The 144,179-nt window shown below is 35.6% G+C and overlaps 2 pseudogenes; both read right to left on the minus strand.

Moving 5' to 3' along the window:
- Positions 1-36,065: 36,065 nt before the first annotated feature.
- Positions 36,066-63,412, minus strand: LOC149545599 (putative pre-mRNA-splicing factor ATP-dependent RNA helicase DEAH2 pseudogene; annotated as a pseudogene).
- Positions 63,413-85,544: 22,132 nt separating this feature from the next.
- LOC149545600 (putative pre-mRNA-splicing factor ATP-dependent RNA helicase DEAH2 pseudogene) lies at positions 85,545-89,593 on the minus strand (annotated as a pseudogene).
- Positions 89,594-144,179: the final 54,586 nt, after the last annotated feature.

Consider the following 144,179-nt stretch of genomic DNA (forward strand, 5'->3'; position numbering starts at 1 on the left):
ATGTTACAAGGCATAGTATTCGGGAAACCATGGATACCATTAAAATTCAATGGCATATACCTCTTGGTAGAGAAGGATCTAGGAACTTCACTAACAGGCTGCATACTAGATGAGATGAAACTCGACATTCTTCAATTCAAGACTCATTCACCATTAAATACTTTTAGAATTCATAACTTGCAGTAGATCTTCACAACCGTCTACAAAATGAATGCTTCAAATACACTTCACAATTTTGAAATAACAATTGAAACCAAATCCAGTGAAATGTATAAAACACAAAACTATTCTCCTCTTTCTAGTGCTCAAACTTCACTTAATGGAGAATACATATGTAAAACTCACTTTCATGGGAAAGAAAATTGCATGAAAGTATAAAATACCTCAAGTGTTTCTATATGAAACCACTGATCTACTGATTGGCCTGGTGCTAACATGAATTCCTCACACCACTGATCATAACCTTATAGAGTCACCATCTCCTTGAGGAGAGAAATGAAATCACAGTAGTGATTCACATTTATCATTTTAAACTTTTATAACAGAAAATCAAACAACACTTCCAAACTTATTTGTCAGTAACTTATAATATATCTCTCTTCTTGCTTGAAGATTCACACAACTTTTAGATCTGCTTATTTCAACTGAAAACTCTTTAAAGACAATTTTAGGTAACCGATCTACACTGATTTAGAGATCCTTTAGAGAGATTCACTACTCACAAATTGTGAGAAAGATTTTAAACAATGATTTACAACATGGCAGATCTGAATTGAAATTCCAACTTGTAGGATTTGCAGATCTTTAAAACACTTAGAAGAGAGAAACCTTTATTCAACAATTCTAACTCCAATCTTACAACAGTATTCTAAAAATCACCATTGACTGAACTGATTGAAAATAACACTTAATAACAACAAAATCTGCATTCAGTCTTGAAGAATACAATTGCAACTGGATAAAACAAACTGGGGTGCATGAAGATTAAGTAAGAAATCTGGCAAAACACAATAGAGAACTTACTATTTTAAATCTTTCATGTCCTCCTCTTGTTGTATTGAATCTCCTTTCAAATTCTCAAGGTTTTCCTTAAATCTAATTCAATACAGTCCCTAGCAGAGTTTCCATTTTGTTGGTGTTTGAAAACATTACCCGTTTCCAATTATCCCCATGAGAATATGACACATCTAAGGGCAGCTAACTCCCATTATCAACATATCATTTCAAACACTGGGCCAACTATAAGGCTAGACCCTTCTTCTTCTTCAGGCTCTGCAAAACATAGGTGGGTAGACCTGAGATTTAATTGATACCATACTAGTGCAAAACATATCCCTGAATCTAATAAGCAAATTGAAACCCTTTATATCTCCTAAAGACTTAATGCAATAACAAAGATCTACAATACCTGAATGAAAATCTATGGAATGCACAAGCCGAGTGAGGGTTTGACCATTCTAGCTCTTCAACATAAAATGTAAAGATGATTGATTATTGATGTTGATCTCAATAAAACCTCAAATGTGTAGCAGTATAACAGGTGATTCTATAAGTGATCAGTGCCTTATATATTGGGCAATTCACACAAAAACTTAACACACATCCCTGAAAATCATTGATATATGCCATACATCAGGACTTCATGATCTATCTATCAACTTTGTGAATTAGACATCTACATCCTTCTGAACCGCATACTCAACTTATCCCTTCATGAAATCTACAATCCTATGATGAAGAATCAAGCATTTACATAACTCTTTGAGTCATAAGAAAAATAAATCAACATATACAACCAATAAGTTGCAACTGAGTTTCATATTCTTTGTTTACAAAACAAAAAAGATCACAAACAACATGAATGGGAGACAAGATATTAGAATAAAGATTGATTTGTTGTTGCCTTATCATTCATTTCCTTGAAACAATTTACAATAAGATGCATGAAATTTAAATGCAAAGCTACCTAATAGATCAGACTATCTGTATTCTTATTTCTTGATATTCATTATATGAGAAATTTGGTGAAGAATTCTATCACAAACCTGAGAGAACTCAAGATTGGAATCATGAAAGGTCTCTCAGTTACAAAAAATTGGAACCCTCACCAAGAATGAAAAATAGAAAGATATAGAAGAGAAAGAATTTCTGGATCTGATCTTTACTTGACAAGTGTCCACTTGAAATTCAATCTTCTTGCAACTAAAAACCTCTTCCTTCCTTCTACGATTGATTTGATTTTTGTTTCACCATTTCTTACAATTGATTTGCATATGTCTATTTCTAAATGATGAAAACTTGTTGAGTCACCAAAATATCTGATTTGCCCACTGAACTGCTGGTGAAATTTTAGTTTTTATTCAATGATTCTGCTCAAATTTTTACCCATACTACTTTTCAACTAATTTTTAGCAATATTCAAATCAATATCATGTCAAAAATCAAATCTAAACTTCCTGGTCTGAATACAGTTGCAATTCAGGTACCTGAGACAAATCCCATTATAGCTTGAACCAGTGGCATTCTGTGTAGAAACTAACCTCAGAATCAAAAAATTTAGAATTTCACGATTTCAATGGTATATGATAAGGCATACTTTTCCTTCCAGAAATGCCCAGAATCTTGATTTGAAAAACACTCCTCAGGTAGAGATATCAGGTCTACACATCTTTGAATTTAAAAATCCAAAAAAAAATTATAATAATCTAGTGTCTTAACATTTTAATTAAAGCCCTTTTTGATTTAAAAGCTGACGTGCATACCCATTGAGAAAATACTTTAAAATTCACTTTAAGCCCATTTTACTTTTTTTGCCTTTATGAATCCATTCGGGTCAAACCTTCGTTGACCAAGTGACACATGTTGCTCACTGATTGGCTCAAGCTGGTATAGTCACTGCCTCATCACTACATGGTTTGCATCATATGCCACATGTCATATTTTTGCCACTTTGCTATGGTTAACCAATGAGCAACTTCGGTTAGCCAGGTAACAAGAACCGTTGGATATGCCACATGGCACGATCTAGTGCATTTCTAGATCTGGTTGCCACATCATTACCTAGTCACTCTATCACTGCCACTTTTCCTTTCATCATTCACTAATGGCATTGCACGCAGGACCCACATTGCATTCTGACTCTTGCAAAATTTTTGGAATTTTCCAGATACCTTAATATGTCGCTAGCCAGAATTTTTGAAATTTCTCAGCTAGCGAAGTAGTGAGGTGCAAGATTTTTTAATTTTTTGGTCGCCTGGAACTTGTTGACATCATCAGCTTTGACTTGTGTGCCTGTTCAAAACTTTTCACAATGTACCCACTAGCTACCCGACCACGGGCCTATCCTACATGCTAGAGCGGCATACAAAACCTCGCCTCTCAACTTCATATTAAACATTGTGTTGTGTTGTATTTAAAAATTTGAAATTTCTTCCCCACGGTCCATGTGGGATATAATGTTTTCATTGTAATCCCTCTTTAACGCATGTGACTGGTTCAAATCTTTGACACCCTACCTTCTTACGCAGTAGGTCTTCTCCTTGTTTGGGTGCAGGCTTTTCTTGTTCTATGCAAGTTTAGTTGCATCTTTATTCTGCATTGTGGTGAAAATAGTATGTCTTTCCTTCGGAGTGAAACATCTGTCACCTCTTCTCATTGTTGTCTCTGTGTGAGGCATCTTTTTAAGTGCGTGAGGAGTCTTTTAAAATGTGACGGTTGAATGCATTATTTACTTCATGGGTTGTTGCTATCGTGGGGAACTCCCTTTTTATAAGCATGGAGTTTCCTTTTTCAAAATGGCATCTTTATCTTTACCTCTGGCATGGTCTCTTGCTTTCTATCTGCAGCTTTGGTGCCTCCTTGTTCATTGTGTTGACTACTTTGTTTTATGCTGCGTGGTTTTCTTTATGGCTTGTGTAGCTTTCTTCCTGTAGGTGTCTTCTATTAAAATGTGGACTCTATGTTTTTCTACTGTCCCTTGCCTCATCCAACCATGTGAATCTTCACCTGTAGCTCTAAATTAGCATTGATTGTCATTCTATATTTGATGCCTCTACTTCATGTCTTTCTCAAAGAAGACACCTCCCCTCTACTGGCAACGCTTCCACCTTTTACATGAGTGTGGAGGCTCTTTATTCACAACATTTTTTTCCTCATGGTGGGTCTCTCTCTTCATGGTGACTAATGGTTATAATCTTCGCTTAACTTCTACCCTTTATGAGGCGTGTGGAGCCTGCTCTTCACTGTCGCCCACAGATTTCTTTGGTTGGCTTACTGCTTCTTTTATCTGTGAACTCTATTTTAATTTAACGTTGTCTCTTTTTCTCCTACACTCTCTTTGGATACGTGGGGTTTTTTTAATTTCCTAGCGCGATTTCTTTCATTAAACTCCCCCTTTTTATACCTCAGGTCGCTTCTTATTTCTTCCTCCTATGTTGACTGCCCATTTTCTATGCATGGTATCTCATGCTTGCATTACTATTGGCTGTCAAAATTTTTTGCCTCCTGACATGCTCTCTCATGCAAAAATGCAGTTGGCTGCTTACTTTCTTTATGCAATCTTCTTCAAGCATCGACTTCCCTGCTCTTGCTACTCGTGTGGCCTGAGTCTTCCTTATGCCCTTGTAAACTATCTTCTGGGATCTATTGCCTTCTCCTTGTCCTCGTGAATCTATATGAAAAGAAAATTCTTCAAATGGAACCTTATCAATATAATCCACTGTCTCTTTAGCATTTCGAGACCCTCCATCCACCACTTCACTCTTAAACTTTTCAATTTTAGAAGTTGCAAATATTTATTAAAAATTCCTTTCCTTTCAAAGGTTTTGCTTCTTAACGCCTTTTGGAACAGGTGTGTCTTCATGATTTATCATGAATAGAATCCATTCACCAATTTGACTCATAATGATGCTCTCATGCCATAATATTCTAAACACCATATCAGTTTGGCGGGATTAGTCGGGCCCCAGAGTGGGTCTGGCTAAAAAATTTTTTTTTTCCAACACCCGAATTATCCAACTGATCCATAGAACATCTAATACTGATCTGACAAAGAATTAATTAATTTTCATCATTTTCTAACCTTTTAAAACTTATTTCACCTCTTTTTGCAATTGTCACTTTTGCACCAGGAGGCCTGTTGACTAGCCCTAAAAATTGACTCAAACGTCTGACCAAGCTCTAAAAAAAGGCACACTAATTCTCTATTCCACACTCTTGCACCCTGTCAGATCTCGTCTCATGATAAATTCCCAGTCAAAAGATATTGAATGTCAAAGTTGCCTTCTCAGATTTTCCTGCAAGAAAATACGTTACAAAACAATAAACTGGAAAGTGCATTTGGTTTGAGCTCCGAAGACTGGGCAAACGTGCACATGAGGAAATGAAAACCGAGACACTAGTTCTCTGTTATGAGGACATTATGGATCTACAATTTAGGCTCATGATGAATAACTGGGCAAATTTTGCAAGCGTCTGAAGTTGGCTACCTGGATTTGCAGGACATGTAACAATGACAACATAACAATTTTTTACAAATGGAATGACCTTGGAAAGGTGTGCAAACGGATTCGTCAAGGCTTAAAAATTGACACTCTTATAGTATTTTATGAGTAGAATACAGGGGAACAAACCATTCAATTTGACCTATCATGAATTTGTAGATATAACATCACAAACAAGGCTTCCAATCAATCTACAAATAGTAACACCAGCAAAAAGTCAGAAATTCCATTTGGAATCACGCTTGAAAATTGATCAAACGGATTCGTCCTGATATGAAACTTAAAACATAACAAGTCTCTGACACCTACAATGCAATTCAATAGAAATTTTAGCATTAGGATCAACTCGTCAAAAGTTATAGCATGTCAAACAGGGCTTTCCAGAAATGTGTGCAAAGTGAAAATGAATGAAAACAGTAAATAACCAACGTTGAGGGATTCAAAACCTAGTCAAATGAACTCGAAATGACTTTAAATATGAAACATAGGTTCTCAAGTATGGACACTAGACACTCCCAAAGTGGCAGGTCATGACACAATTCTTGGTGTGAGATATTCGACAACAAACATAGCCTCTTGTTGCTGTTTGACAGTAGGGTAGAATTGCAAATTTGACAAATGCTCGAAACAGGACTTCGCCACACAGCTCAGAATGATGATTTATCTTCATAGAACAGGTAGATGCACTAAAAGCAAGGTGTTAGAAACATTAAACACCTAAGGGGCTTCAATGGAATAGCCGGGTACAACCAGGTACATATGCATTTTAAAAGCATTTAAGGGCGTGATTTTTTTAGTAGTGCTGAAAATTGACCATGCAATTTTTAACGCCAACAGTGGCTTTGTCTGGGGATGCATGTCCCTTATGGGCATGGAAAGATTTTAGATCTCTGGGAGAAGTAGACCACACACCTGAACAACAAAACTTCCTCTCAAACAGCTTTATTGAAAATAGGGAGACTACTCTACTACCAAGATTATGTACACACGATGGCCCCAGGCCACCGAACTTCAGCAAAATTGTTTACCTCTGTCATAAACATAATTCTCATCTGAACTTTCATGAGGTAAACTAAAAATTCTACTTCTATCAGTCTCACCAATCAGATTATCATTCTGAATCAACTTATTTAGCAAAACTAAATTATCACTTTACTTTCATAATGCATATAAAAACTTATTTCATCTTCAACTGTTAGCTCATTATGAAGATACTGATCAACATGCTTAAAAATATCAGACTGAAACTAAAAACTCTCTTCATTTAATGACTCATACATGCTATCATTTTTGAATATGAAAGCTTCATATTCAACTTGGGGAAAAAGACCACTCATAACTTCAAAATGTGTATCCATTTGCCTAACCGGATAGGAATCAAATGAACAATCTGACTAATATTCACATATGTCATCCACATCAAAATTTGGAACTAATCCATAATCTTCAAATGGTTCTTCACAATTAGCAAATAGATTAGTCTTCACATCAGAGAGTTCATCATAAATATCATTGCAAGATGCATACTGATTTTCAAAAACAAATTCGTCAAACACCTTGTCATTTACTTCCTTAGATGCAACATAATCATTAGTTTCACTGTCAAACTCAGAAGAAGAACATTCTGATCTCTTGCAGCAGCCAGAGAGGGTATCGTCATCAAACTCACTCTCAACTAAATCTGAATTGTCCATGTGTTCTTCAAAAAGAGGATTAATAACTCTATGCAAAGCGCCTTTATAGACATTAGGACAAGTGATGTGCTGATCAACATCAAACTCCTCATCATATAACGGATTAGTGAAAACTTGAAAATGATTTGTAACATCATTGTCATGGACACTTTCAACATATGAAGAAGAAAAATCAGAATCATATGAAGACTCAACATCCACTCCATCAACGAAACATGTAGAATACAAATCAAAGTTGCTTTCATTGTCTCCATATAGGTAATTCAAATGTCTTGCAAGCAAATCATCTTTAGGTGCTGATGCATTAATTTCAGGATCAATCACGTACTGATCATCACTGCACTCATCCTCAAGACACTCTTCTACACAATTAGGTAATACGTCTCTATGGATAACCTCTTTGTCTTAATATTGTGTAGACACATTTTCTTCATAACTTTCAATCTCAAACTGATTTACACAATTCTGAAATGGACACTCACTTTCAGATTTAAGAAAAGAATTCATCCCTTTACTAGAAAAAGAGTACTCACTTTCGTCATTACTTTCTTCTTCCCAATCAGCATTTGATTCACATGAAGACACATATGTACTATCATAATCCTCTTCTTGACATGAGCAACAAGTCTTGCCATTGTCTTCACATGATGCTTCTTCACAATATATCAGATCAGCGATTTCATCTTTATCACTTGATACATCACTTCCAGGTTCTTCATCCTCATACTGAGATAAATACCATTCCTCTTCCTAATTCGTTATGTTTTCAACACAACGCAAATGATCAATGAGAAAATGAATGACTTGATTTATATCTTTCCTGGATAACTCATCAAGTGAATCAATTCTATCATTTGCTATTGTAATACCATAAACTTGTGCATTCAATTTAGCATGAATGGAATCATTTCTTCTTTGAAACAAAGATATTTCATGCTCACATGGTTTTATTTCTGAATCTTAAACAAAACTATTTACAACAGCAGGGGTACTTATTTGTTGATCTGAAGTTAAACATTCTATATGACATTGATTTGTTCTTCGCACATCATCTTGCTGGCAAACATTTCTAGAGAAGTGACTCCGGGTTAAGATATATTTTGTGTTATTCTCAATCTCTATCGCCATCATGAATGCTTGATGCAACATCTTAGGTTCTTTATCTCTCAACAGATAGCTCATCTTCTTGTCAAATGCACCAAGATAAACCACTAAACACATTTGATAATCTAGCTTGTAACTTTTCGGAATTTCATTTAAAGCCTTTGCAAATCTAATATTAAATTCAAGAACTAACTCACCATTCCTGATTTGAATTTTCAAAAACTTATCAAAATAATCAGAGATGCTTACTCTTTCGCCGAACTGCATCATGAAGGCTGGCATTCATACATCACAACATGAAACTGAACATGCTGGTAAGAATGAAAACTAGTCCCTAGCATCATCCTCCAAAGTCTGAACAAACAATTTCAACTGAATTTCTTCATGAGCAATTTCAAAATCACCAACCAAGTCACTAAACAACTGAACATGATGACTGGCTGAATTTTTATGGTTTCCACCAAATTTAGCCAAATACTTTCTGATGTTACAAGGCATAGTATTTAGGAAACCATGGATACCATTAAAATTCAATGGCATATACCTCTTGGTAGAGATGGATCTAGGAACTTCACTAATACGCTTCATACTAGATGAGATGAAACTCGACATTCTTCAACTCAAGACTCATACACCATTAAATACTTTAGAATTCATAACTTGCAGTAGATCTTCACAACCCTCTACCAAATGAATGCTTCAAATACACTTCACAACTTTAAAACAACAATTGAAACCAAATCCAGTGAAATGTATAAAACACAAAACTCTTCTCCTCTTTTTAGTGCTCAAACTTCACTTGATGGAGAATACATATGTAAAACTCACTTTCATGGGAAAGAAAATTGCATGAAAGTATAAAATACCTCAAGTGTTGATGTATGAAACCACTGATCTGCTGATTGGCCTGGTGCTAACATGAATTCCTCACACCACTGATCATAACCTTATAGGGTCACCATCTCCTTGAGGAGAGAAATGAAATCACAGTAGTGATTCCCATTTATCATTTTAAACTTTGATAACAGCAAATGAAACAACACTTCCAGACTTATTGGTTAGTAACTTATAATATATCTCTCTTCTTGCTTGAAGATTCACACAACTTTTAGATCTGCTTATTTCAACTAAAAACTCTTTGAAGACAATTTTAGGTAACCGATCTACACTGATTTAGAGATCCTTTAGAGAGAGTCGCGACTCACAAATTGTGAGAAAGATTTTTAAAAATGATTTACAACATGGCAGATCTGAATTGAAATTCCAACTTATAGAATTTGCAAATCTTTAAAACACTTAGAAGAGAGAAACCTTTATTCAACAATTGTAACTCTGATCTTACAGCAGTATTCTGAAAATCACCATTGAAGAATACTACTACAACTGGATAAAACAAACTGGGGTGCATGAAGCTTAAGTAAGAAATATGGAAACACACATCAGAGAACTTATTGTTTTAAATCTTTCATGTCCTTCTCCTACTGTATTGAATCTCCTTTCAAATTCTCAAGGTTTCCCTTAAATCTGATTCAATACAGTCCCCAGTAGAGTCGCCATTTTGTTGGTGTTTGAAAATGTTACCCATTTCAAATTATCCCCATGACAATATGACACATCTAAGGGTAGATAACAACCATTATCAACATATCATTTCAAACACTAGGCCAACTATAACGCTAGACCCTTCTTCTTCTTAAAGCTCTACAAAACCTAGGTGGGTAGACCTGAGATTCAATTGATACCATACCAGTGCAAAACATACCCCTGAATCTAATAAGAAGGTTGAAACCCTTTCTATCTCCTAAAGACTTAATGCAATAACAAAGATCTACAATAGCTAAATGAAAATCTATGGAATACACAAGCTGAGTGAGGGTTTGACCATTCTAGCTCTTCAACATAAAATGTAAAGATGATTGATTATTAATGTTAATCTCAGTAAAACCTCAAATATGTAGCAGTATAATAGGTGATTCTATAAGTGATCAGTGCCTTATATATTGGGTAATTCACACAAAAACCTAACACACATCCCTGAAAATCACTGATATATGCCATACATCAGGACTTCCTAATCTATCTATCCAGTTTGTGAATTAGACATCTGCATCCTTCTGAACCTCATACTCGACTTATCCCTTCATGAAATCTGCAATCCTATGATGAAGAATCAAGCATTTACATAACTCTTTGTGTCATAAGAAAAATAAATCAACATATACACCCAATAAGTTGCAACTGAGTTTCATATTCTTTGTTTACAAAACACAAAAGATGACAAACAACATGAATGGGAGACAAGATATCAGAATGGGGATTGACTTGCTGCTACCATATCATTCATTTCCTTGAAACAAATTACAATAAGATGCATGAAATTTAAATGCAAAGCTACCTAATAGATCAGACTATCTGTATTCTTATTTCTTGCTGTTCATTATATGAGAAATTTGCTGAAGAATGGTATCACAGATCTAAGAGAACTCAAGATTGGAACAATGAATGGTCTCTCAGTTACAAAAAACTGGAACCGTCACCAAGAATGAAAAATAGAAAGATATAGAAGAGAAAGAATTTCTGGATCTGATCTTTACTTGACAAGTGTCCAGTTGAAATTCAATCTTTTGGCAACTAAAAACCTCTTCCTTCCTTCTACCATTGATCTGATTTTTGTTTCATTGTTTCTTAAAACTGATTTGCATAAGTCTATTTTTGAATGATGAAAACTTGCTGAGTCACCAAAATATCTGATTTACCCACTGAAATGCTGGTGAAATTTTAGTTTTTACTGAATGAATCTGCTCAAATTTTGACCCATACTACTTTTCAACTATTTTTTAACCATATTCAAATCAATATCATGTCAAAAATCAAATCTAAACTTCCTGGTCTGAATACAGTAGCAATTCAGGTACCTGAAACAAATCCCATTATAGCTTGAACCAGTGGCATTCCGTGCAAAAACTAACCTCAGAATCAGTAAATTCAGACTTTCACAATTTTGACGGTATATGATAAGGCATACTTTTCCTTCCAGAAATGCCCAGAATGTCGATTTGAAAAACACTCCTCTGGTAGAGATATCAGGTCTGTACATCTTTGAATTTAAAAACTCAAAAAAAAATTTATAATAATCTAATGTCTTAACATTTAAATTAAAGCCCTTTTTGATTTAAAAACTGACGTGCATACCCATTGAGGAAATACTTTAAAATTCACTTTAAGGCCATTTTACTTTTTTTGCCTTTATGACTCCATTGGGGTCAAACCTCTGTTGACCAAGTTACATGTGTTGCTCACTGATTGGCTCAGGCTGGTACAGTCACTTCCTCATCACTACATGGTTTGCATCATCTGCCACGTGTCATCTTTTAGCCACTTCGCTATGGTTAACCGATGAGCAACTTCGATTAGCGAGGTAATGAGAATTGTTGGATATGCCACATAGCACGATCTAGTGCATTTCTAGATCTACTTGCCACACCATTACCTCATCTCTCTATCGCTACCACTTGTCCTTTCATCATTCGCTGATGGCATTGCACGCGGGACCAATGTTGCGTTCTGACTCTTGCCAGATTTTCAAAATTTTTCGGCAACCTTGCTATGTTGCTAGCCGAACTTTTTAAAATTTCTCGACTAGAGAAGTAGCAAGGTGCCAAATTTTTTAATGGTCGCCTGCAACTTGTTGATGTCATCAGCTTTGACTTGTGTGCCCATTCAAAATTTTTCACAATGTACCCGCTAGCTAGCTGACCAGAGGCCTATCTTACATGCTGGAGTGGCTTGCAAAAGCCCGCCTCTCAACTTCATATTAAACACTATGTTGTGTTGTATTTAAAAATTTGAAATTTCTTCCCCACGGCCCATGTGGGATATAACATTTTCATGGTAATCCCTCTTTAATACATGTGACTCGTTCAAACCTTTGATGCCCTGCCTTCTCACGCAGCGGGTCCTCTCCTCGTTTGGGCGCAGGCTTTTCTTGTTCTATGCAAGTTTAGTTGTGTCTTTATTCCACATTGTGGTGAAAATAGTATGTCTTTCCTTCAGAGTGAAACATCTGTCACCTCTTCTCATTGATGCCTCTGCATGAGGCATCTTTTTAAGTGCGTGAGGAGTCTTTTAAAATGCGACGGTTGAATGCGTTATTTACTTCATGGGCTGTTGCTATCGTGGGGAACTCCCTTTTTATAAGCATGGAGTTTCCTTTTTTAAAATGGCGTCTTTATCTTTACCTCTGGCATGGTCTCTTGCTTTCTATCTGCAGCTTTGGTGCCTCCTTGTTCATTGTGCTGATTGCTTTGTTTTATGCTGCATGGTTTTCTTTATGGCTTGTGCGGCTTTCTTCCTATAGGTGTCTTCTTTTAAAATGTGGACTCTATCTTTTTTTGTTGTCCCCTGCCTCATCTAGCCACGTGAATCTTAACCTGCAGCTCTAAATTGGCACTGATTGTCATTCTATATTTGACGCCTCTGCTTCATGTCTTTCTCAAAGAAGATGCCTCCCCTCTACATGAGTGTGGAGGCTCTCTATTGACTACATTTTTTCCCTCATGGCAGGCCTCTCTCTTCATGGTGACTAATGGTTATAATCTTCACTTAACTTCTACCCTTTATGAGGCGTGTGGAGCCTGCTCTTCACTGTTGCTCACAGATTTCTTTGGCTGGCTTACTGCTTCTTTCATCTGTGAACTCTCTTTTAATTTAATGTTGTTTCTTTTTCTCCTGCACTCTCTTTGGATGTGTGGGGTTTTTTTAATTACCTGGCATGATTTCTTTCATTAAACTCCCCCTTTTTATATCTCAGGTCGCTTCCTTATTTCTTCCTCCTATGTTGACTACCCATTTTCAATGCATGGTATCTCATGCTTCCACTACTGTTGGTTGTCAAAATGTTTTGCCTCCTAACATGCTCTCTCATGTGAAAATGCAGTTGGCTGCTTACTTTCTTTATGCAATCTTTTTCAAGCATCGACTTCCCTACTCCTGCTACTTGTGTGGCCTGGGTCTTCCTTATGCCCTTGTAAACTATCTTCCGAGATCTATTGCCTTCTCCTTGTCCTCGTCAATCTATATGAAAAGAAAATTCTTCAAATGGAACATTATCAATATAATCCACTATCTCTTCGGCATTTCTAGACCCTCCATCGACCACTTCACTCTTAAACTTTTCAATTTTAGAAGTTGTAAATATTTATTAAAAATTCCTTTCCTTTCAAAAGTTTTGCTTCTTCACGCCTTTTGGAACAGGTGTGTCTTCATGATTTATCATGAATAGAATCTATTCACCAATTTGACTCATAATGATGCTCTCATGCCATAATATTCTAAACACCATATCAGTTTGGCGGGATTAGTTGGGCCCCAGAGTGGGTCTGGCTAAAAAAAAAATTATTTTCAAACACTCGAACTATCCAATTCATCCATAGAACATCTAATACCAATCTGACAAAGAATTAATCAATTTGAATCATTTTCTAACCTTTTAAAACTTATTTCACCTCTTTCTGTAATTGTCACTTTTGCAACAGGAGGCTAGTTTACTAGCCCTAAAAACTTACTCAAACATTTGACCAGGCTCTAAGAAAAAGGCACACTAATTCTCTATTCCGCACTCTTGCACCCTGTCAGATCTCATCTCATGACAAATTCCCAGTCAAAAGATATTGACCATCAAAGTTGCCTTCTCAGATTTTCCTGCAAGAAAATATGTTAGAAAATAATAAACTGGAAAGTGCGTTTGGTTTGAGCTCTGAAGACTGGGCAAATGGGCACATGAGGAAACGAAAATTGAGACACTAGTTCTTTGTTATGAGGACATTATGGATCTACGATTTAGGCTCATGACAAATAACTGGGCAAATTTGGCAAGCATCTAAAGTTGGCTACCTGGATTTGCAGGACAGGTAATAATGACAACATAACATTTTTTTACAAATGGAATGACCCTAGAAAAGTGTGCAAACGGATTCATCAAGGCTTAAAAAATGAGACACTTATAGTATTTTTAGAGTAGAATATAGGGGAACAAACCATTCAACTTGACCTATCACGGATTTGTAGATATAACGTCATAAATAGGGCTTCCAATCAATCTGCAAATACTGACACCAGCAAAAAGTTAGAAATTCCATTTGGAATCACGCTTGAAAATTGATCAAACGGATTTGTCCTGATATGAAACTTAAAACATATCAAGTATCTAATGCCTAGAATGCAATGCAATAGGAATTTTAGCATTAGGATCAACTGGTCAAAAGTTACAGCATGTCAAACAGGGCTTTCCAGAAATGTGTGCAAAGTGCAAATGAATGAAAACAGTAAATGACCAACTTTGAGGGATTTAAAATTTAGTCAAAAAAACTTGAAATCACTCAAAATCTGAAACATAGGTTCTTAGGTATGGACACTAGACACTCCCAAAGTGGTGGGTCATGAAATAATTTTGGGTGCGAGATATTCAACAACAAACACAGCCTCCTATCGTTGTTTGACAGTAGGGCTGAATTGCAAATTTGACAAATGCTCGAAACAAGACTTCGCCAAATAGCTCAGAATGATAATTTATCTTCATAAAACAGGTAGACAGACTAAAAGCAAGGTGTTAGAAACATTAAACACCTAAGGGGCTTCAATGGAACAACCGGGTTCAACCAAGTACATATGCATTTTAAAAGTGTTTAAGGGCTTGATTTTTTCAGTAGTGATAAAAATTGACCATGCAATTTTTAGCGCCAACACATGGAGCTATGAGTATTGAAGGAGAAGATCATGATCCCATGGAAGATGACGATCATGCACCAGAAAACATATTGAAGATGATGGTATTGATTTTATCCATGACACATTTTGTACCAGTGTTGATATTGCTATTGTTGATGATGATTATGATGATGACATTGAGACCATCCATGATATACCTCTAGTTGAGAAGGAAAACATGACCATTTACGAGGGATCCCAATCAACTCTTCTCTTTTTTGTATAATTGTTGGTGAATTTTGAGGTTATGAATGGTTTATCCAACATAATAATGTCACATATGCTAAGGTTTGTGATATATGTTGTTATAGTCTAGAAAAGGTGAAATATGTATCATTAAAATTGTTTATATTAACAACTAATATTTTTTGTTATTGATTGATAGGTGACTATTTGTTACCACCATCAAATGTTCTCCCTCGCTCATACCAAGAATTATGTACCACTATGAAATATATTGGAATGGTGTATCAATCAATAGAAGTTTTTCCTCAAAATCATGTAAGTTATCATAAAGAACTCAAAAATACAAAAGAATGCCTCAAATTCCATAGGAGTAGATATCAAGATGATCAAGTGACAAAAAAGGTGCCTCTCAAGGTTCTTCATTACATCCTCATTATTTTGTATCTTAAATGATTATTTAGGTGTAGTAGATAGGCACAATTTATGGATTACCATCCATGCAATAAAAGTTGAGATGACATTATATGAATGACTATGGATGGTGTAGCATTTAAGGACATAGAGGAAAAGTGGCCACACTTTAAAGTGGAACCTCAAAATCTCAGTCTTTCTCTAGCAAATGACGGTGTCAATTCATATGGATAGATGAGATCCATTCACTTGGCCTAGCCTATATTTGTTATCAATAATAACCGTCCTCCATGGATTTCAATAAAGAGGGAGCACATTATGTTGGTAGTGATTGTTCTAGGTATTTAACTATTTTATTACTACCTATATGTAACTGTAAGTCTTGGAGTGAAATGACCACAATAATTATTTGATGTTGTTCATTCAACTAGGTAAGTACCAAGTGAAAGATATGAATGTACATATGGCACCTCTTATCAAAAAGTTGGTATTATGGAATGGTTAACTATGTATGATATATCTAGCCGAATTGGACAAAACAATTTCAATTCCATGCAATGCTTGTGTGGACAATTCATGATGCCCTAAGGTTGACACATTTTTGTGGTATGTTATGTTGAAATCTAGTTGTACACATAATATTGATTCCAAAAATGAACATATTTAATCCAAATATATCATTATCTTGTAGGTCTTTAGACAAAGAAAAAATTTACATGTCCAATGTGTGGTCCAAAGATAAAATCTCATCATTCTAAAAGTTTTAGAAAGCATGTGTTTGATGAGAATAGGCACTTCCTCCACAAAAAACATAATTTTTGAAGTGTCGAGAAATGTCTTTTCAATGGGAAGAGACTACATCAAAGCCATGAATAATGACACCTCACCTATGGTAGTTGGAATATAATAGAATTCGAGGTCATCAAGGCATCAGTACTAACCATCTTCCAAAGGGACTAAAATGTTATCCTAAAGAATTTAGTAGGTTTTCCTACTACAAGCAGTAAGAAATTGTGCATTTGTTTGATACCATGCATATTGAAAAGAATGTATCAAAGGCACTATGAAAAATATTGGATGGAAGGCGTGACAAAGAAAAACTTGCCAAAATTTGTTGTGTCATTCATGATTCCAATCATAGAATGAAAAATATCATTGAACCAAATAGCAATGGAGATCGGACTAATGCAAGTGCCCTTCCTTGGTTATTAACAGAGAAGCAAAAGAATGTCATAAAAGAATTCATACGAAAAATGAGATTTCCTATAGAATTTGTTGCGAATATAAGCAGTCTCATATCAAAGAAAAGTGAATTTGGCTGAAGTCTGAAAATGCATGATTGACATACCTTCATCAAGGTAACTCACAGTGTTTTGTATTTATAGTATATTTTTCAAACTACATTCAATTATCATTGTATGACATTAGAAAAAAATGAAATGACAATTGTTGTAGTATGTGCTACCCCTTTTGCTCCCAAACAACTTCAACAATAATATCAAACAAGCAATATATGATCTAGGAAAATACATGAGGTAAGCAGTGATTTTTGTTCAATATATCAAAAAAGTAATATATTGTAAAGTCTCATATTTATATATTTTTGTGTGTTCAATCCCTTGTATGTGGTTGTCATCTAAATAAATCCATAAAGAAGATATAAAATATTGGAAGAAAAGAATTCCTATAGTAATATGTGAAATGCAAAAGTGTTTAACTTCAACTTTTTTCAATGCACAAGAACACTACCTCATACATCAAGTTGCGGAGATTGAATTGTGTGGACCTATACAACCTAGGTTAATGTGGATGGTTGATGAACACTTAAAATTTTTGAAAGGTTTGGTTCAACAAAGAGCATGTCTCAAGGATTCTATGATTGAGGGATATATGGCATACCAGATGATGGTGTATGTTACTCAATATCTTCCTAATCTTGCAACAAATACTCATATAGATTACATTTGGGATCTTGACTCCATTAAAAAATTTGAAGGGGAGTATTTGGTGGGGAAAGGTAGATTTAGGAAAGTGAAAGCTAATAAATTATGAGATGTTATTGTACTTGATTAATTCTTAATCTTCAAAATAAATCTGTTCTAAGTCATCTATTTACTTTTGTACAGTTGTTAAAGAGTGAGAGGCAATACATTTGTTTATTGCAAACAATCACAGATTGGATGATTGTACGGATTGAACGATGTCAACTTTTTGGTCATGGATTAAAATAGGAATCCTTTTCTTCATTGGTTAAACAAGTCCATTTTAATGGAGATCACAATGTTACACAAAAAGAAATAGATTTATTATATGGTTTAAGAGATCTCCAAGTACTTATAAATTTGTTAATTAACTATATATTTTTGAACTCGTGGTGGAGTAATTTATACATTTTTGACATTATTGTAGGTGAAACACCACAAGACTATGTTCTACAATGGTTATATATTTTGCATCAAATATTTAGATGACACGAATAGAACTTTTGGTTCTAGGATAAGTGTAGTCTTCCAGGTGACCAATATTTCATCTAGAAATGACTTACATCCTTGACAATCTCAAAATCATTATTATGCAATTTTGGTTGATATAGTTGACTATGACTTTAATTCCTTCAAATTAGTTCTCTTCATCATCAAATGGTGCAGACTACAACTCAATCAAAATGATCCTGATAGAACTGTTATTAAGCATGAGAATGGATTTCCAATAATTAATATAAGGTTTTTTAAGTCAGTTAGGGATGATCCTTATGTCTTGAAGCCAATGTGAGCAAGTATTTTACTCAAAGGTTCCACATAAATTGGGTTGGGCATTTTTATTTAGACATGATCGAAGGGGAAGGCCGATAAAGTATAATGTGATGGAAGAAGAAGATATTAAGAAAGAGGAAGAAGTGGATTATGATTGAGAGTTAGTCAATGAATCTCCTAAAGAAAATGATGTTATGATGATGATGATGATGATGATGATGATGACAATGATAAAAATGACTAGGATAGTGCTAGTGACAATGTCGATGACAAGATGGATGATGAATAATATCAATGTATATAAAAGTAAACATTTTCTATTCAATTTTTTGTTTATGAATTATTAATACGAGTAAACATTTTAAATTGAATTTGGTGTAGTAATATAAATTTAATTATAATATGTGTTGGGATTAAGAAAACATCTTGTATTGCAGTTGTAGGGGATGCAGATGATGAGCATTTTGAGCTCCAAGTGGGCAGGCAAGATGATGTGGTTGGACAACATAAAGAGCACTACAATGTTCTTTAAAATCTTTAAAGTCTTACTTTTTTTTAATTTAACCCTTTTATTTGTAATTACAAAGGACCAACCTTTGCAAAGGACATCAAGTGCACATCCACGGGTGAGAAGAAATATTGATGATGACATGGATATGACTCTGCAACAATATAGCGAAGGAAAAACAAAGAAAAAAAGAAAAAGAAATGATTCGTGTGAACTTATGTAACTTATTTGATAATGACTGATGTTTATGTATAGATTTTTCAATTATGTTCTATTGAATGCTCATGTGAATGTTCTAATGAATCTTTATGTTTCAATGTTAATGTTAATTTTCTAATGAAAATAGTGTGTTAATGAATGTTATCATGTGATAATTCATGAATATTACATTTTATTAACAGAATGAATGAATTTTATATGTTAACAGGGAATATAGAAGTTGGGGGGGTGGTTAGAAATACATTTTACAATCGGCTAAACTTGTAAGTTACTATCAAATCAACTTTGCAAAAATGTAAGCATGAAACATAACACATTCAATAACACATTTGACACTGATCTTACGTGGAAACCCAATCTAGGAAAAACCACCAGTAACATGTTACTAATTCTCACTCTTCTGAAGTGATGCCATGTGAAAGGTCAACCCTATTAAAGGTTACAATGCACACTGTTAAATGTAATCTAGTTATAGGATTTCAATCACCCTGTTAGGAGTAAGCCTTGTTAGAGGATGTTAGGTCATTCCATTAGAATGTCACCCAGTTAAAGGATTTACAAATGACTATTAGGTCAACATTAATCCAAAGAATTTTATCTCAATTGATACAATTATTATAGAGTAATAGTAAAGCTTGATCTGATAAAAAAATACAGCTCACTTTGTAGATTACAAATCTTAGTTTAGTCCTCCATTCTACTTGGCTTCATTCACTTCACCTCTGATAGCTTGTTCACCCTTCAAGCATTCATCCTCTTAAGTCTTTTTACTTTGCATGCAAATTTTAGACTCTATAGTTTGGCCATCATATGAAACAACACCCTAGATTCACCTTTCTTTGTTTCATGCCTTGTATCCCCTTATAAAGAGAATGTAGATCATTTTTCATTCATCCTTCATCATCCATTTTAGGGTTAGATAGGATTAGGTAGGATTCAGTAAACTGAGCCACCTTTTCATTTTATTCCTTCCTAGAAAATTCTACTTGAGTCCACTTTGAGTTTCCCTAAAAATGGTTTATCATGAATTTTCTTCCACCATCTTATCAAGCTTATCTTCCACATGATTCACACAATTCAATAAATCAAACTTTTTGGCTTAGATTGATGATCTTCCTCATAATATTATAACTCAGCATTAACTTACTTTTGATGCTCGATACATACTATGTTGCTCAGCATCCACTATCAAATCAGTCAGCACAAACTAAAGTTTACTGATGTTTGGCATTAGATAAAATTTACTTGGCTTACATTATATCACTTGGTATACACTAAAATTTCACTTTTCTCAGTTCCAAGTGATTTTATGCTTGACTTGCACTAACTTTTCTCGGCACCTACTATCCACTCGGTCAAGCTTGGCAGATTCAATTTTTCTTTCTTTTTCTTCTATACTTTGTCACTGTATCCAACCTTTGCAACCTTAAGTACCTAACAAATGCATTGTATCAAGATTGTCTTAACTAATCTTTCTACTCCTTTTTCATACCATAACTCAACATTTTCTCTAGGTGCTTTTGTTATCTCATTTGATCAAATGCTCTTCATCAATCAAACAAATGATAGTACTCAAATCATTTAAGTAATTGTCTTGCCAGGAAGTAGAATGTTTGACATCAGTGAAAAAACAATGATTGAAACACACTTCCATTCTTATATCAATATTTTTTCAACATGGAGGAGATTGAATGCCCATAAAGTATGTCAAATTGTATATGTGACAGTGGATAGAAAGGATGAAATTCATTTGCACCACTGAAGATCTCCTTCAATATAGAGAACATGGAAAAGATCATAGATACTATATATCAATTTAGAATAATCATTCTACTATATATAAAACTTCCATAATAGATCTGAACATATAGTAAGGATTGTCGATCACTAAAACATGACTACTCAACTTAAAGATTGATGCAAGGAGGAAGTATTATACTTGTTGCCACCACCTAGGGCTAGAGACCAAGGTGGTTGGCCTATTCTCCATGCCTTCATTGATGGTTTCATGGTTACATTGTTTTATACAAAAACATGGCCTTTCACCTCCTCTAAGGGCTCGTTGAAGATGGATGTACCTTCCATCTTCCCAAAACTTGTCATTTTGCAAAATGTTGACAGCAACTTTTTTTTTTTTAATTTTACATTTTTTTGCATATTTTGCATTTTATTCTTTCATGTGCTTTCCTGGCACCATAAATAGGTCCAAAATCTTATTATGACCTTTTAACACTACACTTATTGCCTTACATGAAATTTTCCACATTAGCTCTTTGACCCACATTGCTTAAAACATAAACTTGGTCAACATGACCTTAATTTAACACTTAATAACATGAATTGAAACAACTAATACAATAACCTATGAAGACTCAAAAACATACTAATTATGACTCCAAATTCCAAGGAGATGGTCAGGGTGCTCCTACACCAAAGATATAGAAAACTTGCCCAAACATGAAAAATGGAAAGAAATGTCAGTCATAATAGAAATAAATGAAAGTGATAAGAGAAATAGAGCAGAAACAAAGGAAAATCCAATAGATTTTTTGGAAAACACTAATATTGATCAAGACCCTATCACAACACCATTTAGCCACCTTCCACAAAAATTATTGTCTCCTTTGAATTTAGTCATAGAGAATGTTACCGCAATTTTGTATATTTGTCATTTATAATGTCATTGGAGATTATAAAATGTACAAACCTATATTTGCAATTATTGACAATGTATGAAATCTGAATCATGAAATTAAAGTGGAGAAAGCATGAATGGATAGCATAGGTATCGTGGTTTTTGACAAATGGTTGTTTGGGAGATGTTTGAAATGTATTTTCTATGCTTTCTTCGAAATTTTGAATGCAAGCACCAATTGTTGGGAATATTACCATTCTCATAGTTGTTTTAAGGTTAAATAAGATTGTTTATTTGAGTTGTTTTCACAATTCATATATTAGGGAGTCCTTTTAGGGTGGTTCCTATAATATGTGATTTGAAAAAGAAAAGCATTATGTTTATTCTTACTAAAAAGAGACAAAGAATTAAAGTGTTATGTATTATTTGTGTAAAATCTTTGCATGCTTCCATAACTCTACCCGAACTCTCACATGTAAAAAAAAATTATATTGTATTTGTACTGCATTCTGATTAATTGATGTGATCTTATTTCAATTAAACTCTATTGAATATTAGTTTGATCTATGTTTTGTTTAATGAGCGTTGTCACAACATACTAATTTAGAGATGGAATATACATGCCTACAGAGTTCAAATCTTAGCAACCACAGGGACAACCACACCAACAAAAGTTGTGACCAGAACCATATGAGAAAGAGGAACCTCCAAGTAAGAGATGAGTAAGGAAGACACACATCCCCTTTTGAAACACCAACAAGTAGAGTGGATCAAAAATAGAAAATAAGCTATGGTTACACCATCAACAACAAGAGGAACTTGAGCTGTGATAGAAGCAACTAGAACCACCACAACAGGTTCTTGAGTCACATGAACTTCTACATAATGTTACGAGTTATTAAATATGATTTTAAGAACATATTCACAATATGTTAGTATACATTATTTAAAGACAAGTGATTCTTGGAAAACACTCCACAAAATCACATTCATTGCTCATTGATTTTAGGGGATGCTTATATAATGCTATGTATTAAATATTTTCTTTTGAAATCACCTATTATGAAAGGATAATAAAAGATAAATAGATTTAGAAGAAAATAGTTTAATTAGACCTTTTGCAATAAACTAATGTTGCATGGAGAAATGATCACGACAATGGGCTTCTTCTCTACAGTAATACAAAAAGGAAATGGAAACACAACACTATCTATGAAATGCCTGATCAAAAGCAGTATCAATCAAACAACTTAGAAGAATGTCAGATACAATCTCCTTGAGAGGGGCCAAAGAGGAAACTACTTGAACTGTGCTAAATAGCATACACATGTGATCAACATGGTAAAATATATTTCTCACAAAGAAGAACAAATAATTTTTTTAAATATCTTTACAGGTCATTGTAATTGCAATAGTTAGTCTAGCGAATCATCATTGGAACAAGAGCATTATCATTGCATATCCATTGCAATTGTGATAAACAAAGACAATAGATAGTTGTCACACCCACAACACTATTTTTTCCTACCACTATGGTTGTGATGGCCATTCTGATGCTTGATAGTTTTCCATAAAGTGTAGTCATCATTATTCATAAGGAAAATTGAAATTGTTTGATGTTGTAATTACAACGCCGACATTTCACAATTACGACATTGTCATGGTGACTTATTTGCCCTACCTTCTACCAAATTATGATGACTTTGAGTGTCATAATTATGATGGATGAATTTTTCATTGCAATGTCAAATGCCAAATGTCTGACACCCATTCGATGGGAGCCAATTCTTTGTACTATCAGTTGGGTGATGGTTAGTTGCTAGAATTGTGACATTCTATCATTACAATTTGATTCCAAATGTAGTAGTAGTCTTAAAGATCCTTGCTTTTCTAGTATTGCATACTTTCTGACTTACGGTGAGTGTCTTGATGGATTAAGTGCTAAGAAAAGGAGAGATCTAAAAAAAAAATCCTTAAAATATGTAACTCATGGTGATGTATTGTATAAGAGAGCTATTGATGGTACATTTCTAAGATGTGTTGATAAGGAATAGCAAGAGAAGCTTTTAAAGTTTTTTAATAATGAAGCATGTTGAGGGAACTTTTCTTCTACTATTACTGCATTCAAAATTTTAAGGCAATGTTACTATTGGCTAGGTATGTTTAAAGATGCATACAACTAGAGTGCTCATTGTGAGAAATGTAAGATGTTTACTAGTAAACCTCGACTAGTTATCTTGCCTCTTAGACCAGTGGTGATTGAAGCTCTTTTTCATCAATAGGGTTTTGGATTTTATAGGCCCAATCAATCCCCCTTCTAGTTAAGGACATTCTTATATACTAACTGCCATAGATTATTTTAGTAAATGGGTGGAAGCCAAACCTATAAAGAAGACTTCATTAGAGGTTGTATGTGAATTTCTCAAAGAACATATATTGGTCAGATTTGGATTTCCTATAAAATTGATAATGGATAATGCATCTTATTTTTCTTCATTAGAAATGTTTGATTTTTGTCATGATAATGGTATTCAAGTTGGTCATTCCTCTAATTATTTTCCTCAAGGAAATGGGCAGGCCAAATCTAGCAATAAGAATCTGATTAACATATTGAAGAAATTGGTCTTAGATAGTCAAAGAAGTTGGCATAACAAGATACATGATACTTTATGGATGGATAGTACCACACCTAAAAGAGCCATTGGAATCTCACTTTTTGAGTTAGGTTATGGAGTAGAAGCTAACTTGTCATTGCTCTAGAGCTTCTTGCAAGTAAGTTAAAGAATGTGATTGAAGAAGATTCTTTTAAAGATGGATTAGAAAAGAGAACTTTATATCTCACCAAGTTGCAAGAAGAAAGGTTAGAAATGGTTGACAGAATCACTAAGCACTAACGAAGAGTCAAGAAGTTATTTGATAAAAGAGCAAGACCCAGGAAATTCATAGAAGGTGATTTGGTCCTACTGTGGGATAAGAGACATGAACCAAGAGGAATGCACCCCAAGTTTCAATCTTTGTGGAAAGGGCCATTTTAAATCATACAACTAAACTAGACCAACTCTTTCAAGTTGGCATATCCCACTGCAGAACCCATGTCATGTTCTTATAAGGGGTAGGATTTGAAGTTATATCAGATGCAAAATTGAAGTAGGTAACCCCTGCATAGTAGATTGTTAGGTAGGTTTTCTTTCCATGCAATTTTTCTTTAGCTTAATTGTTCTCTTTGTTTGTTTGTTGTTATTGCTTTCTTAGATTAGTCTGTTCCTTTTGGGTTGCCAAGTTGTCACCTCATTATGTGGAACTAGAGATTGCTAGGATTATTTTAAGCATTATCATGCTTAAATCCCCAGTCAAAGTGCATCATTGTCATGATCTCAGTCCCCCAATATTTTTCAAACTTCTAAGATTAGGGTTGAGTCAATGTATGGTGATGTATGTGTCTAGATTTCCCTTAAACAACTTCTCTTCTCATCTATCCCTTTGTGTGCACCTAGGTGGGCATTCAAAATGCAATCTAATGCATTTGTTCACATTAGGTGATTAGGAAAGTGAGGGTAAGTTTATACATGTCCCACATGAGTGGGAAGTTGTTTTGAAAACCTAACTTTATGATTAATTGTTTCATTGAAGGCATAATGCATGTAGGATGGAGAAATTAATAGAATATTTAGAGAAAATGGTAGTAAAAAATATGAGAAACGAGGCTAAAGGATGATATGCAGATCATGAGAATAAGTTAGAAGTGAGATTAGTTTAGTTTGATATAGAGTGAGAACTGAAACATGTAGAAATGGTGAAGAACACAGTCAAAGGTGGCAAAAACTAAATTTGAAATTGAATTGATGGTCTAAAACACATCTAAATGTCCACCTCATCGAGTTGAACAGTCAAGTCACCTTGGAAATAAGTCATGACCATCAAATGAAGGCCAGATCCATGGATGGTGTTTTAAGATGGAATTATTAAGTGTTCAACAATGTATCTCCTAAGTCATCAAAACTTAAAAGATCTACGCTTGTCATTACATCGCTTTCCAAAGTTGTACGAGGAATAGTCATGGTGAGATAGCAACAAGCTAACAACTATCTGTGGCATCCAACTAAGGTAGGGCCTTCTTTGAGTTATGTGCAGTAATTAAAGAACATAATGAGGATTGTTGATCTTAGGAAAGATCTATGGATGTCATTTTGTCACCATGTAATGTTGCTCTATTGTTAATTATGGTGACATAAAGACATAGTAACACATGTCTCAAGGGGCCCATCACATTTTGTAGTCATCCGATTCCCCAGGAAATGAAATAGTGCCACCTATCTACCATGATGTACATAGTTGGAAGGTGGATGCACACTATAAACCAAACAAGAGATCTTTTTTACAACTGTCAGATCCTAAAAAGATCAATGCTTGTCATTATGTCACTTCCAAAAGATGTAAGAGAAATAACCATAGTGAGATAACAAAGACTCAACATGTGTACATGGGTGGACCCACGAAGAAATTCTTAAAGGGAAATTGCTAGGTTTTAATTGTGATCGTTTGTTTAAGATTGACAGCCAAAATTCAAAATCATTAAGATCATTGAGATACAATTATATGGATTTGGCATGAACAATAAAATATAAAGGAAACAAAGAGTTTAATAGAGTTTTTTGAAGTCGCATGAAGATAAAAAGTCACCACGTGTTCTAAGAGGTGTCATGGGATCAAGCTCATCACAGGGGGAAATGTCACTCGTTCATAATTATTAGCATGCTTCTAGCACTCGTATTTTAAACTTCCAAATCATCCCCATTAGGTAAATCTTTTGTTGGTCTGTTTTACCAATTATGATGTTGTAGGATTTGACTTGTAAGAAGACGGTGTTTGGAAGAATCATTCAACCTGAGTCCTAATCCTAAAAGTTCAAATAGTCAAGTTCAAATGTTTGAAGCTTGAGATACAGTTCAGATATACATGGCACTTGGTTCGGAATCAAATTTAAAATTCAAATTCTGACTTACAATTTCAAAGATCACCCTCCAAAGCCCAACTTCATGAGCACGGGTTGTTGATTTAGATAATGAGATCATCAAGTTTAAGTCTTAGATTCAAAGTTCTAGAGTTCAATACCACAAGTGCAAATCTAAGTTCATATCCCAAGTTCAAATGTTATATTTTTCAAATTCAAAGGAATCAATTCGGATCTATAACTTTAGTGATCAAATTAATGGTCAGATTCAAATGTGTATGTGTATGGTAACCTATGATGTTACTAACCAAGCATGTGTGGTGATCATGATGCATAGTTGGTAAGTGAGAGATAAATCAGAATGTGGAAGTCAAACAATGCATGACTAGTGTTAGACTAAATGCCAGGCATCAATGCAAAATTCAAACCAAATGCTTGATAAAATATCTCCATCATTAGAAGCTCGAGAGATTATGTGCATCCAAATGAAGAATCCAAATTACGAGATACTCTCTGTCACATGAAACTCTGAAGGAATTCAAATGATACATATTAGTTTGGAAGTATCTTAACAAGCAATTGTGCCTCTTTACATTGAAGCTTAAGTTGTGGAAATGGAGCTCCCGCGAGGATAGTGGCATCAAACATTTGGAAACACTACGCATCATATGCCCTCTAGAATAATGAGCTTCTCGGGTTATCAAGAAGTCAACCTCAGTGGTGAGCTCACGGTTTGGGCGACTCACCCAATGATACGAATGCCTTAACGCACAACATCGTTGATCCACGGCACCAAAGAAGATGTAAAAGAACCCAAGGAGTTTTATGAAAATTGTTTGGTCGAATGTCGATATACATATGGTGATAGCCTAAACTAAAGGTGTGAATGTTATCTATGATCGATTAAAGACAATCCAGAAGGAGGCACAATTCTCTCACAATAACCATTTTGGTTTATATGCAAAGATCTCATATAATATCACTTTGAGTACAATCTAAATATTTAGATGATCAAGAAATAATAGAGAAAACCCGCAGTCACAAGGATATATGACAATATCGAGTGCACTATCAACTGGGAATAAATCCAAATTGTTCAACGAAATGTCTCGGGTACAATATACATTACTAAGAAGTTTGGATTGTGTGCGTATGCAAGCGGTGGTAATGGGTATATCACACTCCAACTTAAGTTAAACATAGCACTGCATTTGATGTCAAGAACCCGAGCCCGATAAATAGACAGATATGGCTTGAAATTGATCATCAAGTTTATGAAATAAGACTGTTGATGCCAAAGAATAACATGTGGACCATTTAGACATATGTCAAACATGCAATGTAAGTTCAGTTATCTGATGTATACAAGCAATGAAAATCTGAAGCCATAGTCATCAACCATGGTGTTGGTGTATCTTATCACCAAGTTCAAAGACTTCATTCTAAGCATGAAAGCTCAAAAGGCGATAGATGACGATTTCACAAAATGCCACCATTTTGGATTTACTGCCACATATGATGAACATACCATATGGTCATCGGCACTTAAAGAAAAATGGATTTGAAGGAGGAAGTCAATTTCTTCAGTCTTCCTCTCGCAAAAGACTTTTGGGTCAAATCTTAATAGGCTGGTGTGAATTCTACACACCAGTGGAGTAACAAATCCGAAGTTGTATTGTCTGATCATTCACCAATGATGCTAGTAGCATAGACTTCTTTTAATTCGATGAAAGTTAGGGCAGATGTAAAAGCATCCAAAGGAGTGCACCCCAACCATTTGATGAAATGAGCTGAACACCGATCGATGGGCAAGTTCCCCGTACTTCCTCGTACAAACTCAATGGCCTCAGTCGGCATGAGCACAACCTAGAAGAGATAAATAACACTGTGATTTAATCATCCATTAAATTCACTACAGATTACACAGTTCTCAACTCACATTGGAAATTTTGGGTTCCTAAGATGTTAATGGCAGTGAAGGGAACACAAGCTATATGCACCACTCATAATACAGACGATTCGTGTCATAGTTGCTAGATGTCGAGATGTTAGCTCACCATTGAATTCATATGAGTCAAATATAAGTCAATCACCAAATGTCTCCTGGTATGCCACCGTATCCGGTTAACCAATGCAAATAAGAAAGTGAAGATGTTTGAACATAAGTGTTACTAAGAACAGATGGAACAGCATTCTAGGCTAGTCGTATTTGGGAAATGAAGAGTCGAGGAATCCCAACAATACCAATATTTAGAAGATTGTTGAAAACTTTGGGGAATAATTTGCTTGAACCCATAAAGAACGATACTATTATAATGTTTAAAGTATTAAAAGTTAAAAGAATGGGATTCAAAGAGAGTAAAAATAAAGTATCAATAAGAAATGATTAAAACTTTGATTCCAAAGAATCAGTTATATTGGTAACTGAAGCATCACGGAGATTGAAAAGTGTTAAATAAAGAATCTAATGATGCAACATGGGTTCTTTTCTGTGAGAAACATAGAGCTAGAGTTGGGGGAAGGAACTTAGTTTTGTTTTTCTACATTTTCATTATGCCTGTTAAGAGTTTAATTTTTTGTAATAAATTTAACATAAGTTGTGAGAAAATAAAATCTGAGCATTCTTATTCGTGGTGTTTGAGGCAATAGGGGTTTTATTTTGAATCAGAGCATTTAGTTATTTCTCCTCTGATTATAATCAATCAAAGTATTTTTGTATTCAGTTTTGGGCATCATCTTGCATCTTGTGTTAAATAATGGATGGGTTGTAGATCGGAGTATTTGTAGACATTTCTATTACAGAAATTGGTCCTATTTAGTGTTCTTTTTCATTACATTTTTTTACTACATTTGCATAAGTAGCATTCACATTGCATTACCAATCTCAAGGAGTCATAGGAAGGGTGAATTCTTGGGGTTGGATAGGTTTAGAACTAAATTCATTGCCTAGGTTAGTTTTGTCTAGGGTTGGCTTGGTTTTTCCTCTTTCATTCTCAAGTTAAGAACGTACCCAGTTAGTTTAGGAATAAAACAAGATTCATTGAATATCATTGATAGGAGAGTTGTACCTTTATAATTCAAAGAAAATATATCAACTTAATGATAGATTATCCAACTGTTGGTATCAAATTGTTTCTCACAAGTTTGGGCATTTAAGAGTTAAATTGAAAATAACAATTTGTTTACCAACAATACTATGTTATAGATTAAATTTTTTCATGTTTTATTCATATTTTCTTCCTATTATTTGATTTTTCCTCTTCTAGAATTGAGGAATGATAGAAAACTATAAATGTATTTTCTTCTGATAATACAATGGTTGGAAAACTTGATAGTGAATTGGCTTTGTCATTCCATTTACCCTATTTGCTCTTCATGTTTTTTTGCCCACTCAATATAATAGCTCTGCATGAAGAGTTGAAGGATGATTACATGTGATTTTGTGATCACTTCATGGATTCCATTTCACCATGGTATTTACAATATAGGTAATTCCATTTACTTTTCATATGTGGTTCTTCTTCTCCTCTTGTTTGTTTTATGGTATGTTAAAAAGTAATTTCTTTGGGAATTGAAGGATAAATGTGGATGAATATATTAGCACTTTGTTGAATTCTATTTCACCGAAGTCTAATAGTTAAAGGAATTCCATTTTCCCTCATGTACATCTCTTCTTCCTTTCCTCTTTTGAATTCTAGATGATTAATCTGCATTTAGAATAGGATTAAAGGTCAAAAAAGCTCAAGACAATCTACTATAGTCATTTCATTAGGTGTGATAGGTTGTCCTAATCCATATTGCCTAAATTGTTTGTATCTACAAGAAATTTGGTTAACCTTTACTACTCTCATGTTAAGAGATTATTTTTTCATAAACCCTAATCTAATAAAGACATATTCATTGCACATAATTGCAAATCTTAAGGGAGCTGTATCTTGTAATTTAGAGGGCACTAACAAAACACATACACTAACCCATTTGTTGGTGATATCCTTTTGTTTCTCCAAAATATTGGGCATAAAAGAGTTAGGTTATAAAATCTAATAAGAGAACAAATTATTAACGAACAAGGCTTAACCTCACAAATGAACGAACAAAGGATTTTTCTATTTCACTATTCAAACCAGAGGTTAGCATTAACTCTATGACTAAAGTTGTTGACCTTCACATCTTCACAACTTGAAACATTGAAGCTTATTTGATTTCTTTTGATGGAGTATATCGATTTAATTTATCTATTTTTATTCAACAAGACAATCCTTCAATATTGATTACATTAACCTACCTCTTAACCTTGTGAAGATGTGAACAAAGCATTTCACCACTTCAACCCTAGGTTAAACTTAACTACATGTGAGGCTGTGAAGTCTTAGACCTTGACTGTTGTGGTAACCTTTCACACTGTCACAACTTAAAATTACTTTTAGCATTACCCTCATGATCATACATTGAGTGTAGCCTCGTAGCTTTAGAAGCTCTCATGGTTTTCCCTTATAGTCTTATAATCACCTTGAAGTCTAAACTTTTCATACTCTTGTAAGCCTAGAAATTTACCTTTATGATCCTACAATTTATTAATTTTGACATGATTGAGAGTTCCTTTCAAGTCTTCCATGATATTCCAATAAACATCTTATTGTAAGATTGGAACATCAACTTCAATGTCCTCTCTAGTTATGATCTAACACCCAGTGGTTTACAAACCTTTTCATAACATTTCTAGCATGCACATAGACTCTTAGAATCTTACGATCATAGCCTTGTGTAACATTGGGCCTTTCCTTCTCTTGTCTTATGATCCTATGATCAGGGTCAACTAACATTTGTCATGAGATTGAAAACTTCCTCTAAATGTTGCCTTTACCTTATGATCATACGCTGACTACTATCTCCCCTTTGTTGTGATTTTGGAAACCTTCAATGTCTGCTATATGATCTTATTAACAACTTTCCTTCATAGCTTTGGAAGCTATCAAGGTTTGTTCTTGTAATCTAATGATCACTACATTTCATATGGTCAGAAGACTTTATTGACACATGCCTCATTCTTTATGTTTATGTGTCTGGTCCCACTCAGTTTTTCCTACTTACAGTCTTACGATGATACATTGCTAGGAAAATCATGAGATTTGAAGCATTTAGAAAAAACCCTTATTATGTCATGATAACATTGACTCATAACATAGTAAGACCCAAAAATCAACTCCACGATCTGTTGCTTTATGGTAAGATTGTAACACCTTCATAACCTCATCACTTTTTGTCTTAAGATCTTACGATCATCTTTTCTTTCATATGGTTAAGAGTACCCTATTAAACCTTTACGATCATATGCCTCTCATCTTGTTGTAACATCATTTCACTTGCCATCTACCAAGAACACTTATGATGATGTCCACAATATGAGATGATCGTAAGATCATAGACTTCAAAACACACACCTCTGATGCTATGATATATGGGATATCATAAGATCAAGAGACTCAACATTTTTCTTTACAATCCCCCACTAGCCTTTACTTCATAACATCGAAAAGGGGAAGGTCAAAGCTTATGACTAGATTCTAAAGACCCTGATCATAAGATTGCAACACTTGATGAAAATATAAAAATGACATATGATATAACATTGAAGTGGATAACTAGTGTTTAGTAAGTCTTGGCCATTTAGCATAGTATGCAAATCTTGGAACCATGATAGATATCTTTGATTGGATTTCAATGATGGAAACAAGGAAACAAAGGAGGGGGGGCTAAAAATGGCTAATAGTTAAATTGCCTTCATAGGGATTGATGACCTCCAACAAAATGCGTAAACAACTCCGTAGTTCTCTCCACAATCATTAAATTGTGTATAGAAGTCAGCCAAAAAGGTTTTTATAAGTGCCCTTACACTTGGTCATGACTAATACTCATGTTATCACTCGACTTATATATGTTCATCACTAATTGTGTGACTTGGCATGAACTAACTCTATTAAGCTTGGTGTCTGCTAATTTTTGACTTACTTGTCATAAAATGGTACTCGGTACATACTAGAGTGCTCGAAAACCTATGATTTTCTTGGCTAAAACTAAAATATAAACAGGTCTAGAATCGTTCGACCTTCATTGGGTAGCTCAGTCGCAATGATGATTGACAAACTCTGCCTAGGAAATGACTAAATATTTGGCAATAATAGGAAACATGGCTTGGAGATCAAAAGTGGGGTACATTTCTTAGAGAAAATTTTGAAGCTTTTCAGAAATTCAAGATATTTAAGAGCAAAGTTGAGAATGAATATGGTTTAAAGATTAAATGTTTGAGATATGATAGAGGAGGAGAGTGTTGGTGTTTTGAAACACAACACAGTTTCAAATTACCACGATGAGAACAAGATACATCTAAGGGAAACTACTTCCCATCTTCAAATCCCCTTTTAGACACCAAGACAACTATAAGGCTAGAACCTTCTCCTATTTCAGGCTCTACAAAACCTAGGTGGGTCAACCTATAGATTCTTTATATGGTACCAGTTGTCAAAACCATACATTGAATCTAACAAAGAAGATAAAACCCCTAATCTTCTAATACTTATTTAGAAATCTTGGACATGGAATAGATAATAACATGGCCAAATAAATTTATAAGCTAAGTGAGGGAATATAGTTGATTAATAATGTTGATTTCAAGAAAACCCCAAATATGCAATAGTAAGAACAAGTTGATCCTGTAGCTGATTAGTGCCTTATCTATTGGGAAATTCCACGAATTAAATACATACATTTGTCATACCAGTGACATATTTCATAAACCCAGATATCAGATCTATCTTATCGCCTTGTGAATCAAACATCGGTGTCCATCAAGACCTCATTCTATTGAAGTATCCTTATCAAAATAACCAAAAACCCTATCAAATACATCAAGCATTTACTTAGCCCTTTGTTCCAATAGCAAAATATATCAGACATACAACCTTAAGGGGATGTAAATTGGTCTTAGTTCTTTGTATCTAAACCACATAAGATTACAGATTATAGAGATAGCAGACAAGAATTAAAATGAAACTAAAGAGATTTCTTGCTCATTTGTATTCATTTCTTTGAAACTATACATTCGGATGCATGTAAAACACTTCATAAAATCATTGTATAGATCATAACTAGCTACGTTATCTTAACTACTTTTGTTCATACAAGAGAAATATGTTAAAGAATGTGGTAACACAGTGATAAAACCACATCAAAATTGGAGCCATGGGTTTCACAGATCTGAGAACACTCAAAATCAGAACACAAATGGTATGACAACAGTGAGTAATTTTCTCTGAAAAATGGAACCAATCCTGTGGTTTCATAGTGAAAAATGCCAACCCTTACAATGGATGAGAAAGAGAAAGATATAGAGGAAGAATGGAATCCTGGATCAGATCTGGAAATGGCATGTGTCCACTTGAATCTTCATTCTTTTCTATTGTAAAATATCTCTCCTCTTTCTACCCCTTTAATCTAATTTAGTTTTCATCATTATTCTGTAACCAACTTGGAAATATCTCTTATGAATGATGAAAATTCCTTGTTTCACCAAAATATCTGAGATGCATCATGAAATGTCGATAAAATCTAGATTTAACTAACTTTAAGGTGACCAAACTCGACTCTAACTACATTTTTACTATCTTTTACACACATTTAGCTCATCACCTTGCTAGAAAACAAATTTTAAACTCAATACTTGAATGTGGTTGCAATTTGAGAATTTGGGATAAAACCTCAAATATCCTGAGTAGATGGATTCTTGTGCAAAAATGAACTCCAAAAATGGAAAGTTCATTCTCTCTCAGTTTTGGTGATATATAATATTGCTATATTAGCCTATCAAAAATACCCAAAAACCCATTTTGAAAAAATGCCCCTGTTATAAGTCTCTCATCCACAAATCTTTTAAATTTTTATGCAAAAATTTCACATATTTACTAAATCAAAAATTTAGGTTATATCCCTTTTGAACTTAAAAAACTTGCATGAATTCTTAAGAAAAATATTTTAAAATCATTTCTTAATCATTTTGATTTCCTACTTTAACCATGTATTTCAGGTCAAATAAATTTTGACCACATCTGCCTCGTGGAAACATGCCATTGGCTAGTGTCTACCATATCATGTGTCACTAGGTGCCATGTGGCACCTTCTAACTACCTGACATGTCACTACCACATGTTAGCTTCTCATTGGCTCTCCAACTGCCCAGTTGACTACCACCTCACCATGTTGACTAGACTACCACGTTACCTCTGACTGAGGCCCAGGCACATTATTGCATTACAGTTAGTAACTATTGACTATGAAAGTGATAATGTGCCCTTGCACCATGTGGCATGTCATGTCATGTGTCACCTAGGAATTTGTGCCCAATCTGAAGGTCTTTGCTACTTGTCAGTCTTTGACTCATCCAATTGGTGACCACATGTCAGTCTAAGATTTGTCATTGATTCCATGTCATTGGATGATGTCAGCATGTTCCAAAATTTTACCTCCTATCACCATCTAGCCGCATGTGGGCCCCTCTGTTGGGCCCACTTGCCGTTGCACCAAAAGCCATGACTATTAGTGAACATGGAACACCACATAATTAACCACCTGTGGGCAGGGGAGCGCGTCGCATCACCCAACAATCTCCCCCTCGACGCGCATACCAGGTGCTTACGCGGGTCGGGATGGCACCGGGGAGATTTGAACCCATGACCAAGCCAAAACCAGGCTCTGATACCAATTGTTGGGCCCACTTGCCATTGCACCAAAAGCCATGACTATTAGTGAACATGGAACACCACACCCAACACCCTCAGCACATATGAGCCTTGTTTATAAAAAAAAGCTTGTCTTTTAAGACAAGTTAATGTGTGAGTGGGCATATATTTGAAGACTAAAATATCTCATGATGGCACAAATGTGGGATTAAATGATTTAGTTCAAGCTCAACCTATACTTCTCCTCTACTCTCCATTTCGATGGTGTTAACTTCCAATATTATTGCAGCTACCTTATACAATATCTCACATATTTGTATTCACATACCACACATGGTAAACCAACCACAAATTTTATGTTGAGACTCCATAGTGCTATGCCTCCAATCAACGCTTTCTCCCCCTTCTTTTGGAAAAATTTAAAACATGCATACCTATGTCATTTTGCAATGTATGTGGAGAAGACATGCCTTTTCTTTACAATTTTGTATGGCATTAAGAATATTGACTATTGCCCTCCCTCTATCACCTTCCTTCTAAATTGACTCATTTTCTTCAAAACAACAGGCATCTTCCTTTTAGAACTGTAATCCTAAATGCTAAAGATTATGCCTCACTCAGGCTTTTCTTTGCCTTACAATTGGCAAAGTTGCTAAGTTCAAAGTAATGAGGAGCAACATCTATCGACCACTCTCCTCTAACATCAGTGACAAGGCGAATGAAATTTCTACTTGTCAAAACATACTCATTATATATGACCCATTCTAGGTTATGATCAAGATAGGTTGATGGATGTAAATGTACAACTTGATTGTCTTTCATCATAAGATAATGTCCAATTCACTCAAGATGAGCCACTTGCATAAAATATCTTGCTAGCATTACATTGCGTATATTAAGATAATAGTTACGGCTTTTAAAATTAGTGCTACAAAACTTAAAATTGTATCTTGTCATGATGTGAACTAGTTGTTGTCTCATATAGTCAGCAACCTTGAGTACCCTTGAATTTATAAAAAAATTGAAGCACCAAGTGGAATCTTCATTGTTTTTCTTGAATGCATGATAGACATTAAGCAGCGTTAGGTGATCCTAAAAACTTACTTTTTGTGTAAAGTCTTTTCTTTTGATATAGGAGAAACAAGCAATGATTCTACTCATACTCGAGGATTGTAGACTTTCTGTTTTGAAAATTTGGGATCAATCACATAAAAAATTCCATCAATAGTCAGATATGTTTCAGCAATATTGGTGGATACAACAATTTTATGACCAGGAGTATCACCATTCTTTGTGTGTGGTGGCATTGGCTAAAAAACCTTTTGTTGCATGGTTGGTGGAAGACTTGAGTGCAAAGGAACAACTTTCACAAGAGCAATATGATCACCCAAATTATGCACCTCCCTTTTTGTTTTCCTACAAGCATCGTTTGATAGGTCAATAATCACCACAATAGAGTAAGTCATGAATTTCACTAATCATTAGAATCGTTGACCATTGATGGATGCCAATTATTGCATTTCTTGATCACAATGCTGGAATGAAATCACATAGCCATTCATATACATGTCGTGATGAATTGCTAATATCCCACGAACATATCCAATTATGGTTGATTATCCATCAAGATATCTATCCATATGCAAAGACTAAGATAAGAGTAGAGATTTTTCCAAGCCTCAACAGTACTAAATGAGAACATAGATCACAATGTATGTCTTGGAATATCATTTTAGTCTTTGAATATTTTAAATTTCACATCTTATCAATTTGGTGTAATTAGTTGGGCTCCAAAGTGGATCTAGCTAAAAAAAAATTCATTTTAAAACACCTGACATTCCAAATTGATCCATGGAACCCATCATACTAATTAGAATCTAGTTTGACCATTGAACAAACAATTAGAACTCTTTTTAACTCTTTTTCTATGACTTGCCAATTTCATGCCAAGGGGTCCTTTCACTGGCATTAAAACTAACAAAAACACCTAATCAGGCCCTAGGATCTGACACATTGATTCTCTATTCTACATTCTTGTATCATGTTGAATCTCGTCTCATGAAAAATTCTCAGTCAAAAGATATTGATTGTTGAAGTTTCCCTCTTAGAACTGCTTGCAAGAAAACATATTAGAAAATAGTAAATCACGTTTGGATTTGGCTTCAAAATTTGGGCAAATTGACACTTGGGGAAATAAAAACTAGGGCATTGGTTAACTGTCATGAGGAAAATATAAATCAAGGATTTGGGCTCAAGATGAATAATAGGACACATTCGGCGAACGGTCAAAGTGGGCTACTTGGGTTTGCAAGATTGGAAACACTAGTAGAAAAACATTTTTTGCAAACAAAATGGACTCAGGAAAGTCTGTAAATGGATTTATCAAGATTTGAAAATTGGCACACTTAAAGTATATTCATATTAGAAAATAATGGTTCAATCCATTCGACCTCACCTATCACAGATTCAAATTTATGACATCCTAAATAGGAGAACCAACAAATCTACTTTTCTTGACACCAGTAAAAAATTATAAATTTTGTATGGAATCACATTCACAAATTGATCAAATAGATTCATCATAAACTTAAAATTGAAACATAACAAGCCTCTAACCTCTAGAATGCAAAGAAAAATGAATTTTTGGATTTTAGTCGACCGGGTAAAAGTTATAATAAGTCAAATAGTGCATCACAAAATTTTGAACAATTTACATCAACGTGACAATAGTAAACAACCAACTTTGAGGGATTCAAAACTGAGTCAAAAAATATTGAAATGACTCAAAACTTGGTAAGGATATTAAACACTCCCAAACATTATTGGATGCAAGATATTCAAATGCAAATAGGTTGTTGTTTGACACTTAGCAAAAATGTAGATTTGGACATTCCTCAAAACAAGACTTCATGGAATGACTCGAAATGGAAATTTATCTTTATGGAACACATTGACATATTGAATGCAAGGTGTTAGAAACATTAGACACCTCTTAGGCCTCACAAGTACAGTCAAGTACGTATGCATTAAAAAGAACTTATAGGGCTTATTTTTTGGATGGTACTCAAAATTAGGGCTTCAATTTTGTGTCCCAATAGTGGCTCTATCTAGGTATGAATATCTCTTGCAGGCATGGAAAAAATTTAGATCCCTAGAAGAAGAAGAATACACACTTGACATCAAAAAATTCTCTCAAATAGTTTAGTGAAAGAAAAAACAAATACTTAGAAACTATACAAATGATGGCCCTCGGCCACTGAAATCATTAAAACTTCTTACCTCTATCATATATCTGATTTTCATCTGCACTTCTAGGAGGTAACCTGAAAATATCTTTCTCAATTTTACTAATCAAATTAGCATCTTAAATCACATCACTTAGCAAAAAAAAAATCTACACCTTCATTCTAATAGTACATGTACAAATCAACATTAAATTCTTCATCACGCTCACTATGAGAAAACAAATCAGCACGTTCATGTAAACTAGGATCAAACTAAAAACTATCATCTACATATGACTATTGCATGATATCAACCAGAAACACAAATTATTCATATTCTACCTTGTTCAAAAAGTTGTGTCAAAATGTTACAACTCAGCTTCTATATCTAGGTGTGAAGAGTATGTGAAATCAGATCACTACCTACTTACACTCATATTACTCATTAAATGATATTTATCTTGTTGGTCTGACTTTTTGTTTGATAGAATTATTTTTTCCAATTGTAGAAAAGTCAGATTTTTCATTTTAATTGGTAGTAGGGTTTCTAGATAATTCATTCATTTGCTAACCTTTGAAAACTTTTATGAAAACCCTACATTTCTTTCTATTCATAAATTGTCAGGCAAGAAATATTTGAATTTTCAAATAGGGAAAATATTCTGTTGTCTTTTTATCTTCCGTGCCCCCAAGATACCTTTCCTCGTAGATTTCCCAACCATCCGATCTAAGTAGATCCACCATTGTCGTTACCTCGCTGTGCAAACATGGGCACTTTTTATGTATAGTGAGGTAGCGAGTGCTGAAAATTTTATAAAGTGGGACCACAAAATGAAGATACAGCTGTTAGAGCTTTGTTTTCTACCCGACTTATTAGTCAAGTACACATTGCAAGTACCATCAAAATAGGAAAGGAGACCCAGCAGAAGCAGTTTGAAGTCGGCGCCGAAATGATGGTTTCTCCAATGTTTCGCTACTTCGCTATCAAAAAAATTTGACGCCTCACCGTTAGCAAAGTAACGAGGCACCGTAAAATTGAAGAGTCCATAACCTTGAAATTTAGCAGTACCAAGACTAATCCAAGTGGCATGATAAGTAATAACTGTCATTGTCAGAAGCAGTTAATAGCAGCAATAGTGATCTGATGGACCCTTTCTTTTCACGGCGCCAAAATTTATTAAAGTTGCCATAGCTCGCTACTTCGCTATTCGTAATTTCTAGCATCTCCCTGTTAACGAAGTACCGAGGCCCCATGAAACCAACAGTCAGTGGGACCTTTAGTAAAGTGGGATGATGACTAGGACTAAAGTAAGATCTTAAAGGGTGCCAACTGTGCAGAATTATATACTTCATCAATGCCCTATTGATCAAATGTGCGAGAGATCTTAAGTGTTAGATTAAAATAGAATCAACAGTCCTCGCTATCTTGCATTGGAGAGTTGCATGTTGTTTAACCTATGTGATGTAGAGAGTATAAGGCCCACCATTTATCAAGAAACTGTATGCAGCTTCCCCACCTTTGATTAGGTCTCTGATCAACGGCCATCATCTTCTCACTATGAAGAGTTGCTAGGAAGATACGTATAGCGACATAGAAAATAAGGGCCCACTGTCATCTTTCTGAGCAAGCCCAACAACATATCATCTGCTAAATTAAGATCAGATCGATGGTTGTCACTGCTTCACTATGGCAAGGTGCTCATTCTTTATGCATAACAATGTAGCGACCCGTTGACACGTGTCCTCAGTTGCTAGTGGGTCCGGACTAAGTGCCATCAAGGAAAGAGTTATGTATGTGGTAAATTTTCATTGGATAAATTGACCAACATGTCAAGTGCAATGCCTAGTTGTTTTCTCCATATCACATGATCGTAGGATTTTTGAAGATCGACAGCGTAGCTTTAAACCCAAAATGTGGTGCCACTCTCTGTATTAATTGGACATGAAAGCATCGCGCGTGAGAAAAATAGAGTATAACACAGAAGATTTCATTAGTTTCATATTATGTGAGCAAATATTCTGAGCCATTCCTGTATAGAAGTAATTACTGAAGGAAAGCGTGCTAAAGTCTAGCAGAATTTTTGTAATTGTCTATTCGCAGAAAGTTTGCAAAAATACAAAGGAAAACAAAGATAGAATTAAAGTAAGTAGTACTACCATAATCTTTGTAGGCTTTTCAGTTCTGTAAAAAATAATCCAAGATGCCTCTGAAGAAGGGATTTTTAGGTCAAATAAACTATTTGGATAGAAATGTGCATGATGACTTGCTTGAGTTGCTCCCTGAGTCTACTATAGAGACAGTGCAAGTTAAAAGGTTAACCTCATTGAACCCTAGGCTAAGGATAGCTAATGGATTCTATGATAAGGGTAATTGGGTCTAGGATGCTTAAACTTCACAAACTAATTTGAGTTTGTTCAAAAAATGGTATGCAAAAAGGAAATTATATGCCCCACATGCCAATATATGGAATTTTGATCTGGGAAAGCTAGTTGTTCCTAGTCTGTTTATGGATTATGACATTCTTGAGGCTATGGTGAAGAGTTATGATCAAGCCACTAGGGTAGTGAGAAGAGTAGATGGTGAAGTTTTAATCACCATCAGTCCAGAAGAGATTAGGGAAGTTTTTAGTTTAGGACCTCTCACTAGGTATCATGTGCCCATTGATTTGACAGAATTAGAAAAAGAATATATGTCAAAAAAGGATGTAGTTAGACAAGGTGCATTGAAGGCCCACATAGGAAGAATTGGAAACCTACAAGCAATAACATCATCTTCTAAAGAGCCTTTCAAAAAATCATGCTTCAATGCCAGGGCAGTAGAGATATATAGGACACTGTGCAGAGTCTTCAGAGAGGGTGAAGAAGATTTTATTCCTGTGAGCTTCATGTATATCATCACTCAGATCTCCTCTTTTGGTGTAGAAATAATTTTTGATTTTGCATCTCACCTGGCTAATAAGATTCATAGTGGATTGATGGGGATCGCAAAGTGCAAGGTGGAGAAGGTTTGGGGTCAGTACTCCCTATTGATGCATATGTTTCTTTTTAAAGGGTTTACATATTTTGGTAAAGAAATGGTATTAATCAGGGAACAAGAGGGGGAAGCACTACCAGTTCAATTATGGAGCACATACATGATTGGGGAAGCAGAAAATGCTAGTTTTGTTAGATTTGATAGGCACTTTGCTTCCAAACTAAGGTGCCTCATATTCAGTGACAATCCCAGAATTTCTAAGGCTCTAATTCACCTTGTTAGGCCTATGGAAAGACCCCATAGTCTAAAATTTTCACATAATTGGGGAGATATCATCCCATATCCAGTCTCAACTTTCATTAGAGTTTATGGATTCAAAGGGACACCTCATGTACTACCTTATCAGGTGCCTTTAAAGGTAGGAGTAGTTGAATTTTTATGGCAGTTGGGAGGAGTAGAGGAAACCTTTTTGCACAAAAGGGGAATAGGATCAATTTTTTTCTACTAGCACTGTAGCTCTCTAGTTTGTAATAACTAAGGAAGGGTAGATCTTCCTCTACAAATTTTTGGATCAGTATAAGATGGCAGTGTCTCAATCTCATTTTTGTGATGCAGAAGATATCTTTAATTCTACTCTTAGGCATAGGATCAAACTTCATCCAATTCAACATGAATTTTCTTTCCCTGAAGATGTAATAAGGAATGAATACTCTCTATAGGAGCAAGAAACAAAGAAAGAAAAGTGGAGAGTCTATTCAACATTTTTGGAGTTTATTACTTTTTTTGACAAGGATTACAATCCTCTTAGTAATGCTGCAACTAATGCAGATAGAATAAATAAGCTTATGAGTACATTCCCTGAAATAATGGAGGTAATGAATGAGAAGAAACAACATTTTATTGATTCTTCTCCAGATAAAGCCAGGGAAGTAATGAGGAAATTAGGTTCCATCCCTAACATAGGGGCAGGTCCACTAGTTGTGCGAAAGAGGATAGGATATATTGTCATTCGGGATCAGATGCCCACTGTAAACAAAGGAAAGCAGATAATTGAATCTACTAGTACTATTTTTTAAGAAAGACCCCATAAACCCTCTCCCGAAAGAAGAAAAATAATAAGGGAAGAGGAATCACATGATGAAATTTACTCACCTTCCACAACTCCTATTGGAATTAAGGAGGAACAACTCACCAATGAGCAAATTGAACATATGGGATCACAAGGAGGATTTTTTGTTACCCAGGCTAAAATTGATGAAGGCAACCCCCAGGAGCCTCCTATGCCTAGTTTTGAACTAACTATAGAAGATTTTAGGGGAAGCGAATTAGACACTATTTTGGAACAAGCCAGTCAACAATTTTTGTCTGATAACAGTTTTGTAAAATCTGGGGCTTTCCATCAGTTTACGTGGAGGCAAAACATGCACATTTTTGAGGAAAGATGTAGGAATATGAAAGTAGAGCATCCAAAAATGGATGAAGCATCTATTCAGAATCACATAAAGGAACAAATGATATAAGAGTTCTATAATATAACCCTTGAAGAGGGTAGACAGATGGTGAAAGATGCAAATATTTTATTATTGCCAAATTGGGACATTGCTGATGCCTTAATTTTTAATTCTGTGTCAAATAATTTGGGATTACAAGATCAAGATAAAAATGAATTCTTAGGAACAACATTCAGTAATGACCAAGCTGCTCTTGTTATGTGGTCATTAAGAAGAGGATTTAGGACTACTCCATCACAGCCTGATGATTCAGGACTAACAGGGAGTATCATTGTGAGGAGAGTCGTTGATACTTCACATGTATAGGTAGCCCACATGAATGTGGACTATTCTAAATTTGCCTTCGCCACTGCAAAAAAGGAAGAAAAGGAGATGACTGACCTGTAGAGCAAGTATGAAACAATGGTGGATGCCTACAATAAAGAAGTAAAAAAGAGAATTGAGCTTGAGAACAAGCTATTGGGAAGAACCACTAGGCCAAAAATAACATACCCTCCCCCCCCATTTGAACCTTTTAAATCCACCCCTCTCATAGAAATACCAGATACACCCCAAAGGCCACAATACTACACTACTCAGGATTTTGAAGAAGAAAAAAGCAAACTGTGGGCCTTACATGTAGAATTGGAATCCAAATATGAAGATAATTTGAGAAAAGCTCTCACATATTTGGGGGACGAGATTGAATGTCCGCTAATTCATGATCAGTTGGCCAGGGTGATTAGTATCTAGGAGGATTTGAAATCTAATGATGAGGTTCTAATGCCTATTTTGAATAAATGGGTAAGAAGGGAGAAAGAAATAACATTTTTGTGTTTCTCTGTCATAGATGATTCTTTTGATCAAATTGAAATAGCATTTGATATTATTTCTGATCTTACTGACTTTAGTAATAAAAGGATTCATTTACAAAAATTAGTAGTAGGCTACTTTGAGAAATATAAGAGCCAAAAATTCAATTTGTTTCCTCTTGCCCTAGACAAAAAGAATAATTTGAAAGGAAAAGTTGAATGGGCAAAGGAACTTAATGATTTATTCTGTTTAAGAAAGAATCAAGTCATTAATGAATCAGGGCATGCATGGTGGGCTGCCACAATACAAGAAATGGTGAAGGCCCAAATATTCTTTGATTCTTTAAAGAAAGAATTTGTTACCATTAATAAGGATACTGAGTATGTGCTAAAAAGATAGACGGATATTTTACAGTTCAATTGGCCATATGATACATTATTTGACAAATGGATGACAGATATGGCTCCCGTTGAATAGTTTGATGAAGATGAAAATGATAGTGATGAAATGCAAGGCGAGGAGATCAAAATCATTGACCATGTCGCTACTCAGAACCAACTGGGAGAAGAAGACAAAGATAATCTGTTACCTTCAGTTGTAGACCCAGGACCATAGGATGCCAATACAACTAAAGAAAGGGAAAAGGTAGAAGTTATTTTCCCCATACAGGATAAAGATGATGAAAACCCACAGGTGGAGGTTGACGTGCCATCATTAGAACAAACTTCATCATTGGTTAATTTGGCTTTGGTATATGAGGAAGGATCAGAATAGAAACTAACTCAGCAACACAAGAGCGTGTAACAAAAGGGTCCACAAAAGGAATGTCCGATGTAAAACTTTTGTTGTTACTCACACTTTTGTCATCTTGTAGCAAGTATATGTAAGTGTCTTTTAAAGGACACCTGTCATTGTTTCTAGCCTGAAGCTTGATGCATCTCACACTATTTAAGTGAGATTCGAAGGCTAAAGAATGGTCTGAATTCTATTTTTCTAACTAGTATGCTTATTTTGTCTTTGGTCAAAATTTTTGAAAGAAAATCCATGTTGTATTTTCTCTGTCAATTCTCTGAGAATACATGAATATAGAATGAATTGTTTATGATGGTCATTCTAAGTTTATTGTAAATGATGTACCATTTTCAAAGAAAATGAATATAAATTGTGAATTGTCCCCATCTGAATCTTGTCTCCTTCCAATTACATGGTTATCTTGATATTGTATAAGTAAAGGCTTGTGCAATTGAATGCAATCCAGTTAGGTTGTATATCTATTTATCATTGTTAGTAATTCAATGGATTAAATAAAAGCTTTGATGAATGTGATGAGGTTTCTTTAGTAATGCAAAGGATTTTGAATGATGAATTCTGATAACAATTGCTGATAGAATTTTTTGTAAGGCAACGAATTAGATCTAATAATTCGCTATAGACTCTGAACCCCAATGGATTAGGCACTGATCAAATTGATTCAGCTGAAGGAGAATTATATCATAAATGGTTATCAAAATGAAGCATCAAATCAAATTTTACATTATTTTCTTGTAGATCTTCAAAGGCTGGCCAGTACTTGTTTGCATGGGATGTTCTAGCTTCAATTAGCCAATATTGTTAAGAACACTTGAAGATCTATAGAAGAGACTTTGGCCATATCTGTTATATTGGATGTATTTAGCAAATTGTTATGAATTATGTATGTATTTGAGGATTTGAGATGAGAATCAAAATGAAACTAAAATAATCCTCATATTGTTTTTCTTAGTTGTGAATCATCCCTGGGTATACCCACCCTGGTTTTGGAGAACGAAAAGAGTAGAAAACCATCTGTGGTTTTGTTGAAGTTGGGTCCAAGTACTTTGCATATACAATTGTTAATAAGAATTGGCTAGTCTTTAGATTGTGTATGTACTGTCATCCTGGTATTAAGCATTTTTTCGATTAGTAGTTTTTGTGCATTTTAAAACACCCAACAAAATGGCGACTCTGTTGGGGAGTTGTCCAACACATCTGTGATAAAGTACTGCAGTTTCTTTAGTTCTATTGTGTACGTGTGTGTCATGTTATCTAATTTTTTCCCGTGGTCATAAGGGGATCTTTTAGTGACAAAACTTGATAATTTAAAGAAGATAAAACCCAAGTACCATAGCTACACACTGACGTATCCAGCTTATCCAAGTGTCTTCTAAAAAGAAAGAGTTGCAGTCTTATGACATCTGTGATTGGTCTGTCTGTGCCAGATATTTTTGTTTCTATTTGTGTGTTGTTTTCCTTGAGTCATTTAAAAGTGTCATTACATATTTTTCCCTAAAATAGGGTGGTTACTCAGTCAAGGTTTTGAAGCTAGTGCTTGTTGTAATAGAAGTTGAATATGGCTGACAAGAGAAAGAACACAAGAGATTACATGAGAGCCAATCATGATGTATCAGTGTATACTGATCTACCCCATGGTGGTAGAAAGAATCAAAATAAGAAGAAGATAGATCCGAATCCCACCTGGAAACCTAGAGGCAATGCATCTGTTAATTCCCAGTATCAACCAGTATTAGGGAGGGAGTCTTCTTCACTTAGTTCTAAATCCGAAACTACAAGACTCTTAGGAGGCATTTTCATTACCCCATTACCTGATGAGAGAGTTTTCCAAGATAAGGATGTGTCCACTGTAGGAGTTGCTTCATCAAGGCCAGATCTTATAGCAGACATGAATTATAGGCTAGGATTTAGGAATTCATTTGATAATCCTTTTAATCCCAGAGTAGCCCTATACATAGAATCAAACCTTATAGATCTAGATGGCCTTGCTGATTCAGAAGTTACTTCTATTTATCCTAAATAAGTACAGTCTGAGATAGGATTTTTGAAGAAATGGATTGCTGAGGAAGAAGCTAAACACATTCATCTTGAAAAAGAGAAGGAGCAAGCCACCTTGGATGCCATAATAGAAAGGGATGCTTTGCTAAGAAGGATGGTTGATTTGAAGGAGAAAAAAAAAAAGTTAGAAGAAAATACCACAACTCTCCTTATGGATGTATTTGGAGATGTAGACAATCTAAGAGCTAAAGTTCAGGAACAAGAAAAATGCCTGAATCAAAGGCAAGAACTAGTCATTGCTCAAGTCCAAGCCTATAAACTTGTTCAATTAGACCCTATAGAGTCCACTGCAAAAGCTCCAGATAAAGGGAAGGGCAAGGCTATAGGAATCCAAATAAATGAGCCTCAAGCTATAGCAAGAAAATCTGTACAACCCTCCATGTCAAAATTAGACTAGATCTAGAGAAGGCTAGAAAAGAAAAGGAAGATCTTGCAAGAGCTTGAAAAGGTCGAGAATGAAGCTTAAGCTGCAGAAACTAGGAGAAAGATCCAATTCATAAAATCTAATTCTGCATTGGCTTCATGGCCTAATTTATCTAATCCTCCTGCAATTCCTGCACCAACTAGTGGTCCAATAATCTCAACTCAGGGAGTACCCCAATTTGCTCCTACCTCATCTTCCACTATTGGCACCCAAGTTCCATTTGTCCCACCTCAACAATCCCAAGCTGTTCCTCTAAGCCAACCTAATATAGCTAGTACCTCAAATGTTCCTAGTTTCTAAAAGAAACCTATATACTTGGGAAAGTATAGACAAATGTCATTCGTTGGTATTCCTGGTGCCGCACATCCCATATCGTTTGATTTAAGAGATAAAGTGGTTAAGTTATCTGGGAATAATGTTGTTACTGGTGAAGAACATCTAAGAATTTTCATTGATATGTTGAATGATTATGAAGATATGGTAATGAAACTATTTGTGCATTCACTAACAAAGGATGCAAGGGATTTCTTTAGGAGGTTGCCTGATGATAGTATTACATCATGGAATGATTTGGAGAAATTGTTCAAAGAGCAATATGGAGACAACACCAATGCAGGATTCATGTTGAATGAGTTCAACAACATCAAGAAGAATCCAAATGAGTCTACATTTGATTTCAATGTAAGATTCTAGAAAGGTATGTACAGATTATTTCAACTTATGAGGTTGAATGAAGATGTCTGTCTCACAACATATTTCAATGCTTTTGATAGCAAAATGGCTTATCAATTGAGGGATAAGGATCCTAAGACTTTAAGGGATGCCTATAAAATTGCAGTGAATATAGAGAATAATACGAAGGCATCTGGAAAACTACGTAGAATGGATGATCCTAAGCTTTTCAATCCAAAGAACAATAACAAAAGGGAGGGTGATAAAAATCCTATAGGAAAGAAGCCCGAAGAACCTACTATAGGCCAGGTTTTGGAATTCCTCAAAAAGATGAATCCCACTAATTTTAACAAGCCAAATGTTGCTGAAAGAACTCCTATGAATAACAACAGTTTCAATAGGTAGCCTAGAATGCAAAATTACCCCTACACCACTCAATGGAAGGATGGTAAGCTAGTTCCCAATCAGACCCAAAATGTGAAGGATAAGGGTACTCCAGATCCCTTGCAGAGGACTACTGTGAATATGAATGATGATGTACCATGGTGCATTATATGTCAATCACCTCATTCTGCTGATTATTGTGCTATTGCTTAGTCATTTGCCCAAGCTCAAAGTGTGCAACATGAAGAAGAAAGTGAAGAGAAAAGCCATGATGATATGAGTTGCAATATGGTAAATATGTGTGATGATTTGATAGATTCTGATATAGAAGAGCCTGAGAACAATAATACTAGTCAGAGAATTGCTTATCATCTACATCATCAACAAGTTCTTTCAGATGATGAAGGGTATGATACAGATAAGGTATGAAATACATTTTTTGATGTAGGTCTCACAAGCTTAAGAATTCCCTCCAAAGAGGAGATTGACAGAATTACAGTAGAAATGATTTCACAAGTCCATAGTAACTACAATTTAAGAAATAGAGTAGTAAATAATGATGCAGGAAAGCCATCCAGTGTATTCATCAAAGATATCACTTATAAGATGAATAATCAAGACAAGAAAGTCATTATAGATGTACCTAAGATCAAGGAAAACAAGGGTAAGAAGTGGGAACCAAAGAAGAAGGTTCAATTTTAGATAAGTGAAGCAACAAAACCAATTGTGCAACCAAAGAAATTAGAACCTAATACTATCAAGCAAATAGTGGTGCTTGTTGCACAAAAGATTCCAACTCTAGGTACTCTTGTAAAACCCACTACTGTTGAACCTATTGATATGATATCTATGTTATCCCAAATTACTATAAAAGTACCATTGTCTGAACTTCTAAGAATTGAAGAGCATAAGAACAAGGCTTTTTCATGGTTGGGTGGAATAGTAAACCGTAATATTGTTGTAGATCAAACTGCTAACCAACAAACCCCATTAATAATGGAAGAAAGTGGTATCATATCCCAGATTCCCTAGATGTTTTTAGATGATTCCTCAGTGGCATTTATAGAAGATATTGACCCCTTTTTCCTCAGCCTGATCATAAACAGAAAGACCTTAAAAAATTGCATGATAGACTCAGGACCTTTCAACACTATAATGCCTTTCAAAGTAATGGAAGCCTTAGGTTTGAAGTTCGATACCAAGTAGGGCAGATGCAGAGGAATGGATGCTAGGGAGCTCCCAGTCATAGGTACCATAAATGGTTTACCATTCAAATTGGCTGCATATCCTGAAGTAGAGTTAACCATGTCTATTCTTGTGGTAGATATACCTCCACATTATAGAATGTTACTCTCTATGAAATGGAGTGATGCCATGGGGGGAAGCCTATAATGTGATCTAAATTTTGCCACTTTCCACATAGGGGAAAAAGCTATCAGGGTAAATCGAGAACCAAGGGTTAATCACATTTTAGGAGAAGAAATTGACAAAGATGCCACTTGTTTCTTAGATACTGGGATCAATGCTTTCAGGGCTAAATTAATTATTTAGGAAGTTGAAAATTTACCTGCTATCATTGAACATGAAGTTGAATGTTGCATGAACTCACCAAAATTATGGACAATGTTCTTTGATGGGGCTAGTTCTAAAGAGGGTGCAGGAGCAGGTGTAGTTTTTGTGTCCCCTAAAAATAACACTTTTAGGTATTCATTCACTTTAAAGTTTTCCTGCACTAATAATATTGTAGAATATGAAGTGTTGTTGCTAGGACTAAAAGTTGCCACACATCATAGAATTAAGAAATTATGTGTCATAGGGGATTTTGAACTAATTATCTCTTAGATCAAAGGAACCTACTTATCCAAGAATAAGAGATTGAAGTAATATAGAAATGTAATTTGGGATTAGATAGAATTCTTTGATGCATTTGGGATCTCATGGAGAGATAGGACTCAAAATAAGATGGCTGATCTGTTAGCGAATGTAGCAATCAAGACAAAAGAGATATCATTTGCAGGAATCTCTCAAATTGAGGTGCAAAATAGACCTTACATACCTGATAACATTGAAAAATGGCAGGTCTTTGAAGATGACAAAGATATTACAAATTTTTTATTAAATGAAGACAAATACCACGGTCAGGAAATGGATTGCAGTGGACTGATTGAAACCATAAATGGGAAGGAAACCATTTTTGGTCAAGAGATTATGAGATTGAAAACAAATAAGATGCCAAAGGGGTTAGTGGTTTTGGAAAATATTTTTGGTAACCAAGACAGAGTAAAATCGGGAGTTAACGACCCCAAACCTCAGGAGTTAGAAGAAATAAACTTTTGTACTGATGAAGTCCCTAAAAAGGTTTATATTGGCCAAAATCTGCCTGTTAAAATCAGGAAAATGTTGATTGACCTACTTAGAAAATACATACATGTTTTTGCTTGGTCATATGATGACCTTAAGGCTTATAGGGAGGACCTGTTCCAGCATGTCATACCATTGAAGGACAATGTAGAACCTTTCAGGCAAAAATAGAGACTAGTCAATCCTACCCTTGCCCCAAAAATGCAAGAAGAGCTGATGAAACTAAGGGATGGTGAGATAATCAAACCAATTAGGGATTCCACTTGGGTTTCAAACTTGGTTCCTATTAGGAACAAGAATGGAGATATTAGGCTATGCGTGGATTTTAGAAAGTTAAACATTGCATTTTTGAAAGACAATTATGGCTTACCTAATATGGAAGCCATGCTGCAGCAAGTGACTGGCTCTGAATTAATGTCAATGATGGATGGTTTCTTTGGATATAATCAAGTTCTAGTAAAGGAAAGTGAATAGTTCAAGATAGCCTTCACAACCCCATGGGGAACCTATGTATATGTGAGGATGCCTTTTGGCCTAATTAATGCAGGAGCTACCTTCCAAAGAGCCATGGATGTAGCATTTCATGATTATATTGATAAATTTATGGTTGTGTACTAGGATGATATTACAGCGTATTCTAATAAGGCTGAAGATCACTGCAAACATTTGGAAAAAATCTTTATCAAAGCTATGGAATATGGAGTATCTTTAAACCCAAAGAAATGTACATCTGGGGTCATAGAAGGTAAATTATTAGGACACATAGTGTCTAAGGATGGGGTGAAAATAGATCCTTAAAGAGTACCAGCTATTGATAAAGTTCCCAAGCCAAAAAAATGTGAAAGGAATTCAATCCTTCTTTGGCCAAGTCAATTTTCTTAGGAGATTTGTTACCAATTTTGGTGAAATCAGTAGACCCATCTGAAAGATGCTCAAGAAGGGAGCCACTATAGATTGGAATGGTGAGCCTTCACAAGATTTCTAGGATATTAAAATTGTAATATAAAATGCTCCAATACTGAGAACCCCAAATTATGCAAAACCCATGCATATTTTTTCTTTTGCATCCTTCCATACTCTAGCTGCAGTCTTATTGCAGAAGAATCAAGAAGGATATGAGAAGCCTATTGCCTTTTTCAGTAAGTCATTGTATCCTTCTGAACTGAAGTATGAAATAAATGAAAATCAAGCATATGCTTTAGTAAAGGCTGTAAAAGCTTTCAAATGTTACTTGGTAGGTGCTACTGTTATCGCTTTTGTACCTAGTGCTGTAGTCAAGGATATATTTTCTCAACAAAAAGTATCAAGCAGGAGATGTAGATGGATCAATAGAATCCAGGAATTTAACATTGATATACAAATAACAAAGTTAGTAAGGGGTCAAGGTTTGGCCAAACTCATGGCTGAAACTAATCTAGAGGCTAATCAGATAAATCTAGTAAATGATGATCTCAGAGCTGACTTATGTGACATGGACCAGTGTGATTGGTACACCAATGTCATATATTACTTACAACATATGGAAGCTCCTCCTCATTTTCCTGAAAATGAAAAGAGAAATACTAAATTGCAAGCCATCAAGTATATAATTGTCCAAAACAACCTATGGTGGAGAAATTTTGAGGGAGTTTTGTTGAAATGTGTTGATAAAGAAAAGGCAAAAGAAGTTTTGAAAGAAATGCATGCTAGAGTGTGTGGGGGACACTATATGGCCAAAACTACTGCACATAAGATAATGAGGGCTGAGTTTTGGTGGCCTTCCCTTTTTAAGGGTGCCCAAGTTATGGTTAGGAAGTGTGACCCTTGTCAGAGGTTTGCTGGAAAACTGAAATTCTCAAGAAATACTCCATTGAAGCCAGTGGAGATTCAAGCACCTTTTCAACAATGGGGTCTGGATTTCATAGGAGAGATTTTCGCCAAGTCTAGCACTGGCTATTCTTGGATTCTAGTGGCTACTGACTACTTTACAAAATGGGTAGAGGCTATCCCCACAAGAAATGCAACAGGTAAAGTTGTCAATAATTTCCTACTCAATAATATTATTTCTAGATTTGGCTACCCACATAAAATTGTAACAGATAATGCTATGTGCTTCAGGTCTAAGGAATTCATTAAATTTTGTGATAAATATGGAATAACAAGGTCATCATCTTCTCCATATCACCCACAAGGGAATGGACAAGCTGAGTCCACAAATAAGAGCCTATTGAAGGTCATTAAGAGAACCTTGGATGATAATAAAAAGGCACAGGATTCCAAGTTACAGTTGGCAATATGGGCTGACAGAGTAATTGTAAAGAAAGCCATTGGTATAGCTCCATTTGATTTAGTGTATGGAATTCAAGCCAGAATGCCTCAGAACAACTTGATGGGACTCTATAATTACATCCAGTTGTATGATGAAGATACTACAAATGAAATGCAAGAAAGAATGGATGAATTGGTAGGACTGACAAAAACCAAAAGAGAAGCATCTCTAAAGAACCCAAAGTTGCAACTGCAAGTTAAGACACTATATGATAAAAGAACTATAAGTAGAAAGTTTGAAGAGGGAGATTTAGCCTTAATGTGGAATGCTAGAATTGAGGATAAAGGAAAACATGGAAAATTTGATCCTATTTGGTTAGGCCCATATCTAATTGAAAATACTTGGGGTGAAGATTCTTATATACTCAAAGATGTATTTGACAACATTCTTGAATTGTCAGTTCATGGACAGTTCTTGAAGAGGTATTTTTCTTGAAAAAAACTTATTTTCTCCATGAATAGTAGTTTTAGGGTTTCCTATTGTTTTGAACATTTTGTATATTATGTTAATCTCTGTTAGTTTCCTTGTGCAGTCTAGTTCCTTATTTCTGTGTGTTGCTCAGTTCTCTCTAAAGAAGTTGTCTTTTTTACAAAGTATGTGATTTGCTCTCCCATAGATTCTAAATTCTTGCATAGACTCAAGTAGTCTATCATCCCCAGATAGAGCCACTGTTGGTCTGACTTTTCATTTGATAGAATTCTTTTGTCCAGTTGTAGAAAAGTCAAATTTTTCATTTTAATGGGTAGTAGGGTTTCTAGATAATTCATTTGTTTGCTAGCCTTTGAAAACTTTTGTGAAAACCCTACGTTTCTTTCTATTCATAAATTGTCAGGCGAGAAATATTTGAATTTTCAAATAGGGTGAATATTCTATTGTCTTTTTGTCTTCTGTGCCCCCGAGATACCTTTCCTCTCAGATTCTCCAACCATCCGACCTAAGTAGATCCACTATTGTTGTTACCTCACTATGCAAAAATGGGCACTTTTTATGTATAGCAAGGTAGCGAGTGCTGAAAAATTTATAAAATGGGACCACAAAATGAAGATACAACTGTCAGAGCTTTGTCTTTTGGCTGACTTATTAGTCAAGTACACACTACAAGTACTATCAGAACAGGAAAGGAGACCTAGCAGAACCAGTCTGAAGTCAGCACCGAAATGATGGTTTCTCCGATGTTTTGCTACCTCGCTATAAAAAAAATTTGACATCTTGCCATTAGCGAACTAGCGAGGCACCATAAAATTGAAGAGTTCGTAACCTTGAAAATCAGCAGTACCATGACTAATCCAAGTGGCATGATAAGTAATAACTGCCATTGTCAAAAGCAGTTAATAGCAACAATAGTGATCTGATGGACCCTTGCTTTTCATGATGCCAAAATTTATTAAAGTTGCCAAAGCTCGCTACATCGCTATCGATAATTTTCAACATCTCTCTGTTAACGAAGTAGTGAGGCCCCGTGAAATCAACAGTCAGTGGGACCTTTAGTAACATGGGATGATGACTAGGACTAAAGTAAGATCTTAAAGGGTGCCAACTGTGTAGAATTCCATACTTGATCAATGTCCTATTGATCAAATGTGTGAGAGATCTTAAGCGTCAGATTAAAACAGAATCAACAGTTCTCACTATCTCGCGTTGGAGAGTTGCATGTTGTTTAAGCTATGCGACGTAGTGAGTATAAGGCCCACCATTTATCAAGAAACTATGTGCAGCTTCCACACCTTCAATTAGGTCTCTAATCAATGGCCATCGTCTTCTCGCTATGAAGAGTTTCTAGGGAGATACGTATAGCAACACAGCGAATAAGGGCCCACCACCATCTTTCTGAGAAAGCCCAGTAACATATCATCTACCAAATTAAGATCAGATCAATGGTTGTCGTTGCTTCACTATGGCAAGGTGCTTGTTCTTTATGCATAACAAAGTAGTGACCTGCCGACACGTGTCCTCAGTTGCCAGTGGGTCTGGACTAAGTGCCATCAAGGAAAGAGTTATGTATGTGGTAAATTTTCATTGGATAAATTGACCAACATGTCAAGTGCTATGCCTAGTTGTTTTCTCCGTATCACATGATCATAGGATTTTTGAAGATTGACGGCGTAGCTTTAAACCCAAAATGTGGTGCCACTCTCTGTATTAATTGAACATGAAAGCATCGCGCATGAGAAAAGTAGAGTATAACATAGAAGATTTCATCAGTTTCATCTTATGCGAGCAAAGATTCTGAGCCATTCCTATGTAGAAGTAATTACTAAAGGAAAGCGTGCTGAAGTCTAGCAGAATTTGTGAAATTGTCTATTCGTAGAAAGTTTACAAAAATACAGAGGAAAAAAAAGATAGAATTCAAGTAAGTAGTACTACCATAATCTTTGTAGGCTTTTCAGTTCTATAAAAAATAATCCAAGATGCCTCTGAAGAAGGGATTTTCAGGTCAAATAAACTATTTGGATAGAAGTGTGTCTGATGACTTGCTTGAGTTGATCCCTGAGTCTACTATAGAGACAGTGCAAGTTAAAAGGTTAACCTCTTTGAACCCTAGGCTGAGGATAGCTAATGGATTGTATGATAAGGGTAATTGGGTCTAGGATGCTCAAACTTCACAAACTGGTTTGAGTTTGTTCAAAAAATGGTTTGCAGAAAGGAAATTATATGCCCCACATGCCAATATATGGAATTTTGATTAGGGAAAGCTAGTTGTTCCTAGTGTGTTTATGGATTATGACCTTCTTGAGGTCGTGGTGAAGAGTTATGATCAAGCCACTAGGGTAGTGAGAAGAGTAGATGGTGAAGTTTTAATCACCATCAGTCCAAAATAGATTAGGGAAGTTTTCAGTTTAGGACCTCTCACTAGGTATCATGTGCCCATTGTTTTGATAGAATTAGAAAAAGAATATATGTCAAAAAGTGATGTAGTTAGACTAAGTGCACTGAAGGCCCACATAGGAAAAATTGGAAACCTACCAGCAATAACATCATCTTCTAAAGAACCTTTCAAAATATCATGCTTCAATGCTAGGGCAGTAGAGATATATAGGGCCTTGTGCAGAGTCCTCAGAGAGGGTGAAGAAGATTTTATTCTTGTGAGCTTTATGTAAATGATCACTCAGATCTCCTCTTTTGGTGTAGAAATAATTTTTCATTTTTCATTTTACCTGGCTAATGAGATTCACAGTGGATTGGTGGGGATTGCGAAGGGCAAGTTGGAGAAGGTTTGGGGTCAGTACTCCCTATTGATGCATATGTTTCTATTTAAAGGGGTTACATATTTCGGTAAAGAAATGGTATTAAATAGGAAACAAGAGGGGGAAGAACTACCAGTTCAATTATGCAGTGCAGACATGACTGGGGAAGCAAAAAATGCTAGTTTTGTTAGATTTGATAGGCACTTTGCTTCCAAACTAAGGTGCCTCATATTCAGTGACAATCCCATAATTCCTAAGGCACTACTGCACCTTGTTAGGCCTATAGACAGACCCCATAGTCTAAAAGTTTCACATAATTGGGGAGATATCATCCCATATCCAGTCTCAACTATCATTAGAGTTTATGGATTCAAAGGGACACCCAATGTACTACCTTATCAGGTGCCTTTAAAGGTAGGAATAGCTAAATTTTATGGTAGCTGGGAGGAGTAGAGGAAACCTTTTTGCACAAAAGGAGAATATGATCAATTTTTCCTACTTGCACTGTAGCTCACCAGTTTGTAATAACTAAGGTGGATCTTCCTCTACAAATTTTTGGATTAGTATAAGATGGTAGTATCTCACTCTCATTTTTGTGATGCAGAAGATTTCATTAATTCTGGACTTAGGCATAGGATCAAACTTCATCCAATTCAGCATGAATTTTATTTCCCTGAAGATGTAATAAGGAATGAATACTCTTTGTAGGAGCAAGAAACAAAGAAAGAAAAGTGGAGAGTCTATTCAAAAGTTTTGGAGTTTATTAATTGTTTTGACAAGGATTATAGTCCTCTTAGTAATGCTGCAACTAATGCAGATAGAATAAATAAGCTTATGAGTGCATTCCCCAAAATAATGGAGGTAATGAATGAGAAGAAACAACATTTTATTGATTCTTCTCTAGATAAAGCCAGGGAAGTAATGAGGAAATTGGGTTTCACCCTTACATAGGGGCAGGTCCACTGGTTGTGCAAAAGAGGACAAGATATACTGTCATTCAGGATCAGATGCCCACTATAAATAAAGGAAAGCAGATAATTGAATCTACTAGTACTATTTTTGAAGAAAGACCCCCTAAACCCTCTCCCAAATGAAGAAAAATAATAAGGGAAGATGAATCACATGATGAAAGTTACTCACCTTCCCAAACTTCTATGAGAATTGAGGAGGAACAACTCACCAATGAGAAAATTGAACAAATGGGATCACAAGGAGGAGTTTTTGTTACCCAAGTTGAAATTGATGAAGGGAATCCCCAGGAGCCTCATGTGCCTAGTTTTGAACTAACTATAGAAGATTTTAGGGGAAGGGAATTAGACCCTATTTTGAAACAAGCCAGTCAGCAATTTTTGTCTAATAATAGTTTTGTAAAATCTGGGGCTTTCCATCAATTTGCGTGGAGGGAAAACATGCACATTTTTTAGGAAAGATGTAGGAATATGAAAGTAGAACATCTAGAAATGGATGAAGCATCTATTCATAATCAAATAAAGGAACAAATGATACAAGAGTTCCAAAATATAACCCTTGAAGAGGGTAGACAGATGGTGAAAGATGCAAATATTTTATTATTGCCAAATTGGGACATTTTTTATGCCTTAATTTTTAATTCTGTGTCAAATAATTTGGGATTACAGGATCCAGATAAAAAGGAATTCTTGGGAACAACATTTAGTAATGACCAAGCTACTCTTGTTATGTGGTCGTTAAGAAGAAGATTTAGGACTACTCCATCACAGCCTGATGATTCAGGACTAACAGGGAGTATCATTGTGAGGAGAGTCACTGATACTTCACATGTACAGGTAGCCCACATGAATATGGACCATTCTAAATTTTCCTTGGCCACTGCAGAAAAGGAAGAAAAGGAAATAGTTGACCTGCAAAGAAAGTATGAAACAGTGGTGGATGCCTACAATAAAGAAGTAAAAAAAATAATTGAGCTTGAGAACAAGCTATTGGGAAGAACCACTAGGCCAAAAATAACATACCCTCGCCCCCCAGTTGAACCTTTTAAATCCACCCCTCTCATAGAAATACCAGATACACCCCAGTGGCCACAATACTACACTGCTCAGGATTTTGAAGAAGAAAAAAGCAAATTGTGGGCCTTACATGTAGAATTGGAATCCAAATATAAAGATAAATTGAGAAAAGCTCTCACATATTTGGGGGACGAGATTGAATGGCCGCTAATTCATGATCAATTGGCCAGGGTGATCAGTATCTGGGAGGATTTGAAATCTAATGATGAGGTTCTAATGCCTATTTTGAATAAATGGGTAAGAAGGGAGAAAGAAATAACATTTTTGTGTTTCTCTGTCATAAATGATTCTTTTGATCAAATTGAAAAAGAATTTGATATTGTTTCTGATCTTACTGACATTAGTAATAAAAGGATTCATTTACAAAAAGTAGTAGTAGGCTACTTTGAGAAATATAAGAGCCAAAAAATCAATTTGTTTCCTCTTGCCCTAGACAAAAAGAATAATTTGAAAGGAAAAGTTGAATGGGCAAAGGAACTTAATGATTTATTTTGTTTAAGAATGAATCAAGTCATTAATGAATCAGGGCATGCATGGTGGGCCACCACAATACAAGAAATGGTGAAGGCCCAAATATTCTTTGATTCTTTAAAGAAAGAATTTGTTACCATTAATAAGGATGCTGAGTATGTGCTAAAAAGATAGAGGGATATTTTACAGTTCAATTGGCCAGATGATACATTATTTGACAAATGGATGACAGATATGGCTCCTATTGAATAGTTTGATGAAGATGAAAATGATAGTGATGAAATGCAAGGTGAGGAGATCCAAATCATTGACCCTATTGCTACTCAGACCCAATCAAGAGAAGAAGAGAAAGATAATTTGTTACCTTCAGTGGCAGACTCGGGACCACAAGATGCCGATACAACTAAAGAAAGGGAAAAGGTAGAAGTTATTTCCCCCATATAGGATAAAGATGATGAAAACCCACAGGTGGAGGTTGATGTGCCATCATCAGAACAAACTTCATCGTTTGTTAATTTGGCTATGGTATACGAGGAAGGATCAGAATAGCAACTAACTTAGCAACACAGGAGCGTGTAACAAAAGGGCCCACAAAAGGAATGTCTGATGTAAAACTTTTTTTGTTACTCACATTTTTCTCATCTTGTAGCAACTATATGTAAGTGTCTTTGAAAGGACACCTATCATTGTTTTTAGCTTGAAGCTTGTTGCATCTCACACTATTTAAGTGAGATTCCAAGGCTAAAGAATGGTCTAAATTCTATTTTTCGAAGTAGTATGCTTAGTTTTTCTTTGGTCCAAAATTTTAAAAGAAAATCCATGTTGTATTTTCTCTGTGAATTCTCTGAGAATACATGAATATAGAATGAATTTTGTCTCTTTCTAAAGGTCATTCTGAGCTTATTGTAAATGATGTACCATTTTCAAAGAAAATGAATACAAATTGTGAACTATCCCCATATTAGTTCTTTCTGAATCTTGTCTCCTTCCAATTACATGGTTATCTTGATATTGTATAAGTAAAGGCTTGTGCAATTGAATGCAATCCAGTTAGGTTGTATATCTATTTATCACTGCTGTTAATTCAATGGATTAAATAAAAGCTTTGATGAATGTGAAGAGGTTTCTTTAGTAATGGAAAGGATTTTGAATGATGAATTTTGATATGAATTGTTGATAGAATTTTTTGTAAGGCAATGAATTAGATCTAAGAATTTGCTATAGACTTTGAACCCCAACGGATTAGGCACTGATCAAATCGATTTAGCTGAAGGAGAAGTATATCATAAATGGTTATCAAAATGCAGCATCAAATCAAATTTTACTTTTATTTTCTGGTAGATCTTGAAAGGTTGGCCAGTACTTGTCTGCATGGGATGTTCTAGCTTCAGTTAGCCAATATTGTTAAGAACACTGCAGATCTATAGAAGAGATTTTGGCCATATCTGTTATATGGGATATATTTAGAAAATTGTTATGAATTATGTATGTATTTGAGGATTTGAGATGAGAATCAGAATGAAGCTAAAATAATCCTTATATGGTTTTTCTTAGTTGTCAATCATCCTTGGGTATACCTACCCTAGTTTTGCAGAGCCAAAAGAGTAGAAAACCATCTGTGGTTTTGTTGAAGTTGGGTCCAAGTACTTTGCATATACAATTGTTAATAAGAATTGGCTAGTCTTTAGATTGTGTATGTACTGTCATCCTGGTATTAAGCATTTTTTCGTTTAGTAGTTTTTGTGCATTTTAAAACACCCAACATATCTTTCGATGAAACCTCTTCACTCTCAAATGACTAATTAGTCACCAAATATGAAAAATTATCTTGAAATCATTGATCTAAACTATGTTGATCACAATGATCTTCTTCTTCTAACAAAATTTTAGAATGAACTTTGAATTGATCTTTGCAAGACTTATCAACACATAAAGAAAATCCATATCCGGATTGACAACTTTCACTATTTTTCTCTTCATCACATGAGACATCAAAACACATTCCAGCAAAACCAACATGAGAAGAATCTAAAACAACATCAAACTTCCCTTTACTAACATTCTCTACATCGAACAAATCATCATGTGCAAAAATGTTTGAGGTATTGTCATATACACCTCCAAAATCTGATAAAGATTGTTTGAATTCTATATCTCTTTCCACATCAAACTTTAGGGAAGTAACTTGACTTAATGAAAAAATGTTATGAGGGAAAATATGAGCATCCTTAGAAACACTTACATGTTTTTCAAAATCACGAGCCAACAAAGCTAAAATTTCCTTAGGACTCAAGATAACTGCCTCACAAATCTTCTCCCGACTATGATTATCATCTGGATGACATGATGAAATTAGAACATCAAAATCATTAGTATAACAATCTGGAACATCAAAATTATTACAACATTTGTTCTCATCAGAAAAAGAACTACCTCTGTTGTTATATAATTCCTCAACTTCATACTCACTATAACAAAGTTTATTTACCTGGGCCTCCCTTTGGTTTGGGGCTTAATACTCTTGACTCCTTCTAGGAAGATATTATCAAAAAAGTTTTCTAAGAAGCTTGTTGGATTGAAGGGAAACCTGTTGAGCCAACATGGTAAAGTTACTCTACTAAAAGCTTGCCTTCAAAGTATACCTACTTATGCTTTGAGCCTTTTGAAAATTCCCACTAAATATGTTGATTCCCTTGACAAAATCCAAAGGAATTTTCTTTGGTCAGATACTAAAGAGAAGAAGAGAATGGCTCTGATTGCAGGGGACCATATTTGTAAACCGATTAGAGATGGAGGCTTGGGAATAAGGACTATCTAAAGTATGACCAAGGCTCTTCTTCCCAAGAAAGAATGGAGAGTGTACCATGATGATAAGAAATGGAGCTCTATATGGAAATATAAATATTTGTATAATGCCCCTTCTCTTTCTAATTTCTTCTTGTATCCCAATGTTATTTCCCCTTCTGCTATATGGGTGGTTGTGCAAGGTGCTAAGAACATCTTAAGTGAAGGGTGCTCATGGAAAACTAGAAATGGGCAAAAGACTAGGTTCTAGGAAGATTCTTGGATTATGGATCATATGTTGATAGAAGATTTTGAGGATAGGACCTACATTGAACATTGCAAGCAATTATATGGTATTCCTGTGGAAAGTTATTGGGCTAATAATAGTTGGATCAATCTTACTAACATTAGCTAGGACTTCAATAATATCTGGATTATGTTGAATGCTTACTGCTTATATCCCTATAGGGAAGATATAATGTTATGCAGGAATGATGCTAATGGGAGTTTCAAAGAGTTTTCTATATCCAAATCTAAATAAAAAGGACCTAGTTTGTTATGGTCTAATGCTTGGATAAAAGGTCTAATTCCCAAAATCAATATTTTTTATTAGATCCTGGTGCAGAATAAAATTCTGACCTAGGACAACTTGTAAAAAAGAGGGATTAATGTGGTCAACTATTTTTATCTATGCAAGAAAGACTTAGAGAACAAGGATCACTTATGTTTAAACTACAATTATAGCCAAAATGTGTGGAGCTACATCTTCATCTTTTGGAGTATTGCTCGGGTTCATCATAATAAAATTGAGAATTGTTTCCAGAGTTGGACTTGTCCAACTAAGGATAGTAATGTGGAATACCTATGGAAAATCACCCTTCCTTACTTGTGGTGGGGAATCTAGAAAGAAAGAAATAAAAAGAATTTTTAGAGAGAAAAAAAATGCCTAAATGGGTTTTAGGTCAAAACATCATCAAAGAAATAATGGAAAATTTCAAATCTCAGAAAAATGTTCTTGATGGTTTTTTGATTGAAAATCCTATGCATAATATAGGTCCTTAAAAGAAGGTGGAGGATCAAAGATCAAGTGTAAAATGGAAGGCTCCTTTGGAAGGTTTGATTAAGGGGAATTTTGATGGGGCCACTAAGGGAAACCTTGGAAAACTAGGGTGTGGTGGAATAATAAGATATCATACAGGTAACAGTATTGATGCTATAGTTATTCCTATCCACATTTCAACTAGTCATAGAGTTGAAGCCACTGCTACCCTTTACACCATGAGACTAGCTGTGGAAACTAGAAGTAGGTACCTTTGGATGGAAGTTGATTCCCTAAACATTATAAATATGCTCAACGGAAAAACCCCAAGTACTTGGACTACTGAGGATAGCATAATGGGAATTAAAGCTCTAATGGCTAATTTTAAAAAAGTCACCTTTTCACATTCTTACCAACAAGGTAACAATGTTGTCGATTGGCTTACCAGTAGGGTTGTGCAAGGGGATAGTACACTGAAGTGGTACAATGACCTCAGAATAAAAGTGGATTTAAAATCACTCATTAAGTATGATGCTACATATATGATAGAGGGAAAGATCCTCCAAGATTAGTAATTTAATGATAATTGAAAGTGGGGCTAGGGAGGGGTGTGTTACAACCCCTAGGATGTACTTCATTATTATTATTATGCCGGCATGGCACAAAGGGAGATTAATGAAATCCCTATTAAATTTTTTGAGTATTTTTGTTTTCTTCAATTTGTCTCTTTTTCTAGGATTAGCTACTATGTTCATTCTCAGAGACACACATCATTTGAAAATGGGGGGAGAGCTAAAGAAACAAGAACCAAAAATTGCAAAAATTGGAAGGAAAAAGCCTCTATCTAGAATAATCTTAAGAAAGGAAATGTGACTCCTTACCTGGAGTGATTGCATGGTTTCAAACCGCATGTTATAGATGCTTTCTTCAAGAATTGGTTTGAGGATAGGGTTACTTTGCATCGCATCACAATTCAACTCACAGAGGTTTTCATTGCTAAAGTGACTAGTCTCCCAAAGGATGGACTCAAATACAACAACGAAACAAGCATCTCTAATGTTGCCTTCAATTTTTTTCTAAAAACTGAGGAGGAAGAGCAAAAGTTGGAGAAGAATGGGAACTTTTATGAGCTTAACCAAATAAAGGTAATATGGAGAGATGTTTTATCTTGTCTTCATGAATATTTTATATTAGATGGAAGATCGAAAAGAGTCCACAAGTTCCATTTTCTTTTTCTAAACCACTTTCGATATAAAGATAGGATTTATTTTCCTTTCTACTTGAGGTTTTCATTATTACAAAGCCTCTAGGCACATAGGAAGAAAGACACTTGCCTTGTCCTTCATGAAGGCCTCATTCTCTTAATTGAGAATTATTGCAAGACAAAGGGAATTATTTCTTCCCCTTTTTTAGAGAGGAAAAGGGGGTCAGCAAGTGAATCCCAATCTAGAAAGAGCAAAGGGGATGAAGGACAGAGTGTGAAGAAGAAATTAGTGACTGAGGATACTCCCCAAAAAAATGTTGAGGAAGTTACTGATTCTTTTGATAATAATGAAGATAAAAATATGGAGATAGAGGAAGACACAGAGATGGGGGATATTAGATCTAATTTAAAGGGTTATCCTGGCAGTAAATATGAGACCAGGAAGAATGATGTGGAGGAAAATTTGGATAAAAATGAAGGGTCGAATAACATTAGTAACGAGGAAAACCAGGGTAGGGAAACCCAGAGATTCAAAGAGGAAAATGTGGATGAGGAGATGGGAAGGGAGAAAGATTTAGGAAAAGAAGAAGAGAAGGGTACAAAGAACCCTAGGGAGAAGGAGGTGGATGATCTGAGTTTGGGGATCTCACTCTCCATCCTCAATACTACAAAGATGAAAGCCGACTCCTCTCTCCATGGAGATTCCTGGACTTGCAATGAGATTATAAAATTAAAGAAAAAATTGGATAAAGTGCAAAAGGATCAGGAGAATGACTATGCCAAACTAGTACTCCTAGAAACCCAGATGAGAAATATACTTGAAAAAATAAGCAAATATGAATAAGGTCTCCAACATCTAATCGAGGAAAGTGGAAAAAACATGGAATAACTGACTTCTAGTTTGTGTGCAGCTACGACAGGTTTGGGGAAGAAGACCAATGAGGATATTATGATTCCTAGAGGACCAAATAAAAGGACTAGATTGATCTTGCGAAAGAAGACTGTAGAGATTGCTGCTAGTACTAGCTCTTCCCCTACTGATACATTCATAGTATAGTCAAAGTAGGGAAGGAGATTGCAAAGATTATCAAGGAGTTGTAGTAGTGGTCTATTTTTTTCTATTTTGGTTTTAGTTTTTATTTTGAAAGCTTTGTAAAACTTATAGGTTCTAGGTCCTTGTAAAACCTGGTCACATTTTTTGGTTACATTCTATGGTTTCAAGTCCCTCTAAAACCTGATGTTGTGTCTATTTTTTGGTCTCAGGATCTTGTTTCCTCATTTTGCTATGTTTGAATATATTTCTTACTACTGTTAGTGGTTTTAGGTCCCTTCAAAACATGTTTTTACCTTAATCTAAAACAAAGTTTATTTTCACTTTTATATCCATCTTCCTCATGCTGATTGCAATTACCTGATTCATTTGCATTTGAATCCTTCTCTTCACAATCAGAAGACAAGTTATCTTTCTCTAAGGACTCAATATATTCATTGCTACCTTGACTTTCAGCACACTCATTATTATCATTAGAAGATATAACATGAATTCTATAATTATCACTTTCCATCTCCTCAATGAATCTTTCAACTTGCAAAAAAAAATTTAATCTTAAATTTGTTGGCCAACTAACTGAATTAGCCACTAGAACATCAAGGAAAACACTAGGCAGAGAAGATTCCTCAGTTCTAACATGAAAAGGCATCTTGTTGATTACTAATTTAAGCTTTAGATAGCATTGTTTGACATTTAGATCTTGAGTACTTCCTACTTCAATTCTTATAGCATTGACAATTTTACTGTAGATCAATCTATTCAACATAGCAATGTTGTTACCCACAGTCTTCAAACTTTTAAAACTTTGAAAACTAATCTCAAATCTGAGAGTTGACTACATCATAAAACAAAATTTCTACCTCTTCCTTCTAGTGTTGAAAATCACTAAATAGACGCAACCATATTTTTACACTTGACTTCCACAAAAGAGGAACATGAAAATCAAAAAATACCTCAAGTGTTGATGCAAGACTTTGATCTGCTGATTTGAAATGGGTGCATACCAAAAAACCTTCACACCATTGATAAAAATTTGTAGAGTCACCACCTCCTTGCAAGAGGATAAAGAAATGACTACTGTGATTTACTTTAAAATTTCTATTTCTTGTAATAGTAGTTAGAAAACAACACTTTAAAACTTATTAAGAATGTATACTTCTTTCTCAAGAGACTATCAAAAGCTTCAGATATGCCTATACAACTGAAAGTATTTCAAAATATTACAATGAAATCAACTAGGAACAAACTGGCATAGAGATTTAAAGTTGTCACTCACTCATGTGAGAAATAAAACATAATTTCTCACTTGACAAATCTGAACTAGACCTTTAGTTGTAATAGGAATACAAATCATCAAACCACTCTTGTAGATTTACAAACTTGGAAAAGGAAACATAGACTTATGTTCATTCTTGACTCTTATTTTACAGCAGTACTTTAAAAACAAAATAGAGTTGAATTGATTGAAGATGAATACCCTTATCAATACAATTTACACTCAACCTCAAAGTTCTATTCTAAATGGATAAAAACTTACTAGGGTGCATAACTTGGAGTAAGAAACTAGAAAGAACATCAGAAAACTTATTGTTGAAAAAAATTTCATGCACTTCTTATGTTGTATTGAATCTTTCCTTTTTCAAATTCTCAAGGTTTGTCTACCATTCAGATTCAATATAGTCCCCAAAAGAGTCACCATTTTGTTGATGTTTTGAAACACAACGCGGTTTCAAATTACCTCGATGAGAACAAGATACATCTAGGGGTAGCTACTTCCCATCTTCAACATATCCTTTTAGACACTAGGCCAATTATAAGGCTAAACCCTTTTTCTACTTCAACCTCTACAAAACCTAGACGAGTGGACATATAGATTCTTTATATGGCACCAGTTGTCAAAAGCATACACTAAATCTAAAAAAAGAAGATAAAACCATTAATCTTCTAATACTTATGTAGAGATCTCAAACATGGAATAGCTAATAACATGGCCAAAGAAATTGATAAGCTAAGTGAGGGCATCCTTTTCAGTTCTTCATATTAAATGGAAAGATAGTTGATTAATAATGTTGATTTCAGAAAAACACCAAATATGCAGTAGTAAGAACAAGTTGATCCTATAGCTAATTAGTGCCTTATCTATTGGGAAATTCTAAAAATTAAATACATACATCTATGATACCAGTGACATATTTCATACACCCAGATATCATATCTATCTTATCACCTTGTAAATCAGACATTGGTGTTCATCAAGACCTCATTCTCATGAAGTATCCTTCTCAAAATAACTAGAAACCCTGTCAAATACATCAAGCATTTACTTGGCCCTTTGTTTAAAACAACAAAATATATTAGACATACAACCTTAAGGGGATGTAAATAGGTCTCAATTCTTTGTATCTAAACCACATAAGATTGCAAAGTACAGACATAGGAGACGAGAATCAAAATGAAACTAAAGATATTTCTTGCTCATTTGTATTCATTTCTTTAGAACTATACATTTAGATGCATGTAAAACAACTTATAAAATCACTGAATAGATCAGAACTAGCGATGTTATCTTAACTATTCTTGTTCATACAAGAGAAATATGTTGAAGAATGTGGTATCATATTGATGAAAGTGCATCAAATTTGGAGCCATTGGTTTCATAGATCTAAGAACACTCAAGTTTGGAACACGCATGGTATCATAGCATTGAGTAATTTTCACCAAAAAGTGGAACCAACCTTGTGGTTTCACATTGAAAACTACCAACCCTTACAATGAATGAGAAAGAGAAGGATATAGAGAAAGAATGCAATCTTGGATCTGATCTAGAAATGACATGTGTCCACTTGAATCTCCATTCTTTGGTGTCATAAAACATCTCTCCTCTTTCTACCCCTTTGATCTAATTTTTTTTTCATCATTATTTTGTAACCAACTTGGAAATATCTCTTATAAATGATGATAAACCCTTGTGTCACCAAAATATCTTAGATGCATCATGAAATGCTGATAAAATTTGGATTTAACTAACTTGAAAGTGACCAAACTTGACTCTAACTAAATTTTTACTTTCTTTCACACACAATCAGCTCATCACCTTGCTAGAAAACACATTTGAACCTCAATACCTAAATATAGTTGCAACTTGAGAATCTGGGACAGAACCTCAAATATCCTAAGCAAATAGCTTTTTGTGCCAAAAAAAATACAAAAATGGAAAGTTCATTCTCTCTTGGTTTTGGTTATATATAATATCACTATATTAGCCCATCAGAAACACCTAGAAACCTAATTTGAAAAATATGCCCCTGTTATAAGTCTTTCGTCTGCAAATCTTTTAAATTTTTATGTAAAAATTTCACATATTTCCTAAGTGAAAACTTTAGGTTATATCCCTTTTGAATTTAAAAAACTTGCACTGATTCTTAAGAAAAATATTTTAAACATCATTTTTTAATCATTTTGATTACCTACCTTATCAATACATTTTGGGTCAACTAAGGTTTGACCACCTCTACCATATGGCAACATGCCATTGGTCGATGTTTGCCATGTCATCTTCCATCAAGTGTCATGTGGCACCTTTTGAGTGACTAACACATCATGACCATCTGTCAGCTCCTCATTGGCTCTCCAACCGCCCAATTGACTACCACCTCACCATGCTAATTGGACCACCACATCACCTCCGACCAAGGCCTGCTGCCACATGGTAGCTAGGTGCATTACCTCTTTATAGTCAGCATCTATTGACTATGCAAGTGGTAATGTGCCATTGTGACATGTGGTGCCATAGGAATCTGTGCCCAATCTAAAGGTCTTTCTCACTTGTCAGTCTCTGACTCGTCCACCTTAGTCTAGTCAGTCACCATGTGTCAGTTTGAGATTTGTCACTGATTCCATGTCATCAGATGACATTAGCATGTTGTTCTAGAATTTTACCTTCTATCACTATCTAGCCACATGTGGGCCCCTCAGCACATATGAACCTTGTTTATACAAAAGAGAATGTCTTTTAAAAAATGTTAATGTGTGAGTGGGCATATATTTAAAGACTAAAATATCTCATGGTGGCACAAATGTGGGATTAAACAATTTAGTTCAAGCTCAACCTGCACTTCTCCTCTGCTCTCCATTTTGATGGTGTTAACATCCAATGTTGTCATGGCTACTTGATACAACATCTCACATATCTGTATTAAAATGTCACCCATAGTAAACTAGCCACAAATTTTATGTTGAGACTCCATTGTGTTATGCCTCCATGTAATATCCCCTTCTGGATATTATACTAAAAAAACCTTTGATACAAACTTGCAAATTCAAAACCAAAAAGAAAACCAACATTTGATATAAATTCCAAGACTTTAATCCATTTTTGTAACTAGCAAATTTGCATAAAAGAAAACTCAGGAAAGTTTGTTTATTTCCTCCAATATTCAGTAATACATACATAAACTAGTAATTAATCACCAATGGTTAACAAATAAAGTTATTGTATTATACATCAGCAATACAATAACATGCAACAATCCAGAAGAACCAATCTTATAAATAGAAATAATAGGTAGATTGGAAATATAGATTAACATTTAAGAAGGTTAGGTTTGCATCCAACCTTTAAATACTTCTTTAAGGGTTTGCATCCTAGAACAAATAACCAACAACTATTTTCAGCTCCTAGATTTAATATTTGTTTTGAATATTATATTCTTCATATATCCTCATGTGAGGAGCTTATTTTACCTTTATTTCTTTTCCCAATGCAATGCACACTCATTCAAGCAATGTGGGATAAAGAACCTTTTCATCCTTTAGTCACTTAAGTGAACATAGAACCTTTTAAAATAAAGTGACAAGTTAAATGAACTTTAATAGTCACTTAGTCAGTAAACCATATAGTCATCAGACATTAAAATAACTGACCAAATGAACTCTGATAAGCATGTGCAATAGTTCATTGGAAAGCTTTCTGCAAGACGCTTCCAACCTAGCACTAAGGTACCAAAAATACTAAGCTCTAATTACTTAATAAAAATAGTAAGAATCTAGACAGCTTGCCAAAACTACTCTGACAGGTCTAGAACTATAAATACCTAGGCCAAATCTTGAACTAAACCCCATAAAGAACCTTTTTTGCCCCTAAAACCTAGACGAAGTGAGCTGGCCATACAGAATTATAATGTCTCAAAAAAAGGGGACATTATAAAGCCTCCCCTCTCAAAGATTGCTTGCCCTCAAGCAATCCACTCATACCTGTAGAAACCAAACGCCAGAATCCCATATTCACCTCAAGAATGTGATTTTTCTCCTCAACCGATGTACCCCAGCATGCATCTTCACAACCTCAGAATGGTGAAATAGTACAATAGGAATCAATTTTCTAGATAACTAAATTCTAAGATCCATATTCTCATCATAAAGGGACACCAAAAACCATGTGTTGTTGCCTCCTATGCCACTACCCTTAGTCAGAATGAATGCCTCACTCCATGAGCGACCCTGTGAGTCACTATTGTCAAGTGATGATGGGAGCTCAATAATATACCAATATCCAACCCAAGATGATAATGACCAAACTTTCCTCCTAGCTCCCTGATTAAAGGAAATGCATAGGGATGCTCCCCCTAGATCCCAGATGAGAACTCATGCACTGACTGAGATACCACTGACCAGCTCCTGTGATATCTATACCACTCCTACAATAACTGTACCAATCAAAATGATAGATCCTGCCAATTTGACTCTACCACCATGCCACTCCGGTGAAAAAAGAGCAATCCTAATCTCTGGAACTCTGATAAGTCATAAAGTTGGAACACACAGATCATAATCATGTGGCTGTAGATGAGCAATGTTAGTATGCTAATAGAAACCAAATTTAAATAAAGCTTCTACAAACTAAAAAAAATTCATAAACTTCAAGATAGACTAAGATGAGCTCTCAATTGAGAATATGAGCCATTAATGGACTCTCTCAATAAGAAGCTCTCTTGTTGAGTAGCTTTGTCTAAATAGATAAGATGTATCTTCAAGCTTTATGCTTCAAAAAGGGCTTCAAACGGAGTTGGAATTTGGGTGTGAGTGTATGGTTTTGATGTAAAATGGCTTCTTAAAATGGCATTATGACTTTACTTCATGGATTGTGTTAAAATGGCTTGGGAGAGGATTCCTTAAATAGGCAAAGGGCTTGAGGGATCAAGGGCTAGGATGCAAGGATGGGAAAAAGCTCATGGAGGGCTTAGATTGCATGAGAGGAGAGCACATGGATTGTGCTTCCTTACAACCAATCAGGGAATGACACATGCCACAAGGTGAGAGGATGGAGGAAAGGGCAAGGATGAGTCAACAAAGGAGGCTCAAGAGATAAAATCTTCATAAAGACCCTTCATAAGTGCTTTGTAAGAACATTTATGACTTTGTGGGCTTTATAAAGTTTTGTGGTTGAAGATATTTGTGAGAGATACAATGAAATTCGAATTTGAGAGTTTAGGGGGGTTTTAAGCTTGCTTAGGGTTGTAAAAATGATTAGAGGAAGGGATTGAGATGGCTTAGGACTAGGCAAGTGGATGGCAAGTGGATTGCAATTAATGAGGGTGGGTGAATGAGGAGATATTTGTTAACTTTGTCTTGAGTTAGCAAGTCTTAACCCATGTTTAGGGAATGTGACAAGGTTAGGAGGGGATTAGGATTAGGGTTAAAGACATCTTCTAGAAGAGTCTAGGCTTTGGATGAGGATGAAGACTTTCTAGAAGAGTCTAGAACTTCCTAAGATAAGATTTTATGAAATAAATAAAGTTTTATTCATTTCAAGGGTTTGGGTTGAGGAGATATTTATTAAAATATTTTTAATAAACATGAGGATTAATATTTAATCTTGATTAAATATTTTGAGTTGGGATTAGGGGTAGGAAATGATGGGATTAGCCTTTAATCAAAATTAAAGAAGTATTAGAAGATTTTGGAAGAGGTTAGTGGTCTTAAGGAAATTGGCCAAGTTTTGGGCAAAAAATAATTTTTTTATTTATTTTAGGATTTTTGGTCAATTTATTAATTAAATAATTAATAAATAAGGAAATAATGTTTAAATAAGATTTAAAATTTTTTGGGAGGGATTCCTTAATTAAATATTTTTAATTAAGATAAAGGGATTTAATGGCATAAAAATTAATTAATTAATTAATTAAAAAATTAATTAATTAATTATGATGTCATCAGGACTTTTTTTAGAAAACAAAAATATTATTTTCTAAAGGATTTTTAGGTGCCTACATTTTGCCCCTCTTTGATGTGATGCCGCAAGTGGCATGACATCAAAGATAAGAAAATAAGATGCCCAAGGCTAGAGTAGAAGAGGAGAGAATGGACTGTGAGATGCCCCCGCAAGAAGGCAATGGGGAGAGAAAGCGAGGCTCGATGGCTTCTTGAAAAATACAAGAATCTGGGATAAGCAAGGAGACTTAGATTGGTTTAAGAGAAGAGGTTTAGTTAGCGCAAACTCTCACTAGGGGAGAATGATAAAGGGAGAATCAGAGGCACAAGGGGAAGCAAGCTTAAGATCTCAGGGATTGCAGAGGATGAAGGAGCAGAGCACTATAAAAGGAATCCAGTATGGGGAGATGGATGAGGGGATTAAAAAGCTGATGCAATAGGATTTCAAAGAGTCAGATTGGCGGAAGATGGGTTTCGAAGATCCCTAGGACTAGGATTGTGAATCTCGAAAGATGAGGCTTGGTGGATTGATTTGGATTAGTGGATCCCTAAAGCTAAAGGTGAGGAGTGATTCAAAGAGATACAGATGCATAAGTTGGGGTAGGAGAGATGGATGTTGGATATGGATGGGGGATAATGGAGATGAAGGAAAACCATTGAAGCTTTTTGAGCGGGGGGATACTTCAAAGAGAAGTACCACCATGTAGTTGAGCACTAGATTTGCTATAGGACTGTTGGTTAATTTCCAAGGTTACCAAGAACATCAAGGCCTTTTCACCAACTATCCAGAGGACTGATAGACTGACTTAAAACAAACACACAACGATTGCTCCAGCATCACACATGAATCTCGAAAGAATCAGAGTGGAACCGACACTAGGTAACCCACAAGCAGAAAAGAAAAACAAAAAAAAGACATGATCAAGACCTTATGCTCTGATTGCCCCATTCACAGTATACCATCATATGGAAGATCGTGGAAACTTTGAGGAGGGAACAAGGAGATTGCTTGGAAAAGATATTTCAAGACCCAACAGGGAAGAGTCCAAATCAAAAGAAAGCGAAAATCCAAAAGAGAACTGTTTGCCAACGAGATGGGTAGGACGAGGTACTAACGGACCAAGATCAGACATGAGGAAAGCTATATCCTGCAAGGACCTATCGGAGAGCACCTAAGCTGGTGGATTTGGATGAGTGATGTGTCTGGCAAGATGAACTAAGAAAGATAACACTTTGGTGACAGGAAATCTAGCTAAAGGATGCATTAGAATAGCTAACCAAGTTGTGTGATGGGTGCAAGATGCTGATCAAGGATGAATTGACATGAAAAATGGATAGATACAATGGTACTAAGCTAAAGAGGATGTACAAGCTAACAGACCAAGATATTTACAAGCTGAAGCTAACCAAGATAGTTACAAGCAGGGAAAAGCTCAGGATGATAGGATAGTGGGATGGTTTGATGTTGTGCAAGATGCAGAAACTAAGGATGAGGTGATAGCGTAAGATATGGATTTGGAAGGATGCATCCAATGATGATGATAGATGTGCGACCAAGGATGGGGACAATGCTAAGGTTGGTGGTAGCTGAGCTGATAGATAGTGCTAGAGTGAATGGCTAATGAGAGGATGACATTGGATTTGCATGAGGATAGCCTAGAGCGAGGTACCAATGACAAGGGAGGATGGACAAGACAAGATCTCCAAGGAATACAGTGCCCCCAGTTAGAAGGATGGATGTGATAGAATTGAAGCTAGGATGGAAAAGCTGAAGGCACTAGGGAGATGGATGATAACTAGGATGATGGGGTGAGGTTGCAGAAGATAAGTGGATAGTGATAGATAAAAGCTGGAGGATGAAAGATAGGTGGATAGTGATAGATAAAAGCTGGAGGATGAAAGATAGGTGGATAAATTGGAAGATGGAGCTGGATGGCAAGATATGACCAAAAGCATGAGGATGATAGGCTAAGCTCGGGATGGCTAGATTACGCATGATGCTTGTTTGCCAAGTTTTCATCATGGTACTTGTCCAAGGTGCTTGAATTGCCAAGTTTTCACCAGTGGGCACTTTTTTTTTCTTTTTTTCTTTTTTTGACTTTTTGACTTTTGGACTTAGCTGGAATGATTTTGGCTTTCTTCAGCTATTTTGGCTTTTTTAGGATTTTTCACTGGCTGTTGGAATGTTCAATTTTGTTGCTAGTTGTTGGTACAACAGATGTGTGATTTATGCAATAGATTGGATTACATGAGATTGATGGTAGGAGATGGAGGGATGAAAAGGTTGGAAAGGAGCATGATATGGGGATGCTTGCAAGAGCAATATTGGCACATGTTGGGATGGGTGTGAAAAGAGCATATGGGGGATAGATGGTAGATGCAGGCATGATGGAGGATTTGTGGAAGCGTGCTTAGGGATATAGGCACCCAAGATGGAGTTAGGAGATGGGGGACATGAGTCACTAGATGGGGGATTAGCAATGGTGGATGCCATTATGCATTGGGTTTCAACTTTTTTCTTGGGGATCCACATGGTTTTGGATTTTCTTTTCATAGGCTTTTGCATTGTTTTGGATTCTTTGATTGGATTTTGCCTTTTTGGAGTATGTCTTTTAGAATAGACATATGATTGCCTAGGATGTGGATTTTTAGCTTTATGCATTTTGAAGTTGGCATTTACATTGTTGTGGTAAGCTTTGGGAAGATGGTTAGGAGAAGCTTTGTGAGATGGAGAGGATATGAAAGAGCATGTAGGGGGATGATGATGGATGATGTGCCCTAATATGTGCCTTTGTTGATCTTGCATAGGAATGGATGGAATAGGATTTTTATGATGGCTAATAGGAGGACGCAGAATGGTAGATTTTGGGACATAGGGACCCAAAATGGATTTAGCGGATGAAGGGGGGATATGGTAGGTTGTTTTGGGTTGCAAAGATGGTGGAGGGGGGATGGAGGCTGGCATGGTGGGCTTGGAGATAGGCTTGGTTTGGGGGTGTGGTGTACCAACACCTTTAGATGGTGAGCCTTTGGATACATATCCAAGACCATGAAATCCTAGATTTTTTTGTGCAATAATAGGCTCTCTGATTCCTTGCTCTTGTGGTCCTAAACCTTGACCTTGATAATGCCATGGATTGAGCATTTGAACAAGCTGAGGAAACTTTTTTCTTGTAAAAAATGGTAGAAGTGATTTATTAGGTGTATTGCAATGGGGAGATACTGTTCTTAATTCTTCTGTTGAGAGAGGGCCACTGTAGATGAATGTAAGTGAACCAAGAGGGTAGATTATAGATGGTGGAATAGCTTGGATAGGTGGTAAGATGGAAGCATGGAGCGGGGGAGATGGAAGGATAGGATCTTGATGTAGCTGGTGGGATGACAAGATATCTTGTAGTGGAGGAGATATGGCTTGAGGTTTTGGAGATGGAGGAGATGGTGACTACACTATGGATGGAAGACATGGTACGATGATATCTTCATTTATGCTTTGGGGGATGTCAACATGCTTTTGGGAAGGATATTGATAGGATTGGTTTGGAGTGGATGGTGCGATAGGAGGTGAAGGGATGGATTCTTCAAAGGCAGCGGATGGATAGATGGGAGATTCAGTAGTGGAGATTGGTGAGTAGAAGATGGATGCATAAGGGTCATTACGAGAGATTTGGGAAATGCTTGGAGGCGATGTGGATAGGATTTGGAGGGATTTGATAGGTGGTGGGATTTTGATGCTTGCGGGAAGTGGAAGGATTTTAAGCAATTTGATGGATGGTATGGGGATGATAGCTATGGGAGATGGAGGTGATATTATAGATGGGGAAGCTTCATCACTGACTACTTCACATGGTTGGATTAGATGACATGGCTTATCGACTGTTGGAGGCAACTTTTCTTGTATTTCCTCTAGGAGATTCCTTGGAGACTCGTGTGTTGAAGGTGGAGGTGGATTGACAGGAATAGCTAGTGTGATCGGGGTGGAAGATTGGAAGCTTGGTTGATGGGGTGATGGAGGGGAAGCTGGAATATCAGATGGCATGACTAGATAGTTTGGAATAACTGTTGAATTTTGGGGGATGCTTGGGGGAATGTTTCTAAGGCTTTCAATATACCCGTCATAGTCAACAAGATTTTCATCATCATTGGAATAGGAGGTGGCAGGAGCAAGGACAATGCGACCAAACACATCATGATAGGATTGGTACTTCATCCTTTGATGGTGAGTTTGATGGGGATGGGGTCTTGCATATGGATGAACACGGAAGCTCATGGTTGGATTCGGATTAAGCACAAATTTTGGATTGGCTGATGAAAGATTTCCTAGGGAGAGTCAAAGATGCATGATAGACCTAAGGAGGATTGGCTGGAGATTTTTGGCTTTCCTATGGATGGAAGACTTCAAGGGCATGTTGTCAAAAGGTGAGAGTTTTTCTTTCCTATGCGCTAGATTTGGCGGTGGCTATGTCAACTTGAGGATAGACTAATGATCCTATGGGCATGACACGAGATTGACCACTTGTGGATCCCAACCTTTAGCTCAAGGTGATGAGGGATACAAGTGACAAAGCTAGATTACCCTAGACAATGCTCTGTTAGAGGGATAACCTTGGTGAGATTGGTTGATTGGTAGGATAGATTGATTGGATAGCAAATTTTGGCAAAGTGACAACAACTCTTTAAAGGCTTGGGTGATTTTGGATTGGGTTGCTAGCTGGCTAGGGGGATGATTTTGATGGACTTTGGATTTGGGATTGTTCTAAGGCAAAGAACTAGATAGATTCAGTTGCAGCGGGGGAGCTTGGATAATTTTCTGATAAGGCAGTGACTACACTAAGTATGCCTTGAGCTAGGAGATTTCTACTTTTCTGAGATTTTGACCAAAATTGGCAAACATTCATTCAAAAGCTATGAACAGACAAGCAGACAAAAGTTTTCAGCAAGCACGTCAAACACACCAACATCCTAGGAAGCTTTCTACAAGGATAAAATTTGGTTTAGCTAGGGAGTCCTCGATATACACAAGGTACGTGAGGTCCAAATCTGTAGATGAAACCAAAAAGATGTCACACAGCCGAGAGGAGCAGTAACCCACTTCTCCTCTTTCACTTCTCAAAGGTATAAAGTTCCTTGAGGCTTAGCTTGAGTGACAAAATTTTGATCTCAAGAGAGGTGTCTTTGGATTCACCTCCTGATCTTTATACTCCGCCAGAATGCTGGAGTTGAGGTCGTCCCAAGGGGTGATGAAATCCCCAAGCAGGCCTCCTAAAAAGTGTAAAACAAGACCACATACATGATCTTGGGCTTTAAAAGACACATGTTTATTCCAATTGATGATTTAGATTTTGTAAGCTATGATTGAAGACACTTGTGATTATGGCATACAATATTCATTCCAATTTTACAGCATCGTCAGCATAATGAAAGTCGAGAGATCGTCAACATAAGAAATGCGAGCATCATTGAAATTGTGTCCAAACCATGCAATGTTCATTGATTGTTAGGCATTCAAGATTGAGTGTGAGTTTGTTTTAAGCCCAAAACAAAGATGTGTGAAACTCGATTGCCAAGCGTGCGCTCGGAGGCCCTCCACGTCAAGATTTGTTCAATTTTTATGCCCAAATGAAGTGTGAGCAAGATTAATGCGCATTCAAGGAGTTTTCTAGCTTAGAAAAACCACTAAAGTCCCAAGTGAGTGGAGTTTGATCTTTGTGGAGCACTTAACACCCTCTTAGGTAGACCCATCCCCATAGATGGCGCTGAGATTGCAACCAATGGTTAAATTGATGGGTGATTAAAGAGGGTGAGTCCAACTACAAACTTACTCAAAGAATCTTTATTAGTTTTTATAACTTAGAAGATTTCAAAAATGTGGATTCTTTTTATGCCCCAAAAGATGATTATTTGATCTATGGAATTCAAGATTGGATTTTTTGTTTTAATCATGCATTCATAAAAAAAACAAACTTGATTTTAATCCATGGCACTCAAGAGTGATTTTAGCAACATGCATTCAAAGACAAGTGATTAAAAATTCAAGTTTTTTCCTTTGAGCATTCAAGATTGAGATTTTATGTGTTGTTTTAAGAACTTTGAAGTGCTTTATTTTAACCTTAGATCATTCAAGATTGTTTTGAACTTAAAAGTGAAAATGACTCTTTCGAATTTGGTTTTCATTCAAGATTTTGTGTTCTAGTTTGCATATTTTAAGCCCAAAAATGATATTCCTAGATTGTTTTGATGCATGAAAAACCTAAGAAACATTCAAGATTTTGCAAAAAGACATTTTTTTGGAACAAATAACAAAGCTTTTAGGACAATTTTTGGCAATCATTTAGGACTCTTAGTTTTCATGAGATTTTTAAAAGAACTTTAAAATATTTGCAAATGAGGTTCATTTTATCCTTGATTGATGCTTTGAGTTTGATTTAGATTTTAGTGTGCACTTAGTGTTGATTTTGAACCTTTTGAAATGGAAACTTGAAGTTCTTTTTAAATTCCCAAAAATGAAGTGTTCCTAACTTTGCATGAATGCATCTAAAACCTTGATGTTGCAAGGATGCAAATGATTAGATTGGTTTAGTTTCACTTGTTAAAAGATTTTTTCTTTTTCGCAAATTTTTAATTTTTAATGGATTTAAGTATGATTTTGGGGTTCATTTTAAGCACTAAAAAGAGGTGTGTATGATTTTGCTTCCTTAAAAAAAATGGCCAAGATCTCCCAAAAGAAGAAGAAGAAGAAGTAGATAGAATAAGAAGAATATAGACAAGAAGAGGAAGAAGAATTCCAAGTTCTTTGTCCACCTATAAGGTCGAAAAATTTGCAAACACTATGAGATATACTATGAGTTCCTTTTTCTTCTTCATGCTCATGTGGACCTACAAAACCAATTTATACAATTCTACCAATCACAAAAACAAGTAAAATTAGCAAAAATTAGCAAATGACATACAAAACTTGACTAAAAAAGCTAATGAAGATGACCCATGCGGGGTCCCACCGGGCATGCCAAAATGTATATGAGCAATGTTAGTATGCTAATAGAAACCAAATTTAAATAAAGCTTCTATAAACTAAACAAAATTCATAAACTTCAAGATAGACTAAGATGAGCTCTCAATTGAGAATATGAGCCATTAATGGACTCTCTCAATAAGAAGCTCTCTTGTTGAGTAGCTTTGTCTAAATAGATAAGATGTATGCTCAAGCTTTATACTTCAAAAAGGGCTTCAAATGGAGTTGGAATTTGAGTGTGAGTGTATGTTTTTGATGTAAAATGGCTTCTTAAAAATGCATTATGACTTTACTTCATGGATTGTGTTAAAATGGCTTGGGAGAGGATTCCTTAAATAGGCAAAGGGCTTGAGGGATCAAGGGCTAGGATGCAAAGATGGGAAAAATATCATGGAGGGCTTAGATTGCATGAGAGGAGAGCACATGGATTGTGCTTCCTTACAACCAATCAGGGAGTGACACATGTCACAGGGTGAGAGGATGGAGGAAAGGGCAAGGATGAGTCAACAAAGGAGGCTCAAGAGATAAAATCTTCATAAAGACTCTTCATAAGTGCTTTGTAAGAACATTTATGACTTCGTGGGATTTATAAAGTTTTGTGGTTGAAGATATTTGTGAGAGATACCATGAAATTCGAATTTGAGGGTTTAGGGGGGTTTTAAGCTTGCTTAGGGTTGTAAAAATGATTAGAGGAAGGGTTAGAGATGGCTTAGGACTAGGCAAGTGGATGGCAAGTGGATTACAATTAATGAAGGTGGGTGAAGGAGGAGATATTTGTTAACTTTGGCTTGAGTTAGCAAGTCTTAACCCATGTTTAGGGAATGTGACAAGGTTAGGAGGGGATTAGGATTAGGGTTAAAGACATCTTCTAGAAGAGTCTAGGCTTTGGATGAGGATGAAGACTTTCTAGAAGAGTCTAGAACTTCCTAGGATAAGATTTTATGAAATAAATAAAGTTTTATTTATTTCAAGAGTTTGGGTTGAGGAGATATTTATTAAAATATTTTTAATAAACATGAGGATTAATATTTAATCTTGATTAAATATTTTGAGTTGGGATTAGGGGTAGGAAATGATGGGATTAGCCTTTAATCAAAATTAAAAAAGGATTAGAAGATTTTGGAAGAGGTTAGTGGTCTTAAGGAAATTGGCCAATTTTTGGGCAAAAAATAAATTTTTTATTTATTTTAAGATTTTTGGTCAATTTATTAATTAAATAATTAATAAATAAGGAAATAATGTTTAAATAAGTTTTAAACATTTTTGGGAGGGATTCTTTAATTAAATATTTTTAATTAAGATAAAGGGATTTAATGGCATAAAAATTAATTAATTAATAAATGATGATGTCATCAGAGATTTTTTTCAGAAAATAAAAATATTATTTTCTAAAAGATTTTTAGGTGTCTACAGTGGCTATGTAGCAACACAACATAATTTGCCAGATGTAATATACTATTAACACCTAGATACTCGACTACCCAATTAACATGATCCTAGGTAAATAAAAGAGTGGTTGGTGAATCACCAACATCATGAGTGCTAGCACTGTCTTCACTACCCTGCTGAAATAAAAATTTAGACATCTCATGTGGAACGTAGGGTAATGTGTGATCTCCCCACTAACCTGCAAATATCTTGTTGACCCTGGAAGGCCAAATAGAATTAGAAAATATATTACCAACATTCACAGGAAAATCACTGATAGTGGAAATATACCAACAAGAAAAATACCAATCAACAAGTAGGTCATGGCCATCTCGTAAGAGCTAGGTGATAAAACCCTGGGTAAGTTGAGAAAATCATTAGCGCATGTGAAGGATAAATTTGAATTTCCTACTCCACCATAAGTACTCTGGCTTATGTCAAAGTATTCATAAAATGATGGTTCACCATTAGTTGAAATCTCTAAATTATCCTCACTAACTAACCATGTCCTCTTGTGAAAATGTACAGCTACCATCATAAAAATCAAAATTTTCAGACTTATCAACTTGCTGATCCATAGAATTTTTCTCACCATAGAAAGTCTCAAATGGAAAACACGTGATTGAATTACATTGTTTTCCTTCACATCTACCCACGTTATGAATTTATTCAATGATTTGTCTATTTTTTGTGCCCTTGAACCATGGTTATTTTCTTCATAAGTGGCTGCCCCACTTGTTTGATTTTCAGCTTTGTGGATGGAATAGTGTGTTAAGCCCAATTGAAGGTATAGCTCATCTACCTCACTCTTCTTGTCCCTCCCAAATTTAATTGCTAGATCTCTATCCATCAATAGTCGTAAGTACTCATATTTTATCATCTTCAAAGTTTCAAAAATGGTATGTAAAAGAGGACTTGTGACACCACATACCTTCCCATGTCTCTCTTCTACCACAATCTTCTGCATGAGATCATTAACCAATTTGGAGGGATCATCCATTGTCATCAATACTTGGACAAGCTTGTCCTCTTGGACCAAAGCATATCTAGTAAGTCAAGGAGTGATAATAGTTTTTTACCATCTCTTTCAAACACAAGCGAGCTACTCTCCATAGAATTTTCTAATTTTTCATCACTCAAGGAGACAACATCTTCAAATCTTTTCTCTACCTCAACATGTGCTAGATCATCTCTCCTATCCACCTTGCAGTCCATTTGCTCCTTGTTAAGATTTGACATAATTTTTGGCCTAGTATCACCATAAAATTCATCCAAGTTAATTTTGATGTCACCGAATAAGATGATGGTGTTCTCCACATCTAAATAAGATGGGGAGTTTCCAACATTGGTAGTTTGGTCAACTCTTCTACATGGGACATCAACATACTCGTTAGAATGGGTGTAAATAGCTCTATAAGATAATTTTGTCTCCTAATTATCCAGTAGCATACTTATGCCATTATTTTTTTTTTTTCTTATTATCATGCAAAGATTGCTCTTTCTTTTCAGTACTACTATCAAGCTAATTAATGTCTTCCTTATGCAAATTTTTTTAACTATCCTCTACAAGGACATCTCAAGCCAATTCAAAGTATTTGTTTCTTATCATATCTTGCTTGTTTTGCAGCTCTAGCTAAAAGTCAACATAGTCCATGAAAGGTAATTCTTTTTTAATCTATGGAGAAAATTTGTGGTAATCATCATATATACCCATTATTTCAGCCCTCATATTAGATTGGAAATTTGGGCTAACTGTTGCTGCAACTTACAACCAAGTATTTTCCCCATTTAATCCTGTTAAGGATTTTGCAAGCTTGCTGATATGATGTTTCAGTTTGTGCAGTGATATTATATGTTGTTGTAGATTGTAGATCCTCGGAGTTGTTATATAGTCAATACCATGCTGCTTCACAATCCTTTTATATTCTTCTTGATGTTACCCTTATCACCTCCCCTATTTTTTTAAAATCACTGATATCTCTTTCCATGTGAAACACGTTGCACGCAACTCATTTCCCAAAAAAAGAAAACAACAAAGCAAAACTTAAGAAGTAGAAGGAACTAAATGACATTCCTTCATTGAAAAGTCACCACGTGAAGAGACAGAGTGGTCTCCAGAATCTTAGATTTTAACAAAGGTAAAATTCAAATCCTTACCTAGATCAAGTGCCACTGATCATTAATGCCAAAAGAAGATGAAATGGTTACTATGAAGTCTGCAACATACTCTTTTAGTAACCCCTTGTCATTAATTTTATCCATCTTCAATTTTTAGATTTTTCTATGTCTCCACCAAAACAACCGTTGTTACCAATAGTCTATAGTTTTGCTGACCACATTTGTGCCACGACTATTGGAAAATGCCATTGGGAAGCTGGAGTTGATGCATGACTCATAGTCGTGAGAAGACTAAATGGAAACCTTTGCCAATGATTGTCTCATTCTCTACTTTTGAACCTGTTGAATTGAATTTTGAAACTGAAACTTAAATTGACCACTATCAAAAAACTGCTTGAGACATTCAAATCAGGATCAAAAGATTCACCACTCAGCCTAAATGACTCCTTAGAATCAACTTTTCCTGGCCTAGATGGGAATGAGTCAATCTTCTAGCTATCAATTACAATGGTATTGAATAGACAACCATTAGAGTTATCAGAGTAGCTATTTTCTTGAGCATCAAAACCACTGTAATATTCTACACCTTAGTTTTGGAACAAGTGTTGTACTTTCCTTAGGTTGGAATTCTATCAAACAGTTTTTAGGATAACTCATATGTTTGGGGGTCACTGTGATTAGTCTGAAAATGCTTTTTGTATCCTAATTGAGAAAATTTTGAACCTTCATATTCAAGCCATTGGATTTTAACTATACAATTCACGTGCAGTTTGACAAGAAGTTTAACAATTTTCCATAAAATTCAGTTCTTTGCTTCACACAATAGAGTGAACTATGTATCAGTGGCTTCAATTTGAGAGGAAATATTTGAAACAAATAGTTTGCAATGATTGACATACAATCGTAACATTCATGACTAAGATATAAGTAATTATTTTAAAGTTTCCTCTCAGCACATTGAAACCCAAATACAATATATTTATTTGTAATGATGGCACAAGAGGCAAGCTCGAATACAACACAAAATGTATAAACATAATATGGAACCTATGTATAGGGTTGGGCCTAGTTCAAAACAACTGGTGTGGGTTTTACCATAAGCACATATTCTCCAATCTGCTGGCTCACAAATGCTACACAAATGGCTGAAGGTGTTGTAAATGATAGAATAAGCCCATGCCACAGTCAAGTAATGCTTGGCATCTAATTGAAACCTCAGTGTTCAAACGTAGATGCAAAATCCTTACCTGTCTTACCAAATCACGTAGTCACAGTGCTATACTTCTGATACTCGTGTTAGTGTAGACACCTCACAAGTTTATGATACCCGACTCCTGACCCAAAGCCGACTATCCTTGGCTCTGCCTGTAAATGAAATACACGCCTATTGTTGCTATCTCGCCTGACTGGTGCCAACACGATAATCCACTCTTCATGCAAATACACTCCTAGTTGGCTTCTAACTATTAATAAACGTTGAGTCACCACCTCTCAGTCAAAAAGTTAAGTGCCCAGCCGCTAGGTTACATACCTTGCAACATATGAATGGAAGTCTTACACCCATAAAAGCTCTGCTAGCATTAAATTTTGTGCTGATTCATTTGCCGATTTTCCTACCCAGACCTCTACAATTTATCGTATGAAGGAAGCTGGGGTAGCATCCAGCTCCTAATATTTTTTCCTAGACTTAAGGGGTGTCATCCTCATGGTCTTTACCCAGTCACATAAAGCAACCAGAACTCACTAGCTTTCTTTTTCGAAGAAACTCCTATTTCTCACATAGACGTACTCTTTCGAACCTCCAAATAAAATACAATATTTTTTTTAGATGAAATCTTTGATAAAAGTTCTTTATAAACAATTTCTAACAACCTCACAGGCTACCAAGATGCATGGCTCTGATACCACTATAATATCCCCTTCTGCATATTATACTAAAAGAACCCTTGACACAAACTTGCAAATTCAAAACCAAAAAAAAAAACCAACATTTGATATAAATTCCAAGACTCTAATCCATTCTTGTAACCAATAGATTTGCATAAAAGAAAACTTAGGAAGGTTTGTTTATTTCTTTCAATATTTAATAATACATACATAAACTAGTAATTAATCACCAATGATTACCAAATAATGTTACTATATTATACATCAGCAATACAATAACATGCAACAATCCAGAAGAACCAATCTTATGAACAGAAATAATAGTTAGATTGGAAATGTAGATTAACCTATAAGAAGGCTAGGTTTGTGTCCAACCTTCAAATACTACTTCAAGGGTTTGTGTCCTAGAAGAAATAACCAGCAACTATTTCCAGCTCCCAGATTTAATATTTGTTTTAAATATTATATTTTTCATATATCCTCACGTGTCGAGCTTGTTGTACCTTTATTACTTTTCCCAATGTGATGCACACTCATTCAAGCAATGTGGAATAAAGCACCTTTTCATCATTTAGTCACTTAAGTGAACATAGAACCTTTTTAAATAAAGTGACAAATCTAAATGAACTTTAATAGTCACTTAGTCAGTAAACCATATAGTCATCAGCCATTAAAATAACTGACCAAATGAAATATGATAAGCATGTGGAATAGCTCGTTGGAAAGCTCTCAGCAAGATGCTTCCAACCTAGCACTGAGGTACCAAAAATACTGAACTCTGATTACTGACTAAAAATAGTAAGCATCTGAACAACTTGCCAAAACTGCTCTTACGGGTCTAGAAGTAGAAATGTCTAGACCAAATCTTGAACTAAACCCCATAAAGAACCTTTTCACCCTTGAAACCTAAGAAAAGTGAGCTGGCCACACAAAATTATAATGTCCCAGAAAAAAAGGGACATTACACTGCAATCAATGCTTTCTTGCTTTTTTCGAAAAAATTAAAACATACATGACTATGTCATTTTGCAATGTATGTGGAGAAGACATGCCTTTTCTTCAAATTTTTTTATGGCATTAAGAACAATGACTTTCACCCTCCTTCTTTTGCCTTCCTTCTAAATCAACTCCTGTGCTTCAAAACAACAGGCATCTTCCTTTTAGAACTGCAATCCTAAATGTTGAAGAATGTGCCTCACTCAGGCTTTGCTTTGCCTTACTATTGGGAAAGTTGCTAAGTTCGTAGTAATGAGGAGAAACATCTATCAACCACTCTCCTTTTACATTAGTGACAAAGTGAATGAAATTTCTACTTATCAAAACAAACTCATTATATATGACCCATTATGGCTTGTGATCAAGATAGGTTGATGGATGTAAATGTATGACCTGATTGTCTTTCACCATAAGATAATGTCCAGTTCACTCAAGATGATCCACTTGCATAAAATCTCCTGCTAGCATTACCTTGCGTATATTAAGATAATAGTTACGGCTTTTAAAATCAGTGCCACACAACTTAAAATTTAATTTGATCATGATGTGAACTAGTTGTTGCCTCACATTGTCAGTAGCCCTTGGTGCCCTTGAATTTATAAAATTTTCAAAGCTCCAAGTGGAATCTTTACTTATTTTCTTGAATGCATGATAGACATTTAGCAGCATTAGGTGATCTTGAAAACTTATTTCTATGTAATTTTTTTTCTTTTGATACAGGAAAGACAAGCAATGATTCTACTCATACCTAAGGACTACAGGCTTTCTATTTTAAAAATCTATGATCAATTACAAAGACAATTCTATCAATAGTCAAAGATGTTTCAACAATAATGGTGGACAATAATTTTATGACTAGGAATGCCACCCTCCTTTGTGGGTGTTGGAGTTGGCTCAGAAATCTTATGTTACATGGCTGGTAGAAGAGTTGAGTACAAGGAACAACTTTCATAGGAGCAATATGATCACCAAAATTCTGCACATCCCTTTTTTGTTTTCCTACAAGCATCATTTGATAGGTCAATAATCACCACAATAGAGTAAGTCATGAATTTCACTGATCATTAGAAACATTGGTTGTTGATGGATGTCAATCATTGCATTTCCTAATTACAATGCTAGAATGAAATCATAGAGCCATTCATAAACATGCAGTGATGAATTGCTAATATCCCATGAACATATCCAGTTATGGTTAATTATCCATCAGGATATCTATCCATATGCAAAGACTTAGATAAGAGCAAAGATTTTGCCAAGTCTCAACAATACTAAATAACAACACAGATCACAATGTATGTCTTGCAATATCATTTTAGTCTCTGAATATTTTCAGTTTCATATCTTCTCAATCTGGTGTAATTAGTCAAGCCCCAAAGTGGGTCCAGCTAAACAAAATTATTTTAAAACATCTGACATTAAAAACTAATCCATTGAACTCATCATACTGATTAGATTCTAGTTTGACTACTAAAAAATTAATTAAAACTCATTTTAACTCTTGTACTATGACTTGCTGATTTTGTGCCAAGGGGTCCTTGATTGGCCTTAAAAATGACCGAAACACTTGATCAGGCCCTAGGATCTGACACACTAATTCTCTATTATGCTTTCTTGTATCATGTCAAATCTCATCTCATGATGAATTCTCAGTCAAAATATATTGATTGTTGAATTTTCACTCTCAGAATTGCCTACAAGAAAACATATCTAAAAATAATAAATCACGTTCAGATTTGGCTTTGAAAATAGAGAAAATTGACACTTGGGGAAAAGAAAACTTGACCATTGGTTACTGTCATGAGGACAATATAAATCTAGGGATTGGCCTCATGATGAATAACAGGATACATTTGGCAAACGATCAAAATGTGCTACTCAGATTTGCATGACTAGAAACACTGGCAAAATAACATTTTTTGTAAATGGAATGGACTAGGGAAAGTGTGCAAATAGATTCATCAAGATTTGAAAATTAGCACACTTAAAGTATTTTCAAAGTAGAACACAACGGTGCACTCCATTCGATCTTGCCTATCATGGATTCAAATTTATGACATCCCAAATAGGGGTACCAACAAATTTGTCTTTTTTGACATAGGTTAAAGGTTATAAATTGCATATGGAATTGCGTTCACAAACTGATCAAACAGATTCATCATAAGATCAAGTTTGAAACATAGGAAGTCTCTGACCTCTAGAATGCAATGCAAAATGAATTTTCTCATTTAGGTCAACTGGGTCAAATTTATAATAATTCAAATAGGGCCTCCCAAAATTTTGAACAATTTGCATCAACGTGACAATAATAAACAACCAATTTTGAGGAATTCAAAAATCATTCAAAACATATTGAAACAACCCAAAATCTGAAATGTAGATTCGTTGGTAAGCATATTAAACACTCCCAAAGTGCTAAGTCATGAAACTTTACTGGGTGCAAGATATTTGAATGCAAACAGAGCCTTCTGTCCCTATTTGACACAATGCAAAAAAGCAAATTTGAACATTGCTCAAAACGATACTTCACGAAATGACTTGGAATGGAAATTTATCTTTATGGAACACATAGATATACTGAATGCAATGTGTTAGAAACATTAAACACCTCTTAGGCCTCATTAGTACAATTGAGTACGCATGCATTAAAAAGCACTTATAGGGCTTGATTTATTGGATGGTACTCAAAATCATGGCTTCAATTTTGAGTCCCAATAGAGAGTTTATGTCAAATGAGTTTAACAATTTTTGTGAAGATAATGGCATAAAGAGGAAACTTTTAGCCCCTAAGACACCTGAATAGAATGGGATGACATAAAGGAGAAATAGATTAGTAGTATGGTTAGAAGAGCAATGATGCTTGAAAATATTGTATCCAAAATATTTTGAAGAGAAATAGTAAATATAATAGTATATATTATGAAAAAATTATAGATTAGACAAGCCACTCATAAAACACCTTATGAACTTTGGTTTGGACGTGCATCTTTTGTGAAGTAGTTTAGAATCTTTGGAAGTATTGGAAAGTTTGATTCAAGGTGTGATGAAGGTATGTTTCTTGGATATTCATCAAAAAGAAATAGCTACATATGTTTTAATTAGAGATATAAGACAATTATTGAGAGTGCTAATGTGAAAATGAAAAGTTTTGAATTCAAGAAATGATAGTTATAATTCTAAGAAAAAGACTAATCCAAGAACTAATAAGGAAAATATTAACAAGGAATTATTTTATGAGACAAACACTGAATTGGAGACTAAAATTCATAGAGAAGAATAGAGAAAAGAACCTAGAGCAAAAATCAGAGTTGAGACAATAACACCTAACATACGCTTTGCAAAGAATCACCCATATGAAGAAATAATTGCAGATAAGGAAAAAGGAGTCGTGGAAAGAAAAATAGTAGATGAAGAACTGTGTTTAATTTCTCAAGTTGAACCTAAGCATGTTTTTTTTGAAGGAAAAAAGGTTTTGAGGGGTGCCTAAAACCCTTTACAAATCTTCTAATTTTCAATGGAGCTCAAACTTTGGAACAACAAGCCTTAGATGAAATAGATCACCTAAAAAAATAAGGTGACTAGGGTGGCCTCACAGATAACATAGTGCATTACTACCACCTAAATAAGTTTTAAATGGGATCCTAGAACCCCATGGTTACAAAAGAATACTTTTAATACAAAACTATGTCAAGCTACAAAACAACAGGCCAAAGAGACTAGAATAACAAAAACAAAAAGAGATAGCCTCTAAAAAGACCAAGCAAGCAGCTGGATAAGAAATACGAGCCTCAAGATTTACTTTTAGATCCCTTCTTTTGAGAATGTAGAGAGATATCAAATGATGGAAAAGAGGGCTTGACCTTTTTTCCTTTTACTTTTGTTCATCCATCCTCCACCATTCCAACAGCCTTTTGCCAAGCAAAGTCATCCAAACCACAATAATCCACCAAATCCCTTCTAGCCAGGGCAAAAGAATCACCACCACATGAAAGAGGGGCTACAACTCTCCTTGGAACCAGGGCCACATGAGGAGCATTAGCCAAATCAAAAATATTCGCATTTGAAGGAGGGACAACAGAATTGGCCACCACTATAGGGGAAACACCACAAGGATCCCCCAAATCCTTACCAGCCAAGGCAGAAGAAGCACCACCACATGAAAGAGGGGCAATAGCTCCCCTCGAAGCCATAGCCACATGAAGAGCTTCAACCAAATTAGAAATAAAAGCATTTGAAGGATGGACAATAGTATTGGCCACCACTGTAGGGGAAACATTTAAATCATGTGAAATAGGATCCACCTCTAAAGAATCATGAGAAGAATCATCTAACCCAACCCCAATAGAGGGACCTTTCTAAACAGTGTAGTGATCATCCAAAACCGCCTTCCACCAAGAAGGTGACTTTTTTTATCTAGCCTTTCCAGAGGAGCATCTCACTTCGAGGTGGTCTATCGTTTGACATTTCTAATATTTGAGTGGAATGCCCTCATAATCAAGAACCCAAGACCAATAGCCTATGGGAGAGGCCAACTTAATCATTTCTTGAAGTCGCTTAGAGACATCTATCTCCACAAGGATGCGTGCATGCATCGTGCGAAACACATTAGAAGACATGGAATCAACTAGCAAAAAATCCCCTAGGGCCTCCCCTAAGGCCTCTAGAACTAAATCTAGCCATAAGTGAAGCAGAAGGTAAGGAAACCTTACCCACAGAGGAATCTTGTTAAAGGATTCGATAGATGGATCAAAATCCACATACCAAGGTTTAGCCATCAAGGGGAACCTCTCCTCCCAAAAGAAATCATGCCCTAGGATGGCATTTTGATCCTTCTTAGAAGAAAATTTCACAATAAAAAAGCCCCTTGCCACAGGGAAAATCTGGACAACATCTGAAACTACAGGCTCCAAAATTTTGGAAATCTAGGCATGCGTATCCAATAAAGAGGGCCAAAAACCCCTAAAATGAAAGATGGAAGTAGTAGAGGAGAAGTCCTCCACTTGAGTAGAAATCTCATTGACAATATCAGACTCAAGCATGATCAGACTAGCCTCATAGGCAGCCACATCAGCATAGGAAATGGTGAAACCACCCATAGCTCCTAGGGAATGAATATCCCACCAGGACTAGAAGAAGTCATAGCTCAAAAAGTAGCAGAAGTCACAGTACAACTAGAAGCCGAAGCAGCTGCCATAAAGCCAGACACAAGAGTTGAAGCTGGATACTGGAGCCAAAGCTGAATGATTAAACCTAAACATGTTGATGAAGCTTGTAAAGATCATTATTGAATAAAAGCTATGAAAGAAGCGATAGAGAAGATTGAAAAGAACAAACACAGGTATTTAGAAACAAGATGAATAAACAATGTGAGGTTGTAATAAAAATCAAGATTGGTATATAAAGGTTACTCACAGCTTGAGAGGGAATTGATTTTGAAGACACATTTTCACCTATTTCTAAATTAGAAGCACTAAGAATTTTTTTAGCATATGTAGATAACAAGAAATTTAAGGTTTATCAAATGGATGTCAAATTAGCTTTTCTAAATGGAGGATTAGAATAAGAGGAAATTTTTGAGCAACCTGATGGTTTTCCTTCAACAAATAAAGAAGATAAGGTATATAGATGAAAAAGGCATTGTATGGACTGAAACAAGTGCCTAGACGCTAGTAAGCAAGATTGGATAAGTATTTGACAAGTTTGGGATTTATCAAAGGTAATGCTAATAATAATTTGTATTTGGATTACTAATCGTTGAAGTATTTGTGGATGACATCATTTTTGAAGGAAATAATGAAGCAAGTGAGGAATTGAATTTTCAGAAAACATGAAGAAGGAGTTTGAGATGAGTATGATTGGTGAGATGACATACTTCTTGGGATTACAAATTGTAAAAAATAATTATGGCATTTTTTATCACAAAAAAATTATCTTAAATATTTACTAAAGAGGTTTGGATTGGAATTTTGCAAGCCATGGTAGCTAGGTGTAATTTTTTAGCAAAGATGAATCACCTAGTGTTGAACAAAAAATGTACACATCTATCATTGGTGGATTGCAATATTTGACACATACTAGACATAATATAGTTAATGGAGATGGAATTGTTGGCATTATGATACATTTTTGTCATTAGTTACAACACTTATTGGATTCTGAATGCTTACCGAGCTCTCACCGGAAGCCAAGCTTTACCTAGTTCTCAGTGTTTCAAGGTGAACAAAGAAGTCAGTGTTTACCGAGTAATCAAGGTGAACAAAGAAGTCAGTGTTTACCGAGTGATCAAGGTGAACAAAGCAGCCAGTGTTTACCGAGTGTTCAAGGTAAAAAAAAAAAGGGAATCAGTTTTGACCGAGTGAAGATGTACTAAGATGTAACCGAGAACTTCATGATAACTGAGCTCCTAAGGTTATCAAGGAAATTAATTTTTACCGAGCTCAGACGGATATCAAGGAAACTAACTATCACCGAGTCACAAGGTTCTATCAAGTGTTTCCTTTGATCACCGAGCTACAGTTCAGATAGAAGTATTCACCAAGTGACATCTCTTCTACCAAGTCTCCAGTGGTTACTGAGTTCAGAACTACTCGAAGTGTTTAGTATGAACTGTGCCTTCACTTCTACCGAGTGCATGACGATGTCGAGTAACGCAGTGGACGCCGAGTATCAGAAGGACACCGAGTCAGTTCAGTGAACTCGAGTTTTTACCTTGGGCCGACGTTGTATAGAGATTTGCACTTGTTGTTTTGACCGACCTTGCATGTATTGTTTATATGGATGGTATATATATGCAATGTATTGTATCATTCAAATATAGTTGTTATGGCAATGGTAATTAATGGAAATGTGAAAGTGTGAAAGTGTGAAAGTGCGAAAGAAATACATGCGTGTGAAAGTATGTGGGCTGAATTGTGAAGATATTCAGCAAGGTCAAATTTTGGAGCAAAAAAGTTTTATCTATCACATCAAGGTGAATCAGAGCATAGCGGATCTTATCAGCAATCAGTTGTAATCAGATCCACTGTTTCATTCTAACAGGTGAATCAGTTTTTGTAAATCCTTTAACAAGGTAGACTTAACAGTCTTTTGTAAATCTCCTAACAGAGTGCATACTTTATTGTATGTTTGAAAATCCTCTAACAAGGTGGATCTAGCAATCCTTTGTGCTCCTAACAGGGCAGATCACCAGAAGTGGTCATTGTAAGCCTTAACCGGCCAACTTCATACTGCAGTAACGAAGCTTGTGGGTTTCATCCCCACCCCAGTTTTACTTTCTATTTGGAAGGTTTCTGGGTCACCAAATCTGTGTGTTCAAGTGTTGCAAATAATTTTGTTTCATGCTTACAGTATGTTACTTGGATGAATGGTGAATATATCAGTATACAGTTTTATTGTTTGAAATTTTAGAAGTTACTGATTCACCCCTCCCCTCTTAGTAACTTGTCATATCTTGAATATTTCCAACAATTGGTATCAGAGCTATAAGGTTCTCAAGATAAAAGTTTCACAGCTTGAGCAAAGATCAAGGACAATGGAGATATTCAGACTTGACAAAACTATTGAGAATGAAAAGCTAGATCTGAAAATGGCCATGGCTCAACTCAATGAAGCAAAAGAGCATCTTTCACAATCCTTGAAAAGAAGAAAAGAACTTGCAAAGCAAATGAATGACCATCAGTATGTTGAAGAAAAGGTTGAAGATCTCTCACCATCAAATAGTTCAGATGAAGCTGACAAAGCAATCAAAGAACTCTTAGAAAAGAATGGATCTCTGCAGGAAGAAGTAAGAAAGCTCAAAAGGGAACAAGGAATCTAGTCCATCAGGCTATGCGAAATCTTGGAGCGAAGGAACAAGGCAGCTGAAGACTTAGAGGTAAGGAATAATCAATCCTCTTAGCTTGAAAATCTTGTAACTCAATTATCTAATGCAAATGAAGAAATTATGAATCTGAGATCTGAGAATGAGAATTTGAGAAATGACTTAATTACTGAAAGACAAATCAATGCAAGCTTACAAAGTGATCTAATCTTTGAAAAACAAGTCAATGAGAGAATGGTAAAATCTCAAAAGGACATGGATCAATTGAATCTGCAAAATGAAGAAAACTTTCATAAACAAAATGGTAAAGCAGGCCTTGGATACAAGGAAGAAGGTGAATCCTCCAAACAGGGTATTCAAAAGAGTCAAAAACCTACATGCAGCCACTATGGTAAGTTAGGTCATACATCTAATGGATGTTGGAGCAATGGAAAAGGCAAATTTAATGGAAAGTGCTACAATTGCAATCAGCATGGACAGAAAGCCAATGAATGCAAAAAGAAACCGAAATTTGAAGGTAAATGTCACAAATGCCAAAAGCAAGGTCATAAGGCATCACAATGCAAATCCAAATCATTTAATCCAGCTGAACAACTTGTCAAAGCAATATTTGGTTGGGACTACAACACTTGGTGCAGATGTCATTATTGTGGAGAATATGGTCATACTGGCATAAACTGTGCAAGGCATCACCTAAGAAAAAGGGATACCATTGTAAGATGTTATACATGTACATAACTTGGTCATATATCTAAAAACTGCATGAACATAAAGAAAGTTGAGGATGAGAAGAAAATCAAAGTAGACAATATTCGAAAAAAAATGAAGAAACAATGGATTCCAAAGTCTACTGAGCCAGATAATTCAAGTAATGGAATGGTCACTCAAGAAGTGAGTGACTCTCCCATTTCCAATTAAGACTCATCAGGATAAGACTAGGACTGTATCTACAAAGTAATATACTAAGCAGTCCTAGAATGAAAATATGATCAAATCAGTATTTCAGATACATCAGGATCATGGTCGATACATGACCTTACCGAGCCCAGTCGGGTGCAATAAGGCCTCTTTCACCAAGTTGCACTTACCGAGCATGGTTGGTTCTTCTCTTACCGAGTTAAGAGCGGTTTAACCTATTTTCTTTTGGTCACCGAGTTGCGAAGTTTAAGCCAAGCTAGTGGATGACAGTCTGTCGATCGCATCTACCTCCGTACTAAACATTAATGGTGAATTTTTCATCAAAAGGGCAGATTTCAACCTCATTTTTCACCGCGAATTCGAGATTTACAAAAAGAGGGCTTTCAAGCGAGTTCAAGTGAGTTGAAGAAATTTTCCAGTGAAGTATTCTTACGAAATCTTCTTACTCACCGAGCAGCAATGGCTTCCGCAAGCACCAACAAAAGCAAGGCGAAGAAAGGATCCAAAATGCTTGTGAAGGGAACGGAATGGAAGGCATCGATGTTCAAGCTTGTTCCTGCCATCGCTGAATCACTCGACCCGCATGGAGCTCAATCACAGATTCCTCCAAAGGTACTTCTAATCAATGATATTCGTACTCATTTCAAGTGTACTGTACAAGAAATAGGGACACTAGATATGGATAGCACCCTAGCCGAGTTATGCATGGATGGAACCCTAAAACCTGAGTTCAAACATTTGGAAACCAAAGGCTTAACCCATATCCCGCATCTGCCAAGAAGTTTCCAAGTGAAATGGGTGAGGTATATCTTGAGCCGAGTGCATAATGGTTAGTTGTGGTTGGAACAACCAGTTTTGATAACCAAGAAGATGATTCACAAAATCACGAGTCTCCCAATGCTCAGCAAAGCCAAAACCACCAAAACCCTAGGACGGGATGAGTTACAAAAGAAAACCCAAGCTGAATGGGATGGCAGAGGTTTAAAACTCAACAATGTTTCAGATATAGAACTAAAATTTGGTATTTATGTTATTGCATACAAACTGTATAGTTCCAGCAGACTGAATAGTGTACCTTGCGAGGCTGTAGATTTGGCATATAAAATTGTAAAGAAAAATATGGAGTTTGACCTAGCTGATGTGCTATTAAAACAATTCAATAAAAACATGGAAAGCATAAGGACTGCAAAGACAAACCCTTGTAAATTTGGTTCTTTGCTAGTTTGTTTATTTTTCTATGTACAGAAATTCTTTCCATCTAAGGGTGCAGTTGTATGGAGGAAAGATACTCTAATTTTGTATCAAATAAATGAATTCATAGTAGAAATGGGTATGAATTTTGACAAAGTAATGGATAATTATTTTGAAGATTTCAAGGAAAGGATGAACAACAGATTTAGAATACCTCCAAAACTTGTTGAAGAGTATAAGGATGATGTCTGTTTCATGGTTGACTGTGACAAGGTATACATACAGGCAGTTAGACCCCGAGTTGCATGGGTGAAACCTCTTCCATATGAGGTAAATATTGATGAAACAAGGGATATCATTGAAGCACTGGTAAATGAGCTAGTAGACCCAAGGCAATGAATTTTTGGTACTTATGATGAAGCAAAGGCCAGAATTGAACTGGAAATCAAAATTCCATAGGCCATCAGCAAAGGTAAGAGGAAAGTGGCCAAACTGAAAACTGAAATGAGTCCTCTTATGGTCACCGAGGAAAAAGGTGAAGATAAAGAAAGTGAAGAAGAAGAAGAAGGAGAAAAAGAATTAGAAAAAGAGCAACCAGCAAAGAAGAAAGGCAAGGTAATCATTACCAAGCCCAAGAAGCAGCCTATTGCAGTATTCACTCGGAGAACGAGAAAAGGTATTCAGGAACCTGTATTGGTCAAACCTGCACCTACATTCGAGTAAAGGCTCAAATCATTGGAAGAAGGAGCTGGCATCACAAATTTCAAGGCATTAAGATTTGAGACAAGGACTGATGCAGAGAAAATGCAAATTGAGGAACTGGTACTTAACAAAATGGGAAAATGGAAATACTCCCCGGACCAGATTGCTCCTCATATCTCTAAAGAACTACTGGAGAGAGTACAGCCAAGATGGGAGTTAGCCACCAAGACGGTAAAAGATATATATGAGCAATCCCTGAAGAATCTTCGGCCTAGTCTCACTGGAGCAGAGGTAAAATCTGAATTAAAAACCTATGAAGGTAAAATGATGATCAGATTCCACACTTGTTTGATTTTGATCAAAGATATAGAGCATGTTGTAAATGATGCTACAAACATGTGGAAAAACATCTATCATCTACATAAGCCCAGTGTAGACCCAGTAGAAATAAAGGATGATGACAGCAGCAGCAGCAGTGATGAATCAGATAGCACTCCATCCATCACAGTTACACCAGGAGAGTTGCATGCAATGATGGAAGAGAAAGAGGAAGAAGACAAAGAGGAAGAAGCTGAAGAGGAAGATAAGGAGGATGATACGGTAAAAATTACAGCAGCAGTTATTGCATCCCTTCCTCACTCCCCAGCCAAACCTGTGATATCATCAAGGTTGGAGTCAGCTTCAGCAGGTTCATCTATACCAGATTTACCATCTACACCTACCATATCTCAGCTCCAGGTATCATCAGTAGAAGTGACTACCACTTCATCTACCGAGCTGCATCCCTCTTCGACTATCGAGCTGTACCCCTTTTCATCTACAGAGTTAGCCTCCTCGACTCCATCATCATCAGTTGGTATTGCTATAAGTTCTCAAATTTTGACAACTCAATTTTGTTCTAATATTTTGTCGCCATCTACTTCAGGCACAGTGAGCTCAGACAATATATTACCGAGTGTATCACCATTTTTGGCTAGCACTCAAATTTTTGACCCTGTACATACTTCTATTGGCACTCAAACCTCAAGCATCCCAGTTTTTACTGCTAGTCCTTCTGTCTCTACTGTTGTGTCTATTCCAAAGGTCAAACCAGTCATCTCAGAAGTCAAACAAAAGCAACCATTAAGACTTATGATCACTGGAAAGGAAATTCCTGAAGACATTGACTTGGACACAGAGATAGTAATTCCAAAGATTGACTTTGATAATGCTACCATTGAAGAAATGAGATATGCTAGTCAACTTATTGAGAAAAAGGCTACTCAGATGCAGTTAAGATTGGAAAGGGATAAGGAATATAGGATAATTGAGGAAGCCCGGAACATAATTACAGAGGCTATAGGTGTTGATGTTGATACTTCTCAACACATTTTGATTCAATTGGAAGAGGCAGTTAATAAATTCAATGAAGATGCCTCCGGACAAGAAAAGCTAATTGAGCGTGCAGAAAAGAAATTTGATAATAAGGTATTAGGGCACATTGCCCATAACATTGCAATAAATTAGGTTGCATTAACCTCAGTTTTGGCAGATATGGAAAATTCTTTTAATAATGTAACATCTCTTTTTGCTAAGCTTTGTGATGTTACCGAGTACACTAAAGGAATAAGAGAGAAACTAAATAAAATTGATGAAGATCTGAAGGTGAGCGCACAAAAATTAAAGCTTGACCCCAGTTCAAGCTCATCTCATCACCTCAGAATCAAATTTTTGTCAGAGAAGCAGGCAGAGCTGTTGAGAGAAGAGGCAAGGATCCGATCTACATTGATAGATATCCAAAACATGATCCTTCCCATCATGGATTCAATGCAGAAGCATATTGCACATTCAAAGACATTAATCCATGATAATAACTTCTCCATTGCAGATCATGTGATTGAACTTTCAGCTGAAGTTCAAATAGCTCTTTCCACCTGCAAAATTTTGCAAGAGAATTGGGATAAGACTCTCCAGCTTATTCTCCAGGTACATTCAGAGTTCATCTCTCATTTTGGTGTTTCTATATAAGTATATATATTCTTTTATTCTTTGGCATTATTGTCAAAAAGGGGGAGATTATTGTTGGATATGTATACTATGGGTGAATAAGTGTTTTTAGAAAAATTGTACAAAGGAAGAGATATACAGCTCATGTAAATAACGTATGTACATTCTATGGGGGAGTTGTATATAACAAAGCTATTCTATGGGGGAGTTGTATATAACGAAGCTATGTATATTCAGAATCAGTCATCAGCATGTCAGATAAATTTTGTCTCATAAGTGTTTTTGTCACTAATGCCAAAGGGGGAGATTGTTGGCATTATGATACATTTTTGTCATTAGTTACAACACTTATTGGATTCTGAATGCTTACCGAGCTCTCACCGGAAGCCAAGCTTTACCTAGTTCTCAGTGTTTCAAGGTGAACAAAGAAGTCAGTGTTTACTGAGTAATCAAGGTGAACAAAGAAGTCAGTGTTTACCGAGTGATCAAGGTGAACAAAGCAGCCAGTGTTTACCGAGTGTTCAAGGTAAAAAAAAAAAAGGGAATCAGTTTTGACCGAGTGAAGATGTACTAAGATGTAACCGAGAACTTCATGATAACCAAGCTCCTGAGGTTATCAAGGAAATTAATTTTTACCGAGCTCAGACGGATATCAAGGAAACTAACTATCACCGAGTCACAAGGTTCTATCAAGTGTTTCCTTTGATCACCGAGCTACAGTTTAGATAGAAGTATTCACCGAGTGACATCTCTTCTACCAAGTCTCCAGTGGTTACCGAGTTCAGAACTACTCAAAGTGTTTAGTATGAACTGTGCCTTCACTTCTACCAAGTGCATGACGATGCCGAGTAACGCAGTGGACGCCGAGTATCAGAAGGACACCGAGTTAGTTCAGTGAACCCGAGTTTTTACCTTGGGCCGACTTTGTATAGAGATTTGCACTTGTTGTTTTGGCCGACCTTGCATGTATTGTTTATATGGATGGTATATATATGCAATGTATTGTATCATTCAAATATAGTTGTTATGGCAATGGTAATGAATGGAAATGTGAAAGTGTGAAAGTGTGAAAGTGCGAAAGAAATACATGCGTGCGAAAGTATGTGGGCTGAATTGTGAAGATATTCAGCAAGGTCGAATTTTGGAGCAGAAAAGTTTTATCTATCACATCAAGGTGAATCAGAGCATAGCGGATCTTATCAGCAATTAGTTGTAATCAGATCCACTGTTTCATTCTAACAGGTGAATCAGTTTTTGTAAATCCTTTAACAAGGTAGACTTAACAGTATTTTGTAAATCTCCTAACAGAGTGCATACTTTAATGTATGTTTGAAAATCCTCTAACAAGGTGGATCTAGCAATCCTTTGTGCTCCTAACAGGGCAGATCACCAGAAGTGGTCATTGTAAGCCTTAACCGGCCAACTTCATACTACAGTAACAAAGCTTGTGGGTTTCATCCCCACCCTAGTTTTACTTTCTATTTGGAAGGTTTCTGGGTCACCAAATCTGTGTGTTCAAGTGTTGCAAATGATTTTGTTTCATGCTTACAGTAGGTTACTTGGATGAATGGTGAATATATCAGTATACAGTTTTATTGTTTGAAATTTTAGAAGTTACTGATTCACCCCTCCCCTCTCAATAACTTGTCATATCTTGAATATTTCCAACAGGAATTGTGGAAAGATCTCATGTAACTCCTAAAGAGACACAATATCTAGCAGTAAAATGAATTTTTTGATATTCGAAAGGCTTGCCTGATTATGGATTATGGTATGAAAGATCACATAATTTTACTCTATGTGCATACATTAATGTGGATTGGGAAGGAAATTTAGATGACAGAAAAAACATTAGTAGTTGAGCATTCTTCTTGGGAGGAAGATTGGTTTCTTGGCTGAGCAAGAAATAGGAATGCATTTCATAGAGTACAATAGAAGTGGAGTATGTAACAACAAAAAATAATTGTAATCGGGTTATTTAGATGAAGCAAATGTTTAAATACATTGGGATTGAGTTTGGAGAGAATTTCATCACACAGTGTGATAACAAAAGTACCATGAGTAAGTCAAAGAATCTAGTTTTGCATTCAAAGACAAAGCATATATCTATTAAGTATCACTTTTTGAGAGAAAAAGTTGCAGAGAAAGAGATCATATTGAAGTGTGCTAGCATATAGTAGTAGATAGAAAAAATATTTACGAAACCTTTAGCGAAGGACACATATAAGTACTTAAGAGGTATGCTTGGGGTTATGCCCCAACCTACGTTTGAGTAGTTGACACAGAGATTGCATCATTCTAGTGGGAGAAAAGCATTATTTCTTTATTAGGATTGAATGCTTGATGCTTTTCTTATGGGGGAGTATCTCTATATGAGATGAGTCATCGAGGACTCTTAGTACTAGTATTTAACATTGTCTTTGGACACTTAAGCTTATTACAAAGCATCATTAGAGAATTGACATAATGATACCTTTGTCATTAATGTCAATGGGGGAGAGAATAACACATTAAAAAAATCCTTTCATATGTATGTTAAGGAATGTCAATGGGGGAGAGAATAACACATTAAGAAAATCCTTTCATATGTATGTTAAGGAGAGAATAAAACATGAAAAATATCCTATGGAAGATTATCTTTTGGGGAGAGATTATACCTTATACATTTTATGGGGGAGATGTATGTTTTTGTAGGATATATCCATGTTGATTGATGAATAGGATTTTATTGATGAGGAAGATTTGAAAGATGTTGATGTATAAGGGAGATTAATACCTTCCTTTTGTATGTTGATTAATGACATTCATGGCCATCATGAATGGGGAAGTAGATGCAAGAGAGCTATATATAGTGCCCATAGAACTTAACATTTTTCATCTATGTTGTCATCAATGCCAAAGGAGGAAATTGTTAGTATGAATGCTAATGGTATTCCTATGGGGGAGTATCCTAGCAATGTTGGAGACATGATTAAAGTGATTATATGTTCCATTCATGACAGAATTTTTCATATATGTCAACAGTCTTGTTAATCTATGAAGATTGGAAAATAATAGACAGAGAATGACTTCACACAATTCTTGGATTAAAGATTAGATTATGAACTCTTGAGATTATGTTCTAAATTATGTATACAAGGTATAATTAAGAAAGTGTACAAAATTATGAAGATTGGACTAAGTTATGAATTTATTAGTGAAAATATCTTTCATTTAATGTTTTTGGAAAGTGGGTAGTGATGTTTAGATTTTATCTTCTAATAGAGATGAAATCTAGTTGAGTGACTTGAGAGAGAAGTTGAAGACATGATGAAAGTGTCTTGTTTAAACACGCATAATCAAATGATCAAGGAGTGTAAAATTATGAATATTTTCATCCAATAGGTTACTTGTAATTGTGAAAAGATGTAATGTGATGTATATTGTAATGTCTTAAGTTGGTTCTATATTATTATAGTAAATTGGGAAATACTCAAGCCTAACTCAATAATTTGTTTAAAGACTCGGTATAAAGGAAAGATGATTTCCTAGGATGAAAAGTGTGATTTTTTGTCATACCTATGTGATGTATTGTGTGAGCTTGAATGCAAACATTTTTTGGGTCAAAGAAGAGATTAATGCAGTTGAGGCACCAAGAGATTACAAGAAACTATATTTGCAAATAGAAGTTATCTTTGGGTAGTCATTGATGTACACTTGTGTTATTTAGTAATGATAGTACAATATTTGTTTGGATAGTGGGTTCATATGTCTTCCTTTCAACTCCTACTAAGGTTGGCACAACTCCTAAAAGGGTTTGAATCTCCTACAAGGAATTCAAAGTCTCCTTACAGTGACTCATATGTATTGATTGTTTTTCATTAACTCCTAACATGGTCCATCCTTTCGCAAGGAACGTTATGTTAGTAGATCATCTTGTGGGCATCATTCCCACCATGATTTTCCCTCTTATCAATAGTTTCCCTAGCTAACGTCTTTGGTGTTATTATGTATGGTTATATTTATATGGTTGTTGCATCTACTATTTGCATGCCCCAAAATAAAATAAGCTCGAGTTTTTTTTAATTGCATTATCGACTCACCTCCCACCTCCCCCACTCAATTATCTTGGTGGACTTTACTTTCTAACTATAAAAATCTGATAATGGCAGTGAACTAGTAGTTTGATTTTAAAACAACTTCAAACTAAGATAATTTAGACATTCCAAACAAAGAAAATTCCAAGTCTAGGAAATCATTGATGAACAATGAACAAAATGATTAAGTTTTAAAACCAAATTCATGAAAAAATCTAAGCTAAAGGTTTATGAGGACAAGTCTAAAAATTAATTGTGATTGATCCAAATCATGGTCAACATCCAAGTACAATTGTAATTGTAATGAATGTTTGGAACCCAAATTTTCATTAATCATTGTGTTAGAACAACGATATATTACTCAAAAAATAGAATCAGACATTAGCAAAGCCTTGATTCTCTAAAGAAAAAGATGGAAACTTTGAAAATATTGACACACTAATCCAAATTCATCTTAGATCGCTACTCAATGTCTCAATCTGTAGTAAGAATCAAGTTGGAGGTCAAACATAATAGCAAAATCATCATCATTATTCTGAAATTCTTCTAAGGATAAGGTATGGTAAGTTTTAAGACATGTCAAAATAGTCCTAATTGTTGACTAGTGGAGGTATAAACAAGATAAACTAGATACTAAGAGGGGGCTGAATCAGAATCTTAAACACTTAAAACTTTTCACCAATTCATTCACATCTATCAATAAAATTGTGCGTATAAAACTTGTAATTTAAATATGTTGTCAAACATAAATATGATCAATCACATTCATGAAAATAAACACATAATGCAATATCTGTTACCCATAAACCCTCCAAGCTAATGGTAAAACTTGGGTGGGGATGACACCAACAAATCTTCACTACTGTGGTAATAAATTTAGCCAATTATGGTTACAATGTTTGATCATAAGATATGATCTACCCTACGAGGAGTATTTGTTAAAGGTTTAAGAGGGTTGTTAGGTCTCACCTTGTTAGAGGATTTAACACTTACAACAAATTAAGGACTCTGTTAGCAGATTTACAAAGATCTATTAATACCACTCTATTAATAGACTTGCCTTGATTCAAGTTTATTAAAACTGATTTAGTACCTGACTCTTAGTTTTCTTTGTAAACTGATTTTGACTCTTCTCCTTGCTAACTGTTCCTCTCCTCTGATCTGATATTACTTATCTTTCCTTTTCACTTCACTACTATGACTAGGCCACTTTCTCTATTAGATGATAACAGAACCCTTAAATGACCTATGATCTTGGTCCTTCACTTTACTCCTAGTTTGCATGTATATACTTCCCCATTCTTTCTCTCACTCTTGCTTGAACATGCATACATATAGATCTAGGTTAAGACCTTCACTATTTAAAGAGTTTCTTAAAGAGTTTTATAGATTCTTCCATAATAGTGTCTTTATCTAAATCATTGAACATACAACATAGGGATATGTGATCCATGTCATGTAAATGTTCTATAACAACCTCTGTAAGTATTAAATATTCTGTAACAACCTCTAAAAAAATTAAATTTTCCTTCCAAATCATCCTAATAATTGTTCTACCTCAAAATATATTCAATTCCTAACTTTTATGTAGACACTACATTGCTCAATCTTTATTTTTTCTTGATGCTTGACATTGTTATTTCTCAATTTGTATTACTTTTCTAATGCTCGACATGTATTGTGCTCGACACACACTATGTGGCTCAATACTTATATGGTTGATATAGGTTTGGTTGCTGATGAGGTCGGCTTGAATAGAAAATTCTCTATGACCATAAATTTACTCAGCTCCTATAGAGCTTGATACAACTTGCTTATGTACATGATTTGGCCTATATAGAGAATCTTGGTTATAGTGATGAACATTAGACTCTGCCTTGTAAATAACTAAGTAATTTGGCACTAATACACAAATATGGTTAGAGATACCAACAATTTCCCCCTTTACATTAGTAGAAAAGAAACTTTTTTGTATTCACATTATTACAATACAATATAATAAATGACCTCTCCCTCTAAGTCTTATGCCAATGAATAGTAAATAAATAGTGCAAAAATGAATAAAAAAATCCATTTCATCTTTATTCAAATATGTATTTCTCCCTATGACATCTTATTCTCCCTTTGACATCTCATTCCCCCTTGTTTTTGAACATTGATGTCACTACTTCTGGGGTGGGATGGGTGAAAGTAACCCATATTTCTCAATGAATTCCTTACGAACTCTGGTAATCATGGATAATGCATGATCCCTGTGGTTTTTGTTTCCTCCAAAATAGTAATCCACAACTGTAATCTTATAGCCAAAAAAATTAAACTAATAGCCATTGAAAGATTATGATCTTATATGGTAAGATCCTAGGATGTTTTCAATTCTCTTTGCATGACCTCCAAATGAGGTATCATCATTACCTGAAAAGATATCAATTTGGATCTCATATTGTTGTCAACTACCTGAAGCTCAGCCAATCTTCCTTGAGCACTCAATAGATTATTGTAGTGATCAATCCTTGATCCTGGTGACTCTAAAATAATTTTTTTGGATCTCTTCATCCTAGCATGAATTTTATTTATTGGTGTATGAGTATTGTTAGTGAATCTTGGCACATCTGACAAAATTGTGTGTACCTTCTTAATTAGTTCAATCATAGCTTGTACCTTCTCTTCTAGTTGCACTTTCTGCTTGGCAATGGTTATGGAGACTTTGTCCACAACCTTAGTTTTAAATCTTCTAGTAAACCAATCCATTACCTTCTCATTTGATTCATACTTCCATTATTCACTCGATCAACTATATTTACAAGCTAGTTGATGATTGGTGCATCTTCTTCAAAATTCTAAATGTCAAAAGCATCAATAAAAATATGATTTACATCATATAGTACATTTTTCCCTTTTTGTCTCTTCCTATGTCAATTATTTCACCCAAAATAACCTCAATATCTAGTGAAACATCTTTTATTTCTTTCCTCTTTTTGTAAGGTGAAGGAGTGTTGTTGCTCGGCATTGACTTGGGAGTTGGTGAAGGGGTGTCACCACTCAAATCTTCCTTATGCATCTTTGTTTGAGACAACAATAGTTGCACCCAATTGAGATTTATTTGATTTGTTGCCTTCTTCAATATGAGCAACTAAAATAATCTTATTATTTACACTTGTTTCTTTCTCTTCACCATTTTCCTATGAACTTGTGAGCCTTTACTGCTCACCCTCTAGAGTGTCAGGGGTGTCTGCATGTATAGGGGACATGTTGCCTTGTGGACTTGGTACACCTAAAATTTATCCATTGTTGCAATCATCTTCGATGTTTAAAGTGTTTGTCTCTGCTCTCTTTGTTGATAACCCAAAAATACTCTTCTACAACAACTCACTTTGTTGTTGCACAACTTCCTCTTTATTTAGTAAGATAAAAAAATGTTCTATATTTTGGAACAAATATGCTCCTATACAACTCAAAAAATGTGTCATGTTTATCCTATGACAAATCAAGCATTACTCTGACTATTGTGTTAGTGCTTATTTTTTTCTCTACCTTCTCTTCATGTTATTATCTTCTCTTCAATCTATCATATAGATCTTGAGGTATTTGTCTCTCTATTTCACTAGGAGCTCACTTGAAATTTGAGATCATTTCTATCATAGCCTCCTCAATATTATTTCTATCATCATTATCTAGTGTATCATATTTTACAAATCTAAAACTAGATAAACCTAGGGAGCTCTTTACGTCTACACATAGTTCATCAAGAGACTTATATTTTTTCTTAGGTAGTCCTTTGACCAATCTCTTTCATTTGGTTTTGTGGGCACTAGGCTTGATAGTCTCTAGTACTTTATGCTTTCCATTTTTCTTGGCACTAGCAGTTGCCCTGGTCCTTTCTTGTTTGGTGGTGGAGGTGTCATTGTTGGCTTCTTCTTTGTTCCTTGAGCCTTCTTTCTTAGTGGAATGACAAAAACTAGAGCTTTTCCCTTGTCACCTTCTTCTTTCTCTTCCTCATCACCACTATCTTTTACTTCATCTTCACCAAGACCTTGTGTCAATTGTAATGGTTATTTTTCCTTTCCTAGGGTACCAATTTAGCTTCTAGGTCTTCAATCATTTTCTTCCTTTTCTTCTCCTTGGAAGCTATCTTGATATTCACAGCTATTCTTTCTTTGTCTTCTTCATATCTTCCAAACCACTCATCATCTATCTCTTCTTTCAATAGTCCATCAGTGTTTGCAATCACTACATCAATGTCTATCTTGTACTCAAAACTTTACAACCAAGCCTTCCTCGGCTTCACTACCTATACAAAAGTGTTGTCTGTATCCACAAGAAAACATATGACATTATAATATTTTTTGAGCAACTCTTCAAGTATCCTCATTCTCCTTTTCATCCTTTACTTGAATTTGTCAAAATAAGCATTCATTACATTCTCAAAATTTTCTCATAATTGAGCGATATACTCATTTATTTTTCCTATCACTGGTTTATCTTACTTCCATACTAGGAAAATACTTTTAGATATAAAAGAATATGCAAAGAATGAGGGATCCAAATTTACACATTGAATTCTTCTCTTTTCTTATGGATGACATATTTTCTACAAGTTGTAGTCTTTGTAGCTCAACAAGATCATACTCATGATCATTCATTACTATCTTCCATGCTTGATCCACATCCATACAAGGCACATTGCTCAATCTGCTTGATTGATAGAATTTGTGAGTTATAACCCTTTCTACAAATTCAATTTGTGGATAAGAGAAGTTTTTAATGGACAGACCACGTCCATTCCACTCAACTCCTATGTTTGCCTTTATTTTTTCACGAAAGAATTGCATGGTTTTCTTCTTGTCCAGGGTTTAACAACATGTGACCCTATGAATCATTTTCTTTGTGATTTTTATTTGTCCATTCTACAACCAAGACTTCATGCCATGAATTCTACTCAAAATAACTTTAATCCACTTGATTTTAAAATTTCTCGAAAATTCTAGGGCATGAGTTAACCTTTTCCTCAAAACAATTTGAAAATCATTCTTTAATATTCCTTCATTGCACAACTTCTCATAAGCTTCTCTAGTTTCATAATCTCCTACTACTCCAATTTTACACATATAACACTTCTAACATCATGGATCATTAGGACTTTAGGTGGTATCGAGGATAGAGAACCCATTGAGTCCCCTTTCACAGAAATCTTTTGAATAGCATGAAACTTTGGTGGAGGACAAGCGTCACTCTTCACTAGTTGGATTCTACTAACCTATTGACTCATTCTAGTAGTTGATGAAGCTTCCATGTTCATAGTTAGGGTTTTGAAGTTTTTCTTCTCCAGATACTTGGCATAGTTTAGATCTTCACTCATTCAAGCTTCTTCATCCAAAATAACTCTTGAAATCTTTGTTGGTTGCTAAAATGCCAAATTACTTTGTGCTCTTGAGAAATCTGAATGCAAGATATGTTATGATTTCTTCAAAATTTGTTCTATACCTTCTTTCGATTGATTCAGGGTCTCCATTAATGTTGTGTACTTAGGTGAGTGGAAGCTAGCTATCTTGATCGATATTGATGTCTTTCAACTAGGTCTTTGTATTATAGCTCAGTCTCTTCCATATCATTCGGCCTATAGCATTCCTCTTCTTAACTGCTTGGTCTATGTTGCAATGCTCTATCAACATAGACAATTTTACTAACACTCGAAAACTTTTCACAAATTGTTCTTATGCATCTTCACATATGTAGATATGAATTTTTGACACAATTTCATGTAAGGAACTAATGTATGATATATCAATTAACTATACAGTTCCATACATACCTCTCTTTCTTAGTTTGAGATGACATGATCAGCTTTTGAATTGGATTGGGTGGCCATAGCTTCATTTGCTCTACTATATTCATCTTCTACTTTCTTTTTCCTTTTATGGCTCATCTCCTTACTAATCTGCTCAATGTCCACTTTGTCTTTGCCTTTGTCCTTTTTTTGATTTGTTGAATGTACCTTAGTCCTACAATTCTTGCTTAGATGTCCAAACTTGTGACATTTGGAACATGCATTTTTAGGTGCATAATTCTTCCTTTGATTTGTCCAATAAAGTTTTTTTTTTCCATCTACATTCATATTCTTTATGCCCATACTTCTGACAATTATAATAGTATCCTTTAAATTTAGGTGTAGCAGTTATATTCCTCAGTCTTGACCTACACTCATGTATTTGATATCCTTGTCTCTAGCAATAAAAATTGTAACCAGTAAACTTAGGTTTGGAATTTTTCATATCATGTTTGATTTGACAGATATTTGTAGTATGACCCAGTTTTTCATAGTGATAGCATGTTGGTTTGTCCTTTGACTTTGCATTCCTCAGTTCTCCATTTTTAGATGATTCTCCTTTCTTAGTGTATGAATGTCTAGACCCATTGGAATAGCTTGATGATTTCATAAGTTCTTCAAATTACTTCATTTCCTTTCTTCATTTTTTGAATCCCTCTATGGATTCTTTCTCAGTTTTCATTTTATTCTTTAGTATGTTCTTCTATGATTTCAGATTTGCAATTTCCACATCCTTATGATTCAATTCATGATTTGCAAGCATTAAATGACTCATCATGTCCAATTGATTATTTTTTATCTTTTTCACATCTTATATCCTTCCTTCAAGTCTAGCATTCATTAACCTTTTGTCTTCTTTAGCCATAGTCCAGGCTTCTTCAACTTTCTTCTTTTGTTCAATCACTTCACATAGTCTGATTGATTGGATTTCATGTTCTCTTTTCAATCCTCTTATTTCTTCACTTAGTAGTTTGTTCTTGTCAAGTAGATATATAGATGCTTTGTCACCTGGATTTATTGATTAAAACAATCCTTTAGTTTAAATTTCTTGATAGGAAAATCATTTTATCTGGATGGAAATTTCCTTTCTCCTTTTTAGGGAATCCTTAAGATCTTGTCTTTCCTTCTCAAGTTTCTGCAATGTGAGTCAACTGTCAATAGCCTAGTTGCCAATAACCTTTTCTAGTTTGAATGAATCTATCTCCAAGATCTAATCTCCAAGCTATTAAGCTTCTCTCAGATAACTAAGCTTTGATATCAATTTTTGACTAATGGATGTATAAATAGGATAAACTAGATACTGAGAGAGAGCGGTGAATCAGCATCTTAAACACTTAAAACTTTTCACCAATTCATTCACATCTATCAATAAACTTGTGTATGCAAAACTTGTATGTAAACATGTTATGACACATAAATATGATCAATCACATGCATGAAAATAAACACATAACACAATATTTGTTACCCAAAATTCCTCCAAGATGAAGGTAAATCTCAGGTGGGGATGACAGCCACAAATCTTCACTACTGCGATAATAAAGTTAACCAGTTAAGATTACAATGTTTGATCATAAGATATGATCTATCTTGTGAGGATTTTGTCTTGTTAAAGGCTTAAGCTTACTAGGTCTCACCCTATTAGAGGATTTAACACTTACAACAAAGTAAGGACTCTGTTATGAGATTACAAAGATTTGTTAAGACCACTCTGTTAAGAGATTTACCCTGACTCAAGTTGATTAAAATTGATTCAGTACTTGACTCTCAGTTTTCTCTATAAGTTGATTGTGAGTTTTCTCCTTGCTAAATGATCCACTCCTTTGATTTGATATTACTTGTCTTTCCCTATCACTTCACTACTATTGCTAGGTCTCTTGCTCTATTAGATGATAACAAAACCCTTCACTAACTTCTAATCTTGATCCTTCACTTTACTCATTTTTTGCATGTATACACTTCTCCATTCTTTCTCTACATTAAAAAAATGATCTGATTATTATAACTTGAAAGTTCTTGAATTTATTTCTATAGATGTGTTGAGTTAATATCTCTTTTGTAATAATATTGAATAACCTATATCTTCCTACAAAAGAGAAAAAATTATTATTATATATAACATATACTAAATGGTTGTGACCTTGCATAAACCAACAAAACTGATGGATACAATGGAATTTTTGACTTGGTAAAGATCAATGCATGTCAAGATAGGATGAAGCATTAATAATAAAATGCATAACAAGTACATACACTAATAACAACATTAATACATAGTGCAAAACATGGAAAGAGAACCATACTCAAACAAACATGACATGTCAAAATCAGACCTCTGCTCAGATCAATATGAGACTGCCATGGTTGATGTGGGATGAGGGACAAAGTACATGTCATCATTAATATTCACATATGAATGATAGACGTATATTAGGTTGAATAGAGGTAGAAATATAAAGTTTTATATAAAATGGGAGAATACATAGATATGTTCATTTGAAATATTCATTTGACAAATATTTAGAATAGGTGTAATATATAGATACATCCTTAAGAACTCTGTGTGTGTGTGTGTGTGACAGAGAGAGAGAGAGAGAGAGAGAGAGAGAGAGAGAGAGAGAGAGAGAGAGAGAGAGAGAGAGAGAGAGAGAGTGAATAGAGGTAGAAATATAAAGTTATATATAAAATGTGAGAATACATAGATATGTTCATTTGAAATATTCATTTGACAAATATTTAAAATAGGTGTAATATATAGATACATCCTTTAGAACTTTGTGTGTGTGTGTCTGTGTGTGTGTGTGTGTCTGTGTGTCTGTGTGTGTGACGAATGGATATTATCATTATCTATAATATTTAATCAATAATTTATAAGAAAAATTTAAATATTAACATTTATCCAACCCAAGCTATAAAAACATTAACACTCTCCCTCTTGCTCACACTTGCACACATATAGATCTAAGTTAAGATCTTCGGTAATTGAAGTGTTTTGTAAAGAGTTTTCTAGATTTTTCCATAATAGCCTCTTCATTTGAATCCTTTAACATACAACATAGGGATCTATGATCCACGTTGTGTAAATCATCTGTAACAACCTATGTAAGTATTAAATTTTCTATAACAACTCTACAAAATTTAAATGTTCCTTCCAAGTTGGCTTGATAATCATTTTTCTCAAACTCTATTCCATTCCTGACTTTTATCTAAACTTTGCATTACTCGGTCTTTACTATTTCTTGATGCTTGGCATTGTTATTGCTCGATCTATATTAATTTTATGATGCTTGACATGTATTGTGCTCAGTACACACTATGTGGCTCAACACTTATAGGCTTGATATTGGCTTGGTCGTTGATGAGCTTGGCTCGTATAGAAAATGCTCTATGACCATAAACTTACTTGACTTCTATAGAGCTTGGTACATACATATGTGCATGACTCAACCAATATAGAGTAGCTTGGTCGTAGTGATGTTCATCTGACTTTGCCTTGTAAATGACTAAGTAGTACAATGGTTAGAGATACCAACAATTATCTGAATTTATATCGTGGCACAATGTCCCAATATGTAGTAAGAATCAAGTTGGAGGTCAAACAATATAATAGCAAAGTTTTCATTATTATTTTGAAATTCTTATAAGGATAAGGTATGGTAAGTTTTAAGACATGTCAAAATAGTCCTAACATCTTATCAAATATACCTTGGATCATTATTTAGGTCCCCCAAATGAAGTAGGGATTATATTGCAAACTCATAGTGACAACAAACTTGCCCTATCATCATGAGGAAATTTAGACATTTGAAAGTTACCTTCTTTGGATTATATTGGTCTTCAAAGTTTGTTTTCTTTGCATAAGAATGACTCATAATTTCTCAACAAATAGTCCTTATAGTGATTGGGTGAATTGACAAATTATGAGCATTTTGTGAAAAAAATTGCCACTATACTTTGTGTTTTTAAACCTTGGTCTAAACACAAATTTGTCTTTTAGACTTTGCATGACCTTAGAATCAGCTCCAAAACACTACGACAATGCTTACAATAGGTCTGATATTAGTTTATAGTCAAATAAAAAATCCAGATTTAGACAAACATAAGTTTTAGAAGTCGTCCTCAAACATTTGTTGATAACTTACTCATCTTAGTCCTCTAGTGTCTGAACATAATTGCAAATGATGATTTTTTTACCAAGGAATTCTCATAAAACAAGATTGGGTGAGTTTAGAGACTTACTCATTTTATATTTCATTTTCAGGAAATGTCATCCCTGATTTATGAACCCTCAAATTTTATTTTGAAAATGGATATTTTAAACCTCTCTTTAAATTTATATTGGTCTTGGAAAACTCTAATGGAAGGATTTAATGGGAAACAAGATATTGAAAGGGGGTGAATCAGGAACTTCAACAGGAACTTCAAACTTTTACTTGCAAAACATATTACTAATTTCATACCTAATTCATCTCAAATGTTAGATCTAACATCAAACTGTAATGTTGAAATAAAATCAAAATATAACATCCATGAAAATCTTAATGCATGACACAAATGATTTGGTAACCCAGAAACACTTCAATTTGAAGGTAAAACTAGGGTTGGGATGAAACCCACAAATCTTTACTATTGCAACAATAAAGTTAATTTGGTAGGGTTTCAATGTTGATCATAATATATGATCAACCCAGTGAAGAGTTTGCCCTATTAAAATCTTTAAGATTGTTAGGTCTTACTTTGTTAAAGGATTTTACACTCACACTTAAGTAAGGACTCTAGTAGGAGATTTACATAGATCTATTAAGATCACTCGGTTAAGAGATTTGGCCCGACTCAATCTATTAAAATGAATTTAGTACCTGACTCTGTTTGCTTTGAAAGCTAATTTTGGATCTCCTCTCTCCAATATCTCAATTTGATCTCTTAATCTAATATCTAGATGTTCTATATTTCACTGCTTATGTCATTATGTCCGGTCTCCTTTCAGACTTAGCCTTCCTTGCTTTTTTTTGTCCTTATTTGCTCCTTCGCTTGCTTGCTCATATATTCATTTGCACACACATTGTTGTGATGTGGAGCCTAATCAAACTTAGAGGTTTATTTAGCACAATTTCCCCCTAGATTATTTCTACAGAGGTTTGAAGGCAACACCCAAGAAAAAAATGACCTTATATTGTAAAACACATTGGCTACTATTTTTATATTATTCTTGCCCTAATTTTGTAAGCAGCAAAAAGCTTGTATAAACAGGCTTATGGTTAAGGATTTTCATAATGTGTGATGCGAAAATTGATTCTAGTGACAGTATTGAGCTGTAAGGGATTATGGATTGTAATCAAGTTGTAATCATTGGGTCATAATAATAATGGACCTTTTGTTGGTGGATGTAGCCTAGGGATTTGGTGAACCACGTTAAATCTTGGTGTCTTGCATTCTCTTTTATGTGATCTTATTTTTTTTTATATTGGTTATATTTGCATGTAACTGTTATTTATGTTTGAGGTTATTCCTAACAAATGGTATCAGAGAAGATTTAAAGCTAGGTTAGTGGTAAAAGGATTTGCACTAAGAAAAGGGCATTGATTTTGGTGAGATATTCTCTCTTGTTGTTAAAATGACTTCTATTTGCACTATTTTAAGTATTGTGGCTACTAAAGATTTGCATTTGGAATAGCTTGATGTTAAAATAGTTTTCCTTCATGTTGATTTAGATAAAGAGATTTATATGACACAACCACAAAGATTTGAGGTCAAAGGTAAGGATAACTTAGTGTGCAGATTGAAGAAAAGTTTATATGGCATAAGCAAACACCTCGGCAATGTATATCTAAAATTTGACAAGCTTAAGCATGAGCATGGATACAGTGGGTGTCATTCGAATCATTGTACTTATTTTAAGAGGTTGGATGATGATGACTATATTATTTTATGTCTATATGTTGGTGATATGCTTGTAGTTGGGCCTAGCATGGATCACATTAAGGGGCTAACCGCTAGTTAGTGGATGCATTTTCTATGAAGGATTTGGAGGTAGCATAACAAATCCTTGGTATGAAGATTTATAGAGATAGGAAGAATGGGAAATTGACATTATCTTAGGCTGATTATATTGTGAAGGTGTTGCAATGTTTTTCTATTGAGAATGCTAAAGTTGTCAGCACACCTTTACCTGGTCATTTGAAGTTGACTAAGGAGATGTGTTCCAAGACACAAGAAGAGGAGGACAAGATGTGTAAGGTGCCTTATGCTTCAACTATAGGAAGCTTGATGTATGCTATGGTATGTACAAGGCTAGATATTGCACATGCAGTGGGAGTCATTAATAGTTGTATGAGTCATACATGAATTGAGCATTGGAATGTAGTTAAATGGATTCTCAGATATTTGAGAGGAACATCTAATAAGTGTTTACATTTTTGGGGCTCTACAGGGATATGTTGACTCAAATTTGGTAGGGGATATTGATACTAGGCGGAGTACTATAGGTTATGTATTTATTGTTGGTGGGGTAGCAGTGAGTTGGGTTTCTAGGTTATAGAAGGTTAATGCTTTATCCACTACAGAGGCAAAGTATGGTGGTACTACAGAGGCATCCAAGGAGATGATATGGCTTCAATTCTTCATGGAAGAATTAGGACATCCTTAGAAGGATAATTATTTTTTTATAGATAGTAAAAGTTTCATTCATCTTCCAAAGATTTGACTGTGCATTCAAAGACAAAACACATACAATTGTGGTACCATTTCATTCGGTCAGTTTTGGATGATGGATAGTTAAAGCTAGAGAAGATGCATACAAGTGAAAATCCAGAGGATATGTTTACAAAGGTAGTGATAAGGGAGAAGTTGAACTCCTCTTCAGCTTTGATTGGTCTTCTAGACTAAAAAAAATAAAAGAACAATAGAGTCCATGGTGTTTCGATATATTCCAATGGGAGCTATAGGTTTAGCAATGCTATGATCAATCTCCAAGTGGGAGGTTACTATTGTGGAGTTTGATCAATCTCCAAGTGGGAGATTGTTGTGATGTGGACTCTAATCAGACTCAGAGGTTTATTCGGCAAGATTTCCCTCCATATTATTTCTACGGTGGTTTAGGGGCACAAAAATGACCTTATATTGTGAAAGGTGCCAGCTACTATTTTTATATTATTCTAGCCCCAAGTTTGTAAGCAGTATAAAGCTTGTATAAAAGGGCTTAGGGTTAGGGATTTTCATAATGTATGATGCAAAAATTGGTTCTTGCAATAGTATTGAATTGTAAGTGATTATGGATTGTAATAATGGTGTAATCACTGGATCATAATAATATTTAGCTTACTGTTGGTAGACGTAGCCCAAGGATTGGGTGAACCATGCTAACTCTTCATGTCTTGTGTTCTCTATTATACAATCTATTATTTTCTAATATTTCTTATATTTGCATGTACCTATTATTTTTGTTTGAGGTTATTTCTAACAGACATTCATTTTCCACATATTTTATACTTATCCTAGGGTTAGAACCCTTGTTAAATAGATAATCTTTGACAGTTATGGATCAAAATCAATGATTCATAATTCATCCCTATTGTCATTTCCCTTTTGATTTTCTAATTGGTTGATTTTCTTTCCTTAGGATCAATATGTTCTACAATGACATATAAACTCCATCTTCCATGTAGACTCCATCTTAACTATCTCTAAAATCATTAAATGTTGTATAAAAGTCAGCCAAAATGGTTTACATTTATTTTTGTGCAATTAGAGAATCATATGTCAGAACTGGTTTACTTGACATTTGAATGTTTTGACACTTGGTCATAACTAACATTCCTATTGTCACTCAACTTCTACACACTCAATCCTTTCTATTTGCTCGACAAAAACTATCTGTCAACTTGCTTGTTCTTAATTGTGTATGTCTGACGTATATATGCGCTCAATCTCAATTGGGGTGCTCAGTAACCTTTAAAATGCTTGGCATGTAAAGAAAAATAAACAACAACTGATGTACTCAACCTTTACTAGATGACTCAGTCACAATGATGACCAACCAACCTTGCCTAGTAAATGACTAAGTGTTTGGACGATAATAGGTAACTCAAGCTTAGAGATCAACAAACTCAAGAATAACTCCTCTTTAATTTGCAATCCTCCTTGGAAAGGTTTGGACACTTATGAATTTCTCATAATTATGAAAGAAAATTTGTACTTCCTTGGTGTACTTCAAACTTTGGTCTCCAAATACCTCATTTGTAGCCCACCTTTTAGTCTCAAATCAATCATAAAACCTAGAAATTCCTCCTTATGCCCCCAGCATGGATCTTGGATGGACATGGATACTTTCAAAATTTCCCTTTCTTCTTTTAGCTTTGACTACTTAGCCAATCCTTTGTTTTTACATGGTTGAAGTCTCTCTTTTAAAGGGATTTTGGCTTTTCTTTTCGCCCACACAAGCACTGCAAGAAAAAAAAAATTTCCTTGGCTTGTAGAACTTTATTATATTATTTTCCTTTTATTTATTTATTTTATTTCACTTCACCAAAGGTAAAATTGACCAGCTTAGGGACTTCATATTCCTTCAAATTTTCCTTGTCCCCATTTAAATAATCTTTCTTGTCCATAGAAGGGAAAATTTACCCTCATAAGGCCTAATATAACCTAAAACCTAACATTTTCACTTAACAAAAAATAATCCTCAAAAGGAAAAAAATTACCCAAGTATAGACATTCTTAACACTAATAAAAACTTTGCAAACTAGCTCTAAAAGGGAAATTTGACCTTAGTGTGGATAATTCGTGAACTTAGAAATAATTCATTCCCCATACTTCTGCTTTAGGGGAAAACATGCCATGTTTGGACCCTTTTTTACACTTTAGAAAAAAAATAACACTGCTTATTCCCTCCAGGGAAAAATCACCTTAGTTTGGACAATTTACAGACTTTAAAAACCAAGTTTGGAATCCATACTTCCCACCCAGGGAAAAAATCCACCTTAGTATGGACACTTTACAAACTTAGAAAACCAAATTTGGAATCCATACTTCTCACTTAGGGAAAAAAATGACCCTAGTCTAGACAACTTTCAGACTTTGAAAAATTTCAAGCTTGCCCTTCAAGGAAAGTCGCCCCTAGTCTTGATTTTTTAGATAATTAGAAATTTTTGAGAAAAAATCATCCAAAGTGGTGGATATTCATGCATGTTTCGATTTTGGCCTTCAATACTTTTCTTTTTGTTTTCTTAAAATACAAAAGTAAGAAGGGAAATTCATCTTTAGTCCAGATTTTGATCAAAATAAGTATGGAATTTCATGTTACGTCTAGGTTTGGATTTTTAAAAAACTAGGGAATTTCATGATAAGTCTAGATTATGATCAAAATATGTAGGGAATTCCATATTAAGTTTAAAAATTGATCAAAATAAGTAGGTAATTTTATTATAAGCCTGGATTTTGATCAAAACATGAATTGAAATTCATCCTATGTCCATATTTTGATCAAAATATGAAGGGAAATTCATCATAAGTATTGATTTTGTGAGTTTTTATAAAGAAAAATTATGTTCCCTTGGCATTATGGCTATTTTTAAGTGTGGAAAATCATCTTTGTAAGGATTTTAAGGCCCTTATGCATGAAATATGCCTTTTGAATGGGATATTGGACTGACTGACTAGTCAAAATTTAATACACTTGGGATTTTACAATCAACCCATTATAGCATCACCCTAAACTTTAATTTTAATGTTCTTGCTTTAAAATTAAAACTTGGCCACTTGATTTTTTTGTCACCCCTTGGTCTTTGAAAGCTCTAAAGCATCCAAATCAATGCCAAGATTTTTCAAATCTTACTACTATGAGCAAAAAGAGAGTAAGAAAATGTCACAACAATGTATTGCTTGTGAACATTGATGCAAATATTGTTTAATGCGATTGTTATAATTATCATGTCTAACTTATCCATTGATTTTATTTTAGTCCAATTTGAACTAAAATATGATTGGTGGAATTGTCTAAGGTTTTTCATTAGTTGCAGGACCCAGAGTGCAAGATAGTTTTGTTGGTGAGAGATAGGTAGTTATGGTCCATGCTTTGTGTCAATACATTCGTTCTGTAGAAGTTGACAAATCCAACTTCACAGATCCTCAAGAACACCTGCATGCAAATATCCTACAATGAAGAGAAGCCAGAAAATGAAAAAAGCAGAGCTTAGAAGTTCTCAAAAATGTGAGAGCAAAAATGTATTCTAAGTTATTGAAAACAAAAAGTACAAAGGTTCAACCTTAAAGGTGAACAAAACCCTAAAGGAAAGAAAACTAGGTTTGCGCATTATAATTAATATAAAATATTAATTTTATGCACCTAAAAGCAAGCTTAAGAACTAGAGTAATAAATCATTTAATTAACTAAATCAAGATGATCTAATTAATAAGCGAAACAAAATAATTACTCTAACATCCCCCCTTAAGCGAAGCTTGAGAGGAAGCTAACCTAGCAAAGCTATGAAAGCAAGAAAATGGGTCCTGGCAACAAGGCCTGATCAAGTACCCAACACAAGAAAATCTCTATAAATTGGAGACAAAGGAGAAGACCCAGTGGGAAAAATCCCTCCCCAAAAAGAGATGAAAAAACAACAGAAAGAAAAAGGCTCAAGAGACTCTCTCAAAACCATAAACAACTTCCCCAGAATGATGAAGTCACTGTAGAAATTAACAAACCAATGGAACTCCAATGTGGAAGAAACAAGAGCATAGAACAAGGAAACCACTGAGTGATAGGAAGACCTAACTGATGCTCAAAGGATTAGACATGAGGATTCTGAAAAGGAATCCCCAATGTAGGTGTGCTGACACTATCATGAAAGAGGAGATGAACATCCTCTATAGAATCTGCAAGAAGTGCTCATGAAGGCTCGATGAGTGGAGTTGGAGAGTCCCACAAAGTTGAAGAAGAAAAGACTTCAATGTAATGAGGTGTGGTGATCTCAGGAACAATACAAAGGTTCACATGTCCTAACTGCACCACATGATGCTCTTGCGAAAGAGAAGAAATATGCTCCGATGATGGAGATGGTGGACCAAAGTGTGAGAAGGTGTAGAGGCAGGTGGTATGATCAACTATCCTTGTAGCAATAAGGCCTCCTATTGCACTAACCTGAATGTAGACTAAATTTGCAGTGAACTCAACTGTCTTCCCTGATCCACTGTGTGTAATCTGATACATCGAGGGAAGGTTTGCAGAGAGAGATGAAACATACAATACATCATTGAATGTGCCATCCTGAATGCGAACTGAACCTTTCCCGCTGACTGTTAGAGCAGTGTTATTCCCCATGAGAATATGAAGAATTGGAGAAGCCTCAATAGAGGAGAAGACCCCTTGAGAAGATGCCATATGGTGAGAAGCACTTGAATCTAGTATCCAAAGGACCTAGGAAGGGGATGCAAGGGAAGCCCATAATGCATGACCCTGTCCAAAATCTGGTGAAGATGTTGAAGAGGTGGATGAAGACTGAAAGGAAAACCCCTGAGAGGTAGAAGAGGATGGGGATGAAATAGAGCTCTTTTGAAGAAGAGCTTGCAAATCTACAATCTATTTCTCATAGCCATCAAATCTCTTCTGAAAAAAATGTGCCTCATCATGGGCTCCTTTCTGACAATAAGAACAAGAAGGAGTCCTAGTCTTCTTTTTCTGCTTCTTCTTAGAAGAAGAGGATGGACTAGTAGAGTGCTGAGAAGAGGAATCAGATATCTACTTCGGCTTTTGCTCCTGCATATCCTTGGCAAGTAATGCCTATGATGGTGAACCTGTCAGTGAATCTATCTGAGTGAGCTTGGACTGCTCATGAGTTAACCTATCACAAAAAATATCAAAAGAGGGCATCTGATGTCTATTACCCAAGGCATCCATAGTTGAGTAGAAAGTGGAAGAAGATATCTAATACTATCCTCGCAACCTTGAGAGTATCAAAAAAATACACTCATCATTTGTTTTGTTTCTACCACATCCCTGCAAAACTGTGTGCAGAGATTTGAACTCATCAAGAAGTCCTCAATGGTGGGAAAGCTGTTAGGTGTCAAAGAAGTCAACTCTACATCTAGTTGAAGTGCTTGGAACTCATTTACTTGGCCAAACAAAGTTTAAAATTTGAGCCAATAAGCTCATGGAGCAGTCAAAACATCCAAGTGAAATAGTAGATTATCAGAGATGTTTAGTGCAATCAGTCCCATGGCTTCATCCATTTTATTTCTGTGCTGAAGAACCTCATAAGGGTGTTGCAGAGCAGGTTGGTTCACATTTAGGCATGACCATAAGCCTCTTGACATGAGATGCCTAATCATCTATGTCTTCCAGGTGTGATAGTTGTGCGATGTGAGCCCGATCACAAAAGGATCTGACATTGAGAGAAAGAAAAGACGGAAGTAGAAGGGTCTGATTCTAAAGAAAATTATAGAATAGAAAATGCTCCCCCCATAACGAATGAAAAAAATCCTCAGAAACCAAAGCAACAACTATGGAAAAACAAAAAAATTGAGAAAGAAACCTGGAATTTGGATATAGAGAAGAGAAAAATAGAAGCCTCTACTTCAACACCAAATTTGGAAGCTCAAACAAACTCAGAATCAAAAAAAACTAGCACCATTGTCTTTTTCTCTTAGTCAACTTTCCAACGCTTCTTTCATTGTATGCATCTTTATGCAAACACATTGAGATAAAGTGCCACTCTTGTGTTTTAAGATCCTTTTCATCATTGTGGTTTTTTGTACTTGCACTATTTTATAAAGTGTCATGAGGGGGATAGTTGTTTGCCAATTTTGTGCCCTCTTCCTCTTTTGCCTCATGATGTGTTGATGACATGTGCCTTTATAGGTGTCTGTACCTCGCTCTTGATGTGTTTGGTTCCTGTGTTGTAGTAGATTTTTGGCCCATCTTTTCAGTTGCCTGTCACCTCACCCCATCTGCATTAAGGGGGGTTATATTGTTGGTTCTAATGCTTCCTTTGTTCGATGGTTCATTAGTGTGAGCTATGTATTTAGTACCTGATCTTACATACTAGGCGATTGTAGTGGCTGGCTACCTATGCATTTCGGTGAGATGGATCATTTATCATATAGACATGCTCGGTTCGTGCCTTCTATTTCTGTGGAGGTTCTACAAATCAGCACTTTTTGACAGAGTTTTTCAGCTTTTCATGCTTCGGTGGTTCTCTTCATAATCTCTCATTGTTCCTATCTTCTAGAACATTCTTTACTCTGATACCATGTAGAAGTTGAGAAATCCAACTTCACAGATCCTCAAGAACACCTGCATGAAAATATACTACAATGAAGAGAAGCCAGAAAACAAAAAAAGCAGAGCTTAGAAGTTCTAAAAAATATGAGAGCAAAAATGTATTCTATTTATTGAAAACAAAAAGTACAAAGGTTCAACCTTAAAGGTGAACAAAACTCTAAAGGAAAGAAAACTAGGTTTGCACATTATAATTAATATAAAATATTAATTATATGCACCTAAAAGAAAGCTTAAGAACTAGAGTAATAAATCACTTAATTAACTAAATCAAAATGATCTAATTAATAAGTGAAACAAAATAATTACTCTAACATATTCTAGCTTGTTTATGCACCTTTGAGATATTTGGGTGTCTCTACTTCAAAGGGGAAAAAGAATTGAAATGTTATATTTTTTTTTTTCAGTATTATTAATCTTTGGACATGCAAAAACCTCTTTTCAACTACTCATATAGTTCTTGAATCTATGATTCAATCAAGAGAAATCATAAAACTCAGAGTAACTACCTATTTGAAGATGAATTAAAATTTAACTAAGTTTTACAATGATAGAGCACAAAATTAACTGTAATTAAAATACCTACAAAATTAGGACAACTTCACATGTAAAATTTCCAAAGACAAAAGAAATTATTAGTTTTGTTACAGGGAAAGCTTGTCTTCCTCTGATCCACTAATCTTCCATTTGATTGCTATCTAATCTTCCATTCCATAGCTACCTATTCGCAGTTAATTTAGGATTTACCTAGCTTTTACAATGATAGAGCCCGAAAGATAAGTTACATAAGTTAACACTAGGTGTCTAGAGTCCATATTTCATCATCGCTAGCCTACAACTCCTAATATTTTATAGATCTGATTGTATCCAAATCTACTTATTTTCAAGGTCCTTTTTTGGTTTATTTTGTTACAGATCATGGAACCATTTCCTGAATTTGTTCAGGTAGAATAATATTTTTATGAAATGCCAAATGGGGAACAAAGATTTCTTGATGAAAATTCAGCTATAATCATTGTTCGCCTACAAATCCTAATATTTTATAATTCTGATTGTATCTAAATCTGTTTATATTCACAAAGTCCTTTTTTGGTTTATTTCGTTACAGATCATGTAATCATTACCTGAGTTTGTTTAGGTGGAAGAAAAGTTTTTTGAAATATCAATTGGGGAACAAAGATCTTCTAATGAAGATTCAGCTATAAACATCAGGCCATTAGAACTGGGGAAATATTGTCCCAAGTTATACTTTAGTAATATAAGTTTTGGATTAGAGGTAGCCTGTGGCACAAACAGTGTCTTGATGGGTATTCACAATATGTGGAACTTGTACATTTTGTCTTTGAAATATCTCTCTTAGAAACATGAGGTTATTTTGATCTTGTCATCTACTTTAGAAGGGTGCATGCTGAGATCCTTGGCTCTTGAACTACATGAGTTGGGAGAGAAGGGTTTTGAAGCTTTTGCATCACTCTTGAAATCTCCGAAAAAGTTTGCAAATTTGAAATATATAGATACCAACATTTTCGGAGAAGCTGCTATAGTCATTTGTGAGCTTTTCCATCTCCTGAAAGGTCCTGAAAAGATCAAGTGTTCGCATTTCTGTCACAATGACTCAGAAGATGATGCAACAGAGGTCCTTTCAGTGCTTGCTAAGAAATGCATTGCTCTGGTTGATTACGAATTCTGAGAAGTGAAATAGGTGCCCGCGGTGCTAGTGCTTTAGTAGGATCTCTGAGCAAGGGCAGCAGGTTGAAAACACTCAATTTAGCAGAGAACATGTTTGGGACAACCGTTGGTGTTGCTCTAAGCCAAGTCATCCATGGACACCAAGGGCTCACAGAAGTTTATCTCAATGTGAAGGAGAAATTATCATTGTCGACAGCTTCAAGGATGCCACTCCATCTCTAAGAGTTCTTAAGATTGTAGGAAATGGTATCACTCCAAAAGCAGCCCAAGTTTCGGCAGTGTGCCTTGCTGTAAATAACTTGCTGACGAAGTTTAATGCAGATTAAACAAACTCAAGGATGACCGATCAATTATAATATGCAAAGAAATTTTGGTACGTCATGAGCGGCTTGAACTACTTGATCACTGCTGCTATCACTAGAACTGGGGCTAAGGCTATTGCAAACAAACCTGATTTCAGTATTCATTTTGTTTATGGGAACTTCACTACAAAAAAAGGAACTAAGACTGTCAAAGATGTGCTGAGAATAGGTACCAAGCGTGATTCTATACTTGAGTGCTATATCGATATAAATATGCCGGTCACATGATGTATCAATATGAAGATAAGAGTCTGAGTGATAGTGACACTGAGTTAGAGGACAAATTTCAGAAACTGAAGGTGAGGTATGACTGTGACAGTGACACTGACCTGACACCAAGTTACAGTGGTATAGCCTTTACCAGTAATAGCACTGCAGCAGGTTCTGATAACAAAGTTGGAAAAATCTTCAAACTCAAGGTTCATCCTTCCTCAACAGAACTCAAGACTTTTTGCTTTTAATAGTGTCGTACCATATGTCTTTTGTTTCCTCGAGCATATAACCACTGTGCCCTTTTGTCTGATGAACTGAAGTAAATAGCACTGAGTATATTTGTGCACTAGGTAAAATTATCACACATGTCCCAAAATGTTTGTTTCATTGATTTCAATTGCTTTCATGGATTTCAATGCTTGTTATTTAGTGTGTCTCAACTATGGTTGAATTTTATTTTAAATGGATTTCACATAACTCTACACGAAGTCTAAATAAGTAACATGTAAACCAAGATGAATTAATTGATTTCACATACTAAATGTTCAACAAGGAGGGCAGATTTCAAATGCACAATATGAATGGCCAGTTAGAGAGAGCATGAGTTTTGTACTTATCCTCCATCACAGACACCGCAATGACTAGATTACATATCATGATGCTCTAAACAAAAAAAAATAGTAAACAATCAACAACCCCAGATACAGGAAAATTGTTGTGTTGGGCAGTCCCAGAGTTAATAGTGCATTGGTTCACAAAAAAAATGAAAACCAGTGCATTTGGAGCAAGCACTCTCATAACAATGAAGAAAGAAATATGTGATCAGCATTCTGCTCTAGAGGGTGGATATTAGATAATACTTTAGCTTTTTCCATCTCCTGAAAGGTCCTAATATGGAGGAAATTGTAGCCTGTGAGAGTATGAGATATGAAAGAGAAATAAAATTTAAATGAAATCCTTTTAATCTTCAGTGAAGAGTGCATGAATCCCACATTTATCCTCCACTGTAACACCACACTGGCCAGATCACAGATCATCATGGCTCGAACAACTGCAAATCAATGTGTCCCGTCTATTTCTTAACTGTTGTGAACCAATTATTTCAATCATTCAGCTTATGTAATACAACCACATACCTATCTAAATTGTTGTTTTCAGTCTGTCTATGCAAATGCAAATATATATTGTACCTATCTAGGAAAAAATAGTTTGGAAGATATGTTGACTAGCGTCACTTTTTAAAAACATCAAAACATAGCTATTTGGTGATGAATCACCAATACCATAGAAGTCTCTACATCTGTGTCATACTACTAATACATCAAAAATAATTTTTATAATTTGAATTCAGTGTTCAGGAACTTGCATTTTTCATTTGAATGCCCTGAAAGACAATTCTCCAGTTGAGACAGTTGCCATTGTAGTTCATGGCTTAATGGGGTTTATATTACCTACTGTAAGCACTTCTCAATTAGCTCCCAAATGTGACAGGGAACTGAAGTACCTTTGGTGGGTTGTGACAAAATGTGATACAAGGTCAATGTGCATTTTGCAGATGTGACTTAAAGGTAAGTAGTATCAAGAATGGTCCTGAGCACTGGACTAGAAAGTCGAGTCTACAGGAACCAATTTTTTCTCAAGTTTGGAGAGCCAAATAGAGTAGGCAGACTTGAGGACTCTATTTCATAATGCAGGTTCCAAAGCAGTAGGTTCACTGGCAAGGATGGGTTTTCAAGCATGATTATGAGGTCAAGGGCCAAAGTTAGCATGCTTCTACAGCAGGATCCAGGTGAATGAGGGTGCAGAGCTTCTTTACCACTGATCTTGGCCAGCTTGTAAAATCTGATGGCACAAACAATTAAACTATAAATAATGAAAACTTGATGGAATCCCCTTGCAAACTTTAGAAATAGTTGTGCTTGGCTTGATCGTGACATTTAAAAACATCACCTAACACTTCACTATCATATAGATAACTGTGTGTGCTGACCAATAAGGCTAAATAAGAAGTCTGTGTGAGTGAAAGGGAAGAGCTACTCTATTATCTATAGGGTCTTTAGCATGACTAGGATGTGTGTGATTTATGTCTCTTTTGATTGCCCTAGATTTCAAGATCCCACCGTAAAGTGTCTGGTATATGTGTGATTTGTTAATTTTCTGGATGCCCTAGGCTGCAACAGAGTCACTTCTATCAGCACTTGAATTAATAGAGAAATATGATGGTCTACGATCCCAAATTACATTAGATTTTGATTATAATAAGGAATTCATTGGAAATCACTTAAAATCTCAGCTCCAATACACATAAATAATGATGTAAACTGTCTGATTTAACTTGTTAACGTAACAGATTTATTTACCTGTACCAAAATCAACTAAATTTGGGGTAGAGTTCTTAGCTAACACAGACATCAATTTCTCATTGATTCATCAGATTTTGGATTACAATGTAAAGTGGGAGGATCCTTTTCTTTGCAGGTACAGTTCTAGATTTTACCTCTTTAGTGATTAGGTACTCAAGTGCAGACTGTGAGACCTAAAAGGTGACATTATTTATCAGTAGTCTTCTGCAGAAGCACCCAGCGAGATGTGTGATATGAGATATTAATATACCTCTTGCACCATGCAATGATGGCCACTAATATGAATAGAATTATGCTGAGCAAACATTTACTCAAGGACTCGCCCAGCTTAGTTGTCTCACTAAAATATTCCTGTATTGACCTAGAATTAGTTAGATGACGGATACTTAGCCCACACCATGCATTAGGGCTTCTCTCCTCGCTTAGTAATCAATAATGACTAGTGCCTACCTGCAAATGATGTGCCAATCTATTCTTTAGAATGTGTTAGGGATTGAGTCAACTTGAAGAGGGCAGATTGTGTGGACAAAACACAACACCCAAAAACCTTGAAAATTGGATGCAAAATGCCAATTAGTCCACTTGTGATTCCCAACCCGAAATCACCAATGAAAGGAGAGGTCAGGGATGAGGAACAATCCTCTTGTTTAGGCAATTTAAGAGGGGTTCCATCCTCCTGAATCATAGGTTGCAGCTAAGGGGTTATTCCTTGATGCAACTTTGTCTGTAAAAGGTCCAATTCCAACAGAAAAAGGAAATTTGTTGCCTTGTGTCAAATAAATCCTTCACCAGTTTATCATGCAAATTGGCGCACATGAGACCCAAAAGTGGGCCCCAAATTTGAAATTTATCTATGATAATTATATTATTTATTATACACATGTTAGTGCTAAGGAACACTACACTTTTTTTGATGAATAGTCATGTTCTATTAAAAAAAATATACTTAGAATACAATTCACAAAAAAGGGGTTGGGGGATACAAGATCACCCCGTGAGAGAGTTCAAGTGGCCTAAGCCAGAACTAAGCACACGGCATCAGCCAGAAAGAGCAACTATTCATTAAAAAAAAGACATATATAGCAACCTCAGGCTGCCAAAGCAATGGCAGCCTAGTGGGGAGGATCATCTTTGTCATTGAAACCCCAATCATTGGTGGGCAGGCTAGGCCCAGACCAGCCGTCATTAGGAGCAACAGCAACAGGGGGATCAGTGGCAGCCTCTGTATCCTTTACCTCAGGCCATGGAGAAGAGATCAGCAGCACCAGGTGGGGCCATTTGCCAGCATTATCTTGGCGAGTGCCAAGAGGAGGAGCCGAGGACCAGCCAGAGCCACCATGGGGTGGGGAGGTGGAGTGGCACCTCCAACTACTGGCTCCACCACTGGGAGAGTGGTGGCGAGAAGCCTGTGAGCGTAGAGTGTGCGAGTGGCAGCTTGAGAAGTGGCGCTGCTGTCGACAGCCACGAGGCATCAAGGTGTTTGCCAAGGCATCTAGAGGCACTCGAGCGACAATGCAAGGGGAATTTCCCCAATGGTTCAGCAGCTCCTGCAGGTGAGCAACTTCCAGGGAAACTTTGTTAGCTTGCACCTATATCTGCATAATAACATTGTTACAAATACAAGCTTTAGTGTACATTGCAATGTTAATATCCAAGAAGCTGTGTGTGAATAAAATAGCATTTCTATCTTTCTGTTAGAAGTTGTAATCTTTCCTTGGTGTGTTTATAAACCAAGGTTAGATCTCCTTTCTTTATTGTTGTAATATATTAGGATATAAGCCAAGGTATCCTAATATATTTCTTTTTTGTCCTTTTTCCACTACATCTTATTTTGTCATCTAGTGGAATATGTGAGGACAAATATATATTGTAATTTCTAATTTTAGATTATTCCTCCTTAAGAGGAATCTCACACTTGGCCTCACACACTTATGAATGGTGGCATTCATAGACATGGGAGTTACATTCCAACTCCTCTCTCTCATCTCTATTTAAGAGATGACCCTCCTCTCTCATTCAACAACAATGAGGTTTCTTCCTCTTCTCAATTATTGTATGAGCACTTGCTCTCTCTCTCTCTCTCTCCTCCTTCTTAGGCTTTTGATGCCTCATTCATAATATCACAAGGGGTTTTCTTTGCTTTCCCCTTTCCAAATATCTTGTCTCATGGTGTTGGAGCTTGAAGCTTTCTCTCTCCTATTTTATGGTAATATCTGTTCATGCATTTACTCACTTAGATTCTTTCCTGGTATTGCTTATTTACAGATTTCTTTTTCCATTTCTAACATGGTATCAGGGCAGTTTAATCTTTGTTTTGAGTGTTTGCATGAAGGTACGATTCGAAGGAGACTCTTGAGAGAGATTTCACTAATTTCTTCTTTAATCTTCTTAAGTTGGAAGAAATTGAAATTTTTTTTGGATTTGGCTGGTTTACCGCCAAACCCGTTTAACTTTTGTTTGCTCTAATTTGTGCAGGTTACTTCTTATTTTCTTTTAGTTTTCATCTAACCCCCTTTGGAAGGCTTGCCGCCAAAGGGTTTTCCTCTAAAAATTTCAATTTTTTTTTCCTTACAAGCCTGGTGTACTCTTGCTATATCTTATTATTTGGTGTTACTGACTCTAGAAAGTTTACATAATCTGCTAAGTGAAATGCTAGCATATCACTATTTCCTGAAAGGCAAGGCTTGCAAACCCCATATGTGTTGATTTCATAGATCTCTGCAGCACTTCATTATTCAAATTCTACCATGCAGAACTCAACTTTTGTGATTATCAGCTTTTGCGTACCATAATTTTAGTACATTCATTTTCTCAAATTATTGTAGTATTAGAGAAAGTGGACAGTTTTGTCTTGACCATTTTGTAGGTCTTTTCAGCTCTATCTCATGCACAGCTTCTCTTGATTGGCTTTTGTTTCCTTAATACATCGGGGTTGTCCCTGAAATGATAGCCATGCAAATTGATCATCAATCTGCCCTCCTTGAAAATCGGGGTTGTTAAGAATAATTGATCATGGGTATTGGGTTTCTTTGGTTTTTCTTCAAAGTATTTGTGTCTTATTTTTTTGTTCGTTGGCCCCCGAGTACTCTCAATCTTTGGTAATCTTTGCTGATGTTTGGAGAACATTGATAATGGGTGTTGGGGTTGATTGGTTCTGGTTTTAAGTTCGATTTAATTGTGGTTTAAAATGCAAACCTTTCAGATCCACGTAAAATTTATTCTTGATGATTGTTGGGGTTTTTTCGTCATTTCTTTTAGATTGCAAGCTTTCATGTTAGATAATGTTCACAAAATCATGGATCCGTCCTCTTAGTTCGATTTATTAATCTGTATTCTTTTTCAAATGTTTTATTCTCTATATAATTGCTAATTGGGAATTTGATAATCCATCATGTTATCGCCCATTAGCTGCAACAGGGTTTAAAACTGTTTGTCTTGAAAGAGGGATTCCACACTCCTTCACAGACTCGGGCCATCCCTTGGCAACGCACATTGATCTCTCTTTGTATTTGGATTTCGACACAAAAACAATCGATGGGTCTGCAACATATACTCTCCAGTGGCTGAATCCATCACAGACTGCAGAAAAAAAGCTGCCTTATGCCTATACCCAATGTCAGTCAATCCACGCTTGTTCAATATTCCCTTCTCTAGATACACCCAGAGCAAGGATTCGTTATTCTTCTCTGCTCAACATTCCGCAACAAATGAGTTCTGTTATGTCAGTTGCCCACATAGGCAGAGCTGAGCCCTACATTGGAGAAGCCAATGGAGCGTGCTCTGATGAAAAGTGGGTTGCTCATGGAAGAGTAGTTGAGCGTTTCTCCATGCAGCAGCCCATTCCTCCTTATCTGTTTGCATTTGTGGCAGGAGATATTGCGAGGTCGGTCCCAGAACCAGGGCCTGCACCACTGTTCGAGCTAGGGGAGTTCAAGTCATGGTCTTTCTTGAGGGCAGGAATTGCAGAGTTCGTGGAAACCTTCCTCTTCTTCCATATTATTTTAGTAATATTTTCTTGTCTTTGCTTGCAAGATTATTTTTCCTTTTTTGAGTTCTGACAGAAGCATCATTTACTTTTATTATTGCCTCTTGTCAACCTATTTTTGGCATGTAATCATTCATTGTCAGACAAGTGCAATATTCTATCTCTCTTCTCATTCAAGCTTTTATTCAAACTTTTTTTAGAAAAGTTTCTTAACTCTTTTTAGTATATTCTTATCTGCCAAATCTGACCTCTATTATTAATTACTAAGTTTTTTTTAGTTATATCTTTCTTAATGTTTTAATTCAAAAAAAAAATTCTCTTTGAATCACTTCCAATGTTGAAGGCATAGTATGCGAAAAATGGGCAGATCTTTTCTTGCCCCATGATTTTATGTTCTTATTACCTTGAGGTTATATTTTTGAACCAAGGTAAATATTGTGACCTTTTATATATTGTGACTTTCCAAAATATTAAGTATGGAAAGGTGATTATTTTCTTTAACCAATCTATTTTCGTATATTTATTTGAGTATATATGGGGGCCCACATATATGCCCAGATAAATATATAATTTATGACTATAATGATTCAGAAATTAATATATACCTTTGCAAAATGAATTTAATACTCATGTTTACCCTCAATGGAGTTTTATACCTGATATCTATATTTAGTTGATCTTCCTTAAATCATTTTATTTTAATTGGATTATGAGTAATCTTACACATTTGCCTTCATTTTGATATTTTGATGTGCCCATAGTTGCACTTCTATGCTTTTATAGCATCATTCTATGCCCATGTTGGCACTTTATGGTGTTATACCATTGATATACATGATTTATATGATATTTTGAGTTGCATAGGGAGCTTAATATTTTTTCAAGGTTAACTATGTAGGTCCCCTTAGTATAACTGATACATAGTTTCCTTATCTGGCCCATGGAGTATCCCTCCATCCTATATTGGTATGCACTCATTTTTTGATACTATTTGTTCCATTTTGATAGGATAATATTTTTATGGAGTTTCCCTCCATGTTGTTCCATTTTCTGTTCCTCATGAAGAGGATGTTATTATTGGAGTTTTCTCTCCAAATTCAGATGATTTGATCCAATTTGAAGGCAATATGTTGTTAAATCCTCATAATCCATTCGTTTGAGTTTCCTAACAAATCATGCTAATTCTAATTTGATCAGCATGTCTCTCCTTTATGTTATCTTCATATATTAATCTGATAATGATTTGCATACTTCATTGCTTAGATCGTGAGTCATGTAAGTTATGGTACTACAACCCATTCACTTGCAGTGGGATGATTCATTAAGTGGACTGTCTATATCTGCGTGATTGATGCAAGTATCATTAGTTGGCCTAGTCTGTGGTCATTAGTACATTAGTATGTTTCTTTCATGAGAGACTTATTGCATAAAGATTGGTCATTTTGACCCATATTATGCTCATTTTTGAGCTTATGACTTATTTTAGATATCATGTTAACTCCATTGCATGTTGGTGAACACATTCATTTATTTTTACCCAATTTGTCCTTGTTGACAATTTCTTGAGCATATACTTTATCTTGATATCAGGCTATCTCCATTGTTTTGTGGTAACATATTTTACTCATTGTTTCTCTATGAGAGCCTTATTATCCTTATTCAAAAGGATTTCAAATTTGCATATATGATGGCATTCTACTTGTGGATATTTGTCTTGTTGTTCTTTTTTTTCAGGTGATCCATCAAGGAACCTTCTTGGTTTTCCACATATGAAGAGGTGTCTATGCTTCCACTTGATCACATTCAAAGGACTCATGTACTTCTCTTGGATCTATAGATGTTCCATATGGCTTGAAGACAATCAAATTACTTCATATTGAAGCTTAAGTTGCAGATTTTTGTAAATTATGGGTTTAATACCCTTTGATGTATTTACCCCAAGTAAAGATTAAAGGGGGGTGTTAGAAGTTGTAATCTTTCCTTGGTGTGTTTATAAACCAAGGTTAGATCTCCTTTTTTTATTGTTGTAATATATTAGGATATAAGCCAAGGTATCCTAATATATTTCTTTTTTGTCCTTTTTCCACTACATCTTATTTTGTCATCTAGTGGCATATGTGAGGACAAATATATATTGTAATTTCTAATTTTAGATTATTCCTCCTTAAGAGGAATCTCACACTTGGCCTCACACACTTATGAATGGTGGCATTCATAGACATGGGAGTTACATTCCAACTCCTCTCTCTCATCTCTATTTAAGAGATGACCCTCCTCTCTCATTCAACAACAATGAGGTTTCTTCCTCTTCTCAATTATTGTATGAGCACTTGCTCTCTCTCTCTCTCTCTCTCTCTCTCTCTCTCTCTCTCCTCCTTCTTAGGCTTTTGATGCCTCATTCATAATATCACAAGGGGTTTTCTTTACTTTCCCCTTTCCAAATATCTTGTCTCATGGTGTTGGAGCTTGAAGCTTTCTCTCTCCTATTTTATGGTAATATCTTTTCATGCATTTACTCACTTAGATTCTTTCCTGGTATTGCTTATTTATAGATTTCTTTTTCCATTTCTAACACTTTCCATAGAGTAAACAAAATTTCCATCATGAATGTATGCTAGATTTGGTAGTACTTTTTGGGAATTCTGGGGGAATCGCCCAGCAAGATCATGTACCATGAAAATGGTTTGGTCCTAAAGGGCTTGAAAAAATCATGAATCCAGTGCCAGTAATTTTGTGCACATTTACAAAACTAGAAAATATGCAGAAAGGACTCAGGCTGACCACAAAAGGGGCATCTGGGATCAGGAACCCCTTTGTGCTTAAGCCGACGCCCCAGGGGAAGACCTTGGAAGGTAAGGCGCCAAGCAAAGTGGGCGATCTTGGGCTCAGTAATAGTGCACCAGATGGTATTGAAGCATTTTTGCCATTGAGAAAGTGAAGATTGCAAATGCCATCTCTTATTGAGCATGTCTACCATCAGAAGATGGGGAAAAAGCCATTGGTATCCCTTATTGGGCTTGCAGTTGGCAAAAGGAGTGTTAGGATACCACTTCTAGTCATGCCACCAAGGATGGCCAGACTGAATTCCAACCTTGTGCACCAAATGTACAAGGATGGAGGAAAGCAATAGGTCAAAAGTCTGCCGATCTACACAGACAAGGTGGTACTGAACCTACATGTCTTCCTAGGTCCTAAAACTCATAATGACTCTGGAAAAGAGATCTTTGATAGTTCCAATACCATGTTTGAAAAAATGAAGAGCACTGGCACCTTGGGTCTTAGCAAGAGGATTACCCTGAATGGAAAACAAGGGAGACCACCAAATATTTTGTTGATTCAAGGAGAGACCATTACGAAAGTCATCCCCAGCCCAATGAAGCTAAGGCTTGATAGCCTCCCAAGCTTTCCAGATGCTCTTGAAAAAAAATGAGCCCTGTATGACAATAGGATCATGCATGATGAGAATGGTTTGAAAACCAATCCTCTTCCATGCAGGTCTGTTGACAGGGAAGCCAGAAGAAATGCAATGGCGAACCAGAATCTTCCAAGCTTCGTCTCCAGTAATAGCTTGAATGTTCCACTTGGCACAAAGTGCAAGGCCTTGTTTATGAGTGGAAGGTAGACCAAGGCCACTAGATTCTTTAGGGAGGGAACAAAATTCTGAAGCGACTCTGTGAAATCCATGATGATCGGAACCAAAAGCCGAGAGGAAATCTCTGAGCAGGCATTCTAGCTTAAGATAGGAAGCTTTGGAAGGAGCCCAATAGGAAGAATAATAAACATGGGTGGCTGCCAGAATCTTAGAACAAATCTAGAGTTTACCAGCAAGAGAGAGCAGCTTGGTAATCCAGTAATCAAGCTTTTTTGTAATCTTAGCAAGGACAACATTCCAAAGCTCCAGAGGGGAAGCCTAAAAGGCAAGATTGCAAATGCAATCTCTTTTTGAGTGTGTCTACCATCGAAAGATGGGGCAAAATCCATTGGTATCCCTTATTGGGCTTGTAGATCTTTGATAGTTCTGATGCCATGTTTAAAAAAATGAAGAGCACTGGCACCTTGGGTCTTAGCAAGAGGATTACCCCTAATGGCAAACAAGGGAGAACACCAAATAATTTGTTGATTCAAGGAGAGACCATTACAAAAGTCATCCCTAGCCCAATGAAGCTAGGGCTTGATAGCCTCCCAAGCTTTCTAGATGCTCTTGATAAAAAATGAGCCCTGTATAACAATAGGATCACGCATGATGAGAAGGGTTTGAAAACCAATCCCCTTCCACACAGTTCTATTGACAAGGAAGCCAGAAGAAATGTAATGGCAAATCAAAATCTTCCAAGCTTCATCTCCAGTAATAGCTTGAATGATCCACTTGGCACAAAGTTCAAGGCCTTGTTTATGAGTGAAAGGTAGACCAAGGCCACTAGATTCTTTAGGGAGGCAACAAAATTCTCAAGTGACTCTATAAAATCCATGATGATCAGAACTAGAAGCCCAGAGGAAATCTCTGAGCAAGCATTCTAGCTTAAGATAGGAAGCTTTGGAAGGAGCCCAATAGGAAGAATAATAAACATGGGTGGCTGTCAAAATCTTAAAACAAATCTAGAATTTACCAGCAAGAGAGAGTAGCTTGGTAATCCAATAATCAAGCTTTTTTGTAATCTTAGCAAGGACAGCATTCCAAAGCTCCAAAGGGGAAGCCTAAAAGGAAAAAGGGATGCCAAGAAAATGAAAAATTTCCCTGTGAGTGACCCATTTCCACTCAAACTGGCTGAGCTAGGGTGGAGCTGGCGAAAAAGACTAGTAGCAGTAGAGCATTTTATGCCATTGAATGGCAGAGCTAGAGGCTTGATAAAAAGTCTTCAGACAAGATAGTGCATTGTTGATGCTTTCCTTCTCTTCAAGAAGAGTAAGGAAGGAATCATTAGCAAAATGACCATTGACAAGTTGGGAAGTAGAATCAGGCAAGGCAATGCCACAAACCAATCCTGAGGAAACAAAATGAGCAAGCAGGTACCCAAACCCTTCTGCAACAAGAACGTAAAGCACTGGAGCTAAAGGGAAACCTTGCCTGATGGAGCAAAAAGAGCCCAAAAGCCTCAAACTATGAATTATTAATTGTAATGTAAGCATTAGCATCACCAAAAAGAATCTCCATGGATTGAATAAAGTTGGGACCAAATCCCAGGGCCTGGAGCATAGCTAGGATGAAGGGCCATTCAATGCAGTCATATGCTTTGGCAAAATCTATCTTTAGAAAGATAGCCTTCTGTTTGGACTTGTGAGCCCATTCCATCCCTTCCTAGACTACAATAATGTTATCAAGAATGTATCTAAATTTGATGAAGCCAATTTTCTCAGGCCACACAATTAGAGGCAGCATGTGCCTGATTTTGAGAGAGAGTGCCTTGGCAATTATCTTATAAGCCACATTCAGAAGGGTGATGGGCCTCCAATTGCATATGTCCTCTGGACCACCAGCCTTAGGTATGAATTTAATATTTCCTTTATTTATAATGGCTCGTAAGCTTTTAGAATGATATGCTTCAAGATAGACTCTGTACAGATCAGGGCCAATTTGCTCCCAGAGGTGCTTGTAACACTCATAGGGAAACCCATCATACCCAGGGGACTTGTCATCTGCCATAGAAAAGGCATCCTTTTTAAGATCACTGAGGGAAAGATGTTGCTCACAGAAAGCATGCTGCTCCCCGCAAGGCAGTTTGGAATAACAGAGATGCATTTTCGGAGAGCTTCTTCGTGGGCAACCAAATTTCCCTATGAAGCAAAGACATTCTCATAATGATGAACGAATGCTTGCAGGATGTCAGGGAGACTGGACAGAACAATTGTGCCCTATTTGAGTTTCTGAATCCCAACTTTGGTATGACGGACTCAGAGAGCATGAAAAAATTCCTTAGAGGCTTTGTCTCCAACCTTCAACTAGTGGAGACGAGCCTTGAGTTGAGCTCCATAGGTAGCATAGTTGTCAGCAACTTGCTTGTCATGTCGAATCTTGGCAAGTTGAACTTGCAGATCCATATCAAAGGGGTTAAGTGTGAGAGCCTTAGAAGCTTTTCTGAGGGCAAGGTTGTTAGCTGCATAAGCCTTTTTTTGGAATATGGCGACTTCACATCCATAGATGCACAGGAATCACGCAGTTCTGGCAATGGCATCATTACACCATTGAATCCATACCCTTTGAGAATATGGATGTGGCTCCAAATTCCAGACATGTTGGATATGTGAGATGGTGGAAGCATGCATCCACACAGACATGTTGAGGAAAAACTGAGACTTAGCTACCTTGGGGACAGTTGTTTGCCAAGTAATGCCAAAATAAATAGGATAGTGGTCAGATAAAGTGACATCTGACAAGGGAATGACATGAAAATCTTGATCCTCAGAAAAGGAGAAAAAAGATTGTGCGGAGGTCATGGCACGATCAAGAAATTTTAATATACAATCTGGGCTAGCTCAAAAGTTGAACCAAATTTGCTAGACCCCACTACTCTGGTGGTGGTTAGTGTTGGGATCAAACAAGCCCAATTTATTATGCATGTAGTACTAGGTTGCTCTTTCCCTAGCTGTGCACGAAAAGGCACAATTCATTCTTTGTCAGATGCCACTTCAACCATATTGAAGTCCCCACACATAACCCAAGTAGCTGGAGACAAATTGTCAGCCATCCAGGCCCACAACTGGGCTCTTTCAACAGCATCATTGGAAGCATAAACATTAATGACTCCAAAAGAGTGATTGTTAATGGAAAGTAAAAGCCAAACAATTATATGCGAAGGATCAATACCATGTGAAATAATAGCAGAATGAAGGCAAGGTGACGAGAGAGTAACTACACCAACTCGGCCAGCATCATGTTGCGAGGGAAACATAATGCCATCCTGCCAAATGACATAGCATGCAGCATCAAGCATGAAACTAGAGATCTTTACTTCTTGTAAACACAAAAAATCCAAATTACCAAGTCTATGACAGGTATCCCAGACATAGTACTTTCTGGTGAGGCCTATAAGACCTCTAACATTCCATGAAAGGTAGTTCATGAGAACTCTTCCATGTCATCCTCGTCCTTGAGAGAGGAGTAGCTATTTTGTAAGATGGTAGGAGCCAAGTGAAATTCAGATGGGAAATCCTCTAAACTTATAGCCTTTCGCTTTATCTCTGGTACCTCTGCACATCCAGGAGGACTGCGAGAATGTCGTGTTGCTAGTGGCACAATGGAAGAGAATGCAAGAGGAGTGTGAACCCTAACCAAGGTAGAAGCCCTAGTGGTGGCCTTGATGCCCTGCAAATTAGCAAGGTTTGAAACCTACGAATCCCCTGGAGGAGGAACTATTAAAGCTACCTGCATCCCCATGCTAGCTAGTGCACACCTTCCTGTGGGAATACAAGGAACAGTGGAAACCACCGTGTAATATTGTTTGGGCTAAAAAGGGGTCGAGGTAGCCTTGCCCTTGTGTCAAATAGTAACCCAATCTTCTTTTTTCCCTTCGGTTTGTTTGGTAGGCGCATCTTTAGGCATGGGGTTTGCCCTAGAGGTAATTAAGGGGCAATCTTGAATCTTGTGTTTTTCTGACTGGCACCTATAACAGGTGTTAGGAAGGTTTAGGTAAAGCACCTTCTAAGAGAAGGTCTGCACCCCAATCTATATTTCCACAAAATCATGAAGATCCTTGGAAAGATCAACTTCGATGCAAACACGATGCTGAGGGCAAGCATTAAATAATTTCTTAGGCTCCTTGGCGACAACTTTGCGAAGGGTTTGGGCAATGGACTCAATGAAATGCCAACATGGCAAGGGTAAACCTGAGAACTCAACCCACACAGGGACCCTGAGCTTTTTATCATTTAAGATAGTAAAATCTCAGGACCATTTTTTGAAAACAAGCAGAGAAGAATAGACAGACCAAGGGTCGTTGGTGAAAACCACCTCTGCTTGTGACGGGTTGGTGAAGCGAAATAAAAAAAAAACTTTGGTAAGGTTTTGCATGGCATCAAGGCAGACCCCATGAGGGTTGCAGCTCTTGTTTCAGGAGGAGTCCAACCCACAAAATATCCTATCAAGGTGTGGTGCTCTAGCTAGTCACATGTAGCATCAAATTCTTGCAAAGGAAGGATAATATCAGGATTACCTCATGAAAGACCTTTGGGACAAACTGGCATGGGCATTTGTTCAAAGGCAGTTCCATGGCAGTTCGAAGTAGTAGTGTGCACACTAGAAACAACTGGGTCACCATTGGCCAAATCCATGATAAAAAAGCCTAAAGACTCTCGCAGTAAATGTGGTTTAATAGATGTTGCTTGGAGAAGGCAAGTTCAGATGAAGAGATGTACTCAAGAGAACTAAAAAATCGCATGAGGCAAGAAACCCTAGCAAAGCTGAGTATTTTCAAATCTTTGAACACTGCACTTTTGATTATTAATAATATTAGAGATTTCTCACAAAAGGGGACATTATAGTCCTTCCCATTGGAAAAGTCATCATTAAATTCAAGTAAGAAGCAATATTGTCATAAGGAATATACCAAAATGGATTTCCAGCTTATAGAAGAGAAAGCTCTCTGTATTATCTTTATAGATGAGGTTGATGTTAAAGAATGAAGAAAGGAGAAATATACGCTAATAAAGAAAAATCCTATAATGATAAAATATGATAATTTAAAATACAAACAAAAAGTTAAAATACTTCATTAATGGCATCAAGTTGTATTAAGGAGGCACTCATGATTGAGAGAATGCCTTAGCATAAACATTTGTTAAGCAATAAATAGTAGTGATTACATTTTTAAAAGGTAGTGTTTTGAGTAGTAGAAAAGATTAATGTAGCACTATACATAAGAGAAACAGTCAAGGAAAAGTATGAAATGTTGTGATTAAAGAAAACATGACAATAATTGTTAAAGGCTATGACCATTCAAAAGATATGCCCTTCTAGATGGAAGTGTGAATATATAAATGACATTTGAAAATCATTGTAAGAGTAAGAAGTATGTGCAAGTTTAACAAGACATACCTATTGATGTCATTTTTGTACCACTACATAACATATAGCAATTAAATATTTGATATAGAATACCAAACTCTCAGTCCTTCTCTTGAAAACTAAATACTCATGAACAACATGAGAAAACTCCAAGGTTCCTTACAGTTGTGGATATTAACTCAGTTATATTAATGTGATTTGCTAATTAATCATGTAGGCAAGTTTACATTATTCATTTGAAGATAACTTGGTGGTACTTCGCCTTGCTTGACTTGTTCCTTTTCTCCTTGATCACTTTCACTTTCAACTACTCCTACCACTAATTTCTTACTATTCTACCACTACTCCCATGAATGAAGAAATTAGTAAATGGACAAGGATCCAACCAAATGAAAGTTTGCCAACAATGCTACCTCCATTGGTGCAATGATTCTAAGGGATGATCTTAGGATTTTCATACTAACATCTATCTTCCAACCCAACTTGAAGTAAAAGCAGAAAGATGAAATTCAAGTAAAGCTTGGGAGTGATCAAACTAGATTACTACACAAGACTTCCTAACTAGCCGCTAGGATGCTAGTGGCCTAGCATAAAGATCCCTATCAAACATTCACTAACATCATCATACAACTAGCCATCTACTTCTACTCTAACAACATGAAATGAAATCCTACTTTAATTTGAGAGATGAGAAGAAACATGCAAATACACCAAAACGATCATGTATATCCACCATGCAAGCCACAACAATGAATAAAGAATAATTTTGATTGTATTTTGGTAATAATTCTCCAACATAACTTTCCTTTACAAATGAGAACAAAATGGCCTTATATAGAGGCTCAAAATTATCACAAGTGGCCAAGATTAAACCTTACAAACCCTAATTAAGGTTACCATCATTCAACCAATTACATGAGGGCACCAACTTTGTGGACTAATGAGAAAATTACAATAATTTCTCAGCCAATGAGAACATAGGACACTTGGCATGATCTTATTGCATGCACCAAAAATTGACACCTCATCAACCTCGTCTTATAAATTTATTTAATCTTTAAGATGAGGTTAAGCCTTGGATGCTTGAGCTCGTCCTTCAAAACTTTCTCATCACCACTTGAACTTGCTTGTACCTAATTTCCTGACCTTGAAAGAGTGAGGTCTCCATGCACTTGGGGTAATCTTGCCTTGGCCTTGGTGGCTTGCCCAGACATGAACCTCCTTACAATTTGAGAGTCTTGCTCTTGGCCACCACCCTAAAATCAAATTTGACCTCTTTAAACCTTTCGTCTCACTTTCCTTCTTCATTATTGCTACATCCCAAATTTCTCCCTAAGTCTTAAATTGATCATAGTCATTAGTTTAATGAATTATTTCTTTCATGATCATGTGCAACAAGTTAGTTAATGATAGATTTTGTATCAATTTATTTCTTTCCTAATCAAGTGAACTGAGTGAGTTAATTATATACGTTGTATCAACTGATAATGAGTTATTTCATTCGTGATCATGTGAAATGAGTTAGTTATTATAGAAGTTGATGAAATCTATAACTACCATTAGATGATCAACAATTTTTTTGGATTAATGATTAATATATGTTTGAATTAATGTCTTGGTGAGAATGTTTTGTTTGGGTAATTGCAGGAAGAAGGCTTAAGAGTGGGGAAGCATTGCTAAATGGGATCATCGGAAGAGGATGGTTGATTGGTCTAGTCATCAGGATCAACAGGTTTGAAGTAAGACTACCCTAGAAAGGATACAGAGACTTGACAACATGTTGCATTATGGGACCACATGAGCTATTAGAAAAACAATATAATAAAAACCTAAATAATATAAATTAAAAATATAACTCACACCTTTGAAGATTTATTATTTGAATTTATTATTTAATCATTATTATACACCCTCAAATACGAACACATGTATATAAAAATAAGGTGACACCAATGAATTATAAGTTTATAATCTAATTATGTCACTTCCTCAATACGTACACATGAATCTTTATAAGGATGCATAATAATAATAAAATAAAAATTAAAAATCTTCAACTTCTTATTCTTTCCCTCTTTATTTATTTCTTTTAAAATTTTGATTTGAGATGCATTCAAATGACCTTATTTACAACTAAAGTTAGCCAAAGAGCCAAGCAACCATTTTAATAGAGTCTCCTTAATCATATTTGTGATGACTTTTACCTCTCTGCATTTTCGTGACTCATCTACTCATCTGCTCATACATTAAGGCATGGAGAAGGGATTCTAAAATTATTATTGACCACTTTAACCTACCATCCCATTTTCCTTTCATCTTCACATCTTTACCTATCTAAAATTATTATTGACCACTTTAACCTACCATCCCATTTTCCTTTCATCTTCACATCTTTACCTATCTACGAGGATAGAGCAAGGGAAGTGTGGAGCCCATTATTTCCAGCTACAGGAGTAGGAACAATCTAACACAAGTCACGTAAGATATGTTGTGTTCAGTTGAAAATGTTTTGAATCCATTATTTCCTTTTAATCTTAATACCATGCCAGACAGTGTCCTATTATATTCCTCTTTCCATGTTCAAGCAAATTCTGATGCCGAAATTATATACACTCTGTATGGAGAATGCATATTTACATAATCATAGTTTCCTAGATGGAATTCATTGGGTTAGATATCATGTCATTTGTTGTTCATTAACCATGAAATTTTCTTAGCCATAGATATGGAAGATGGAAAATTATATTGATAACCATGAACTAATGATCCTACCTGAATTTATTTTTGTTCCTTTTTATACATTATGCAAAGATGTAAATAATATCATGAAGTCCAAACACCGAGGAATTCACCAGTAAGGATGCCATCAATGGTGAAGAGGTGTAAATCAAGATAGAGTGGTTATAATCTCTCATGCACCACGGAATCACTAACATGGAAGCCATAAATGGTGAGGAGGTGTAGATAACCTACAAAAAGAATCAAGAATGAGATCAGATAACTAAGTAACGTATACATATAATAGCTGATGTTTATCCTAATGAATAAAACAATTTTCAAGTTGAGTGGTGGAGATCACGTTTACGAACCTAACTTTGAAATCCTTGGCCATGGTAGATATAGGCAGATGCGTTGATCATGAGATCTTTTTTGTTTGTCTAGATGCTTTAGTTATTTGGGAAATAACTAATGGGACACTCAAACCACCAGATTACTCAAATGGTTGGACTTAAGAACATCCCAAGCCCAATCCTGGTGTAGGAAGGGTCTTTCTATTAAGTTAGGGTGTTTGGGGATAAGTATGGTACGAGGTTGGGAGGTTAAGCCTATGTCAATGCTTCTCCTCTCACCAATGTCGAGGCTTGAACAACAAGACAAAGAGAATTATCCATCATATTTTTATGTTCTTTGCACATTTAGTTTTATAATTATGAATGCATAATTAGATAGTGTAGAAATATATGCATATTTAAAAATGGTAGTTGTTACTTTAAATTCAGTTGAACATGTTAGATTGATTTAAATGATAACAAAGTAATCATTTATTTACATTCATTGATGCTAAGATGCAAATAGATTAGGTAGCAGTTACTTCTTTCTAGTTATAGTTAGTTAATTGAGATCATTGTCTTGTGAATTGGATTAGTTGTTAGTTAAATATTATATCTAATTAATTAGGAAAATTCATATGTTAGATATGGTATCAGAGCCCTGGATTTGATACTGAACCTAGGGCACCCTACCTTCTTGAAACCTAAAATATTTTGGACTCACTACAAGATGCAAGTATGTAAAACACCACTTAAGAAAATCGACACCCCATCTTTCCCTATCTCATTAAAGATATGACTAAATATGACTATACCTGTTGTTCTATACCTAGAGAAAATGAAACTCTGAATCGGGTAATTCAGCAGATGAAGAAAGAAAGAGTCAAGTGGACTCCTACTAGCAAAGCAGCATATAGAAACAAGTTGATTCAAAGCTAGAATGTTTGGCAAAGAAATCCTCTCTTACAGTTTCATAGATCGTAGATGGTGCGAGATATATACCAGTCTGAAGCAAAATTTAGTGTTGTAAAGAAAGATTAAATGTTATGTTGATGTAAACCTCCTCAATAGAGGAAATTTTGTAAATAAGGTTGCTTAAGTGAAGCAATAAAATAATAAATTAAATTAAGTTATTTGAAATCATGTGTTTGTAAGACTTTTTCTTTTTTTTGCAAAAGATCTCTTCTTTTCACATAATTGACACAATTGAAAATTAACAGGTGGGTACCCTAAACATAAAAATGAATAGCAACAAGAACATTGTAAATCAAGATATAATACGTGAGAACCTTCAATCTTCTTTTGAATTTCTACTCCATATCTTGCAAGAAACACAACTAAAGTTAGGAACTATGGAAAAAAGAATGAGTGAAATGGCAGCCTAGATAGGGTAGAACCGCAAGGAAGCTCAAACCTCACCACCTCCTAGAGCGGAGATAGAAGTCTTTGAGCATAACAAAAACTCTCTCTCCCAAAAAATTGGAGAAGCAAAAGAAGAAAGAGATACTGGCTAATTTATCAGTAGACATTAAGAAAATAAAACCACATAAGTTTTAGGGTTTTGAGTTTGAGGAGGAAGCAGAAGCATGGTTAACTAAGTTGGAACAATATTTTGAGATTAGGAATTTCTCTGAAACCTCAAATGTAGTTTGGGGAATATATCATTTTACTAGAGAAGCTGCAACTTCGTGGGAAAATACCAAGGTTGAACAGAACATTAGGATAACTAACATCACCTAGGAAAAATTTGTGAACATATTTCGAAAATGTTGGCTCCCACAAACTTTTTATGATCAGAAGATCTAAGATTTCCAAAACTTAAAACAAAAAGACATGTCAGTACATAAGTACTCGGAGAGGTTCACACGATTGCTTAATTATGTGCCACCTTATTAGCAAGACACCAAATTGAAGGTTAGGAAATTATCATGGGATTGAACAATAGGATAGGAGGAGTTATTGATGTTCTCGCTCCTTGAACCGTGGAAGAGGCTCTAGAGAAGGTTGTTTGGCCTTCTCTTCAAAAAGAACACAAGGTCAGGAAGGATGATTCCATCCGAGACAACAAAAGGAAGACAACTTGGAATTCAGATGGTGCTGATTTCAGGCCTCAAAAACCAAAGTTAAAGAGCAATGGGGCTAAGGATGAAGCTATTATTATACGAATAAAAACAATAGGAATAATAAAAAGAAAGGACCACTAGGAGGATGTTTTAACTGTGGTGATCATTATTTAAACCAGTGCCCCAATAAACCCAACATCAGCCAGCCACAACGACCACTTTTACCACAATAGCAGCAAGTCTTTCAACAAAAGATTCACGCAGCTC

This window comes from Cupressus sempervirens, chromosome 7, assembly GCF_028749045.1.
Source record: "Cupressus sempervirens isolate cs-2001-9-10 chromosome 7, ASM2874904v1, whole genome shotgun sequence".
Classification (NCBI taxonomy): Eukaryota; Viridiplantae; Streptophyta; class Pinopsida; order Cupressales; family Cupressaceae; genus Cupressus; species Cupressus sempervirens.